We start from the raw sequence: 118,473 nt of genomic DNA on the forward strand, positions 1-118,473 counted from the left end.
AAATGATGGACCCATACATACATTTAAATGACAAAATTTAATATCAAAGTTCATTTTGCATCAGTTTGACAATAGAACAATAAATCACGATGGTGGCTATATTCAAGTTTTTATATCACCTTATTTAAACTAAAGCTCTTTTAATGTCTTGAAAATAGTTGTATAAGAATTTAAATGTTATAATATTAAATTAAATTAAACATTTTTGTAATTAATCTTAAAATTGCTATTACTTAATCGTAATTCAATTGTTAAGGTCCCACCACTAGTTATTAGTGGTGGGACCTTAACATATATACAAGCTCGTTGTTGTTGTGCCAATTTGTCGTTATATTAAGACGTATATTGTGTTGCATTTAGTCCAATATTGTTGTGTTTTGACATTTGCTGTTGTGTTTATGATGGTGTTTTTGTCAGTATTTTGTGTTGTTGAATTATTATGTTTTTTTGTTGTGTTGAAAACTGCGACTTTGTGTCCATCGTTTAGTTTTTCTGCTGGTGCTGTTATTTGTGTAGCGTGTGTGTTGTGCGTGGGAGATGGATCAGTAAAAGTTCTTGTTCTCGTCAGGTGAGATGAAGGGAAATGTGTGGATAAAGACGACTCATGCTCGCTGAACCGCCGGGACGCAGCGGGACCAGGACGAGCTGATGTGTTTTGGATCACCGAGGAGGAGGAGGAGGAGGAGGAGGATGAGAAGGAGGAGAGACGGAGGGAGGGAGGGAGGAGAGGGAGCGCATCCACCCTCCGGACTCGCCCATAGATAAGTTGAGAGTGAATGGTCCAGCTCGCAGTCCAGAGGAGCTTCTCTCTGCGCGCTCTTCCCGGAGCCCAAGTTCGATGGCTTGACTGCTCGGCTCGCACTCATGCTCGCAGCCGCGGAGGCGGAGGTTCGGGCCGTCCACCGCCCTCTCACTCTCGCGTGATTCGGCGCCGACCCGTAACTACTTTCCGACATGTGAGTGGACGTCCTGTCGCGATCGAACCCATCATGGCTTCAACTCTTCCTGTCACCGATCGCGTCCCGAACCCTCCCGGCCCATGAGCACTGCGTTCGTCCGCTGGAACCGGAACCGCTGCCTAGTGTCTTCGCAGGAGGAGGAATGCTGGTCCGGGATTGGAACCCATTAAGTTGTTGGCCTCTCCTCTTCGGTCACTGCTTCGTGTCGCTGCTGCTGCTGTCGTGTCAGGTGAGTTCGAGTCCCGGTCCGCTCGAGTAACTTCTCAATTCATGATGGCGATGAGGTCGGCGCTGGGGTTCAGGGCGGGAACCACCGATACGACACCTTTCAGTTCGATATTCAACGCGCTACTCCGAGTACTCTGTCAATCAAAACTCTATTCATAAAGTCTCTGTCAGCACATCACAAAAAGGTCCAACACTAAGGCGATGTACGTACACAAGACAAGACAATCTACATCTTCACCTTCAGCAGAGAAGACGCCAACATCAGACCTATTTAAAGTGCGATATATATATTCAACATTCTCCTCCCAGTTCATGGATCACAGCCACATGGTGTCAGTAATAAGTGGAGTCTACAATATGAAAGTTGTTCTGCCAGATTCTGGCTTAAATAGCTGAAAATATATTTCTATTATAAGGTCACAATTATATTTTTATTACCGTACAAGTACTTAAACAAATCTGTATTTTAGGAAAAAGTAAAGTGTCGACATTCAGGGCCGCCATGCGAACAAGATGTTTCACCGATGTTTCTGTAGATGTTCGTCCAGTACTTTCCTGGGTTTACTCCAAGTACTGTCTATCTTCTGAGTACTCCTGTCTCTATGTTATTCACCATCACAGACATGGACACAGAGCAACTGCTACATCTGTTTACGACTCTTTTGTACGCCTCAGTAGATGCGTTCTCATGCTTACATTATTTTTAAATATTTGAGAAGTTGCTGTCCGACAACTTATCCATCGATGAATGATCACAAGCTTGTGTTTTCATTGGACAGTGAAATTTACAATAGCTACACTACAAAATCTATCACCATCAGTCGGACGGTTGAAAAACAACCTTCCAAAACAGAAAATTAAATATGTGTCAAGAGTCATACTTTAAAATAACATATTTTTGAGTTTCGTCGAGTGTGTCAGATCTCGTCACCACATGGTGGCACCACTGAGTCACTCTCCTTTTCTAACTTTTGTGTTTATCGAACAAATGTTAAGTGTTACGCTGTTATTTTCATCATAGATTTGAACCTGTCTGCATCACCCTCGCAAACGCAGTTTTACATTTTGATGCTAACTATCGGAGCAACTTTTCTTCGTAAAACAGCGCGGAACGACCTGTGTGGAAGTTGGAAAAGTTTTCGGATTTTGCGATTAATTTGAATTAAATCAACAAGCTCTTGAAGAAGCCACAGTAAGAGGTCATTTTATTTTTTGTTGTGTCAACACGCTCCACTTCATAGTTGGTACATTGATGTTGTCTCAGACCAAAATTGTCCATAATCATGAAACCAGAAACCCTGAGCGATGACAGAGTTGAACGAAAAATCTGTTACAATAGCTACCACAGATGGCCTCCCATTGCTTGAGCGTTAGCAATGAAACACAACATTTAGCTTGTCACAAAAAAGCTAGTTTGGTCATGGACGCTGCTTTTACAATCCTGAACTCCCAAAGGTTTTGCTCTAATCTTTTCAGCGTAGACGGCGGTTTCAGTGAGAGTTTTGTTCAGCTGCTGTTCATCTGGTGTCTGGTGAGAGCGCGAGTCGCCTGCTTGAGTAACTTCTGAATTAATAATACAATGTTTTTGTTTCGTGACGAGGTCAGCAGTTCAGGGCAGGAATTCTGCCATGAGAGTTTTCCCAGAATCTGGAAGTAGCTCCCGTTCTTCTAGATGCACACTGGTTCAAAAACTGGAGACTGTGAGGTTAAAGCAAGCTACATGACTCTGAGGGAGCTTTGCTATTAATGTGAGATGTGAAATAATGGCTGTTTCTTATAGCAAGGTCTGCATTCTTAGTGTTTATTGAGTTGAACCTATATTTTTCTTCGGTGTAGCATAACAATGCTATTTGCTTATTGTTATCGGTTACTTTCTTAACTAAAACTATGAACAAGACTCTGTTTTCCATGTAGCCATTAGCTGAGCTAACATGTGTTAGCACTTTTTAGTGGTCATAATCTTTATTGCAACATACATCTAGTAATTAGGATTTATGCTACATGTGAACTCAGTTGTGATCCACTTTTACAAACACAAATAGGTGGTGTTGACTTCCTGTTTGGAACGGTTTTCAAGTCGATGTATATATTTGGTTTCATTTTAGGTTGCGCATCACAAAAATTGTAAATCAAATCACAGCAGGATGTGGGCGACGTGATGTCAAAATAAAAGCAACCTCAGATGATAATCACTAAAGCCTTAAATGCACCTGGTGGAGAGCGAGTTTGGATGGCGTCCGGCACACGAGCCCACTCAGCCTCTCAGCAGCTTCATTCACTTAAGTGGCTTCACGGCGGATAAGAAGGTTCTGTCATGCGCCGATGTTCCTGTCTCCCGCGACTCCGGAGCTAATGTGTTTGTGAGCTGGTGAAGATCCCGGCAGGACTCCTGCAGCAGCAGCAGCATATGTTGGTGATGAGTGTTCTAACCTCTGCCCCCGCGCTGCTGCCTACAGAAGCTAGCTGTTGTTGTTCACACGCACGTTTGCAAGGTTCATGTGTAATGTGATCCGCTCGACTTTCCAAGTCCGCCCACGCACGCACACACTCCTCGGGGCAGCCTGCTGCCCACTCGGCTGGTGGGGGCGGCTTCTTCTGCAGTTCCTATTCTCCATCAAGCAGCCGCCGCGGCGGCGGCGGCGGCAACTACACGCGGCGCTGTGGAAGGACGATGAGAGGAAATCCACTGTTGTTTACTCACAAAAGCCTCTGTGTCCTCGACAGGGAGAACTCCAGAGGTCATGCTCGCGGACGGTGGCAGAGAAAGTTGGCGAGCAGTGCCAGCTGGCATGTCACTGTAGAAGATACCCTCCCCTGCCCCCTCCGCCACCACCGCCGCCTCCTCCGCGGCTACAGGGCAGCACAGGTACGACAGCCACCCCAACTTCTCCTCCTACCACTCAGACACTACACCTTCAGTCAAACCAGTAACCGTGTTGGCTCACTCTCCAGGAAGTAAACAATGTCGCCAAGTGACGGTCGGCTGCCGCCACACAACACTGTGTACATGAGCGTCACCGTAGCGGTTAATGTGGCTGCGTCCACAGTCAGGTTCCGACGCTCCGTGGGGTGCGGCGACTGTTTTGACCGAAGTGTGTCATTTCAGGCTCAGAGGAGGGAAAACAAGTCCGGCGAGACCGAGCGCGTGCGCGGAGTCGGTTGTGCATGTGCACAATTGAGCGCGTGGCGGTGCCAGCAGGAAGTCGACAGCTGAACACAGGACTAATTTATGCTGGGCCCGACCTGGGGGAGAACCCAGCTGCCAGTGAAATCCAAGCCTGCTGGGCTGCCAGAGTCAGTGGGTCTGCGGTTGGGGTTCCCTGATTAAAAAACGAGTTAATTAAATTAGCTTTAATTTCACAGAGATGAGAGGCTAATGAAGCACTTCCCGCTTTTGAAGTGGCGCTGGCGGCGGTCTGGGCTGTTGGTTTGGGCCGTGCCACAGAAGAAACATCTGAAGGATGACGTGAGGAACGTTTAGCTCCGAGCTGTCGATGGTTCCTCTCACAGCTGAGAGTGTTTAGCGGGTAAACACAGCCGCATTAGTGTGACATGAAAGTCCAGATGAACGATAGCAGCATCCTTCGTCTTTGAGGTACCGCGCGCTGCAGAGAGATCAAATCTCCAATCTGACTCTCTGGAAACAAGACAGCACTGAGAGTTAGGAGATCAGCTGGAACATAGGCTTCTGGTCTGCAGTGGACAGCTCTCCGAAGTGTGTCCATCATCAGGATGGGGATTAGCTCTGCTGGATTTCAGTTCTGAAAATGTCGGCTTCATTTTGTTCACACTGTTGGATGATGTTGGGTTATTCAGAGGTTCAAAGCAACACAACGCTGATGCTTGTTTACATTATGAAGGTGGTCATGTGACAGTGTCTCGAAGCTAACTTCAGCTCATCTTCTGGATTTAGTCGGACGTCGTGGTTTTCAGTTGCACAGGGCAGATGAGGCAGGCGACTTCAGTCCGTGACCTCACATCACACTGCCGCCTTCAGCTACTCCAGAACAAAACTCTGTATCCAGCAGCTTGTCCCTCCCTCTTTTCTTCGTCTGTGTCTTCCTCTCTCTCCCTGTTCCTGGATGATAAATACGTCGACAGAGTCGCCGACATATTTCACACCTCGCTCGCTCGACAGTTGATATGATTTGTACGAAGTCGCCAGCGTGGTAATGAAGCGAGTGGTGAAATATGTGGCGAGCGTTTGCTGATGATGCGGAGCTGTGAGCGATGACTGCGCCGCTTCAGAATCACTCGGGAAGCCACTTCATCACGGACCGACTCCGAGCCGCCGAGAAAAGCTTTCAATCAGCGCAGCGGTCATTTCTCTCTGTCTGCTTGGCTGTGATGGTCGTCTCCCCCCAACTCACCCCGGTGACACCTGCCGGACTCACGGAACCGGTTTTGACCACCTTCATGAGTGGTTCATCAGCTGACTCATCAATTCAAGTGTTTAAAGTTCCTGCCATGGAAGGAAGGACGGAAGGAAGGATAGGTGGGTAGGTAGGCAGGAAGGAGGATAGATGGGCAGGTCGGCAGGAAGGAAGGAAGGAAGGAAGATAAGTAGGAAGGTAGGCAGGAAGGAAGGATGGAGGATAGGTGGGTAGGTAGGCAGGAAGGAAGGAAGGAAGGATGGAGGATAGGTGGGTAGGTAGGCAGGAAGGAAGGAAGGAAGGAGGGAGAAAAGGTGGGTAGGTAGGCAGGAAGGAAGGAAGGAGAGAAGGAGGGAGGATAGGTGGGTAGGTAGGAAGGAAGGAAAGTTGGCAGGAATGAAAGGAGGAACAAAGAAAGAAGATGCAAGATATAACAAAAAAGCAAGGAGTGTCAGAAAAAAGAACAGGTAAGGAAAGGAGGAAGGATGGATTGAGTAAGAAAAAGATAGAGGATATCTAAATATGGAAGCAAAAGAGAAGGGATGAAGGAAGTGGATGCAGAGAGATGGAGGGATGATGTAGACGGATGGGTGGATGGCTCTCAAGAATGAGTGGAGCAAATGGGTGGATGGATGGAGAGCGATGGAGGGACGGAGACAATGTGAGAGGGGAGAGTGTCAGGTGGAAGTGGAGGTGAGCTGCTGTCAGGACCAGCTGACTCACGGCTGGAGCGCTTGTGTGAACGACTCCACTAACGTCGACTCAGCAGCTCCAGTTTGACTCGCAGCGTCTGTGAAACAATGAACGTGCGGATCTGATTTGGAACAGAAAAAAAAGCAAAGCAAAGACAAACGCTTCATCTGTGATGTAAATCTGCAAACACAGGCTGGAATGGAAGAAGATTTGAAGTTCTGTGACGACGGACTCGATGGGGAGACTTGGACATGAGCAGAAGTGAGAGATGTTCGAAAGCATATGTTTAAGATGAAAGATAAAAACAGATGAGGGTGAGGGTTCGAGACATTAAGGCTGAAAAACTAAGCAGAGGAAGTACATGTATTTAAGGCAAGGAAAAGAATGAAGGAGAATAATGAATGAGGTATAAAGAAAAACAGATGAGAGAGGGATATTCAAGAATAGATCAATGGAAAGAGGAGTACTTGTCTGGTGTGTTAACAAGTGTCTCTCTCCGCAGTGGTGGAGCCCTTGGTGCCGCCTCTGAGGCCGTGGTGGTCTGAGATGGACTTCATAGTTCTGGGGACGGTGGGTTGCGCATCCCTGGTCTTCCTCCTCTCTGCCATCATCATCTGCTACAAGGCCATCAAGAGGTGCGTTTCCTTCTTCTCTCACAGTGGCAGGCAGGAACAAGATGGTGATGTGGTGGCTTCGTAGTAGACAGGTCCTCCCCAAGACTCGCAAATGTTGCCGCTATTTTGCCCGCGCTGGGGTCAGCGGGACGAAAGAAAATAATCTCCCATCGAAGTCTTGGGGAACTCCCAAGAGAAGCTGGTCAGAGGGAGATGCCTTCATGTCACAAGAGCACCGGGTCAGTCTGAGGGCAGAGGTCAGGTGATGGCTTGGGTTGTAAATGTCACCCGGGAAAAGATCCACGACTCCTGGAACCCCCTCCGGCTACAGGCGCTAAATTAATCTGCCGATGACGGCGAGCTGACTCGGCTAAATCCCGTTGCCTTTAATTTGCTTAAGTGTCCGGCCGGATCCACAGTGGAATCCGGAGACTCCACCGTGTTTTAGTGCCCGGTCGCGTCACAACGTCTGGCAAACACGTAAAGGGGAGCGCAGGACGGCGGCGTGCAGCCACGCGTGAGAGCACAGCATCTTCACTGCGAACAGCGGTGGGGTCACAGATGTGTGCGCTAACTTGGGCGGCCATCTTTTATTGATGCGTGTTTAGGAAGCGCTGGTATCACTGGCTTTACTTGCGGAGGCGCGCAAGGCCTGATCCAATCCTGGAGACAGCAAATCCGGGGCAAAGTCGGGCAGCGGATGCGCCGGCTGGTTGGCTCAGGAATTCATTATGGCGTCCTGCGTGTAGCCGAGGGCCACTCTCTCTTGCAGCTGCAGCCGGCGCTCAAACCCAGGTCATTACTTATGAATTAATTTGCGCAGTCATTCAGTCGCAGGCACATCTTTTATACATGTGAGCGGGTTCGTGTCCTGAAGCTCTGCGGGCTGGAGACTGCAGACTTGGTGCCGGGCCCAGTCACCCTCCGCTGAGAGGAACACACACACACACACACACAAGTCCAGCCAGACTGGACTCACTACACATTCATTAGTCACCGGCCAATCGGGTCGCAGTCAGGACGGGTCATGTGACATTTCATGCATCGGTTGCATCACTCAATTGACTTTCATTCACTGACTTTCACAACCCACCTCCTCCCCTGCTCCTCAACAAGTCTAGTATCTATGCTTAAAACGCCATCACAATTCTGCATTTATAAACTAATAATTGAACTTGAAGGTTGAATTCATATGTTGTTTTATTTTAATGAAACATTAATAATAATATTTTGGTACTGCAGTCCTTGCATGTAGTAATGTGACTGCAGTAGCTTCCTGCTAGCATACACGCGCTTCACCGTGCAGAGAAGCCAAAAGAGGCCAAGAACAAATGGCGGCGTCTCGGTCAATAAACCACCAGAAGGTCGAGAAAACACACGGGCGATTATATGTAGCCCTCGGGTGCCGCCGCGGGGCATCCCAGCGAACATCGGCTGGCGGCGGTCCAGAGGCCGGCGCCACAGACGGCGAGTGCCGCAGGTCCCAGCCCGCCTGGCCTTTTGTTATTTTTTATAATCTCCGTCTGCCACTCATCTGACAGCAGTGAGAGGGAGACCGAGCAAAACAAAACACTTCCACACTTCTGTGTGTGTTTAGTGTTACACCCGTGACGCCGCGGTCAGAGCTGTCCATCGTCCAAGCCGCCAAAACAAACAAACCGCGAGCGGATGACTAATGAAGCTTTTGGTTCCAGCGAGCTCGGCAGGACTTGGGTCCAAAGACGGATCATACGAGACGATCACGACTGCCAGCTGGAGCCGACGACTCATCTGGCAAAAGAACATAAAGTGACACCAGACTCAAGTTTTTCTTTTGTGAAAATGGGAGAAGATTACAGCTAGGACGACTGCAGCAACGCGGCTAGTCTAACTTGGATGCAGGAGGTTGAAGGTTTGAGTCCTTGAGCAGTTAAAGACCATTAAAGTAGACAAAAGGCAACGCACATATTCAACACATCTTACTCTGTCTAGTGGTCAACGAAGATCTTCAACGTTTGGAAACCAGCGTGGGGAATAAAAGATTCACGGCTGCAGCCGCCAGGGACAGACTTTTACAGTCTGTTTTTCAATGTTGTTTTTTTTTCCTGAAGCGTGTGACTCGCTCCTCCAGATGGTGCGTGTCACTGTAAACATCCCAACACATGTCCCCATTTCTCCATGATCCATTTCCCCCAAAACTTCAAACGCCTACGTTGATGGCACAGCTTCCATATGAAATATTCATCTGACCTGCGAGGTGTTGTGTTGCCACCTGCCGCGTGTCAACAAACCTACATCCATGAACAGAGAGGGTTAGTGTTAGTGTTTTATGGAGAACAAGTCCCGCAGCCTGGTCTCCGTAACCATGCACGACTCCAACTACTGAGTGAACCCAGACTGAATTTTGAACTCATGTGTGATGGATGTTGCTACCACACATCAGTGAGCCATAACATTAAGACCACCTTCTAAATACTGCATACATAACGCTGCATCAAAAGTAGTTAATCCAGCATGAACTGGTTCCCTGTGAAAGTTTACGTTTTTGGAAACAGCTTTATGGAGCTCTCAACTGGGAAGAAAGTTTATTTTAACTTGTTGAAAACAAAAACAAAGCACCACCAACAGAGAAAAGCAGGGATCCTAAATTCTTTGCTGAATGGTCTCGTGTGTGTAACGACAAATGGTTGGCAGGCTAGCTCACGGCGATGCTAATATATAGTGCTATCGGTAAACAAAATTCTGTCTTGTTGGAATGTCATTGAATTTCAGTCTATAAACCACTTTAAGGTGCAGCAGATGCAAATTGAAAAATAATTTAACCCAAGCTAGGCAGCAGAGAAAGGTCAGTTGTGTCAGGGCACACAAGCTAACTGGCTAGCGTAAATGCTTTAGAGTTTTTTTGTAACCGTTGTACCTTTAGCATTGACAAACTATCTTAAAATATCACACCAAGAATCAGCCTATAATATGATCACAATATTATTCATGTGTTCCCGTCATCCTCGCAAGATCTTAAAGTTGTGGTGTGTTTGGTGGGGGGTTGTAAATCTGCGCCTCCATGAAAACCTAAATCTGCGCCGGCGGTAAAATCCGACTAAAACCTTCCAAAAATAGACTCATTAGTGAGCTCAGGCCTGACGCTGCGTTCCACCGAGTCTCAAATGGGCTGTAAACAATGTAAAGTGTCCCCCGGAGGACGCTTGGGTATTTCCCAAGTCCCGGAGCTGTCGGAGCCGACCGTCTCTCCCATCAGCGGAACGTGTCTCCCCCGCAGGGAGGGGCCGTTCCCGACACACACACACACAGGAAAACATCCAGACACATCTGTCCCACGTGAACAGTCCAGAGCCGTGTAAAATCCCGCCGTCCCACCGGATCTCTGAGACATCAAGAACTTGTTTACCGCTCATGAGCCATCCACACCGAGCCACCTGTAATGAAGTTACAACGGAGACTGGCGACTGGAGTGTTGTGTCTGAGAGATAACGGGGAAGTGGCCGATTGTGTCGAGCAGGAGATCACACATCAAGCTGTGGCTAATGGATACGATTCTGAAGGATGCTAACAATGCTGCGCTAGTGTGACTGTGGTTGACTTAATGAAAAACCGCGTGCACAATGAAACTGAAGCTCATATAAAGTTGTTGGTCCAAGTGTCCGATATTGTGTCGACAGACAGATTGGTTTCACACCGCATTCGATTTTATCACTTGCATATCCTGGTGAGACGTGGCAAATAAGACGCTGCGGCGACTTTGTTGCAGACAAAAGCATCCATCCATCACGTGCGCTCTGGAGCTTCACAGCGTTGATGGATTCCAGCCGATTTGTGAGGAGCTTTGACGAGCACGAGGTCTGAAGGTGAAGTGAGGAGGGAGGCGGCGCGTGGCAGCGAAGTGACAGCTCAGACAGCAGCGCCTGCGAGAGCTGACAGCGCTGAGATGATGCTTTAACAGGTGTGGCCGCGGCCCGTTGGCCAAAGTTGGCGGATAAATCGACATGACAGGAAGGAGAGGCGTGGGAATACGAATGCGAGGAGATGTCAGGAGAGATTTTAGGTGCTCCTGATCTTCAGGTTGAAATATTCATCACTTCTTTAGGAGTTTGCACTTTCTGTCTGTAGCATTTGCATGTTGCGTTCTGAGCAGTTGGGAATCTTAGCGTACAGTAACGTCTCATTGACCTTGCCCTGGTTCCTGCACCAGGAGCGATGGTGTGGACCCACAGACTTGTGGGACTTGGATGACCTGTGCAGCTGTTCTTATTGTTTCTGTTCCTGCTAGCTTCTACAAGAAGAAGCAAACGGCACACAACCTACTAAAAAAAGTTCCTTTTTGTCACTGCATCATCACCATCAGATGCCATTTGAGTCAACCACCTTAGTATGTACACCATTCTGGAAAGAGCAACGTGCCATTTCCTGGTTTAAATCCAGTGCAGTACAATTGTAGCGACATAGTCCACCCTTGACTGGCACATTCAGAGTGTTCTTAAAAGAAGAAAGTTTTGAAGAGAGATGTGACGAAAGTCCTCTACGGCTTAAGATCTTCATCAACGCGGGTCAAGACCGACGAGAAATTACTTTTTCAGCCCGTAACACCGAGTTGTGTAATCAGATCGGTGGAGCTGCTTTCACCGGAACAAGTCAAAAGGTCGGCCAGATAAGATTTAAAAGTAAAATAATGGTTTCGTAACAAAACACGGCGGCAGCACTCAACCTGCATGTGGATCTGAAAGACTTGAAATAAGCTTTTTCTCCGTTTCAAATTCACTCTTGAGAGTCAGTGCAAATGCATGTGGGGGCACAGCAGCATGAACGGACACGGAGCTAAGATGTCGCTCAAGGGTCCTCGGTGCCAGCGAGGCACTGTACGCCGTTGAGTGGGACAATGACTGTACTGACTGTATTCAGGTCTGTCTCTCGGTTACATAAGCCCTTGCTGAGCGGAGCAGCTGAGGGGGTCGGTGCAGAAGCCACAGTACACTGGACAAACACAAAAACCATCAAGGAGTGCATGAAAAGGGCTTTATTGAATGATCCTGCTCTTCACAGGCCAGCAGCAGCAGCAGCAGCAGCAGCAGCGCCGGCCCGTGTGTTGTCACTTTATTCTGCGGCAGAATGCACTCAGAGGGAATGGATGGATGGGAAAGCGCGGGGGGGAAATATCTGGGCAGGTTATGTATCGATGTTATTCCCGAGTCGTTTTGACAGCCGCACACACACTCATTACTTAGAGGCTAGATTGCATCTACCAGTCAGAGGAGGTAATTGCCTTATCCCCCATGTTGCCATGTATCTTTCCCTCCTGTCTCCTTGCAAAAGTGACCTTTGAACATTGAGCTTATTAGAAAGGATTGCTGAGAGCAGCGTATCCACCCCGAGCGGCCGCTGAAATCAAATCAGCGGAAAGGTTAACAGTCTAGAAACTCTGTTTAATGACGTGGCCTTTCGCTGACAGTGAATGCGCCGTCAAATTCTCCCGCGTCAAGAAATATTTATCCAGGGCCATGATGGTAGCCAGCAAGTGATCCGGGAACTGTTTCCACTTCCAGGAACTTTTGCTCTGTGTTCGAGATTCCTGAGCAGCCTCGAGACCGGGGCTAGCATTTCCGCGCTAGCAAAATTTCCAGAGCTAAATATTCGCCCTACATACCTCGACATTGCTAAGACCTTCAGAACTCCATATATATATATATATATTATATATTGTAGGTTTTTATGTATATAAAATCTACATTAAATCCGGCTTTTCCCTTCAGGGGTCGCCACAGCGGATCATCTTCCTCCATCTCACGCTGTCCTCTGCTTCCTATTGTGCCAGATCTTAACTCTCGTTTCAAGGACTCTTCCAACTGAAACCTCCACATAACTGATCCTCCCTACATCTTCAACCACATAAAAATAAAACTGTACCCCCAAACTCTCCTCTTCATCCATCTTAACCCTTGCTGTTGCTCTGAATCCTAACCTGAATTTTAAACATCGTAAAATCCTTGTTAAAGCCTCACCTTTAAGGCCGTACATTGTACGGCTTTCACAAATGTACGTTCCTTGTTAAAGCCTTACCCTTAACAAGGGCTGTACATTTGTAAGGCTTTAACAAATGTATGGCCATTGTTAAAGCCTTACCTTTAAAACCGTACATTTGTAAAGCTTTAACATCTGCAACATCATGTACCGCCATTGTTAAAGCCTTCCTTTTAACAAGGGCCATACATTTTCAACCTTTGACTGTCTACTCGTACATCGCTAGAGTGAACTCATGAATCCGTCTGTTTCCAGGAAACCACTTCGGAAAGAGGAGAACGGGACGAGCCGGGGGGAGTACGCCATGAGCATCCGCAACAAGAAGGCCATGGGTTCCAACAACACCGTGGTGTAGGCGGTGGATGCTGGACCCTGGACGTGATGTCATCACACTCGGTCAAGACCCGTTCTCACCCTGAGAGGACACTCTTAGCAAAACTGCTCGGGACGGAAGGTAAAACCGCAAGCCCACGTCCATCGGTTGCTGACTGACTGGTTGGCTGCTGGCTGGAGAGAAACTGGCTGCCGGTCGGCTGCAGATCCAGACGTCACGCACTGTTGACACCTTGGACGCTCCGACATACACTCACTACAAAAGCATTGTGCATGTGTTTTAACAGAGAATGCTACATTTTTATATTCCAATCTTTTGTTCTCCACCGACGGATGCTCTGAGAGACGCGTGATCAGTCCCGAAGTCAGGGACGTGGATTTATCTGACTATGCAATTTCAAGGAATCCGATCTCCAAAAGAGGACATCAAGCTAGAGCGTTTCAGCCAAGAAAAGAAACCACTGTGTATCATACTTGAGTCACCATTTACGATTTATTTACTTTATTTTTCTACGTAAAGATGAAAATATAAAATTGTATATTCCTTCATGTCTAGATGAAACCTAACAAACATCTGTTTTTTTATTAATTTATAAAGCCTGTAATATACCCGCAGTGTTGGAAGTCTGTCGATGCAGAGAGTGCGACAACTCTTCGAATTGTGCTTTTCTGTTTCCCAAGAATTTAGTTGGCTAGTTGCCATTGCACGATGTGAAAATGTGGGACATTAGTGAGGACACGTCATGGCCGCACGATATTGTCAAATCTGTTTGGACGCTAACCTGCCAGTCAGACATCAACATTCCCACTGATTCAGACTTGCCGTGGACGATTCCTCCACATTTCTGTGATTTTTTTTTTTGCTTTGTTGTGAGGTTGAGCTGCACTAGAACAGCTAAACAAAGCTCCTCGACAGCATTAATGCAACATCAGTTGGTGCTTCACATAGGAATCAGCAAACACACAACACAATCGTAGACTTGACAGGAAGTCGGTCCGAACCAAGACTTAGATTCTAGTTACGAGACTGGAAGTGGGATATTTTGTGTCTCAGCGCATGCTGTGCCATTTTTTTATTTAAATGAATGGTAATTGACTAATAACAATGAGCTCCCACTGCTATACAAGTGGAAACAAAGAGAAATGTTGTTAAACTGCGGTATTGCTCCACTGACTGAAGCTCAAATGTAGCTTCATTGCTAGTGTCTGCTTTCAGGAACACATAGGGCACTTGAGTTTTGAGGGCCACTCTCTTTCCATCCTGCTAATGGCCACAGATGACCTTAAACAGCGGCACACATGTTTTGTTGATGTCACTTGACGGTGTGTCGCCATGGTCACTGTTGACAGAGCGACTGAACCATCAGGTCCACTTCAGTTTGCGCTCGCTACTAAACCGATCAAACAAGAACAGGAACCAAAAGGCACTAAATATTTGGATGTGGATTCAGGAGACAAGAGCTGTTGTTGAAGATATCGTGCAGCGGCCCTGACCTCCTCACATGTGTCCCCTCCTCTGGCTGGATCTCTTTCATTACAGTCGGGGGGTCAGTCGGGTTGGATCTGACCACTTGTCACTATAGAAACCGGGGACTTGAGCCCGGCGCTGACCTTGTGACTGGTGAGGGACTTGAGCCAATAGCGGGGGATCAGGTTGCAGAGCGATACGAGTGTGTGTGAGTCAGTGCTGTCACAAGCCTCCTCCACATCCCCGCTGGAAAAACACAACTGGAGCATCACTCAACGCTGCGCTTTCCTTTTTTCACCAAACATTAAATCCCCCGTGAGTGTGTGAGAGTGTGTGAGTGTGCATGCATGAGTGCAGCTGTCAGTCTGGAGGAGATGAGGTCGGGGGAAAACGCTTGCTTCAGAACAGGTATGGGCGAGCAGGAAGTGATGGATGCATGAATGTAAATATTGCTATTTAAATATCTGCCTTCTGGACTGTTAAACATGTACAGTGTCACCGAACCCATGTCCCTCTGAGGGAGGGAGGAGGGGCGGGGGGGTCTGACTGGGTTCATCTGAGCAGAAGTGATTCAGGCTCATCAATATCTATCAATCACTGTAGCTGCCGTAGGCCGCAGTGGTCAGTACTTGACTCTTCAAAATCCTCAAACTGTGCTCTTAGCGTCACACGCTTTTAAAACCGAAATCACCAATAACATGCTCCATAGACAACAAAAATATAAATATGAAATGTAAAAATGTAAAAAGCAAAAAATGTAAAGTGCAAAATACTCTTTTTTAACAGTGCATGTACAATATGCAAAAAATTAAAAACAGATTAAAAAACATTTTAAAAATGCAGGAAAGTAGAAAATTATATTGTTTGGGTTTGTCGTCTAGAATCTACTTCAGTGAAGAAAAAAAAACAAGTTTTTCTATGGTCACAAATTATGTAAATACTTTCAGCCCTTGCTCCTGCATTGGTCTCAGAAAAAAAAAATCCCACTTTGCCACTCAAATTCTACATAATCTGAGGTGAAATTGGTTCAGAAGGGATCAGACTGCTCCTGATGTGGTGCCGAACAGCGGACCAACACGAGAACATTGGCCCAGCGACGTGAACACGTGTTGCCGAACCAGGCTCCCTCAGAGAACATGGGTTCAGTTGTAACCTTCAGTTTGGACATAGTAAACTGAAGCAAATGTGCTACCACGTAGAAAAGATGTCGATATTGTTGTGCGGAGGACCGAGCCACTTGTGTAAAATACGGCGAGCAGTAGTTCGCGGCGAGCCGGCCACCTTCCTGCTGAGCTTCTCACTTGTAAATAAACATGTAAATAAGAACCGACATCTCGCTTGTTGATCTTTTGTTTTCTCAGGTTTATTTTTCTACTTGAAATGTTGCCGTCCTATTTTTGCAATACATTCACGTTTTACTGTTGGAATTTCTTATTTACAAAATTCTTAAATAATATCTTACAGTCTATATTTATTTTCATTAATAAATAATTAATGTTAACCTTTATTTATTCTCAATATTCTGCATTATCAAAATTGATGTAAAGTACATGTTTTTGTTTTAATTGTAAATTTAAAAAGTATTTGATCCCAATTTTTTTGGTATGAAGTACACAATTGTTTTGGCATTTTTACTTTTTTTATTACTTTTATTTATTCTACAGTCTACATTTTTGGAATGTTTGCAAAGTTCATCTCAAGTTTTTCAGCAGGTGTTTCCTGTTTTATTTTCCTTTTTGTTTGTTTTAACTCAATTTCTGTGCGACGGTTTTCTAGTTTTCTGTTCAGTTTTAGTAGTATTTTCTATTTAATGCAATTTTCTGTTATTTTTAAGATAGTGGTATGTCATCATCATTGTTGTCGTCATTGGTTTTAAATCAATATTTTTATTTTTTTCAATTGCAAACGTCGGTTCAATTGCAAAAAACGGTTGTGTTGCTAACAAACCTAATTTCTTCTTGTCTCCAATTTTGATTGGGACGGTTGACATTTCCATCCTCAGCGTCTCAAAACAACCTGCGGGAACAAATGCGCTGACGGGACAAAGTGACCGGTGTGAGTCGGCCACGCGCGATATATTAAGCGTCTGTCTGCTGCTGTGTTGTGTCTCCAGGATGAGTCCTCCGTCTGTCTCCCGCATGTTTAATGAAGCCAGATCATCTGCCACATCGGGCTGACTAATGACGCAGCTAACAAACCTATAGGTCACATACTGCTGTTGCCTGTGGCGCTAGCAGCAGAAATGTCAGAAGGAGAGCCGGCGGTAACACCTCGCTGAGAAATGAAGGGAGACTTCAGCTCCCTCTGACCAAACCTGAGAGACGAGGAACGTCAATGAATTACGATATGAATGAGGGACGGTCAGGGACTCTCTGAACCCACGTGTTGACGCTAACGCCCGCGAACACCAAGTTTAAAAATTCATGCGTTGGTCCAACCTTAGCTTGCTCGGGTTTGTGAGGGAAGACCAGAAATCGGCAGCGTCGCAACAAGATAGACGAGACTTCGGGGAGGATTCACACAAGGATGACGGAGATCTGGGCCTGCAGCTGGATGTGTGGACTGATCCAACATGTAGCACTGACATCTGGGTCCAGTTTGGTGAGCGTCTGGTTGGGGTTAGGAACAGTGTTCAGTTTGTGCCAAGACACTGATGCTTCCAAAACGTTATCTCCACATCAGTTGTAGTTCACCTGGATAGGAGCGACATCCTTGTCCTAGCTAACTGAAACTGAGGCAGGAAGATGAATCTCATCTTCAGTAACAGCCGCGCTGCGGCGAGATCAGCAGTGAAAATAGTTACTGTAGAGCACGGCATTATTCAAATCTGTGTCAATAAAATCAGATGTTTATCAGCCTAATAAAGGCAAAAACACGTGAGTTATCAAACATTCGCGCACATTGCAAGTCCCGGACCGCTTCCCTGCACTGCGGAGCGGAGCGCAATTTTCCTGCAGTTCCCAGCTGCACACCTCAGTGTTCGGGGAGTTTGAGAAGTTGTTTTTGAACAATGTTGTCCGCCCAGACAGCGATCAGACCCTTTACTGCCCGGCATTTATCAGGTTTGTGTGGAGTGGCACGCTGTACACGTAGTTTCCGGCGTCTATCGCCGAGTCGCCTGAGGCGACAAGCTCACCATCCGCTGAGACTTTCCCGAGACAAAGTGCAGGTCTCCAGCGGGGATCAGGTCTGCGGCCAAAACCCGACTCCATTGTGTTCACATCTCAGACTTCAGAGCCGAAAGAGCTTTGTTTCTAGACAGAACACGTAGTGTGAAAGCGCCCTCAGACGCCGCACAGGATCCACAGCCAAGTCCGAGAACAGACTTGTCAGTGAGATCCATCGCTAAGCACACTACACATAGGTCACCAACGCTACTAACAGATCAAGTTTGGTCTCAAGCTGAGGTAAACTCAGGGGTGCCACCAGAGACTTTCACATTTCACACACAACAATGCACTTCAATGACAGTTGTGACTAACAAAACATTCAGTTTTAGCAGTATTTACCAAAACCCATCTCCTTTGTTAAGTGCTCAACTAATGCCACTAAAGTTGAGCTTAACTTGCGACAAATGGAAAACTACTCACACATTTAATATCTGACTTAAATGTAACTTAAAGATTTCATCAAAACAAGAGTGGCCATTATGTTTACAATATCATTAGCATGTTTTAGCCTTCTGTAATGTCGGGTTGTTGTTGTCAACAAATGCTAGCATTGGATGCTATAGCTAGCTAGTTAGCTAGCTAGGTGTGTAGGTAGGTAGGTAGGTAGGTAACGCCCTCTTTTACGACTTCTTTTAAAGTAAGTCAAGCCGTTTGAAGTTCCTCCCTCACGGCTGCAGCAACACATGATGTGAGACCGGTTGAATAATTTAGCTCCGCAGCTGAACCTCATGTTGAATCTCAGAACAAGCTGCTGATGATGCGTAACGAAGCGCGTGAGCTCTGACCTTCACCTTCATCCTGGAGGAGCCCTCCCGCCCTCTCCTCCGCTGGTCAGCGTTAATGAGCCTCAGTGGCCGCAGCTGCTGCTGGATCCTCAGCTCCATCTGCTGCTTCAGGCTCCGCCGGGCAGCGGGCGAGGCCGGGGCGTCTCGGGTACCTGCGGGAGCTGCGTCATCGGCTGCTGCTAATGAAGGAGCGGACAGATGCGACCTGGAGCGGAGAGGCACGTGACATACACACACACACACACACACACACACACACACTCGGCAGATGACGGACTCTTTGATGTGCAGTGGCGTGAGCGTCTGAGGTGTGAGGTAGTTTTCGTTTTCACTGTTTTATTTTGTTTTTTTTGTCTTTCAAATTTAGTCCGTTTTTAAAAATGTTTTGTTTCCGTTTAGTTTTTATTAGTTTTACTGTTATAAATAAGGGGTACTAGACGAAGAGTAGTAGGTCAGAAAAATAGTCAGTAATAACAACTCAACAAGAGACACCATGTAAAAAAAATGCAGAGTCACGTGTGTGACTCTCGTTGTGACGTCACAGACGTGACTTGCCGCACCTGGCCGACAGTTGTCGCAAAACCAGCTGAGTCAAAATCAATAGATTTAAAATCAGTTCAAAATGCTTCTTTATGAAACAAATAAAGACAATTTCGTTATAATTTTAGTACGTTTGATTCGTTTTGCAGACATACAATATATTTTCAGTTAGTTATTGTTTTATGAAAAACTTTCATTTTTATTTTTATCTAATTTCAATTTTTTTTTTCGTTAACTATCATAACCTTGGTCCACGGTCACAGTCAAGTATGTAGAAATGTAAAAAATTAAACATTAACTGTTGCCGTCGTGTTGAGCTAGGTCACCTGCCAGAGGCACCAGTCAATGTGGGTCAAATAAAAAAAAAAAACACTGTCAGCCATTATTGTAAGGAAATGCCCCTCATCAGACACCAACTGTGTTAGAAATGGTGGTGCTTTGTATGTTTTCACAGCAAAGTGGATAAAGAAGTGACCCTGCTGGGGTCGACACATCAGGTCTGTTAGGAAACTTCATTTCATCCAGTTCCAGATGCTGCTGTGTAATAAGATCCCGGCCGCACTGAAGACCAAAACCAGGGCCAGGTTCTGGTGGGTTTTTCCATCTCAGCTGTTGTGTCATCTGTTATTCCCCGACAAGAGGCTCGTGCTAACATGGTTAGCGCTCGCTACAAAGCTTAATCATAACAAACAGCATTAGGCTCAAGCTAATCATATTAGCTCACAGTGAGCAGGAGGGGGGGGGGGTGAAGTTGCTCAAAGGGGGGGGTCGACCAAAATAGTCTTGTTTAATGTCTGGCTCCACCTGATCGAGTTATGGCGCCGCTGATCGATCGGTGCTGGGATGGAGACGGCAGAGTGACTGACAGGAGTGTTCCCGGACACGTCCTGGTTCTGGTCCCGGCCGGTAAACCAGCAGGTGATGGGATCGCTCTGCAACATTTATGATAAACAGGACATTTTCAGTATCAGCTGGGACATCAAAAGGTCGATAAATGCCACATTAGAATTTCAGGAGGGAAGAACCTGAACTTTCGAGGCCTGACAGACCAAAACTGCCTGAGGAGAAATGTCAGGGACCAGTGGAGAGGCTCGGGGGAAGTCCTGACTCGACTTGGACTTTTATTATCACCTGATATTATGAAGGTTTCCGCTCCAAATAGACCAGTTTAATGAGCCGGAGCACCAGGTTGGGCTCTCATTAGCTCCATTTAAAAGGTTCTCACAACAGATACCAGGGTTTGTATGGACTCCCATCTTCAACAATGTAAGTGTGGAAACCATATGGACTCAAACAAAACATTCAATCGATACAAAACAACTGGACTCAGGTTTTAACCAACACTCATTTATATAAATCCTCTTAAATAGAACAGTCACTTGAGAAAACCTAAGAAACCGTCTGATCTAATTCTTTACAATCTCATACACATCCATGTACAAGGGTTCTGGTTCTGGACACGCCCATTCACATGGGGTAGAACTGTGAGGCGGCCTCCGATGACTGGATCTCCACTTGGGCCATCTTGAACTGGGTGCACTGCAGCCACTTCCTCAGAGCGAAGGGGGGCGTCCCTGAGGCGGAACCCTGCAGACACTGGTGGTTGACCCGGTTCTGGATCGCCTGGAGACGCAGCTGCAGCCCAGCGGACAGGTGCTGCAGGGGATGAGGTTGTTAGTTAACCACTGGGGGGACTCAAGCTCTTAAAAGTGGGAGCAGTTCTGGGTCAGTTTGAATTAAAGAACGGTAGTTTCTGGGCCATACCTTCAGGTTGGACTGGATCATGGGGAGCCACATGGGAATCAGCTGGTGAGAGAACAGAAATGTCAACAAACGCCCGTGACACTCCAAAGTGCGAGTTGTGTTTCGACCTTGACAAAGATGGTGGAGTTGCACTCCTGCAGAGCCTCCATCAGGCTGATGACGTGAAGACACACCATCTCCACCATCTGAGGAAACACACACTCCATCAGCCACCATTCTGTCTCACAGTGCCATGAGTCAAGTTAGCCCCGAAGGATTTCTGTCAGAAGCAGAGCTGCATTTTCCAGACAGCGAAACGTCCTTTTAAACTGGGGCTGTCATGGGACTCTCTTAAGACTGGTGATTAATCTGAAATACTTGACATGTGGTATGTGTTTCAAGGCAAATGAGCCAAGACGTTTTGACCTTGTGGCGACAATGGAGTTAAATTTGAATAGCAAACTGCTGAGCACTATTAATTCACTTGTTTTCACAGGCATACAATTATTGTTATTTAAAAAAAATAGTTACGTTAGATTTTTTGTTTCATTTATATCGTAAATATAGACGTGTAACGCTAGGGGGCAGCAGACTCACCACTTTGTTGTGGGCCATGAGCTGGAGGATGCTCGGCGTCACGCGACTCCAGAACTCCAGCCCAGTGAGAATGGCGCTGGAGGAGAACTCTGTCTGGTTCTGGTTCTGCAGAGACGGGGCGGCGGCCGCCTGCTCACAGTAGATGGTCCAGAGCTGTGCGAACATGAAGGCGTGGAACAGCGAGCACATGTGCAGGACGGAGGTCTGCAGAGAGAAAACAACCGGAGTGAGCCTCCGACTCTGTAGGGTAATCCAGTGCGGGTCAGACTCGGACCTTGGACTGCTCCGGGAAGCCGATGAGGATGACTATGAGGTGGTCTGCAATGTGGGAGCCGGCGTCAAGAGGGATGGGCATGCAGGAGGTGGAGCCCTGGTGGAGGGCGCAGTGGGTCAGCGAGCCCAGGAGCAGCCAGGACAGTTGGCGGATGTGGGACACACACTCGATGAACTCCTTGGGCCTGCGCACGACACAGAGAGACCCTGTTGTAGTCCCAGTCCAGACGCCTCCTCTACATCAGTCACGGTCCCTCATCTCAGATACTCTCACCCTTGCTGCATGGTGGACGGCGGGTGGTAGAGCCAGGGAAGGTAGCGGACTACTGCCTTGTTGTCTCTGTGGTTTCCCTTGCTGATCTCCATGGCAGCCACCTGAGCTAGACCCACTTTCAGGTTCCCTCCAAAAGTGTCCTCGTGCAGCGGCTGACAGCAAGCCTTCATGTGGCTCTGTGAGAACCAGAGTCGTGACAGGAAACCCTAACAAGACCCACCCTGGGATCCGGGCCAGGACTCACCTTCAGCTTGGTCAGCGTGTGCATGTCTGCGATGAAGTCCAGCAGCTCGCTGATGTACTGCCTCATGCACTCCATTGCCGCCGTCGTGCACTGAGGTCACACACAAGAGTTTTAGAGTCTCAACCCGCTGCTGCGCCGCGTCGGCTCTGATCAGTCTGAAGGTTCTAGAGCCTTACCCCGGGCAGCGTGGTGATCATGTGCTTCTGGATGATGGTGGATTCAGCCAGACGGGTCCCGATGTCCGAACACACGAACTGACACAGAAAGAGTTAACTTCACTCTGTGAGCTTTTGAAGTCACTTTCAACTAAATATCACTGGACACTACACAACCAGGCTGCAACACATTTTTTCCTTCATGAATTTAAACTCAATTATTCACATAAATTGTAATTTATATTGAAAAAAAATCACATATATATCATAATAAATTAATTTTCTTAATAAAAAAGTGATTTATTGTTTACTATCAATGATGTTTTTACAGTACTTACACAGCATTTTCATTGAATTATTCACAAGTCCCACATCATTAAATTTAACCAGTTGGCTGATTTTTACTATTATATTATAGACTTATTACACGGATGAATAGTTTCTCAATATTGATAAATTTTTAGAAAATAATTTCACAACAGAATTCAACTTATATCAACTATTAACACATTTGTTTGTGTGCTGTTTTAAATATTTAGATTTTACAAAAGCTTTCATTGTTATTTTCCAATTTAGTTTTTCAATTTTAATAAATTCTTTAGCTTTTAAATTCTTGAATTTCTCAAATCAAACTCATTGAAACCTATAACATGTCTTTTTGTTACTCAAATATTTCAAATACTGCTTGATTAAAAACATTTTTTTGACCTTTTCAAATGATATTTTTCCACTTGATTTCTAAGGTAATTTCACCAGTTATTATCGCTTTGTCGTGGCCATATTTTACATTTGGATTTCTGTCTCTGAATACATGTTTTATGTTTGCTCAGTGGGCATCTCTTCACAGGACATCTGCAGTCCTACAAAATAAAAGCTTTGCCTCAAATTGAATTTTTCTTGTCATCAAAAGAGCAAAAAGACAGGCCTTTTGTGTTCCCGCGCTTGTGTAACCAGCCAGTGTCCCAGAAAAGTCCTCACCTGGACCAGCAGTAGCAAGTTTGTGTCGGGCAGCGAGGACTTGAACTTGAGGGCCTGGAGAAGCTCCAGCACGACGGTGCGCGACATGTAGAACTTATCTCGCTCCTGGAGGTGAAGAGGGAGAGACGAGTGAATGTACTGATGCAGCAAGACTGCCCTTTTCTATTATCGCTCGTCTTACTCAAGCTGAGCATCAGCCTGAATAGAAGAGGAGCGACAGGCAGCCAGGGAGGGAGACGAGGGGGAGACAGACAATAGTGAGGAGTAGATTTAGGCCAGTCCAGATCTCTCCTCCCAGAGTCCCAGGCAGCTCAGAAGAGGCTGTCAGGCTGCCGTGTCCCCCCCGAGGACAGCCGGCTCTCTTTGTTCAGCTCTTCCTCACAAAGCCCAGCTGCCTGTTTACAAACCGCACTGTCGTCTTCCGCCTTCGCTCCTTGCCTCTGTGCGTCTCTCAGCGCGACCCGGAATTTACGTAACGCACCTGGGCGTCCACCTACGACTTATGGACCTCACTGTTCGTATAAAGACTGGTCCAATCAGCCGATCAATTGACTTGGAAAGCTTGAGGAGCGTCAGAGACACCTGATCCAGAACAGGAAAAACGAAGAGATTGGACTCACCACAGAGACACGAAGGAAAAGGACACATCAAAGGAGCGCAATAGAAGGACCAAGTTTGCCTGCGACTGCAGCAAAAGGTCAACAAATAAAGAAGTATAACCGTGGAGAATACGTGAACGTGTCTGTGGAAGCTCAACATCAAAGTGCTGGCTTGACACGGCAGATGGGAGAATCGCTCAGGTCACTTCAGGTATCCAACGCTGCAGGTCCGTCAAACTTGAGAACAAGACTTTGTGTCCTCACATCTGACCCCTGCGGACATCCGAGCTGGATCCTGGCTTCCCAGAACCAGTCTCGCCAAGCAATCGCTTGTGGTGACTCGGGCCTTTTTGGAGAGCGGATATTACGGGATGAGGAATTGAAGCGGGTGTAGAAAATCAATACTGCAGGAGACATAAAGCACGCGGCGTTGACAGTGCGGGAGGATTGAGGATCCATCTGGTCGGCCGGCGCAGACAAGCCCGGCTCCATCTCAGCCTCACACTGCAACTCGGAGGCTCGGCGGACATCCTCCACCCAGAGCCCCTACTAATCATGTTAATCAATACCGGCTGATTGCCTACTTAATCATCGGTGACACACGGCCACATTTCTGGCTGACTGGAGACTTGGAGGAGAAGCTGCAGCGACCAAAAAGTGATGACCCCAGAGGCCCTGCAAACTGCATCTCAACGTTTTTATCACCGCTAATTCCTCTGAAAGGTTTAACCCTTTCAAGCCCCGCTGGAATAAAGAATGGTTTCTCAACCCTTTGGGGTCATGTGGCTCTGACTAATGCAAGCGCTCCCTGAGGTAACCCGCAAATGTGCGATTAAACGTCTTGAAGCTACAGTCATACACCATATTTGTCGCCTAAGATCAGTCATAAATCGAGAACGTCTCATTAGGACTCACAAAAGCAAACATATATTAAATAAATGTCACACCCATAACCAGTCTTCATTTCTGGGTCCAGGTTGAAAGAAAAAAAAAGGGAGGTTTGATGTAGGTTTCAGTTTAGGGTTTTTGAATGTGTTAATTTGAGTGTATGGATAAACTGAGACAGGAGCGATTCATTTGAACATTCAAGGGTAAGACACGCGATGAAAAGGTTCGAATGGATTTGAAGAGCAGGTTAGGCCTGTATAAGGAAGCATTTCAGAATCTCAAATCTTGTTGTGATCACTAGGGTCAAGTTTCCATTTTGAGGGTCAGAAACTCAAAACCTGAGGTGGATTTAGCAAGATTAACTTGAAATCAGCTATACTTATTCTGTATTGGGATTTCGGTGGCTGATCGATTACTGGGCTTAACAATCCGTGTAGGATTTAATGGTTCACAATCATGTATTTGCGGCCCATTAAATATAAGAATTCACAGAGGTTACTATGAAGAGGACACCAACATGGACAGCTGTTTTAAACAGATGACATGCACCAACGACACAACACCAGACCTGGGCAAAGTGCGTCGCGGGGGCCAAATGCGGCCCTTTTAATATATTTATGAGTCAAACTATAAAACCAACAAACAACAAACCACAACAGACCAACATTTTCTGTGCATTTTTGAAGTGTAATTTCATAATCACATATGATGTCGTCACTTGATTTTTATTTTCAATTTTCTCTGACCATTTGGGTTTAATGGCCTCCATCAACGGTCAAAATATATAACCTGACCCCTTAGGAAATTGAATTGCCCACCTCTGCTCTACACTGTAAGAAAAAGTCTGTTGTCGTACCTTGTTGAAGGCTTTGTAGCAGAGTCCGCACAGCTCCACCAGGTAGGTGAGGCTGAAGATGCCGTACTGGATGACAAAGCTCAGCAGCTTGGAGAAAGGCTCCAGAAGGCTCTGGCGGTTGAGAAAACAGAGGTAAATTACATCCTGTACCATTGCGTTTGGCGTCTTGACTGGGTCTCACCCGTGTTGCATTTGTGGTGGGGATCTTCAGGAGGCAGATGATGATCCTCAGACTAGAATCCATGGGACACTGACATCACAAGAGAGAGTTTAAGCATCAGCTGAAATGATGATGAAACGAGGACAGGTATTGCTCATCTTAATGTATTAGGTCACACTCTCAATGAGTGTGGTCAGTGCACTGATAAACTGGCACTAATGTGACCTTGTAGGTCAAAAGCGGACGAGTCAAATCAATGAGCATCTCGAGAATCAGGCTGGTTGTACGTGACGCATGTCACAGCAGGTCTACCTTCAGAGGGAGCACTGAAGGCAGTTTGGTCAGGAAGGTCTGGAACTGGTTGCAAATGGTGGTCCACAGGTTGCTGGGAGAGTCCATGGGCAGGGCCTCCATGAATGTGGCGATGTTGTCCAGGCAGTGGAGCATAGTGCCCCCTGCTGGCAGACTCTTCTTGTTATTCAAACCCTGAGGAGGGCAAAGAGGCATTCATCATAACAGGGTTATGCAATGCAGCACCACGATACTTCAAGTGATCGCTCCGTCCTGATCAATCACTCATGCAGAGAGGGGGCGCCGGAGGTCGGACGCTGATGATAACTGGCAGCCATTCTCGCCTCAGTGCTTTCTGATCTGTGATTTTACTCTACAGTGATTCTCTTATCGGGGTGAAATGTGAGGCGGCTCCTCATGGACACGGAGACAAACTGTTTGAGATTGTGTTTGATCACTGGAGCAGGTCGTGGGTTGGACAAGAGCTCCTCCTGCTGGCGGCAGAGCAGAGTCTCACCTCCAGCAGCATGTTGAGAGCACAAACGGAGCTCAGTTCATTGAAGTCGATGAGTGAGCAGGCCAGGGTCCTCAGGAAACTCCCATCTGCAGCCACACAGGTGAAGAAAACGGCAATGGCTACTACTCATTGTTCGTTCCTGCACCAGTTTCACTTCTCCAATATCTGACCTTTGATGTTGCTCTGGAAGAGCTGCGGCAGGATTCCATTGGGGGCCAGTTGATGGAACATGCAGCGCAGGAACTGCTTAGCGACTCCGGCTACATTCCCAGGAATTAACATGCTGCAACCAAGCAAACCCACAGAGAGAGTTGGACACATCACATTCATTATTCATCTCATCTGAGAAACTGTTTGCGCTGAGGTGACGGCTCTTCATCTCTCGTACCTCTCTGCCTGGCCAGAAAAGTTGCCGCTGGATGCCAACCTGAGAGAATTCACAGCGTTAGAGCTCGGGAGTGAAGTGTGCATCAGAGTGAGTTAAGGAACTTGATGATGAGGGAGACGCACCGGCCCACGGACTGCATGATGTCCAGGAGCATGGGAGCAGCCAGATCTGGGCTGAGGTGGATAAACATGGAGAGGACCACCACAGCCAGACCGAGAGTCTCCTCGTCGTACTCTTCTAGCACAGCAGCACAGTCTCGACACCTGTAGGAGGATGAGGAACTCAAAAATGTAAGTCTTCCTCTCTTCGAAGTCAGAGTGAGGGTGACACACCTGTCAGACATGGTGGTGGGCTGCTCGTCGATGAACTCCTCGGGGGCGGGGACAAACATGCTGACGGTACTCGGTGCCGACAGCAGACTGGTCTTGGTCGGACCTGCGGACGAGATAGAAATACATTGATGCTGCCATTCCACAGTTGACTGTTCAGCGAGATGCCTCAGCCAACTGACCGGTGTCCCAGGTGCTGATGTTATGAGGAGCGCTGGACTGATGCTCTAACTGTCGCTTCATCAGCTGACTCATGGTGAGAGCTCCCAGAGAACCTCGCTTCACCTGCCGGTACTGAGCTGAAGGTCACAGAGAGAAACAAAATTGTGTTGCTGTTATAGTTATCAGCATTACTAATAGGTAATGTAGTGCCCCCCTAAGACCAAAGAGAGAACACCCATCTGTACTTGATAAGTCGTCACATATAAATGCAGGCTACAGGTTATTGAGTGTGGTCAGTTCCTATGAGAAAGTTGAATATCTTACTGGATACAGAGGAGCGGTGGCTCGTTTCAGGGACGCCAGCTTCAAGGGTTGGAGCCGAGGCAGATTCTCTGGGTTTTTCCAGTGTAGACAAACATTTCAGTTCTACATAGAAACATTAACAGAGAACAAAACAGAGGCATTAGTGTGGCTTTACTGACAGCTTCATGAGGTTGTGGTCAGTTGACAAGAACTAGAAAGGACAATGTTTTTGGAGAGAAAAGTATGAAATAGGAGAAAAAAATTAAGAAACAAGGATGAAAGGTTGGGGAAACGGAAATAGCTACTTAGGTAGGAAGGATCCCATGAGAAGAAATGAAAATAGATTATAAAAATAGTGGTAACAAAAGCCATGCCATGAAACACGTCTCTCACCGGCGTCGGCACTCTGATCGCCAGCGAGCTTGTCGAATGTGTTGAAGGAAATGTCCAGATATTCCCTCTGGATGGCACTAACTGCGATCTTCCTCTGTTTGCGTTGTCGAGGAACGATCTGGATCTTGAACTCTGCCTCGTCTATGTCATCTACGTCTTCTGGTTTGGGGTCGCTGTCTGCTTCATCGCCCATGTCATCGTCGTCTTCGTCATCGCCGTCCTCCTCATCCTCCCCATTGCTGTTGCTCTTGGTCTTCTCTGGTGAAGACAGGGGCTCTGCATTGTCCTCTGGAATGTCCAGGAAAATCCTGCCGGACTGCAGCATCCCGCTTTTCACCTCGTCTGGGCTCAGGAACGTGTCGTCTAGGGAGGTGTCAGGGACATGAGGGGTTTTCCTCAGCAGGTCTCGCTTCTGCTTCAGTGTCATGGGGCTTTCATGGCAGACCAGTTCTGCTCGGTCTGGAAGCTCCAGCGAGGTGCAGGGAGTCAGTCGGCTCCTGTGCACATGGATGTCCTCACTCTTGGTCAGGTCCTGTCTTTCACTGGAGCAGTCCTCCACACTCACTTGGACCACAGGGGACTGACGGAGAGTGCTGCTACTAGCAGAGGATGCATGGATCTTAGGACTTCCGTTGAGTCTGGAAGAGATAATGGTTTGGAGGTCAAACTCTTCATCGCTCTCCACAATCCTCAGCGGGGGCAGTGGCTCAAACACCAATGAGTCACTGTCTGACATGGACAGCAGCGAGTGTTTCTCCGGAATGGAAGTACAGTCTGAGGAGAGGTCGATCAAGTCTGCATCCTCCTTCTCCTGACCAGACCCCCCAAAAGAACTCTGGTCTTGCTTGTCCTCAAAGGTCTCCATGCAGCTGAGTCGGACCTCTGGAATCACCGGTTTGGAGATATCAGACTGTCCACCTCTGGAGCCACGCCGGTCCACTACATCTCCCAGCTCCACCCGGACTGAGGAGCCATCAGAGGAACCTTTGCAGTGGTATTTGCTGTGAGAGGAGGATGGCGGGAGGGCCACCGGCGCCACCTGCAAGTCACAGCGGTCGATGCAGGACTTGCGTCTGTGCTCATCCAGGTTGAAGAGGATGGAGTCTGTGTTGGAGATGTCCAGGGACTTCTGCTTGTTCAAAGCCTGGAGGCGCTTCTTACGAGTGCTCTCCTCCCTCACGCAGTGCAGAATGCTGTCCTGCAGGGCGCTGGCCTCTCGGTACTCTGACAGCTCAATGTCACCTGAGACACAGGACCCAGAGATTTACAAGACCACCATTATTAAAGATTACATGAGCATGAACTGCATACTCCTCTTGGCGTTCAGCTCCACTGGCTGATACTTGACAGACTTGCTCCCTCCGATTCTCTTCAGTCGGGCAAAGAAAGTTTGTGACTCCTTGTTGGCTGCACCGGTAGGGGTATCATGGACATCCGACTCGTCAAAAACACTGTCCTCCTCTGTAACCATAGAGACATCGGTATTCCAGAATGAAAAGTGAAATATGTATAAAGACATTGCACACAACTTAAAGCTGAACGTTTCTATGACAACGCTTTCATCACTCTGGTACCTTTTTCTTTCTCGCTGTAGCGGCTGATGTTGGAGTTGTCGCTGTAGAGCGGCCCGGCAGTGGCATGCGGCCGACAGCTGTGATACTGAGCGTTCAAAGTATTGATGGTGATGTGGATCAGGTGGAGAACCACCTTGCTGCTGTCCATCTCCCTGTATGGATACTGCGGCACATAGAACATGTTGGTGAGAGGGAAATTTACAGCATTTGTGAACAAACAAATGTGTGAGTTTGAGTGTTACCTTATAGAGGATGACGAGCAGAGCCTTCAGCCACATCTGTCTGATGTGTGGCCTCAGAGCCCAGAGGGAACATCTGGGTGGCTGCTGGAAGTAATGTCTGAGCTGTGGACATGTGCAGTACTTCAACACCTGCACCACTAGGGGGAGCAGCTGCTTCCCCAGACTGATGTTATAATCCAGGACCTGATACCAACGAGAAAGTCAGGACCTCACCCGACAATTAGTTACTAATTTGCAGTGACATACTTGTGCGATTCCAGCGATGAAGCCGTTGAAGCAGGTGGATGTCCTCATCTTCTGAGGGGCAATCATGAAGCAGCCCTCCTGCTGGTCGTAGCCCAGCAACACGTACAAGTGGCGCTTCACGGTGTTGAAAGCTTTAGCGCTGCCGATGTCAGCCTCTGCGCTGCTCTTGTCTTTTGCCATGAACTTCATCAGCACCATGATGAGCTGGTGGACTGTCTGGTGGTCGATGCCTGCGTCTTCCGGCAGCAGATCTTTGATGATGGTGTCGTCTTCTGGGAGAGAGTTCTGACCTGCTTGAGGGGAAAAAGAAGTGCTTGAATCAGACAAAGCAGATGAGCGAACCCATTTAAATGAGTCTTGCTATTACCTGGTAGGACTTTCTCCATCATATCCCCGAGCGTTGGTGCTGAGTGCTCTTGTCTGGTTAGCCGGAGTGCTAAGAACACAAAGACAAGATGACATGTTACGCGTCAGCGTGAACCCCTTTTACTTGGTTTTTGGTTGAAATGAGTCAGTTATTTCTCTTACGAAGTCGGTTCCCATGTGACTCTGGGAGTGAGAAGGCCCGCTTGGACTCAACTGGTCCTCCTCTTACACTGTCTCTGAGAGAGCGCACGCTCTTTTGACGGTTCCTGGCGAATCGAGCGCGTCGAATCTTCCACATCGCAGCATCACTTAAGTTGGCTACATTTGTGCGCACGGCTGTGATGGCTAGAGGAGAGTAGAAGAAGTGAGTGATTGTCAGAAGATTAAATCAAAGCCTAGCGAGTGCGCCACCTACTGGTTGGGAAGGGGAACTCCTTGTTGCAGTCCAGGTGCAGCTGGGCCTCCAAGGAGAGCGTCTCAAAGCGATTGACAAAGAATTCCCAGCTAAGAGCAGGAACGTCCTTCTTCAGAGAGTGGAGAAGCAGCAGCTTACTGAGGATCACTGGTCGATCCCGCACCACTGTGTCAAACTGGAAGTCCAGACACAGACACAAGCCCTGCACACAGCATGTACACAGCACATCTCAGTCATGCAATGATGAGTGAGGAACTTGCCACAGCGCTGATTTCTTGTGTGGGTTTGTGACCTGCAGGGCAGGTCTCTTGATGGTGTCCAGCAACAGTCGGGCTCGGGTGGCCACTGCAGGGTTGACGTCCTCAACTGCGGCCAGGAAGCAGCAGAAGGCGTGAGCCAGAGAGTACTTCAGCAGGTGGTTTTTGGTGACTGCTCCGATGTCCAGGAAGCGACACAGCACCGCTACCTTCTCCGCTGGGAGTCAAACACAAGCAAAATGGTTAATCCCGACTATCTATAAATCATTGAACTAAGGCATTCAAAACAAAAATACATTTGAAATAATAGTGAAAACAGTTCCAGTATTTGGGCAGAGACAGAGGCAGAAGAACAGTTAAAGAAGGGTGGAGACAGCAGTGAAAGAAACTCTTTTAAGATTGGTCACTGCCATGGTGATGCGTCGTCAGGTTGACACATTGCAGTGACAAAAATTCGCCACTAAGCGTCGCTACCGCACTGTATACTGTCTTCTCCAGTGGAAAGGAGATTATCAGTCACATTTAAATAACCAACTGGAAATGTTTTCTGATTCTCACAAGGACTAAAAATAGTCCTCACCAGCTAATTTACATACTGAGGATCTTGATTCACTGTCGAAGAGGGAGAATGTGTCACTGGCTGATGGAGATTCTTTGAGGTCCATGACGCTAGCACGGGTTGTATAATGAAATCTGGGGTCTAGCTAGAGGTCAATGTCATGCTGAAGGTCATCCATCATATGAGGAGCAAAAAAAAAACTGTATCAATCCCACTACTGTTCATCAGAAGGAGCCCCAGTCACCATAGCAACCATCACAGGGAGCCATATAGAATGTTGCATAAGCGGAGAGGAATGGAAGCATTTCCTCACACATCTCACCGCAGCAGAAACTCAAGACAACCAGAGGGTTTCATAGGTGTCACAGCCACTACAGTACAATGCCACTCTCACCCGCTTCAAAACGTATCTTCCAGTCTTTGCTGTTGAAGTTTGTGTTGATGAGGTTCCAGAAGATGTCTGCGCCGTAGGACAGAGAGAGCGCGTGGAGGAGCTGGGGGACAGCCAGAGAGGCCAGCTGACAGAACTCCGACTTCAACATGGACCACAGACTGGGACACAGAAGAAGAAGAGTCAGCAGGAAACAGACGAACAACATACGCATTATGAGTAGTGAGGTAGTGGCTGTTTGTATTGAATATTTTATGTTGATGTAGAAGACTCAACAGTACTTGCAGTCATATAAATGCAGTGATGATATACACGGTAAATACAGTGGTAGTGTGTGTGGTAGTGTTGATGTCATTTGCATTAATAATAGCCACAATACTGGCGGTAAAGTCATGATATAGTATTAGCAGTACTACAGTCACTAATACTACAGATATTAAATAAATAAAGAAGTTGTTGCAAAATCCGGTTAGGTAACAATACTGTATTTATTTCTTTTATTTCTTTCTTTCTTTATATCAGTAGTCTGTGGTCATATTAAAATTTGTATTGTACCAGTTACATGGCAAATATAAGTAACACTTTCTGCAGTAGTTAGGGCCACAGTAGTTGTGGACACCATATTAGATGTAAGAAGTAGTCGTTCTTGATAGATGTATTATAGTTGAGACCAAAAGGAGTAATTGGCCTCACCAGGGGATGAGCATCTTCTCCTGGATGTAGTGAAGAAACTGTGGGTGATCCTTGCGTGCCAGGTAGAGACATTCTCCGTGCAGACACAGAATCTTCAGACAGTTCAGCATGTTGAAAAGAATGTCAGGCTCCTCGAACTTGGACATTTCCTGAGAGTGAAGGAGATTTTAGACTCAGCCAGATGTTCTGTGGACACCTAATCTTCTCACCTGCAGGATGGTGTAGATGAGCTTCAGCGACACCGGAAGCTGCTGGTAGGAGAACTTCTTATCTGAGTTGTTCTTTAAGGCTGTGGAGAGGAGGAGAGCATTAGAAGATGCACCACTGGGTTTTGATGTTTAGGTACTCACTCGTGTTGTCAGGCGAGAGGTTGGTGGGATTGTCAGTGGGTGTTGCTCCAGGGTTGTCACCTTCTTCACATTCATTCTCCACTTCAGGTGCTACATCGGGTTGAGGCAGAAGTAGTGTATCCTCCAAGCTGTCAGTGGGCTCCTGCAAATATAAATATTAGATCAAATATCCTAATATAAATGACCATCAAGCAACAAATTTTCTCTTACCACTAGTCGGATCTCCTCTCGCGGGGTGAGTCTCTCCAGAAGTTCACAGCCCAGCTGGTAGCAGAGGATGCTGGACTGACACAAGCTGCACTCTGGGGCTTTCTCCTCCTTCTGGCATGTGTGGGAGCCCCCCCACGGGGCCTGGAAGACGTTGTTAATGATGCCCACTATATCTTTTCCCAAACTGCTGTCCAGTCCCAACATGACGCCGTCGTCTTGCAGCTCCATCTGATGCACATGACAAAGTTGGCTCAACTTCACTTAAACCAAGGCCACCTCTTATGCCTTTCACTGTTTAACGTGTATTAGAATCGAGTGTTAGGTGTTCACTTCCTTCACCTGCTTGAGGATGAGGTCGAACATGAGGATGAAGCAGCCAAGGTTCATGTCGTCATCATCACAGTCCAGATCAAGGGCACAATGGCCAGCAGCGTGTCCCAGGTTTTTGAAGGGGCTGCAACGGAGGGGGCTCCGGAAGGGACTTCTGAAAGGGCTTGGGAAGGGGCTGAGGGTGTTGTGCTGCCCGCGGCGCCCGGGGTCCGACACCACACTCACCTGTGGACACAGGTAGACACATGATGTACATCTCAACTCAACAATGTCAACCACTTCATCCTCGACACCATCTAAATTTAGCAGTTTCCATGGCAACGCCCCAGTGACACCATCAAACGTGTGCGCAGGTGTCTTGTCCCCCTCACCCTGCGTGCCCCTGTGTTCCCCGTCAGATCGGAGGCACGTGCCTTCCTCTGATTGGCCAGCTCCTTCAGTGAGTTCACACCATCCGAAAACATCCCGATCAGCAGTTGCAACGGAACCACGATGTCTAGCTCCGATAGAACCTGCGGAACACAAACATTTAAACAGTCATCAAAACCTAGTTCCCCTCTAACCAGTGGTCAGGAGGTGTGAGAATTACGATAACTAACACAACTTTGATGTAGCCCTTATATTCTCTTGAACCCTCAAGCGAATGTGTGCAATAATTCTGATAACTTAACACTGAGTTTGGGATGAAGACTTCATCTGAGCAGCATGGTGGTGCTCAGTACTAACCGGTCCGTGACCCACTTACCTGGCTCAAGTATAACCTCCCTGGCTTCTGTGTTTCCATCACTCCCGCATAAACCGAACAGAGACGAAATTTTGATCACAGTTGTGACAGAAAAGTTCACACTGAGACAAACTGTGATAAAAGAATGGTTCTTTTCATCTCTGCTGGTCCCACTGTGACCCAGATCCAGGACAACCTGTTCACTTCACACTCACTGCAGACGGAGCCACGGGATGTGTGTGTGCGTGTGCATGCATTGTGTGTGTGTGTCTTTACATGCAGCCACAGCAACGCCTGCTCCTGTACTGATGCTGGGTATCCAGAGAATCTGCAGCTGATGAATCCAAACATCTCCTCCATGGAGAAGGGAAGAGGGCAAAGCTCAATGTCGAACATTTTACTGGAGGAAAAAAAAGAAGATACACATTTGTTTTCTTCTGTTTTCCAAGCAACTTCAATAATGACGTCTTGTTAATGATCATTCGATGCTCGGGTTATGCTATATTTAATTTCACATTTAGGTTCCCTAAAACATAAAGGACAATCTATGTAAATATTACTTACATTTTTGAGATCAGCAAAATTAATTTAAAAAAAAGGTATTTAGGAGGTTATTTCATGGGAACAATACCAAATAAATAGGTATCACTTATTTAAAAAACCTGATACCTACTAAATGTTTCATTAATTCCATTTCGTCAATTTATAAATAAAACACAAAAAAAACAATGTTTCAACGTGTAAAAAAAAAACTAAGTCAAGCAGTGATGCCATCGAGGAAGCAGTTCAAATTAAAACTGTTTGTCATTGAGGAGGGTGTTTACGTAAACATATCTGGGTCATCTACTGAAGCTTTATATCTGTGTGATCCCAGTTCAAAATGGGCCAGGACTTCTGTGTATATTTAGAAATTTGCTCTGGTTCTACATGAAGACCAAAATGGGACAGGAGAACAGAGCATGTGAAGAAAACATGTTTTCTTGCGTCCAACAATCTGACGTTTGAACAAAACGACTTTTGACACAAGTTGAATCACGACAGAGAGTTTGTGACTCTCGTCTGTTTAACTTTCTCTTTCCAGGGCGAATCCTGTAGGATTGACCTGATTTCTCCAACAGTCCAGTTGACATGTCACAGCCCTGTGGCGAATCAGTTGTCAGTAATATCATTTTAAAAATTAGAAAAGTATACCCTTAACTAACATGTTATTACAAAAATATAGTTTGTTGTTTAATTCTTTTGTGACAATCTAGATTAAGGGACATGTATTACACCATAACAATTAATTTGTGTTCCCCAATCTAAAGTGCAACCATTTCATTATTCTTAATCAAAATATTCTCACATTCCACTTATTTAAATTAAGTTATTGTACTGACTGTATCTAGTAAAAATATTAACTAAAAAACATAACTGAATGTTTCACTTTCATTCTTTTTTTTATATTTGACATCAGTACTTAACTTTGAATACTTAAATATCATAGCATAAAAATCATGTCTTTCATTTAACAATCAAGGGAATAAAAAAACTTCTTAAATTAGCGAGCTTTATGTCTCTTATCAATAAGCTTTAATGGATTCATCATGAATCAGTGTTTTGGAATACAGCAAGTCTTTATTGAACTTGCTATTTGAAGTACCAGGCAAAAACAATCCAGTGTGTTTAATCTGCATGTTTACAGATCAAAGCAAATCACCCTGACATCTCCTACCTGAGCACTTCTCTGAACTCCTTGAGCTGGCTGTCTGGCACTTCGGTTCGAATGGCCTCCAGCCACTCGGGCATGAAACACTCCCACAGTGGCTGACTGATGACGTTGTATGGGATCAGGCACAAGATCCGGTTCAGTCCCTCCTTCAGCTGTGTCACCGTGCTGCACGATTTGTCCCAGTAACCTCCCACCTGAGGAGCCACACAAAAGTTTAGCTGTCGACTTAACTTTTACATTTTGTTGGTGATTTTGGGGAGAAAATTGGAGTTCTTAGATTTATTGTAATTTAGTAAAGCCTCATTCATGATTCGCTGTGGTTCGAACTTCCTCACCCGTGCGAATTCCACAGGTTTGGGCAGAAGACACATGACCATGACATCGAATCGGACCTCGCACACCGTCTTCAGCCACTTGGTTACAAACTGAGGCTTCAGCTTCTCCACCAGACTTCCCACCTCGTCGTCCATCATGTAGGCAGTGGAGTGAAACCACTGGAAGACCATGCTGACCAGCCGGGCCAGGCTCTCGGTGGGTGTGTTCTCATTGGGTGTGCATAAACTCACCTGCCGTGGAGGAAATGGGTCGGTGTAAGTGTTGAAACCGAGCCAAGATTGGTCTCTGATTTCATACCAGGAACCAGATGCCAAACTGACTGAGCAGCCGCTGGTCGTGCTGATCGTCCTCTTTGTTGTCAAACTCGATGTTGTCCAGAGAGTGGTGAGAGGACGACAGGCCCATCTGACGGCGCCTGTTCAGCTCAAACTCTCTCTGCTCGGCGTGGATCTCAGCTTCTTTGAGGAGACTTCAGAGCAAAGGAGGAGAGGAACGTGAATGACCTTCACGTGAAATAACAACAACAGGTATGGTCCTGCTGGTCTATATGTTCGATGATGTGCTGAGATCAAAACAGTTCATGAGTGGACAAGAGCGCAAACACTGAGTGCACCTTATCACCGCCTCCACTGTGCACACCAGCTCCTCGGCACCACACTCCCTGGTGTTGATGGGAGGGGGCGATGTCTGGTACAGATGAGTCTCAGCTGCGGCCCCCACCTCGCTGCTGTGGTGGTTGACATGGCAACGCTTGCAGTAGCGGACAGGCCGGTTGCCATGGCGACCGCAGCAGCCGGCTGAGAAGCAGGTGACCACAGCCCTGCGGACGTGCGAGCTGCAGTTCTGAGGAGCAGGAGGATAATGAAACAGCAGTCGTAATTAAACCGTCGTTCATCTACGAGCACAAAACTCTCACTCAGTCTTTCTAAAAATAAAAAGCGCCGCATAACTTCTAATCTCATCTGCCCCTAATCTTGTGCCATTAGAGGGATGCAGAGCTTCCTATCAAATTAACATTCACCCTCGCTCATCCATCATCCTGATAGTGACCGTGAGTCTGGAATTTTACAAGTGTTTTTGCCTCATTCCAGCTTTTATGATAACAGATCTGAAACCAGGTGGGCGTTCTGTTGAAGGGAGGGAAGGGCAGGATTAGCATTTTGTCCATCAGATGGATGGAAAATCCCTCTCAGAGAGAACGTTGCAGATGTCACCGTGGCAACACAGCAGCATCACACACCAACCTCTACATTAATAACAATGTGAGTTTTCACGGTCGAGTTTGGTTCATGTTAAGGCTAAAACGAGGCCACTAAAAATGTAAATAATGAAGTACAAATCAAATGTTCCTACCTTTTTTTGGCAAATAGCAGAGATCTCGGCTGCAAGGAGGAAGGATTGAAAGTATATGTTTATAGTGGAGACATAGACATTGAAATTGGTTGCTTCAATGATAAATTACAGTGACAAAAAAAATAGAGAGACACACACACACAGGCCAAATACAGACAGAAACACACACCGACCAAGACACTTTTGAGGTACCATATATGACTGACATAGAAGTACGAAATAAATCACACCCTAAAAACAGTCATGCGGAAACAGACACAAACTGTCATGAACTTTTTGCTCTACTTTTTACCCGTAGAGCAAAGATATGTGAAGACAAACACACACTCAGGCATAGACTGTGTTCAAAGATCTGTCCGTAATTGTGCATCTATTTTAGACCTGTGACGTGACTTTATTTTCCATCGAGGTTACCTGTCTCACCTTGTGGCAGGAGAACGTCAACCAGCCATTCAGCATGGTCACTGACAGAACAAGAGAGATAGAACCGTCACAAAACTCTGCCGTGTCACAACAGCTGTTGTTTGACTGTCATCTCATTATCAGCATTAGATAATCACGTAACCATGGTGACGTGTTTGCTGTCGAGTCTAACGAGGAAGCAGGCGATGAATAATTGGACGTTATTGACACACGTTTGGGGGATGGTGAGGGCGAGCGTACCCTGCGATCCTCTGGCTGCACTCTTCACAGATGTACAGAGGCGGTGGTTTGTCTCCCAGGGCGACGGACACAGTGGGATCGATGCACATCTAGAGAGCAGAAAGAAACTGAGTGGGAACCATGACTCGGCTGCTCGTGCGTGACAGCTCATATGCTGCACCACGTTTCCCTGCGAACTGTGAGCGACCCCACGTTAGATGCTACACTGTAATTTACTGCGCTCCATGTGAGGTCACCACTTCCAATTAACACCCGCCCCTCCCCCACTCACTCAGGTAATTGAAATATGGTTCCTCTCCACAAAGCAGACGGTGGAACAGAACCAGCAGCGACCCACTTCTGTTAGTCTGATGTACCAGCTTTACATTTAATTTCACAAAACCTTGCACCACGATATTTACTCTGTAATTACGTCACTGTTTTGGAGATATATTCCAACCATATTGTCCATCATAGATGATAAACTCACCTTAACTGCAGGCTTGTTGATGGCGTTGTGGCACTCAATATGTTGACAGTGAATCGGATTCCAGGCTAAGAAGACGCACATGAATGAAACTATTACACAACAACCATATCGTAGTGTCGACAGACCTGTGTACTGGAGCCCCCGGTACTCGCTGATGGCTCCAGGGGGCTTCAGGTTGGGCCAGTAGTGAAACAACATCTGCACAGCTGGAGGTTTCACTTGGGACGGCCCGTAGGAGATGACGTAGAGAAGATCCTGAGTGAGTCAAGGTCAACTATTAATGTGAAATCACTCATTGCTTTGCACTTTATGAATCAATTTCCCTTTATTATGTTATACCAATCTTCATCTGGAAATGTCCTTAGTACTGTCCATTATTATCTGAATCAGTAACTAAAAAACATTTGCCTACCTACCTTCCACACTTCCTGTTTGTGTTTCATTAAACACTCCAACAATTGACAATGATAAACTGGGGAAAATGAAAACAAATTAATGTCTTTGTCTTGTGTCTGCATGTTGAAGAGTGATGGCACTCACCTGGATTCGAGGTGTACTGCATCGCGATCATGAGCATCGATGACGCTGACAGGTTGACGTAGGCAGGGACCCCACCTTCTCTGCGTGTGGAACCCACTGGGGACAAAAACACTTCGTTAATGAAACCAGATGCTAGCTAATGCTGTACCAATACAGAAATGTAGCTGTGAATTCTTGAATATATATATCATATATATACCACTTGCAGAAATGTTCTTCACCACGTCGTGAATTATGCGGTGCCTTCTTTGGATACTCAATGTTTGTAGTAAAATCTTTTTCAAACGCACACGTGAACTCAACATTAATGTGACTTCTTTATGGCTGAGTTGCTTCAGAGCTTCATGTCAAAGTTTGGAAGATATTTTGACTTCTGGCTGGAACCAAACTAAGTTATTTCTAACCTCCTACTAGGAAAGTAGAGCACTCGTCACTTATGCATGAATATTAAACACTTTCTCGCATACACATTCTCAGAAACTTCACATCAATTTAAGCTTCTTTTGGCTTGGCAGCCTCCAGCATCTGAAATGACAGAGGTCTTCATCCAACTGGGAGAGGAGCTACATATTCTCATTTTGATTTTTTTTTCCATTTATTTATGATGTTTATTTACTTTGTTTTGTTTTAACTGTCATTTTTCATTCCCTCAAGCTCTTTTTATGATGACTGAAAACAAAAACTTCAATAACCCTATGAACATTTCATTTTATTTTGTCGACTCTCATTTTTATTATGTATTTTGATACAGTAATATTATATAATATATAATATTCTTCTCAATCTCTGTTTTCTTTTTACCAACACGTTTCAAAAGAGGTCCTGATGTGTCCGCATGGAGACGAAAATGTCCCGTAGGTGGGTGTTGAGGAGGTGTGTGTATCAGGGTACTCACGTATGGCCATGGGCAGAAAGGAGGTGCTCAGGTACTCGATGATGTCTTTGTGGAGAAAGGGGGGGAATGTGGCTAAAGTAGAGATCATAGTGTAGGGCAAAGTGCTGAGTATATCATCACTGAGAAAGGGCAGGAGGCATGTTGTTGTGTAAAATATGGACTGGCCCAGATCTGGTGGAAGAAGAGGGAAGCCAAAGAAAAAGAGATACACAAACACAATAAACATCTTCGGTGCTGAGTCAGCGGCTCATTTCACATGTTTTTAACAAAGTCAAGAACGTTGAGGATGTTGACGGTGGCGTGCTTCTACGAAAGCCACTTAAAGGTGCAGTTGATAGTTTTTTCAGCAAACACATACTTTCTTACAAATCACGCTGTCGAATAACAAGTGAAGATGAGTCGTGTTTGTCAGGAGTCGTATCGAGTTTGATGACAAGCACCTTACAAGTTTCCATCATGAAGATACAAGATACCATCATAAGATACAATGACTCAACAAACTGCATCCAGAGTAGGATGACATGAACTAACCTGTAAATGACATGAAGTAACTGAGATGCTACTGTATGTTAGTGCGATCAAAATATATTGCAAGAATAAAAAACAAATACAGAAAATAGTAATATCAAAAACAATTTACATGCATCAAACAAGTTTTTACTTCTGACTGAAACCTCACACTCACCACACAACACACCCAATGGTGTGTTGAGAAAGCTTGAGACTTGAGTTCTAGTAAGATGTAAATGACAAATTCCATCCTACTGTCCACACAGTCTGTTTTATCATTACATTTAGTCTTCAAATGCCTATTAGCTCATGATATATTTATGTAACACAAAGGTTTTACAAACAACTATGTCATTTCTGCTCAAATATGAGCACATGTGAACAAAGAAACACTGTCTACAGATGCGACTACTGACAAACAGCCACACATTTCACTCTGACAGCTTCTTTACATTTTTCTGTTTAATTTAGATATTTAGCTATAATTTAGTTTGAGTTCAAAGCATCTATGTTTTACTCTACCTCACACCTACGATTATGCAAGTCTAGCAAAGAGAATCTGGACTGTCTTAAGACACTTTTGGTAGCAGATATAGCAGTTAGCAATTGTCTCAATAGTTTTCAATTGTTAGACAAGAAGGTTTTGATCTTTAGCTGGTCTTGGAGTTGGATTTTATCTTCACAAAGCTGACAGATTGTGGTACTCAACAGTTTAGCACAGTACAAAGGCCAGTTTACAATAACAATCGACTTTCAAGGTAAAAAGATACTTTCAACCTGTCGCTTGTGGAAGCATTTTCACCTGCCAGAAAAATCTATGCATCACTTTGTCCTAGCAACAATGCTAATAACAGGATGCTGGTGGTGGTCACACATTAGTACATTGATACTTTCAACCTTTAAGTCTAACTGTTTTTAGCAACAGTATTGCTAACAAACATCTTAGTTTTTCAGTGGCTTTGATGGTAGCAGTTGTTCTTATGTTTTTATATACAATAGTTTTTGGGTCACAGTTAACCGTTCCCTATATGTGGTCGATAATTTCTGTTGTGGTAGGATTGGAAAATGCGATCCCTTCTCTCAGCAACAATGCAAAAGCTGCTGAAAGAATCATGCAGAAATTTGGACGTAGGTATTCAATAAGGAAAGAAAAGACTGATGGATGAGCTAATAATAACCAGCTAATTAAAGGATGATGCGACATAACCACCCGACTGATGACTAAATAGGGGCTAAATACATACCTGACCCACATTAATAATCAGAATTATACTGTTAAATTCCGTGTAAACTGTTGGCGTTGTTGGTTTACCGGCATCCATTTTTGTGTAACAAAATGATTCACTCATGAATTTAAATCTCAAATGAAACGTCCACTGTTTCTGACCCTTACGTGGAGCTCTAAACATTGCAAAGCATCAGGTGAGAAATACAGATATTGTAATCTGTGTTGACATTTTGCTGTCGCTAGTAGCACACTAGCTCAACTATCAACAGTAAAAACATTTGTTGCAAATACAGTACAAATTTAAATTTAAAACCAAAAAGCGGTACAGTCCCTGATCAGCCACAACATTATGACCTGTGATGTAGTTCCTGCTTTTGTCACCAATTCTGTTCTTGTACTGATCAACAGTGATCCAGCAGTGGACCAACTTGAGGGTTGTAAGCATCCATGGCTAGTTTACAAGCACAGTGAGAGTGGATTGGATTTTGGGAACTAATCAAGTTGGTTGATAGGGGAGTATGAGAACATTCTGCACAAAGTTGACCGACCGCTGACCACTCTGAGTTAGTGGTCCAGTTCTCATCCCCTTGGGACAAGTGATGCTGCTTTAAATCACGGGCCAGGGATCAACACTGCTACCCTGACTGGTCTCACACTCGACAAATGTGTAAAGCAGGTTATTTCCTGACAGAGTTATTCCCCTGTGAGATGACCTCTGACCGTATCTTTTGTGAATACTATTACATTAGCATTTGCCTGTTCGTCCCGATCTCAGTTCTGTATTCAGCTTTTTCTGCTGTCCCACAAGTCACGGCTGAATGGTCAAGGTTCCTGGATGGGTGGGGTCATAACGCACCCCTTTATGCCTCATGAAGAAATACTGGATCAGAAAAGAGAGGCCTTAGTAAGAAGTGACATTACCAGAGGACCTAAACGTTTTGGTGACATCCTCTTTTCCAAAATCTTACCGAACTGACAGAGAAGAGTATTCTTGAGGAAATGTCACTCTCTGTGACGTGACAGGATAATATGTAATAGCCAACTTGACATGAACAGTAAACCATCAACAGAAAAAACAAGACAAAAAGAGAAAAGAGTGGTGGTCACAATGTAATGGCTGATCTGTCGGTTCATGTGTATCCCTCTAAACTTCACCATATTTTACACACTGCAACTTTAAGTCATCTGGAGTGAAAGCCGAACATTCCGGCCACAGAGATGAGGTTTCATGCTTTGAGATTTGGCCTCTCAACAGTGGTCATACTTTATGAGGAAAAAAAAACTGTGGGCCCGAGCAGAACGGATTCTCGGAACAAAAACTCTGACATCGCTTCTGTGGGTGTCTAAAAATCTGCACACGACAACAGAGGTCAGACATTTCTCCCACGTGACAAACATGCAGTCGAGTATGATGCACAGAAGAGGAGGCTGGTGGGTCCAATGGCTTATGAATAAGTTGACAGGGTCCAGCGTGCTCCCCGTCACCCCATGCAGCCCTCAAGATTGGCAGCGGGACTCGTCTCCTCCAAAAAAAGAGGCCAAAAAAGCAGCGGTGGCTTCATGCAGGCCAGACGGCTCGGGAGGGGGGGATGATGATGACAAACAGTGGTGGTGCACTGGGCCTTCACTCACCATGCTGACCGTGCTGCAGCAGGGGCACCAGGTCAAGCAGGGTCACGAGGGTCACATACAGGCCCTGATAGTCCAGAGAGGGGTACTCTGAGAGCTGAGCGTCCCGACTCTGCTGCCCCTGCCCCCCGCGGTCTGACGGGGCATCGCGCAGAACGCTGTAAAGGAGGGAGCGAGTAACTGTAGGGTTGATGGAACTGACTTGTGGTCTTAGAGATGGGGTGAGTGGGAATGGCACAGGAAAAAGACACATGGTCATGGGCACGGCCAAATTGGGAGCTTCCTGGTTCTCCTTCCTGCCTGTGCGGGACAGAATGCTGCTCCGGGGCGGGAGGGGTGGGGAAGGGGGTAGGGGGAACAAGGGAAAAAAAGAGACAACAAAGACACAAAAAAACAGCACATTACATTGAAATGGCACTACAGAGACAGCGTAAATAGAAAAAAACAAACCCAGATAAACCCCACATAGGATGCAGTGTCTCACTCCTTGTTTGTTTTTTTGGACCCGGCCACCCAGATTGGTTGGTATCACAAGAAAGAAACGCAGAAAGAAAAACACAAACTGCAATGATCACTGCATCTCATGCGTATCTGGTGACAAGGAGCAAAAATATAAAAAATGGCATGTTTTCAGTGGCAACCCCATACTTTTCCAAAGAAGCGTCAGCCACTGGGGGCTGCCGTCGGCCAATCGCGCGGCCACGAGAAACAAAAGGAGCCAATTTGTTCTCTCGGTTTGAGGCGGAATGTCCTCGTCTTTGGTGGGGCTGTCAAGGATGGGAGTGACACCAAATTGGTTTCGGGGAAAATACAGAGGTGACACTTTTGAAACATGCTTCAGCCAGTAATAAACATGCGTGTGAGGTCAGATCAAGTGCTCACGGGTCACAGCACATGTTTATTGCACCAGAGAAATAATGTCCGTATGCATACGATATGATACTGGTCCAGTATCATCAGGAGAAATAATGAGATCCAACAGGCATATGGATTCAGGTTTCTAAAAATAAATGTAAGGACTACTCTACAGTCGAGGAAAACTATAATGACAGAGGTGTCGGTGGGGGGCGAGGATGGCTGGTAGCATTATGTGTGTGAGCTAATGGATGGACGAGAGTGTTTGCTGTCGTCGGGGAAACGGACCGAAGCGTGTTGCATTCACTCAAGAGACAAATCCTGCTCCGTTTTTCACAATTACCTTTTCTGTAACTAAGAGCCAACTTTCTGATTTTTTTTGTTTTTAATGGAGAATATACACCTCACACAACCAACGTTTTACATTTTCTACATTTTTTTCTTTCTTTTCGTTCCTTTTTTCTTTCTTTTTGCAGAGACATTATTTTTGATATCATGCTGGACTTTTATCATGACTTTTTGTGATGTTTTTTGGGGGTAAAGGTTGGGAGCTAAATTTTTCTGAGTAAAAATGTATTTCTTGCATTTCAGTTCATTTTTTCAAAATTTCGCAATTTGATTTGGTAAGAGTTTAAACCCTTTTTTGGATTTTTCCTAAATTTACTTATACATTTACATATACAATTTTTCCAACATAACTGTTTTTGTACAGTTTAACAATATTTCAGTTAAAAATGTTAAAACCGATTGATAACATTGAATCCGTTCTCTTCCACTTTTGCCGACATTTTTTTTCTTTTCTTTTGTATAACCATTAACTTTTTTGAACATTATTTATTTATATTCTTTAACAACAGCAACCCAAGTCTGTTGAGCAAAATGTGTATTTAGTGAACTGCCACTCCTTTAACAGGAAACAATAATCTAAACAGACTCTGATAGCATCTCTGCGGTTAAATTAAACTCTCCAACGCTGTTTTGAGGATGTATGCAAGCATCTGAAGATGGTCCTTTCCCATATATGGTCCTTTCCCATACTTTTTGCTTCAATTACGCTTACTTTACTCTTTCTAGAAAGCAGCTCAAACTTCAAACACTGTAACCTTTATAGGTCATGGCAGCAACATGCTACTTTTGAGTGTATTTTAAATATTTCTTTTTCTTGAGCCAACTATACGTATCAATGAGGCCACGTAAAATGATTTGGGTGTATCGGATCAGGACAGAGAGCCTTGAGTTTGACACAAGGAATCTATGTAGTCCACAAGTTATTTATCCCCGACATGAAACCAGAGACTTCAAAACTGTCCTCAGAAAAACAGAGCAGACTTCGACTCTCCAGTGAGCGCAGTACGTTTCAGCAGGTGGACATTTTCAATTAGAAGGAAAACAAAAGAAGAAACTAGTCGGGGGGGTTGAGTGCGGGGCGTCTAGCGGGGAGGAGGGGTTAGGGGGCGCCAGAGAGCATTGCTCTGCTACTGCACATGTAGTTAAAGTGCTAATCTGGTCTAACATGATTGCCCACATTATAAATGCTGATGATGCTGTTTTTTAAGTCACTCAGTTGATGGCAAGTGACAAAGGGGATGGCAGTACAAATCATCAATCGGCATCATGATTCTGGTCAACCACAACAAACGTCATCAAATCCCCTCAAAGTGATACTCTGACACACTTGGTCCGCTGCCCAAGAGGGTCCACGCAGGACCTGAGTCTCAGAGTAAAACTTTTTCACTGCCAGTAAACATCTTCTATTGGAACAGTGAACATAGACACCTGCATACACACTCACGCACACACACGGGACACACACGCTCACACAAACACAGGTACACATATACGACACATAAAACACATGTAGAAATGCACTGATACACAAACAATGACATACATTTATTGTGTATGTGTGTGTCGTTGAGTGGCAGGGCTGCACAATATTGAATACTGGTTGAATAGGTATAGCTGGTAAATAGTCAATTAGAATTAGTATTAGCATCAATGAGGTATTATGCTAGCTGAATTTTCCACTTCCAAATGAACATTTGGCAAAAATACTTAAGAAGCGGATTGCATGTTTCAGGTGCCTAAAAGAATTGCTCAGCAATAATAGCGCTAACATAAATGCAGTACTTGGTGTGCTACCTTGCAGATCAAGGTTAGCAACTTAGCTGAATTGCTAAATTAGCAAAAATTACCAAGCAAGTACTGTATAGAGGTTGCAGGTAAAAGACATCTTAACTGAGACATTAGCTGAACTGACATTTGTACAAATGGAAATCAAACTAGCTGTATTAGCAACTTGGGCGTATTAAATGCGTGTCTTGGTCTCGCAAGTGATGGTACAACAGGATTATCCAAAGACTAAAAGTTGAGCCTCTTTCTAAACATCAAATGTATATCAGGGGAAAGAAAGTGTCACTCTGTGATATTGCGCAGCCCTGTGTGAGTCTGTAGTGTGTTGCCTCCACTCTTTTGTTTTTAAATTTGATCTGTGGTTGAGTCAAATGACTCCTCCTCCTCTGGTCGACACGTCACCATCAACACCACTCCTCCTCGCTGCCTGTCTCTCATTCAAACTCAGAGACTTCCCGTTCACTGGGTCAAACCTTTTGCTAAAACACCAACCGGCAGTGACGTCACTGCACAATCTGTTCTCCATCTCTCTTCTCAACTCGGTTCCAGTCCAAGTCGTCACTTGCTTACTCTCCCTCGCGCTGCCTCAACAGGGACCAGAACCCAGGTCCATGCTTCAGTATTCAATTATAAACTATTTTGGCAATTATGCAATACTAATCTACTGAAATTTTAATACACAGTAGTTAGTGTTCTATTATTTTATGGGTTTATTTATTTATTTTCTAACCAATTCAACAATATCTTTCTTTAATTTATGTCGATTTTATCATTCTTGCCGTTTAATTTTTTTGTTCCAAGACCCTTTTCTGTGTTGTTTTAACTTTCTATTAGTTTTAAATCATTTCTGTAAATCAACATCTAATGGTAAATTCAATCAATTAAATAATTATATGAATTTATAAATATATTAATTAAAAGGACTTAAAAGGACTGTTTCCAGTAGTTTTTATTGGAGTTTACATTGGATAAAATCTTTTCATTTTTCCTTTTGTATGTCTCCTTATTTATTTTTCATTTAATTTTACTAATCAAATTTTATAGGAAATTTGAAGAAAAAAAATGATCAAAAATCATTATTGTCTGACAATAATGTGATTAACAATGTTCATCCTTATCTCTATACTTTTCAACACATATTTTTACATTATTATTTTAATTACATTTTTTTTCATCTTGTTTTTATTCTGTTTCCAATTTTTTGCATTTCAAGATGCTAAAGATTTTAAAGCTCCAATCATTTTAAATTTCTATATCAGATCCACTATCAAGGTCCAAAGGTGGAGTTCCTGATAGAAAAATACATTTGTGGTATATACTCATGAATGACCCCAGAATGTTTTCTTACCTTTGAAAGTATAAGGAAAAATACATATTCATAATAATCCCTGGAAAGCAGAGGCGAGCAGAATTAAGGCCGTCTGCTAATCTCAACTATACTGACCCTGAGCTGATAAAAGTGGAGCGCGTTCAGCCTCCAGTAATCCTGCCCTTTTCTGAAATTAGCCGAATTGAGCCACAGAAATAGCTGTGCGATTCTTTTCACACAAAAATCGCTGGCGGATATTACATGTGGAGTTAAAACCTCTAGCTTGTTTGACTTGTGACAGAGGAAGAATTAGAATGCAGCTCCCTCCCGGAGGACTTTCATGGCCCCCTCTGGGATCTGACTGACCCAGCATTGGTGCATCTGGACCCTCGGGGAAGGACCGACACGGAACAGTCCCTTCTGCAGAATCAATAAGCTAAACAACATCGGCAGACGGGTTCACACGTCTGAAGCAGTCCAGCCAGAGGATGTAGTCTCTCTCCTCCTCTGTCTATTTCTGAGCCACAGAAATGGTGTCGGTGTCGTCCCTAAGAGGAAAGCGTGTCTGGTCTGATGACGAAGGAGGCTGGTCATGTGATGTGTTACTTCACCTGTTAGCTCCGGAGCGCGGTACTTACCTGAGCAGCGTCTGGGAAAAGTACTTCAGGGTGTTTGCGATGTCCGTGCCCGACGGTACCGGGTATATGTTGTGCTGCACCCGGTTGTGATACTCTTGCAAGTATCGGATCTTTGAGGCAACTGAAGGGCAGAGTGATGGAATAAATTAGCAGCTAGAAAGGGCATTTATATTAACACGTGTACCATTATGTTCTGTTCTTCCTTCGGACAGATAAAGAGTTGTGTGCTTGTTCTCGGAGAACTCTAGTTTGCATGTGGTGACCTTTTTAAAGAAGCACTGCGGGAGACTGGAATCTGTCGCTTACAGAAATGCACATAGGGATGGAATGAAAGTCACAGCTTTTGTGTCATGTGTCCTTCGTGAAATGGTTCCAAACTTTCAATATTTTTGGTCGCGAAGGTCCTTTAGCCTCAGCCATTTCTCCTCTTTCTGCAGACTAAGAGAACAGTGACGCCACAACTGGCCGACTAACCAACCTGTCGGCAACTCATTTAATCATCGGCTATAGTTGACTATATCTTGACTATTCATTCATGTAGCATATCATCACATGAATTGTTGCTATTCTTCACATCATAACATGTTAAAATATATCTATATATTTGAACGTCCAAGATAATGTGAAGTTTTGATATAGTTATACACTTAGAAAAACATATTTACTTTTTTACAGTTTTTTTTACATTGTAGCTTGAATGAAAAACAAATCATTCTGAACTTCAGGACATATTTACCCATTTAAATAGCTGAAAAACATTGTCAATTGAGTGTATATTTATTTTCAAGTACACACTCCAAGCCTAATTTGTGATATTTTACTTTACATTAAGAAGCTAAATGCTAATTATGCTATTCAGCTGTTTAAGAATGATACCGAATGGACATGTAGCTAAACAGCATCGAATATTTCCCTTTTTAAATAACTGAACATTTGGTGCAGTTATAGTATATAAGCAATCAATAACAACTTGTTTATCCTTGATTTTTTTTTTTTTTTTTACATTTTACAGTTTAGACATTCGAGCGGTAGAAAGCGATAAGCTAGATGCTAATCTTGCAATTCAGGTAGAAGTAAATAATGTCGAAAAACTACATCATTACACAAATACCTTAAAATGCATTGTTGCGTTGTATTGAAGCATTGGTTGTCGACGTTCCAGGGGTTTTAATGCAGCCACCTGTCACGGTGACGAACAGGTCCGACATGTTAAAGACCGTAGAAGAAGACAGTCGGCGCCGGAAGGGTCAAAAGTGTCATTTCATAAAGTCAATCTTATCGCCGACCGTATAAAAATTAGTGTTCATATCCGTTATTTAGAGTTGAAACGAGTGAGATATTTGGTGAATCGTGATGTTTTCTTAAGAGACGCTCACAGCAGCACCATTACCTGTTGACATGGAAACCAGCCCACGTCAAACACATTCACCACAAAATGTATGAAATTGTGCGATGGATAATGAAACCCTGACACCGAGGAGAGGATCGAACGCCAATAGTGCGATCAAACCTCGTTATTGATCCGCGCTGGCATGTTTAGTCAAAAATGAATCGACCTTGAGATGATATTTGGACCGTGCTGTGTGGATGTGGGACCTATATTGCGGTGAGCTGTTGTCGTGGATCCCCGCAGTTCCAGCCTCTGCAGTGGGAGACACGACGTGTTGCAAACCTGCCGCTTCCATCATCATCATCAACATCATCAGCACCAGCGAGGACGGCTCCCCGCAGACTCTGTCAGGAGGCGCCGGTACTCACACTGCTCTGCCTTGGTGGACATCGCGCTGACACTTTGGCAAACATAAATCCTCCGGTGGCAAGTGCTGGAGCCGACTCTCCTTCAGCTGGTGTGCGTGTGTGTCTTCTGCAGCGGTGCTGGTGGATGAGTGTTCCCCCGCTCGCCGTCACGGTCCAGCCCCGGTCCGGTCGTACCACTGTGGACGAGTCCTGCAACTGCTGTCTCTGCGCATTAACGACCCGAATCACGTTCCGCAGACCCAACCCTCGCTGTCATTCCACTTGTTCTTGATGAAACGCCACCAGCTGTCTCTGTTCTCACCACGTTTCCTCATCATGGTTTTTGAATGGACTAGTCCGACTGTCATCGAGGAATCGATTGTTCGTTTGCATACAGGTTGGGATCGTTTAGATAGATAAATGATGAGATGAGAGCGAAACCGCAAAGCAACAGATCAGTGGAGGTGTCACACCATCAGGGGATATTTCACAACCACAAACTAAGATCTCTGTCCTTTCATGTTATGGGATTATGGTGTGCGGCACTTCACCCCCAAAAAGAAGAGTTTTAGACTGAAAAACTGGTGCAGATCATGAGTCCTACCAAGAACATCTGATTTACTGTCTTGATCACCATTTACTACATAACACTATTCTGCCAATAACATGCAGTCTGTGAAGTTACCCACCTGCTTTCCAAACAACCTTCATTCAGTTTTTCAAATTCAATTTTCTTCTCCTTCTTTCAAGGACTCTGGTGCAGGAAGATGTTAGAGGCTGTATCAAGGTCCCAAGAGCTGGAATAGCACCATCTTACATTGGATTTTGGAAGTGAATATAAAAAAATATGAAGTGAATTAAAAAAAAAATTTTTTTAAAGAAACAATGGAATAAAATGAAACACTCCAAAGACATAGTTATTTATTTTTGCATTAATAAGACCTAATACAGTAATTCTGAAATGAAATTTTAAAGAAAACACCAGATTACATTTTCCATTCCAGTGTTTTGCTGATTGATTTTTTTTGTTTGCTTGTGATAATCTAGTCCCATACATAGGGGGTCAGTAGGTGAGTTGGTTGGCAATCGGTAGGCAGGTAAGAAGGGTGGGATGTGAAGTGGCAGGGAAGAGGAGTGGGAGTGGAGAGAGGAAGGATGGAGGGTTGGTAACAACGAACAAGGGAGAAGAGGGGGAATGGGTAAGGAAGGTGGGATGATAAAGGGGGAGGGAGAACGGGCCAAGGATGGAGGTGGCAGGGAAGCAGTCTGTAGGCTGATAGGTGGATAGGGTGCATATGGGTAGGTGTCTCTTGAAGTTCTTTGACCTTTTCCTTTGGGTTTTCCAGCCTTATCAGAAAGCCTCACACATTTCAGTTGAGCAGCTGCTATCAAGTTCCATTTAATAATTTTATCAATTACCCTTGAATGGTTTTGAAGCTACCTGTCAGTACCAGAGGCATTGACCGGCCATTGAAGAAGCAGGAAGTCAGAGAAGTTTTGTAGTTCAAGTTGGTTTTATTTATGGTGTGTCGCAATCAGACTGCTCCGTCAGTGTTGCGATCTGGAACGGTACTCTGGGATGTGGTGCAGGATCCATCCGGCCGGACCCAGGAGGCTCAGTGCAAACACACTCAGGGCAAAGATGGACTGCTGCAAGGCAAGCCAAGCTCAATTTGAAACTCTCACACCTTTCCGAGCAACTTATTCACCTCTGTTCTTCGCTGACTTACCCTCTATAAAGACTTGAAAACATCACCTACTTAAACCTTTACTACCTTCATCAACCACAAACTCACTTGCTTATAAGTCATTAATCAAAAAGCACTACCAGAATGGACTAGTGTTCTGGGGATCCGTCAACCCTCTGGATATTTGGCTCATTTTAAATGTTTCTAAATTCTGTTTCAACTCGGGCCTCAGATGCCACGGTGACATCCTACTCTTCCTCAACACAGAATAACTCGCCAGTCGGAGGAGGAAGCATCAACCTACCAGAGGTCCGATCTTATCCTGGGGTGGTTTGCTGTGGATGGTGGAGCCCCGGTCTGTCATCAGACCTTTAGTTCTCGTCAGCATGCGAGTCCGGACAACAAGACACATCTTTCTGGTCCGCTGCTTCGGGTCGACTGACCAGAATCGTTCCTCTCTCGGATGTCTCTGCTCTTCCTGTGGGACTGATGGACTTTCATCCAAATCCCAGCACTCACTCTGGAACTTCCTGGGTCGAAGTCAGACAAATATTTCTCACCAGAACCACAATGTTGGACGGAGGTGTCAGAAATTGCTGGTTGTTGTTTATTTCTCCATATAGAACTAATTCACATATATTTGTTGACTTCTAACAATACATTATTTTCCCACCCACTTTTAAAAGTGCCTTTAGGATTTCACCAGAGATGTCTAAGACATAATTTTTCAAGATATGATGCGCAAATTAGTTGTATTTTAACATTCATATGGGTCCATTAGCTCTCGGCAACAATACCAACAAATTGTCAACCTCTGAAATATTTATATTTTATTTATATTTTTAGATTTTTTATTTATATCTTATTTAAATACATGATTTTAAACAACAATAAAATCATATAAAAATAATTATGGTAAATTATCCAATTATTTTGCCAGTCAATTTAAATCTAATTATCATTTTGAAGCGACTCTCAGTAGTAAGGCAGTCGCGCATGCGTAACCGCAGTGTAACTTTGTTGTATGAAGTCGCCTCCTGATGGTGACAAAGTGAACTGCAGTGTAATTGATTTTAATTTTTACTTGTCTTTATTTTGAACAGTAGGCTGTCAATAACGAGGGACCTCTCCTACCCCGGCCACTTCGCCTCTGGTTGACAGGGAGACGATAGTGAGCCAGAACAGACATTTTGCCTCAAGACTCTATATAGAAATACAAAACAACGTAGCTAGGTTGTGTTTAATGTGCTAGTCTGCGTACATGCGGTCATCAATAACACAATTCAATATTTTTAAATTATTCATACTTTTATGGCGCTTTTTTTAAAAAATCAGAATTGACGCCTCGTTGTTCACAATATTACTGTAGAGGGCGCTCCAAGGCTGGTCCTCGACATCTGTCTACGTTACACGGTGAGATACGTCAAGCTCACGATAGCAACAGAACTTGCGTTTTCTACACAACAAAAGCTCCAAACGCAAGTCTGGGTCATATGTGATTTGAGATAAGATTATTTGTCCAACACCAGTTTGATTCGAAGACGAGATATGGGCGTTTTTGACCGACGTTTCGAAATGTACATTAGATTTTTCATCACTATATCGTTCCTGTTTTTAAGTCAGCGAGGCAGTGACACGAAACTTTTTATTTTTTACCGCTGTATCCTGAAGATTAACAGTTTAACAAACACAGCTGTCCAGAGCTATACAGCGAGTCAAATATTTTATTTTGAAAATATCAACCAGGCGTAGAAGCTAACATAATAGTTAGCTTGATTCGGCTAGCGTTGGGATAGGCCATAACAAGCATCCAACAAGGCGTCGTGCCTCGAATGGGAGGATTTACTAAATCGAACCGAGATAAAATAACGACCCGAGACTTGTTTTTGATTGACACTATCGTCGGAAAATAAGCTGGAAGTCAACGCAAGTTGAGAATCGAGCGGCGAGAGAGGACGCTGACGTCGAGCAGAGTTGGAGAAAGAAGCTGCTTTTTTTCCTCTTCAGGGACAACTTGGGTCGGAGTACCGCCCGAACTGGAGAGTCGGTACCGGAGAAAAAACACGACCAATGACTGCTGCCCACTCCCTGGTGAGTTTCAGTTGTTAGAAGGCTTGGTTGGAGTGAAATAAAATGTGTTTGAGTGAAGTGAGAAGCGACAGGAGGTGTTAGCTTAGCCTCTCAGGATGTGCTGCTAATTACAGAGCTGCGTTTAATATCGCCCTTTATATTGCAGTGTCGCGATATCTCTCACTCTCCTTCACTAATCGTAAAAGCACTTTTAATAGACGCTTGGTCTAACTGTGCTGACAGCTTGGTGTGCGGAAAGAAAGCAAGTCATCGGTTGGTGGGTATTTGTTTTGTTGTTGAATTGTAATGGTTAATGTTGCGTATTATATGTGTTTCGCCTCAGCGTCGCTTTGGATGGTGTCATGGTAACTATGTAGCTTGTCACCTGAGTTTACCTGTGACTTATTATAGATTGATCCCATCACTGATTCACGCTTTAATTTCATTTATTTGTTGTCGCTCATCACTATATGTAGCTTGCATTTGTTTCTCATCATCATTTTGAACGGCATGGGGAGCATCTTAGAAGTGTTGCAGTTGGATTCATGTTTTTCCTACTGCTCAGTTCGTAATTTTAAACTCGTCTCACCACTGATACCACAGTCTGTTGTGGTTAAGAAAGAGCTGAATCAGAAGACAGAGCTCTCCAATAAATTAACTTTTTGGGTTGGGGAATATCATTCTCATTTAAAGAAGCTGAGGCATCTTGGAGAGACTCAAAGTATGAACTCTCTTGTATCTTGAAAAATTGAGGGAACTTTGGTACCTGGCCTGAATGTCTCTTCAACACCTTGAGGTGTTCAACGTCTTTCACGTGTGACAAAGCTCATCTCTGACTGTAAATTACTTCATTCTGTCCTTCACAGAATGATCACACCCGTTTGCCTTCCTCTGGGTGAGATTGTCATGTCAGCATTCATGATCGGCGAACTCTTCCACCCTGGTCAGCAATTCTTCATGTCCGTGTCAAGTGTTTAATGAAAACAACACTTCAACATAATCCAATGGTTAATGACCTGGCCCGGTGTAATTATCAACTCCGGCCTTCCTTAAATTGCTCCTGAAGTTTACAGACAAAATAAACATTTATTTCTCTGCCTTTATGGCCGATTTTATTGATGAAGCCATTCTACTGTTGCTCAGGTTTACTATTTAACTCGTATTTTACAGAGAACTGGAGGAAATGCTGTTGATCTCTTCCTGGATCTGTCCACACACATCAGTTTAGGGTAGTCTGCCGTAACCCCACAGTCACACCTTTGAATCTGGTCATAATTTATGCAGATGCAAGCACATTTACAGCCGCGAACATGACACTCTTTATCTTTGTCGCTTGGGCAACAGTGACATTGTTCATGCTGCATTTGGTCTCATGATAACCCAATTTGATACCAAGCGGGAAACTGTTATTGCTATCATGTTCATCAATTACTCTCAACAGTCAACTGTCGAAATTACATGGGCTTTATTTCGTGGCCCAATCTAATGCTTTCTGATTGGGGTCAACCTATTCTTCATTTTCATTGGTGCTAATTGACACAAGCCAGTTAATCTTATGATTAATTCACAGACTGCGTCAGTATTACCTACGAATGCAATGGAAGTTACGTATGTGAGGTTCTTGAGGCCCTCGAGACTAACATCCAGTCTGTATTTGTAGAAGATTTGACATGTGGAACCCCACTACCTTACACTAATGACACACCTGTCCTTAGAAGGTCTTCAAAACAAACCTGCAAAGACTCTTGCTGTTACGTTGTTGTGGATTCTTATGCTCCTGTAGCACCCACAGTGAAATGAGGTCTGTGATAGCCCATCGTCTTCAGAAGGAATTGTGTCAGAGACATAAACACTGATACCCAGATCTGTTATTTAACCCATCGATTCAACTCTGTTTGTTCTAAGTGCTTCTTCAGCTTTCTGCTTTCTCATTTCACTGTGACAAGTATTTGTGTTGGTGCGTTTGCACCGTATAATGACATGTCATTACTGCAGTTCACGCTCTGAGGACCATGAGAGGGCAGAGCATCTGCTTGCTGGTACTTGTCTGCAAGGGTCTATGTGAGCCGGACTTTGCTGTCAGCACTGTTTGCTCTCCATTAGAAGCAGTTGTGGGATGCTTTAGATGACCATTGTTTTCCAAGTCAGTCCTTCATTCCCGGAACATTAACTGTCATGATGTGTATAAGGAATTAGCAGGGGAAACACTTACCATCTGTTCACCTGAATGGATGATCTCAGGGGTTGCATTGTGGTTCCCCTTGCAAGATTTTGGCCAAAAACAAATATGCCGCTAGTCAGGGCAAAACTATGGGTCCACGAAGCCATGAGGAGCAGCAAATTTTGATCTAGTTCATCATAATTGAATAAACACCATTTTCATGGAAATCAGTGTCTGCACAAGAATATAAAAGTTTCCGCCAAAGCCGGATGTTTTCAATCAGCCAGATGATGTTTTGGTTCCAGCAGTTGAGACTGACGGTCTAAATAGTAGTGTGACACTGTAATCCAGAGGCTGCCCACCATGACTCATCGCTCTGACCACTTTCTTCAGCCTCGTCTGTCTCAGTCATGTCAGTGAGTTGCTGTTTTCTGACCGACTTTGTTTCCCGTTGCTCTCTTTTCCCGACTTGATTCACTATTCTGCACACTGACCTGTTTGGCAATGAAACACCACAAAGTTTTGATGGCTGAGTTTGTTCGTTGAGTTAAGAGAGTGACAAAAGGTCACAGAGAATTTTGTTTAGATTTATGCACCACTTTAGTTTTCTAAATCATCATGATGTGGCTGAACGGACCTGATGACCCGTGCTTCCTGTTCGGGTCTCTTGATAGCTGGGCCCGGCTTCTGCAGCACTCTAATTGTGAAAAAGAAAAAAAAAAACAAACAAAAATCATGTAAATATGCTTAACGCAGACACCGACGTCCTTCAAAGGTAAACAAGGCTCCAGTCATCCCCAATCTACTATAATTCTTTAGAGCATATGTAAGTCTCTATATGCAATTTTTCATTAGTTTTCTGCATTCTCTTAATGGATGGACCAGATTTTTAACACTGGAAAGGTAAACTCTGAGGTTCTCTTTAAAAAACAGTATTTTCCTCTTTGTTCAAGTTTTGAGTTTGAAGTGACAGAGATGAAAACACTGAAGTACTTGTTGGAGGTCGATGCCAACGTAGAGGCAGTACGGCGACTTGCCTAATGGGAAATGAAATTGGCTTTTAAAAGAATCTTGACAGTAGCAAATGAAACATGAAACAGCCATGTGCACTCCAATCAAGTTAGTAATTAGACATGCAAGTTGGTCAAAAGTCAGGAAGAAATCCTGGCATAGTCAGCCGAGAAAGTGTCCAGTGATAACAAGTGATTGCGACCTCACTACGTCGCCTACTGCCCCTATAAACGCTGACCAGAAGTGGGAAATAAGGAAGGTGTTGCTGAAGTTGTTGCTCTTAAATCACTGGATATGACTAGTTTTAGTGTCCTTACAACCTTATAAAAACCTGCACGTGAGCATTGACAATCGAAGATGCACGTCAGCTGTCATGCCGCTTCATAAAGGGAAAAGTATTTTGCGAATGTTTCACATGTTCAGTCCCAGGCTTTAGTTCCGAGCTGCTGCAATCCAGAAAGAGGATCATGAAAGACGTGGATGTCATCGTTTCATTCAGAGATAAAAGCGCACACTGAGCGGATGACACACAATCCTGCAGCGTCATCGTCTGTGATAAGAGAAGATAGGTAATCCTTTGTTAATCCTGTAGAGAGGAAAAACAGGGTTTCTACAGCCGGTGGGATTGTACATTTGTTCCACTCACTTACAGAAGCGACATGTTGATATGGATCTGACTATTCATTATGTCCAATTGAGTTCGCTGAAATTAAATATATTGATTGGTTCTGTCCCTGTGGCACTCTGCTGAAAGAGAATCAATGCTCCCGGTGTGAGGTGTCGCAGTTTTGCTTTGGAGTTCAGTCAAGGTGTCCCCGCTTGAAGGTATTTGGTGACATCCACACGTAGCAGCACATTTTCCTAGCTGAACATTTTCCATGCCAGTTTCAATAAGGTACTCTGATTTGCACGGATTCCCTGGAAACTCGCTTAAAAGCGATGTAGTACATGTGCCCGGACTAGAGAGGCGCTGTAATTCACGAACAACAAATTCCAAAGACAGCACAGCACATGCGCAAATGAAGCTCATGCGCTAATTATTAGCACCGGACCATAACAAAATCAATTCACGAGAGATACTGGTTGTTTACCGATGTCGTGGTTGAGCTATTATTACAGTCCTGTTGACATCCAGATATCCTCAAAAGAGCAGTGTAGGTTTCAGGGGGAGGAAAGTCTGGGTATCTTTACTGAAGCTGTTACTCCTGTGACCTGACCACAGATGAGGGCAAGAAAATTGATGAACTATTTAGTAGTAGCTGTGTTCCAATGAGTTCATCATGGTTATTGTTTCTCAAAAGGTTCTCTAGGCAGAATTCCTCATGGTTTATTTACTATGTTTGATGACCGCTCCTTCTGTTGCGTCATCACTATGCGTTCCCATCGATTGTGGCCTCAGTATTGATAGAGATAAAGTCAGGGACGGTGTTAATGCAACACATAATTTTGCTAGAGTTGACTCAGCTCTTCAGGTCCTGCAGTTGATTCTTGTTCTCATGTGTTGAGAGCAGAGGAGGCCGTGAGACAGACGGGGGTAGCAGACGCCGGCCGATCTGGACTATGCGTCTCTAATGAGAGGTGACAGCAGACACTCCCTGCCCCCCACCTATCTGTCTCCACGCTCACATTCTCAAACCGCTTGCCATCCTCGCTGCGATCTCAAACTGTTCACTTAAAGCAGCTTCCTGCTCGAGAGAGAACCCTGCAGGACATGACCGGACGACAGAAAACGCTGGGCAGGACAGATGAATTATTCACACCACCACCATCAATCATTCATGCGCAGATTGTCACGGCTGGTGAGCAGGGACGAGGCGCTGATCCCGGGTCGTTTTACCGACAGGAACTTCTTCAGATTCAATTAGACTTTGGCATCAGTTCAGGTGATGTGACTGAGGTAATCAAGTCAAATGATACTACGGTTTAATTAGGCAGGCTTCCAGTCAAAAGACGATTGCTGCTGCTGTGTGACTGCATGGTACATGTAGGCTCATTAGATGGGCATTCAGTCTGTGTTGGGACATCTGTTGCAAAGATGATGGTGGCAATGGTGCTTTTCATTGAGAGGCATCGCCAGGGAACAGGGAGCAGGAAAAGCTGAGCTACATTTAAAGTGATCTTGGCAGGTTGGAAAGTCTTGACATTGAACGGCTTTTATTTGACATGATGTGGTGATCACTTGCTCTGTTATCACTTGAAATGGTGCCTCCCCCCTTCATGAGGTTCAGACTCTTCTGATGTCAAGATTCAGGTCATGAGTAGATCTGCACTGCCTGTTGGGAACTGTCCTGTATGTGGTGATTTACTTCTCATGTTGGGATTGAATCAAAGCTATGAAAGTGGTTAAAGTTTTTGGCTTGTAGAGTTCATGCATTCATTGTGCCTGTAATTTCTGCACATGACCACAAGGAGACTGAATGTTTATCCTATTCTGGCCATAGCTTAATGTCAAACTAAAACTTAGTTTGGGTTTTATGTTATGGATTGTGTTCACAATGTCACTTCCGACACCATGGTCACTTAATTGATGATTCAGTCTGGATTTTTGATTTGGACGATGTCGGAAAAAAAAGAATGAAACCGATTTTCCTGATTACTATGGTATTCGTGATACCCTCTCTTCCACGCTGCCGCATTCTATCGTCCCTCTGGGCGGAGAACCTGCAGTGAGCACGCGAGCATGTTGGGTTCCGAGAGTAATACAAAGTAATGATTTTGTTGCTAAAAAGGGCAAGGCAAATCAGCTTGATGCAAGTGCTAACACTGCTAACTCTTCTTGTCCAAACAGCGGGGTTGTATACACACTTGCCACGACACAGCAATGTGTGGAGACAGCAGCAGGTTTGACCTTTAAATAGCCAAAGTACGTTTCACTTATTCAGATAGCTTCAAGCTACTTTCTAGTAGCAACCCGGAGAATTGATCCCGATTAAGTTTTCCAGCTTCAGTTCACCAGCAAATCATTTTTTGTGATCAGCAAGTTAGGAAATCCTGCACTGATTAAGTAAAATTTCCTTTCCTCATTTCAATTTGAGAGTCTGATATGGTGGCTGCTTTTGTTTTGGTGGTCCACAGAGGAACCTCTCTCCTCCACCTTCCCCCACTACAGCAAACATAGCAGCACTCCTCTCAAGGGCTTCCTCTTCTCTGCTCCATATTCAAATCCAATTTCTAATTTTGTCCAAATGAATTCCCTATGAAGACGGCGTACGTTTGAAGCGCTTTAATGAAATAAAGATCAACCAGCGTTTTTATAGGAGGCTTCGGCAACCGACGCCTGTGTGTTGGTGTGTTTGTAGTCACGGCTCGGGTGGGCCGACTGCTCGCCACCAAACGCTTTGGAGGTTGTGAGCTTCAGACACTGGGATTTTTGAGAATCGTAGGCTGAGATGAAACAGATCTCAAACCTTTCTCTGCTTCTCCATCAGCTCTGTGAGTTAAAAATGGTGCTTTGCACTACAATGCTAAGGATTGAACAGCGGTGATCCTAAATACCACTCGATGTTAGCTCTAAAAGCTTCTGGTCTGTTCAGCTGACAACACTTAATGAGGTGTCCTGGTTTCTGTCCTGTAGTGGCCTGTGACAGTACAAAGTGGAGCAGGGGAAGCCGTGAGAAAGTCCCGACTGAGTGGCATGACTCAAGCGCTGTGTTCTGAATACAGATGTGCAAGAATTTAATCAAACACTTCCCAACGTGTTGTCTCTCTAGCTTTACAACACTTCAGCTCAGGCCAGAACAGCAGTGGAAATTATGACTGAATGACCTGTTTCTCTGTAAAGATTAGACACGACTTACGCTACTATCTTTTCCTAGTTTGAGTTGTTTTGTTGATTGAAAGCACAGAGATGAAGGACAGAAAAGATTCACTGTTAAGACTCCTTGACAGGAAGAAGCGCTTATCTTGCAGTGCATACAGTCTTGACGTCATCAACCCTCTTGTGCTCCCCCTTCAAAAACTCAATCAGCGTCTCTCTCTTCTCCCTACAGGCATGGCAGAGTGGGCCCGGGGCTCAGAGGACTCTTCTGCAGATCCCAGTCTGACCCGAAAGGTGGATCAAGTCTGAGCAGAATGACTCAGCGGGAGGGGGGGCCTCCAGTCAGCAAGTGAAGAAACCAGAGGATGGGGGCCAATGGATCCAGCTACCCGCACTCGTGCTCCCCACGGATCGGGGGAAATGCTCATTCCCAGACTTTCATAGGTCAGTGAGAACACCTCAGTTGTAAACATGAAACCGGAACCTCTCCAATCCAATCACACTTATGCTGTACAATCCTTTCATTTGACATGTAGGATTCTTGGAGGCCAATATTTATATTGAGTTTAATGTTGATCCTCCTCTTCTGAAAGTCACACAGTGGTATTGAGTGACTCTTAACCACTTGAAAATATTTGTTTCTGGTTTCCTCCACTCTTTGAGCAGTGTAAAGGGAAATTTCCATGAAAACTGCTCGGTTGAAAATCATAATTGTTGCTTTAATGCTTTAAGTGACGAGGTCAACTGCTCTGATAAGCTGTCACATCACATTATTTCAGATAGACATGCTTCATTTCTTAGTCGCCGATCCAACGTCAACAAGAAGCCGGTGGCTCACATACAGCTCTGTGAGCTCCCATCAGCTCAACTGGTTGTTTTCATCTGCGTATTAAACGGTTTAGAATCTAATCCTAGACCTCAGATATTTATATTCAAATGTTTTATCTATGATTGACACAACAACATGTCTCCTTTTTTTAGCGCTGGGTCTGTTCCAGTGTCGACACCCCTGACACAGTGCAGTGATATGCTCTCCCTGAATGCCCCGGGGGTTATTTCAGGTCACTTTGGAGGGGTTTCCTTCATCTAAATTTGCCTGCAGACTTCACAGACGTATCTAAATGTCACTGTTCTGGAGAATCAGGCACAGATTTGCATTTTCTCTTTCATACACGTTGATATTTAAGTGTCACCCGCTTCCCTGTGGCAAAAGAGGTTTGGCTCCCAGCTCCGTACCAATGTGCTTGGGTTACAGATGATTCACAGTATTAGAACGATCACTATTTGGGTCACACTGATGGATGTGGAGAGAGGAGCGGGAATAGAGGGGCTTCCTGGTAGAGCTCACTCCTCATCCTGTCCTCTCTGGAGCCAAACGCTGCTCTTACTCAGTGAAACGATTGTGCCAAAGTATTCAAATGGTTTCACGGAGCAGCACGAAGCAGCCCAGTTGCTTCTGTCTGCTAATTGGGAGAGTTGCTCAAGTGACAAAGCTGGTGACATCACAGATCATTCTGAGCCATAGTTAGTTTTCAAATGAACTTCATTCCACTGTAGACCTGTTCCACTGTTCAACCTTATTATATCGAGCAGCTTAACAGTCATAATGGGGTCGTGTATGATTGTTGCAATTCCATGGTGTCTATAGGGAGGTCAGAGGGTGTTTCCTCACATTTACAAATATTTGTGTGATGGCTACAAGTTCTATGGGTTGATTTACTCAGGGGGCAAGTGACTGTTGTAGAACAACTCCTGAACATTATATCACAAATAAACTTGAGAGGGAAATATAAAGGTAGGTTTTGGTTCTTGACCTGCCTGCTGGTAGCCCATTGAAATTGTTCACTTGAAGCTAACGTTCTTTCTCTTCTATGTCTACCTGATTGCAGGACCGTCTGCATACTCCCAGCAAGGATACAGTTGGGAGTCCAAGCTTTACAGCCTGGATCACAGTCATGAGCGGCCGGCGGACAGGAAGAAGAAGAGCCTCGGCCTGGCCACCCTCAAGCGCCGCTTCATCAAACGGAGAAAGTCCAGTCGCTCAGCAGATCATGCCCGGCAGATGCGGGACCTCTTGTCTGGATGGGACTTCTGTGATACGAAGGCTCTGGTGGAGGAGTTTGAGGGCACGGCCGCTCTTAAGGAGCTGAGCTTTCAGGCCAGCCTAGCCAGAGCTGAAGCTCCCAGCTTGCCCCGGGATCTGGCCGCTCTCTATCAGCATAAGTACTGCACTGATGTGGACCTCATCTTCCAGGGGACCTGCTTCCCGGCACACCGGGCCATTTTGGCGGCCCGCTGCCCTTTCTTCAAGACCCTTCTATCGTCTTCACCTGGTTATGGAGCCGAGGTCCTCATGGACATCGAGACGGCAGGCATAGATGTGCCCATGTTCTCTGCCCTGCTTCAGTACTTGTACACCGGGGAGTTTGGGTCCGGAGTCACAGAAGATTCCAGACTGCAGAATGTAGATGTGCTGGTTCAGCTTAGCGAGGAGTTCGGGACACCCAACTCCCTGGAGGCAGACATGAAGGGCTTGTTCGACTACATGTGCTACTACGATGCTCTGCTCAGCTTCTCCTCAGACTCAGAAATGGTGGAATGTTTTAATGAGCGGGGGGCAACTTCAGGACCAGTGGCTGGTGTTTCAGGAGGGAGCACTGGACCAGGGACCCCAGATGAGGACTTGAGGGCCCACAAAGCCATCCTCTCTGCGCGCTCACCTTTCTTTAGGAACCTTCTACAGCGGCGCATCCGTACCGGCGAGGAGATGACGGAACGTACACTACAGACGCCAACCCGCATTGTGTTGGATGAGTCCATCATACCCCGAAAGTATGTCCAGGTGATCCTCCACTGCATGTACACGGACGTGGTGGAGCTGGGCCTGGTGCTGCGGGGCAGTCCCTCTGCAGGTAGCTTAGGGGAGGTGCAAGCTCTGGTGTCAGGAGGCCGAGGGGCCAACACCCGCACAGAAGAGGCCATGGAGCTCTACCACATCGCTCTGTTCCTGGAGTTCAGCATGTTAGCTCAAGGTAAGGTCATCATCTCTCCCCTCAGACATGTGTGATGTTCAATCTGTGGACTGATGACTTCTATATCAACTGTTTGCATGCTAAAAATGAAATGTCTTTCTGAAAGAAATACTCAAGCGAAGTGGCAGCTGAGATGAAGTCTTAATTACCGACTCTTCTTCCTGTCTCTTGTGATCTGGCTCTATTTCTTTGCTTGTTTATTTAACACTTCTGGAGAGCATTTCTTCCAACGCATTTGTGTCGTTTATGTGCTTTGGGTGCTTCTCCCATCCCTGCAAACATGGATATTGACATCCAGAAATATTCGGCTGCTGCTCAGGCGCATGTCAAACAATCTGTCCAACTGTCAAAGACAGAGCGACGGCTGCTGGACCAGATGGTTCCGGGCTTGAGTGTCGGGACTGCGTTACACCAGCAGACAGCCTGTCTACGGGCTTGTGATCGTAGCACCTCTGTCACACCTAATCATAGTTGTTAGTTTTCTAGCAGTCGACAAGTCTGAGCTCCTCCAGCGTGTTTCTTTAATCCTGTTTGGACCTGTAGATAATTAGTGGAAATATTCATGTGTTCCTGCTGGGAGGTTTCTTTGACTTTGCGTTATCAGAGCATATTTGGAGGCAAAGGAAATCAAGATGGAACTCCCAGTGTCTTCGCTCTTCTTCCTGCTTCCCTCTCATTTACACTGTCTGTCTTTCATGCCTCTTTTCCCCAGTTACTCCTCAACTTGCTCCTTTGTCTCACTGCAAAACACTATATCATCAGCAAATATCACAGCTCCTCTCTGACCTCAACTGTCCAACCGTTGCCAGAGCAACCAGACAGCTACTTTTTAAAACTGATTATTTAAATTAGAAGAAAACATCACAGCTTGTTAAAAAGGCGACAGATGAAGTCTTGTTTACTTCCTGTGGAACAGCATGTGACCAAACTACTTTTTTATGTCCTTCAGTGGCTGAAGAACCCAGAGAACTCACTTGTTTCTCGCAAAAGTAATGTTGGCGGGTCAGACAGACCCTCCCCTCTCCTCTGGTGTCTTTTGACAACTCCAGCAGCGGTGTCATCTCCACTCTCGCTGTCTCCCCCCATCACCCAAACACCCCATGCTGCAGGGTATTTTTATCCTCCTGCTGAGCTGCGATTCTCTAATCAGTTCCCATGAAGCCTCCGTGTGGAATGTGGCGAGATGTTTGAGGTCGACCCGATGTCATCACATACAAGCTCACATCCTCTGTGAGGTCTACTGCCAGCTTCACTGGACCTCCAGCAGACCTGTTGACATGATGGTCCCATTCTGGTGACTGACGGTGACAGTGTTTATAAATCAGAAAGTAGACCCTGTTTACTTAAGTTTGTGGATGTGAAATAATATCTTGATGTTTTCACCGCCTCCACAACAGCTGTCACCACAACCACCACACCACAGATACAACCACACACATTACTACACATCAAACCACAAACCTCTCCATCATAACATGTGATCCCATGTAACATTGCTGCACCATCACAACAGCAATCACCAACACAAAAAACAGCTTAATATCGCGATATCATCACAGCAGTGCACAATCCCTCAACTACCGGCAACTCTACCACCATACATCAATCCAAGTCAGGCCTTCAAAGTTCTCTCTACACTAAGAGACTGGTTACTAACCAACCTGACTGATTTTTTTTCCCTATTGACAAGACATAAGCTCAACACGACTCTGATAGGAAATATGGTTTATGAAGCCCAGCTCACATGCTAGTGTTCCCTTGTAACTCCCCCTCGCTGACTCACTTTCTGGCTCTGGAGAATGTGGTTTTGGTTTCAACCCGGCTCCAGTCTCAACCTTTTACGACACCATATCAACCAATATTAAAAGCCTTATTAATTCTTTCTGGTGCCCAGTGGAGATGCTGTTACTGCATCTGTGCATGTGCGTTGGCTGGTCATCATCTGATTTATATCCATATTCCAGGTCACCTGTGTTGTCTCACAGGATCGTGAATTTTGAATGTGAAATTGTAACATCTAAAGTAATTTAAAACAACCTGATGATCCACAGCTACGTGGTATCAGTATTGGGCGGATTGGACCCCATCGTCAGTGTACATGGACATGTTTGTGACTAATACCGAAGCATAATTCAATTCTCCTGCTCGTAATTAAAAACACTGCCACAAGCAGAGAAGCTGTTTATTCGCTCCCTGGCGGGTATCATCCTCTTTGTAGAGGAGGCTGAATATGCAAAGGAGGGAGTAGGCAACGTTGGGGAGCTTACATATGGAGAGAGAGACCACAGATGCTGCAGGTCTGATCAAAAAGTCCAAAAAGCTGCTCCTTCCTCGATTTACATTCTAGTAATTAGCTGAAGAGAACATCTAAATGATGGGGATGATTACATCGTCTCACTCTGTATTCTGAGCAGTTTAAGATGTTTGGAGACCAGGCTCAAAGCTTTGTTGTCAGAGAGGAAGTTCAGTTCCTTCTACCGAAGATATGTTTCCCTAGGGAGGAATGATGAATCTCTCCTGACGATTTTTGGAATGCGGAACTGAAGTCAGTCCAGAGAGCCTGCGGTGTGCGTCACTCTGTTTCAGCTCGTGTGTTTGTTGACGTAATGGTCAGAGCAGTGACAACGTCGTTCTTCAGCCTTAGTGGCTTCTAAGTGGACTTCCTGCTCGCTGGTGTTAGCACGGCAGGTCTCCTCCGGCGGCTGCTGTGCTCACTTCTCACCGTTCAAACACATATCAAAGCATTTCTGTGGGCCGCTGCGTTACTGAGCGAAACCGCTGCCTGCTGTTCTGGTATGTGCTCTGATTTAAGAAACACACTTAAGGAGGATGTGGGGGGAGGGCTGGGGGGACTCCGGGTCACTGAATATACAACAGGCCGCATCAGGACGACTCCGCTGCTTTTCCAGTGACTCATCAGGATTGAATATCAAGCTCGGTTGCTGAGGTGACTCCTCTCTTTCAGGCTGTGAGGACATCATTGTGGAGAGTCTGTCACTGGACTCCCTGGTCCCCATCCTGAAGTGGAGCTCGCAGCCGTACGGCTCCAAGTGGGTCCACCGCCAGGCCATGCACTTCCTGTGTGAGGAGTTCAGCCAGGTGGTCAGCTCAGACGTCCTGTATGAACTCAGCAAGGAGCATCTTCTCAACGCCATCCAGTCCGACTACCTGCAGGTGAGACCTCAGCCCTCCAAACTATGTTTCTTCCCATCCCGTCTACTTTCTTCTTCTGTCCAGCCTGTTTTTCTTCTCAACTCCACTTTTCAATGTTCTCTGCCAAACATCCTTCTTTTCCATCCTCTCTCGCTGCCCATCTTTCTCTTTGTCTTTCGTCCTCCTCTCACACCTCCAACTTTCATCTAATAAACCACCTCCTTACTTCTGTTCTCTGTTGCTCTGTCTCTGTTTCATCCCTTCTTCTCTCTTCCTACACCGTGCTCTCTCTCCTCCATCCTTCTCACTCTCATCTGGTCTCATTACAGGCGAGTGAGCAGGACATTCTCAAGTATGTGGTTAAGTGGGGCGAGCAGCAGCTGATAAAGAGGATGGCAGACAGGGGTAAGATAATGCACACTGTAATTACCTTCCCTTCCTCCTACCATCTCTCCCCCTTCTCTAATGGCACTGACAAAATTACACTCTCCACAAAGCTTCCTGAAAACAGCGAGAATTTCACAAGTGCCAAAGATGCTCCGTGAATCAAACACATTGGTTCAGTGTCGTGAACAGATCCCCATCCTCATGGAAGTTTTTTGTAAACAGCAGCTGTGGTTGTTTGTCCGCTGCTACTATCTCGCCCCAACCAGAACCCAACCTGTTGAGTGGAACGGCCCACAGCGTGAACAAGAGAGGAGTGAAGCGTAGAGACCTCGATGTGGAGGAGCTGAAGGAGATCCTGTCGCCTCTGCTGCCCTTCATCCGCACCGAGCACATCCTGCCTCCTCACAGCGACGTCCTCTCTGACGCAGTCAGTCTGCCGGGTCCACAGCTACGGGCTGGATGTTCCTCACAGTCGCCTCAGCTAAAGTGTCACTCTCCTCTGCAGCGCAAGCGGGGTCTGATCTGCACCCCTCCGTCTGACATGCTGCCCACAGCTGAGGAGGGAAAGGCCAACGCCTGGCTACGGCAGAAGAACGCCGGCATCTACGTGCGGCCGCGCCTCTTCTCGCCATACGTGGAGGAGGCCAAGGTGTGTAGATCTGCTTGCTGCTGCCATCTGGGGCGACCCATGAAGGGTCACAAGAATATTAGCAGTGAGGATTATCACTTCACTGTTGAGACTGTTTACACAAACCTCTTTCTCTTCCTTCTCTCACGGCTCAGTCGGTGCTGGACGAGATGATGGTGGAGCAGACCGATCTGGTGCGCCTCCGAATGGTGCGCATGTCCAACGTTCCAGACACACTCTACATGGTCAACAACGCTGTGCCACAGTGCTGTCACATGATCAACCACCAGCAGATGTCCGTCAACTCCACCGCAGCGCCGTCGGTGGTGGCCAATGAGATCCCAGGTAAGAACAACCGCCGGAAGGAGGAGAAAATCAGTTGGAAGTCTGTCGTGAGAGAAGCCATCGAAGGAACGTGAAATGCTTCAAGATGTAGTTCTTCAGTGACAGAGTTTGTGTGTGTGTTTCAGTGCCGCAGCTGTCAGTGGTGAGAGAGATGATCCGACGGCTGCAGGAGATCCGACACATGGAGCAGGTCCAGCGAGCGTATGCCCTCAACTGTGGAGAGGGAGCCACCGTCAGCTACGAGCTGCAGCTCAGAGTCCTGAGAGAATTCGGTCTTGCTGATGGAGCCACAGAGTTGCTGCAGGTCGGTCCTGGTACCGTGGAAAAAAAACGGTGCATGGAATCTTGACTCTCGCAGCTCTAACCCTGTTCCTGCTCCGGTCTCTCCAGAACCCATACAAGTTCTTCCCAGACGAACGCTTCGGAGATGAGAGTCCGATTCTGGCTCTCCGCCAGGTGGGTCGCTGCCGGGTGAACAGCAGCCCAGCCATGGATAGCATGTTCACCGAGCTGGAGGGAGTAGCCGGCTTCCACCCGCCCCTGCCTCCCCCACCTCCCCCCTACCACCCTCCCGCCACACCCAGCCACGCACAGCTCAAGGGCGCCTGGCGACCCCGGGTGCCCCTGCCCACCCCCACCCGATCCTTCTCCTACCCCTGCAACCGCACACTAATCCAGCGGCACGCGGCAGCCAAGCATGGCGGCTCCGAGTTCTCCTCGGTGCCCAGACCCCAGCCCCCCGACTGCACCAACACCCAGGTTCTGGGCCGGGCTTTGCTTTCCGAGCAGCAAGCGGTGAGTGGCAGTTTGTCGGCATGCCTCATGGTGACCGTCGTGGTGAGAGATGATAAGAAAATCCTGATCCAAAATTCAGATCTGAATTAAAACAATTAGAAATGTCAGCAGCTGGAATCAGGGTCCTTCAGTTTAAGCACTGGCAGTGTGTTTGCACTTGATCTAAGTGAGCGTGTTCCTATGGAGGGCTGACGTCCTGATGATAGCTGGTGGTCATGTGACCTCCTTGCTGTGTTTCAGATGCACACAGAGCCGGTGATGAGGGAGTTCATGCCTGACATCGCGCTGGGCGTCTCTGTCATGTCCCTGAGGGAACAGCATATGTCCGAGATGGATCGCGAGGGTCCTCACAGTCCGATGGGTCCCCCAGCCCACCACCTTCCACACGGCCCGTGCCCCTCCATCCGCCTCAGCCACGGACATGGTCCCGGCCATGGACACTCCTGCAAGCGCCATGCCCCCGAGCCCAAGCTGGAAGCTCAAGCCGAATTCCCAGACCTCTACGACTTCTCCTGTCGACCCGCGACCCCGACCTCTGCTCATCCCCTGCCCCCTTTTCCGGGGCCAGATCTCTACAGCCACAGCTGCCCCCCGACCGGCCCCTACCCTCCCCCGTACGTGTCTGACTCTCAGGGTCATCCACAGGGACGGACTCCTCCTGACCCGCTACGGTTGGACGTTCTCAGCATGACCACTCAGAGGCACGATGGCGGTCTCGCTAGCCCGTCTGGAGCACCACACAGGATGGGCCACTTTTCAAGGGGCCGCTCAAATGAGACGGACCTGACTCACGGCCTCGGTCACTTGCGTTCACCCAGCGGGAACATGGACAGCTACGAAGGGGGGCACTCCGGAACCAGAGAGGAGGAGATGGTTGTGGGCGAGTCGTCGAGCTCAGGGGCACATCAGCAGACCCACAGGAACAGTGTCAGCGAGGAGATGGTCCGAGACCGTCGCTCTCCCAGCAAGCCGGACTACCCCTACAAGAAATCTGCACTTTAACTCTAAAAGGGAAAGGGAAGCGGCTCAGCACTAAGCGCGTGTGTGTGTGTGTGTGTGTGTGTGTGTGTGAGAGAGAGAGAATGTGTGTTATAATGGATGAGGTGCGGGGTGGTGGTCTTGAGGGTCGTAGTCCTACCTCGATCATCTTCACAGCAGGGGGACTTGTCTGCTTGTAGTTCACTTGTCAAGAGCAGCGACTGCTGAGGTCACCACATTTCATGTAGCTTAATCACCAAGGTGACCAATGAACCGACGCTAGCAACCGCCGAGACACTAACAGACACTGAGTCGATCACGCATGCTTGTGTAGCGCACAACTTCCTGTGTCTTAAGTACCAAGTTTGCCGTAACTCAAGCTGCCATGACGTGGAGCTAATCCGCAGTAAATCTTTTGTTTACATCTCACCCAAGTTTTACACCGTTGTTTGTACAATCTAGCGCACCCACTGGTGGGACAGAGGATCACCTGCACTTGTCCTCACAACACAAAAGCGCATATTTATTCTTGACGTTATGCTTCCGTACCGGTTTCCGCCTTCGAATTGTTGACAGCTGATTCGTTCGCATGCAGTGATTTGTTACACCTTTGCGGCAGTAAGATGCGCTCAGCTTCCTGACGCGGAAGCTTTGGCTTTGCTAGTTGACAAAAAGCTGCCGACTTTTGTTTCTTTTCTAGGCCAGGCTTGTGTACAAGTCAGCTTCAAGTGTCACTTCAAGCATGTCAGCTATATGCGAGCTGAACAGTGAATTTATGGATATAAATTTGTCAGTTTTGGGCAGCCTTTTTTAACATTTTGAGCTGGCCCCGCCCCACTGCATTTACATGAGGACGAGTCATTGGTGGAACTCTATGTAGCAGTTAATTTTTCGGTTAAATATATCCGATCGTCATGATGAAGGTTCGTGTTAAAACGTTGACTTTTTGCATCTTGTTGAGGCATGAGGGTGCTGCAGCTCACACCTTTGACAAAGCTTTAGTGGTCTCAGCTCTGTTTACAATCCCAACAGCACAGTCTGGATCAAAATAAACCTGCCCCAGTTAGGCTCCCGGTTCCACCCAGCGGTTCCCACAGACTCATCTCTGGTCCCGTATGACCTGCTCACAGGAATCAGAAACTGGATCCTGGAGGAAGTAGGTCATCCTGGTCTCCTGTAACCGGGTCGGGATTCAAATCCAGTGACACCTCGGAGAGTGGGTTGTCACGGCAACCAACCACAGGAGTAGGCAGGCTCAACCACACCAGTACCGTACCTGCTGTGTTTGTACATATCCAGTTGGATTGGGGCGCAGCCAACGTTCCATCAGCCGGATCCAAACAGGTTGAGATCAGTTCGCGCCAGGAACGTCTCACCTTCTTCCTAATAATGATGTCATTCTATTGCTTACCTGACTGTTCTGTTCACTGTGAACACCTTGCGGCGGAAGAAGGCGGCATCCACACGGCGTTCTCTCTACTGTATTCAGAATTTGGGACTCATAAAGCGACGTTAGCTCTGGTTACGTCCCGATTGGCCTGTAACATATAAATATGTTCAGAGTTTACTCGCGCAATTGTAGCATTGTTTACTGCGCATCATCTTGGCTTGGCTGCTAACAAATCACGTGACTAGTTCAAACCCAGACCAGGAAGTAAACCATCGGTTGACCGCCACGGTTAAGTTCTGCAGGCACACATACTATTGTTGCACTGTAACGCCCCCTGGTGTTTTGTCATAAAGAACAAATGAATTCCGAACAAAAAAAAAAATTGGACAACTGCGATCCAAGTCACGATCTCCGGCTCATACCAGCGGGAATTGTAAATAACGAATTAACATTTGTGTCTTTTTATGTTAAGTGGTTGTTGAAGGTCCTTTTTTGTGGTGGAAAAAGAATCCAGCTGTGTCTTTGTTGTAGTAGTGTGAATGACTTTGATTTGTAATGTTTTCTATGGACTTTAAAACCTAGCTGTGGAGGAGTCCGTGCCTTCCTCGCCACCACCCGCCATCGTCGGGGTCGGCGGCGCCTATGCAAGTGCTCGACCAGCTGACCAGCCTGCATCAGTTCTCATGTAGCTACTTTTCCTGTAAATATTTAGCACCTTTTTTTGTTTTCTTTCTCCCCCGTTTGTAAACTGCGTGCTGGTAATGGAGTTGTTCACAGGTCTACGTTGTCCTCACAGAAGAAAACACGTCTCATTGTAGTTTCACTGAATCTATTTTTCTACTGCGCCTCTGAGGGTGCTGACCAGTCGTTCACGTTTGCATCATACGAAATAAACTGTTTTAATATGACTTGAACGCTGATTATTTGTCTCACCTACAGGGGGCGACACGCAAACTACTGTACAGTCCTGCTTGTGTTGGCTTCGGTGGGGCCGTCAACTCGAAATGGGTGGGATCTGTGATACGGTTTACACATTTGGCAGTGAATAATTTAGAATTTGAAAAAGAAAAGGATCTTTGTTTTGGTTTCAATTTTGCTTTAATACAATGACAGCATTATGTGCACGCTAGCATTACCAGCGTGCACATAATCCCCATCATTAAATCGATTCAAAAACACGTTGAAGAACTGAGGCCAACGCAGTTAACCTGAACACTTTATTCTTCGGTTTAAAGCCTTTAGTTAGACGCGAAAAAGCAATTCAATTGAGAACATTCATAACGTCGGCAGTAGGTGGCGCTTTAGCAGCGGTTAAACAAGCCTCCTCCTCTTTCTGTCTTGCAGCTTCTCAAAACACTGTCGAACATCCTCCGCAGTCACTTCCTGTTTGGAAAAGCAGTGAGAATATAAGCAGGGAGCCCCCTGCTGGACACCAACATATACGAAACTTTATAATACAGAGGCAGGGAATCGGATTCCCAGGTGTCAGGTGAGTAACCATCACCACAGTCGTGGGCTCAGTCTCACCTTTCCCTCGGTGGCGCACTGCTGCACTAACTCCGTCACAGCTGTGGTCATCTCATTGTACCCTGCAGGAAGGAAAGTGTCAGGATGTGGGAGCTCTGCTGCCGGCTCCCTCCGGCGCCGCCTGACTCACCGTAGATGATCTCCAGCTGCTGAGCTCGGCCCAAGGACTCTGTCAGAGCCAGGAGCGGGTGTTTGCCAAACGGCTCCATCAGACCTCGGGTCTCGTACGCCACCATGGAGTCAGACGGGTCCAACAGGAAGGAAACCTTCAAGTCCACGTAGACCCGCTGAGGGAACCGCAGGTGGATTAACCATGTGTCGGGATGATGAGATGGCTTTGAAACTCACCTTGCAGCTGGTGCAGGTGCAGAGCTTGGAGCGCCACGTGTCGGGCCAGAACACGGCACCATGTCTCGGCCCCTCTGGACCCAGCTTCTGCAGGTCCGCCAGGCGGCAGCCAGACCCAGCTGTGGCCTCTTTGTGAGTCCATTTGTCTGATGGAATCTTCTTCAGTGACGCCTAGAGGCAGACAGGTAATTGAGACCCTCCTCAGTGACCTCCACCTCAACCCCCATCAGAACTGACTGACCAGTTCAGAGGCCGTCCACACAGGCCTGTGACTCAACAGCTCCATCTAGTGGAAGCACATGGACATGCACGCGGAACACCTAAAACATGACACTGAAGCTCCTGGTCTAGAAGCAGGCTTTGGCTGCTTTAACGCAAGAAAATGATACTTTAAATTTAAACGTTGAAGATTTAATTACATTCTTTATTTACTGTATTTCAGTTTTTATTTTGTTTCAGCACCAGGGGATAACTACGTACAACATGGCAATCAACGGTTTATTTAAATAATAATACAATGCAAAATAAACAATATAAAAGATGCTTTGAATATTACATGCAAAAACTGTTTTAACAGCAGAAATGTAACTAATTTTTTTTACTATTTTTAAATAGTTTGAATACATTTGACTAAATAAAAATTAAAGGGATTCTTTTAGGCCAAAATGTGTTTCCATCATCAAAATATAATCATAATTGTTGCTTTTCAATCATTTGATATCAAATATTTTTAGATTTTTTTTTAGGTATTCTCACCTCAAGGCTCTCAGCTGACAGTTCTTCTGCTGGAGTCTTCTCACAACCTTCGTCGTGTCCTTCAACGTCGACGACCTCGTGCTCTGGTTCTGACTGAGCGACAGACGGGACTGAAACCAAAACCAGAGTGAGTTGGGAGGACGGGTATCAGAGGAAAACTGGGGGGTTCAGAAACTCACTGCCGTAGTGGGCGGCATAGGTCCAAAGGAACGGCGCCGCGTTCATGCATGACTGACACACCATTTCCTGGAGCTCCGCCGTGTCTTGAGCGGTGCCACCCAGATGCTGCGAGCCACCAGAACACAATGAGACCCGAGTCCCAGCCGGACCACAGATGTGTGACAGAAACTCACCTGTGAGTGGAACCAGTCCTCACAGATGACACACTGGATCATCTCGTCGTTCACCTGAAGAACAAGCAGAGATCATCACGTCTACAGCGAGGACACACTAAAACCAGCGGCTCACCTGGTCTTCCTCGTCCGGGTACAGCCGTGCACATGTGCAGTAGGTGCCTCTGTAGTTATGGTTGTAAAGGTTTTTCAAGTTCTTCTCATCTTTCTCCTGCCAGGGGAAAAACAAAGCATGTAAACACGTGGGGACCAGAACCAAGAAACGTCTCCAGTCAAACTCACCGGAGTGAGTTTGCACCGAAACTCCCCAAATTTGCTGTTTCCACAGTCGCAGCGGAAATTCCTGCAGACACAAGTGCAAGTTCCAGTACATGCCAGCTTGAGTATCATTAATAGTAAAACAAAGCATTGATGCACTAGTAGTAGAGCTGCAAAAGTAGAGGTCAAAGTACAAGCAGGAATTGTACAGTAAATGCAGAAGTTGTTGTAGTAATGACAGTATAATTATTATTATTTGGCAGCAGTTGTCGCACAACAGTAGTAAAAAGTTAAAAGTTAGTCAAAGTGTTTAACATGAGCTGAAACAAAATTATTTTACTATACTGCACTAAAACATAACATCCGCTTGACATGTTCACACAAACACCACACAATCTTACACAATAACACAACACACAATCAGTAGAAACGCAAGTTGTCACCAACACACGCATCTGGACACTGAAGTACCGTTTGGTGTAGAGCTCGAGGATGTCGTGTCCATCGTGGCAGCAGTTGGCGCAGGCCAGACAGATCCCGGCAGGTTCGGAGGCAGAGGAGGAACAAGTGCTGCAGGCGAACACCGCCTGCCTCTTCACGTAGCCCTGCAACACACCAGCTGTTTACACACAGAGCTGCTGCGCCATGGCGGGAGACAAAAGCGCCTGCTCGGAGAGAGCTGCACGCCCTTTTTTACCCGCGAATAGGAGCAGTTGTCCGGGTCGCTTCCAGCCAGGACACACAACGCCTCCTTGAGCTCTTCTTCATCCAAGGAAGAATCTTCAATTCCTGGGTTGGAGGTCATTTTTGGGTAAAAGTCACGGAGAACCAGAGCACCGCAGCCTTGCTTCCAAAATTGTGGCGCGAGTTTGTGTTGATCACATGGCGGAAGTGGTGTAACCAAACTTCCGTTGTAGAATATTTACATTTGCGTTAAGTCGTTTTCGCATGTTTAGTGTGACAAAACAATCAAATGAAAAATAGCTATATAGTGAAACGTAAACGAAACATAGACTTTAATAAGCTTTTTTAAAAATGGGATCTGGCGTTCACAATCTCACATATATTCTCGTAATTTGTTACATGCTACTGATGACAACTTTTAATCGAGTTAAAGCGAGAAATAATTCCAGATATTAGCCACAATTGCGCTGCGGTTTTCATGACGCTGTTAAAGTTGCACGGCTCTTCTGCTAGATGGCGCCATTTCTCAATAAACCAATGAAGCCCTGAACCACCTTACGAACCTCCTCTGCTCGCTCGTGCAAGAGGAAATTTACTTCAATGTGGACCTCAAGCCCGCGTACGAAAACAAATGTATCCAGATCAACGTTATTCGTTAAGAGTCGAATAAAAAACGTGTCAGTTTAATAACAATGTTCGTAGCTCATGTCAGAATGGCACTTACGCGAAAGACAAATCCATGTGTGCGAAAACATGAGGTTAATAATAAATAAATATCGGGCACACACACACACGCACGAATATAGATGTGCTTTTCAAACGAAATCACTGGCGTGTGTTCATACAAATTGACTCACTCTTGTTTAGATTTGTAAATCATTCATCGCGAAGGAGTGGTGCGTTCACTGACTACATCACGCCACGATCCTGAAATTCACGCGTCTATATCAGACAAGACAAAACAATAAAATGTCAAAGTCACTCATTTAGATTCTTAGGTATTTGTTTTCGACCTGCGCGCTGAATTGTGCTTCCACTTGATTTAATTACAGGCCGACTAACACGGCGCGATCACGTTGAGAGGAGCAGGAAGTGCTATTTTACGAGGCGCCGGTGAAGGCAGCAGTCTCCTCACTCCTGGGTGTGTGCGGTCAGCGGAGCTCACAACACCGGGAACATCGGCGAGCGTCACCCGCGCCTGTCATCTGTCACACCGTCTTCCTCCAGTGAGCGGACCCAGAATGGGAAACTCTCCGAGCTAGTTCCCGAAGACGAAGGAGAACCGCGCACCAACAAGCGAGCAGGTCAGTTAGCGCACCGTTGTTGTTGTTACCAGCAGGTTAGCTTCACGCGCTGCTAACTAGCCGCAGCTACGGAGCTTCGTTTACAGTCGCAGCCGAACATCGCGCTCGGCGTCGGCTTCACGCTCGCATGTCATCGGTTAGCTCTGGGTCCCAGTTAGCCTGCTAATGTTAGCCATGGTAGTTAGCAAGCGGGGTCTATGGATGTTCCGTTCTCGTTCACATTCAGAATGGAAGTCTGACAACAAGCGCCATTTTACATCAATTTAACCCGATTCATCGGGTTTGTACCGCGTGTGCTGGAGGTTCACGCTCTCTCTCGACCCCCCAGGCTCAGCACCACCATCCCGGGAGCACCGCCGACATGCAGACCTTCCTGAAGGGCCGGAGAGTCGGTTACTGGCTCAGCGAGAAGAAGATGAAGAAGCTCAACTTCCAGGCTTTCGCCGACTTGTGCAGGTGCGTTTGACATCCGTCTGGTCATTGAAAGGTCATCGGTTCAAGTGCTGGGATGTAGATGACCTTTAACCCCTGAAGAGATCATCAATGACGGTCTCCATTTGGAATCATGTTTTGATTTTCAAGCAACATTCCACTCGTTGCTGCGTCGCTGTAACTTGTTTATTATTCTAAACTAATGAATATGAATGGGGAGTCAGCGGTGCAACTCCTGCCACTGAACACAACGTTCCACATGTTTGCTGGTCTCTGTTTTTTTGACTGAAAAACACAGATTTTATGATAAACGTAGAAGAATGATTAAGCGTTTTTAGCAAAAACCTGGAGTGTTTGTCATTAAACCGTTTATTCCGTCTTTTGCTTAGATTATATTGCGTCAGGAAAGAGAGAAGTCTGCAGTTACATTCCAAAACTGAGCATTAACTCCTTAAAATATCCTGTTCTAGTGGTGTTTTAAGACCACACCATACTGCATATGGGTGTAACTGCTTGTGTGTAACTACTTGCATCTGACAGAAACTCACCAGTATGATACAGGCTGATGGTTTATTTTCCAGGTTATCATGTGTTGACGTGCTGTTTGGCAAGACTTTTGTATGTGTGTGCAGTTACACCTCAATATTTTTTTTATAGATTGACAGCACGGAACTGTCGTGAGTAATTTGTTGAATTATAATTCAGCAAACTGTCAACACATTGTCATTTCTTCCAACTGTTTTAGGAAGCATTATCCCGTGCAACTTAATGGTGTGCTGAAGTGTCGCTGAGCAAGCCTCACTCAACCCTTGAATGACATTACAAAGAGTCACATACGTCACATCTGTGACAGCGTCTCAACCGGCAACAAGTGTCTGAGGCTGTTCGATTCTTAGATTGGGATATTGAAGTGTGGCTCTTGACCTGGCAACCACTAGTCAGACAGGACAGCGCTAATTATGGGTGTGACTGTCTACTCAGGAAAACATTCTATTCCAGTCGTATCTGTCAGTGCCGTCGAGTCAAAGTGTGATTGCACGTTGGTACGATGATTGAAGGTCAAGAGAGACATTCCTCCCAGGTGTACGTTATGTGTTCCTGGCACCCTCCCTAGTCTTAATCAACGGTAATTACACAAGTAAATCCATTTTCCCCCAGCAGCCTGACCTCTTTTTCAGGTCTTCATGTTTTTTTTTCTCTTTTCTTCAGCACTGGTTTGGTGTCAAGTTTCCCTTTGTGGGTCATTTCATGAAAGCCTCGCAGGTATCTGGCACCAAAACAGTAGAGAGTCGAGTCAGGTCGAGTGTTGTGTCTGACGTCTTACGGGGCCATTGTGTGGTAAACACGCAGCTGCCAAAACTGGTTTGCCCCGTCGCTCCTTCCCTGGTGCGTTAACACGGGGGTGGAGGACGTCAAAACTTGAGCAATTCAAATCTCTGAGACTTATCTGATATTCGGAGTCTCAATTCTCATAACAATCAAACTTGAAATAGCAGACAGGAAAAGAGAAAGTGTGGCATCACCAGCCCCTGAGGAAAAGTCTTCCCTGGAAAAAGGTGCCTGTCACTGGAGATGCAAACGCTACATAAATATTGAAATGTGTTCCCCATATTGACTGAAAAAGTGAAGAAAAACCAAACTCTTTTGACCAAAATCGCTTGCTATGATCAGATTCTCGTACTCTGAGACCATAGTTCTCAGTGGGAAACCTAGCAGAGAGATGAAGTCTGGGCCTCTTAACAGTGACCTAAGCCTGGATAACTGGAAGAGGATGGCTCTCAAAATATACCATGAAAAAAACGATGGATACTAGAAGCATTAAAAGTTGGAAAGAAAAATGTGTTTACATTGGTGACGACACTAGTGGGAAAAAATGAGAATTATGGATGATTTTTAAAAAGGTTGCTGACTTCACAGAAACAGGGTTTGGATTATAGTGTCTGGTCGCTGGTTTCACTGGAAGTGTCAGAATTTAAGTAGCAGCAGGAAAAGGAGGTTATTACATCTCAGGTTATCTTATTGCCAGGTAATTACACTTTAACGACCAGTGTTTGTCCGTGCCTGGGTGTGTGCGTGCTTATCTAACACGCTGAACTTTGACCAGGACGGTATCTTACGGAGTCGGAGCCTTGTCGCGTTAGGGTGCGGACTGCAGTTACGAAATAAAGCCAGCGATTCCGTGGCTCAGTTCGGCTCAGCACTTGGCCAGATTCAGCTCCTCTTCTAGGAATGTCTTCTTTTTCCTCCATAGCCGACCGTCATGGTTCATCGCTGTGTATCCACTAGTTGCCTTCTCTAACACCAATCTTCTCCCCTCTGTCACTCCAGATGAGGAATTGCTTTTAGCTTTCATTGTAGCTGGATGCCAGTCAGAACGTTCTCTCAGAGAAGCCCTTGAAACTGTTCTTAACAAGTTAAACAGTCACTAGCAGAGGTTATGTCATGGAAGCTTGTCAGAGTCTCTGGAACTGGGACATTCAGTGCAGCGTGTGGACTCGGGGTCTGGCATGTGTTTGATGTGGTGGAACTGACTGGAGTGCTGGAGGAAGCCCCGCGCTGGCCCAATGAGCTAATACCACGGAACAATGTGGAGGTCCTGGAATGTTCCCAATCCAGTCGGGTGGTGTGACCGCCCTGGGTGAAGGCTGGTTGAGCCGGCACAGATTAACACTCTGTAATCCACAAAACATTTTTAATCCCTTTCACCTCCAACACACACACGGCCACATTCGCTGCCACGCACACGCTCCCAATATCCACGATGGGACCGTCCTCCTTCCTGTGCTGACTGTTAATAACCACCTCATTCATGCTGTTGAGCAACATTCTTTTTTTAGTCCTCTCCGGTCCTCATTTGAACCCCATAAAAGCCTTGGCCTTTTCTTGCTTCTCGATCCCAGAATGTTTTAGCGTATTCCCTGATAATTGCTCCCCAACATTCTCATTGCCTAATGGTGTCTTGATCGTTCGAGGTTTTTCCTGGTGCGTTACCACAGAGACTCCCTACGCTGGGATTTTGACCCCCTACTCTAGTTTATGTGAAGGGGGAGCTTTCAGCAGTTTTTGCCGTTTGTGGTGGACCACCCCTGCACCTCCTTTCCTTATCCATAAAGTCTCCGTTGTTTTGCCGAAACCCTTGACCTCAAATGATTGGTCTTCCTATCTAATAGTCTTGGTGTTCCCGGTCGTTTTGCCTGGATGTTTTTGACCCATCTAAGCCTGTCAAAACTTTGCGCGGACTGGACTTTCTGTGAGTGGACAGGAGTGCTCCAGTTAACCTTTGAGACTTCTCTTTTGAGCTGTATCTGGGCTCCTACCACTGCAGTTGATCCTGTTTTGGGGAAAAAATGGTCTAACCCTTGACTCAATGACCGTATTTGACATGACCCTGAAAGTCACTAGCCATTACGCCAGGTGGAAGTCTTGTCAAGGACTCCTCATTGTTTTGGTTTTGTTGTTCATCTGTTGGTCTCAGCTCCTAAAATTGAGCTCGGCCTCTGTTGACCCCCTTGTCTCTGGCTGGTCTTCCTCAGATTACATCTTGGCTTTCAGTCTCTGACTCCCAGACTTCTTGTGTTTCTTGAGTGTGGACGCTAGTCCATGATGACTAACCCTTCCAAGTCCTCATTCCAGTCTGGTCTTTGTGTTTCTGTTGTGTCACCGTTAGTTACTGCCACTTCCTGGAGCTTCCACTTTGGCTCAGCGGAGTTTATGTTAGAGACACCCTCCTCTGTTTTCCCACCACACGACTGCACGACAGGTGACTCACTGAGCGTTCTCTTGTCCACACAAGAAAGCAAAAACATGAGGAAGGGAAAGATGAAACCAGAAGAGTAGATTCTGTTGCTTTCATCTTACATGTCACAGTCGCTGTTTTGGAACTGATGGGATTTCAGTGGTAGACTGAAGTGAAGCAGGTTTGTCTGGCAGTCGACCTGTCCACCACCCGTATCACTGTAAAGCAAGCAAGGTGGGATGCAGATATTTGGGGAACTGTTGTCTCTTGTCATCCTGGTTAATCTAAAACGCTTGGCTATTGACTGGGCTGATGACTAGATGCCTAAAACTGATGCATCCCTCTGGAGCAAATGGTTGTGAAGTTAAGCGCTGAGGACTCTTAGTCTGTTCCGTTGTTGCCAGGCAACTCCTCAAAGTCGCCTTGTGGTGTGCAAATCTCCAGAGGTGAGATGATCCTTGCGATGGTGCCAACTGTCTTCGCTTATATGTTTGTAGACCTCAGAGGACTTTCGGCTTTACCCACCCCATGACTCCCAGGGGCCGGACAGATAAACTTCTTTAGAGCAGTTCTGTATGAGCGACACCCGAGTCCTCCGGTTGGCCCTCGCCGCCTCACGTTCGGGCTGCAGCACAACACTCAGGGATTCCCAGCGAAGTCCTGGAGCAGCTCCAGTATGCGCAATGCTCCACTGCCAGTATTCTCCAGCGCTCCCAACCCTGGCAGGCCCCCAACAATGCATCGTCACTCGCAAATTTCCAAACCCTGCGGCTGACTGCTGAACCCCAACATACCTCCACTCCCACACCTTATACACCGTGTTTGCCACTAGCTGTTGTTTTTTTCTCTAAAAAAAGCAGCATCCAAACAGTCAAAGTATTAGCGTGTCTGATTTTAACATTTTTTTTTGTCTTTATACAGGAAACGAGGGATTGAAGTGGTTCAGGTGAGTCCACTTTTTTTTTCTTTACAATGACTGAGTGAGCGTGAACAAGCTTGTTTTTAATGGTCGGAGAGAAAGTCGACATCTGAATGATTTGTACAGTTGCAATAACACGCTTGTTATCTTGAAATGTTGTGGAAGGGGTTTGTGGGCTGGAGCACTCAGTGGTGAGTGGTGGTGCGGTGGGACCAGGTAGGTGAGAAGAAACTCATTGCTTAAGTGCTCTCCACATCCAACAAGGAGACGACTGGTCTTAACACGGCTGAGGAACCTTTTGTTCCTGAGGTTTGAGATCCTCTTCTTTCTCACCGCACCCATGGTATCAGCACAGCCGACGGGGTCTGGGAATTCTCTCAAAGCAGAGCCAGCTTTTGTCTCCAGAGAGCATTCAGCCGCTCCTGGGAGACGGCAGGTCCGCACGGATCCAGAGCCGCGGCAGGCCTCCACTTTTCAATCAGGAGATGGAGCTGTTACTAGTTTCTGAGTTCTCGCTGGCAACTCCCGAATAAAACCGGTGCCAGTCGGCGCCCTCGCTGTCAAGGCCACATCCCGGGCCAGATAATGGCAGCCATTGTAGCTCTTTGTTACACAAGTCTGTGCTGGGAGCCCTCGTCTCCTGCTCCTCTTGGGGATTCTTTAAAAACTTTTCAGGCGCTGGAGCAGAAACAGATGAATGTGGACTCCGTCAGTACGAGCCGCTCGCTGTGTTTACCAGGCCTCGTCTCTGCGGCTGAACACATGAACCTTGAATGATCAAGGCGAGATAAACTCAGCGGATGATCAACATTTTTTTTGTTATTCAGGTCGACAACATTCCGGAGCAGGAACAAGATGGTTCTTGATTCATGCTGATGACTGTCAACTAGATAATGTGCTCTAGAGTTGGATGACTCTGCTTTTCCCGGTGGTAGTGCGGCTAACAGTTAGCATCTGTGCTGTTAAACAGTCAGTGACAAACACAATGTTCCAGTTAAGTGGGAGAAGAAGCAGCCGTCTAAAACTGGAGGTCAGGGGACCAACTCCGGCCTGTCGCGTCATTTTACGCAGATCATTACGTAACGCTGGGTCAAAGTTAAATACAGCACTAATTTAAAGTAAAAAAAAAAAACTGGCTTACTTTTATATAGTGCTGGGTGGACTGACTCTTCAGCATGTTTGCTCCTGCCTGCGACTGTGCTGTGTGCATCAAACTATCTTGGCACTGCTGAACTGAACAGAAGGCTGTTTTCTAGCAGTAGATCGACCAAACACTGAAGCAGGTGTTGGGCTGTGCTTCAAGGAGGAGAGTTTTAAATGAAACAACGCTAGAAATAACTTCCGATATGATATCGCACACTGTGTCCAAAGTCCGACCTGGGGGCCGTTTGTGGCCCTTAATCCGATTTTATGCGGCCCACTGTCATAAAATTCTTTATCAATTGATAGCAATGTCAACAAAAGTTTGCACAGTGCACTTTTTTAAAACTGTGGTTGTAAATAAAATAGCTTTTTAAACATCACAGCACAGCCTATTTTGACAAGATTCTGTGAGTGTAATGAATTGAACCCCTTCACTTCAGAGCAGTGGGTCAAGTTACTTTGAACACAGACAAACTGCTGTCGGAAGCATGACCTCTCTGGCAGAGGTAACAAAGCTGTGCTAATGCTACAATATAAACTTGATAGTTTGTGTAAGAAAAAAAAACTGATCTTTCGACAATATGTCCTTAAACATTTATCCCAAAGCAATGCATCTGAGAGCCGCAGCACAGCTGGGCGAAGGTGAGAGAACATCTGGATGACGAAACGGCTGTCCAACTATTTGAGGTTGCCCTTCAGAGTTTAGAATTTTCCAGAGGTTTCCTGACGCACCCTGTGAGAATGTCTGTCTGCTAAATCCGGTCGTTCCTCTGAGATCACTTTCCAGTTCTGGTCTGAGTCCTCTGTGAGCCGGATCAAACACACTTCATTAAAAAGAGGAGGCCGTCCTGGCGAACCCGGGATCTTAGCTCGAGCTGTTTCACGAGCAGCCTCTGCCCGCTCTCGGCCACACTCTTGCAATTAAACGCGTCATTTTGAGGATTGATCACCATAGCAATTGAGAAATAATTGTCTTGTTATTGTCCGCAGCCGAGAATTAAACGTTGGCCTTCACGTCCTTGTTTTCTTGTCCATCCATCTTGCTAAGTGGATTTCACCGCTGGTCGACAACGCTGACCCTTCAGCGCTCACGAGGGTCGTCCTTGCAGCGCTGCCTAGGATTAGCCGCCTGAGTCGCTGAGATGATGACGCTAATTCTGCAGACTCTGACAGTGTCGCTGCGAGCACCCAGCAGGTGTCTCTGTAGCTGGATGGGACTCTAATGTGGTCCTGTGTGAGGTTATTGGATGTATGGAATCACACAAGGACATCACAAATCTAGCACTGTTTACATGCCAGAGCTGACGTCGCAGAATACGTGGCAGGATGAGGATCGCTCAGTTTTCACTAGAATACCAGCCGTCGCTCCACATGATCCAGAGAGGAGGAACATAAAAGCCAGCGAGTGGTTCTGATTTATTTTACTGTGTGTTTTGATGGAACAGAAACCACAGCGAGGACCTTTTAAACATGCTTCTCTAATGCGGCCTCAGACGAGACGTTCTTAGATTTCCCCTGTGCTTTAGTCTGCATCAAAAGCTGGAAACTATTTTGACTTTCTGCCCTGCATCGTCCGTCACAGCTCACCCCCGCTGGGATCTTCTCCAGAGGGTTGATGTTTCTGCATTTAGCATCAAGAGGGACTTCAGCGGGCGCTGACATCATGAGCCATGTGTCGCTGCTCTGCTGGCGGTCGACGGCCGCCCGCCAAGAGCTGAGGAAGGCCGGTGTGTGTTGTGGAAGCAGGAGATTAGACGTCCTCGGTCAAGACTGTTGTGACTGAAGCAGCAGAGTCACTGAACGTGTCGGCACTGCAGAGTGACGGAGTGCAGATTCTCTCGTGGCATCACAACACTGGACAAACCTGCAGGGAGTCGTCCCGTTGCACGCTCGTGGCTCCGGCTCCTGCAGCGCTGGCTTGTATAAGAGGTAGATGATGAGTCAGTGGATGTTATTTTTGCGATCAACGGCTCCTCAGGGTGTTTGTCAGTGCTTGGATGTAGACTACACATGTTGGTCTCTCCTGACATCAAGTGTGAGCTCAGTTGATGAGGTTTTTCAGCAGCTGTTTCCACCATTGTTGTCTTTATCTACTTGAAAAAGCAGCTGTTTCCACCATTGTTGTCTTTATCTACTTGAAAAAGATCCGCTTTGAAGGGACCGTTGGGGAAACTGCTCTCACAGAAGGAAGTGAGGAACCCATATGACAATATTACAGTATCGCCATGGTCATTACAGTCTGAACTTCCCTTTTCTACTGGTGACGGCTGATTGTCGATTACCGGATCTGCAGGTTGATTTTTCAACAACAAAATAGAGAAAAGTTCTTATAGTAAATAGAAAACATATTTCAGGTACAGAAACAGTTTGGCCAATATTACAATAATACAATTAAACGTTGGAAATAAGTAGAAAAGTAGTTTTTAAACGTTTAAACAAATGTTTTACAACTAACAATTTTCGTTATCAAGCTTCAACGACAGAACGGAATTCTTCTGTGCAACGATCGATGTTTCACCTGAACCCACATCGACCGCCAGGACCATTTCTTTGAGCAGCTTTTGTGCTCGTCTGACACTCAAGAATGTCATCGATTTCCCCACCAGTGTTTGTTGTCAGAGATCAATAATTCATGATCATGTGTTCTGTCAGCTGCACAAAGGAGCTTTTCATTGGACACACCTGGACCACATTGTCGATTGACACTGTACAAGGGTCATGAAACCTCCAGGAAGATGGAAAACAAAGTCTTTTTCTTAGGGGTGAAAGTGGTCCAGACCACAAAAAAGAAAAGCTCTGTAGGAAAGGATAAGCAATGGAGTAGTGATGGGACTACAGATGGAGGTCAGACCCCCTGGTCCTCTGTACTCCCTTGGAAGAGCTGGGGGAGGTTCCTGCAAGGCATTTCGGGCCTCGCTGCTACACCTGCTGCCCCTGCGACTTGAACTCAGATGCTCTTCAGAAAATGGTTTGAAGGCACTTTTCTCTGCACTAGCATATCCTCCCCCCTGCAGGCGTCCTTGTCTCGCCTCTCTGAGTGTTCAGACACACTGCTGTTCGTTGCTCTGCTTTCTAGTGAGGCGTCAACATCACGACCTTATTTTCTCGTCCTCGTCTATTCAGTCCGCGTCGGAATGCCTGCGAGCGGCGGGCGGGTCCCGACAAGCCTGCCAGTGGAGCTTGCCTGAGTGGAAAAACAGAATGAGTTTCTACCTGTATGGCGTCCCTTTTGTAATTGGATAATTGCTCCAACTGGCGCGGGACGTCGGAGCTATGCTACGTTGGAGTTATTTAGTGTCAGCGTGGCGTGCGCATCAGAAATATGTTCCCCACGGAAACGCGTTCTGGAACATCTTCTGAAGAAGTTTGCATATCTTTAAGTTGAACGTATCGATTTCGGGGCCCAGAGAAGTTGCGAAACGTGAGAGGGAAACAAGTCTATAAACAGGCTCTACTTTTCTCCTGAAAATCGAATGTTGACATTTGTCCTGCCTCATACTACAGTTCTCTGAGTCAACATCCCAGAATATTTTACTCATTTACAAGATGGAGGCGACGCTAATAGGTCACCTATCAAGTGCTGTTCACTCATTTATTAACTGCGACCCACCTTAAACCAACCCAGGTCCCTCCATTCTAACGTTAGTCCTCGCACCACATCGGGTCATTGGTGCCACCACACCTTGTTTGCTCAGGTGTTTCTCAATGGTCTTTTGTCCCTCAGCTGATTCAGTGTTGCGAATGAGCCAGTTATGTAACAGCAGCCAAAGCCGCAATGAAGTTGGTTCCTCTCCGTTTGTCCTCCGTTTTATTTTCAAAAGGATCTTTGTGATGCAACGAGGATCCATCATGGTCTCGACACGCTTGTGTTCTTCGATGTTCTGTTGAGTGTTTATCTTCAGGGCCACTGAGTTCTTGTTTTCTTAAAATAAGTGGTGGAGTCAAAGCTCTTCTCTGAAATGACGACCATAAATTTCATATGGTTATAATGTTATGTATAATGTATAAGATGAGTCTTGTTGTTTTACTGCCCATCTGTGCTCAACAAGGGCTTTCACCAGTCGTGCAGTGCTGACTAAGATGGAGGCCTTAGAAGGGTCTGTTTGTGTAGCAGAAGATGGAAGCATTGGAAATGAATGTGTTGAAATTATTTCCTGGAAAAAAAATATACAAATAATACAAAATAATTAGTTAATCAAATATGGAATTAAAAAAATGTCTACAATAATGTTACAAAAAGAAATTTACCAGACAAAACCAGACCTCAGCCCAAACTAAAAAAAAGAAAATGAATGAATGAATGAATAAATAAATGTGAAAAAAAAAATGGATAAGCATCAGCAAAATTAAAAAACTTATTTTATGAGTGGTTTACCAAATCTGGGAAAAAAGAAATCTACATGAAAAGTAATTCAAATAAAATATTTTTTAACAAACAAGAAGTTATAAATATATAAATAAATAGAATAAATTATTGTTTACTGTTATTGAAAATGTCTTGTTAAATCCTAATCGTTTTTAAATGTCACACGCAATTCATTGTAAAACCTCAAATGCATTATACACAGAACAAAGTGAAACTACAGTTGAGAAATGTCATGTAGCATTTCCTAGCACTTTCATTTCGATGGCTGACTCTGCACTTTTTGTCTCCTCCCTCTCAATGTTTTTCCCTGATGCTGTAAGTCTTGGTTCCCTGTGACCCCGGCTAGCTTGCTGCTGGACAACCCACGTTTGACAAGCCTCAGCAAAAAGCAAAAAAAAAAAAACAAAGTTGCGATTGCTCCCTAAAAGGAGCTGATACGACCAGATAAGTTTGTCTTACAGTTCTGCTCTTTTTTAAGACTGTAAACCGCCTCAAGTGGAAGTGATGTAACTTCTGACCGCGGAGTGAACGGAGCGCTGTTGAAGTGCTTGGCCTTCAGACGTGGAACTAACAGACATCGTGACTCGAGAGCTCGACTCCATCTGTACTGATGGGCTTTTAGTTCTGTAGTGCACTGTTGGTCGTAACTCATGGTACCGATCAGATTTGCTGAGTCATGATTAGAGCATGTACAAGGTTAGCATCAGGTGTGGAAGTCACCGTCTCCTGACCAGATGACTTCAGGTCTGCTTTATAGTCATCACCTGTAACGTTGATGACATCGGATACTCATCGTTTTGAGTCTTCTTCCCTCAGCTGGACCTCAGCCAGCCTCTGGAGGACCAGGGCCCCCTGGACGTCATCATCCACAAGCTGACCGACCTGATCCTGGAGGCCGACCAGAACGACTCTCAGGCTGTGCTGCTGGTGCAGAGGGTCCAGGTAAGCGTGGAGCTCTCACTCCTGACGCCAGTCAACAAACCTGTCCACAACTTCATCAGATGTAAATAGAAATGTGGAGAACTGGATTCACAATGAAGGCCGTTTGAAGTTGTGTTTTGAGTGTAGCCATTAGCACTATAATCTAGTCCCAGGTGGTCATGTGACCGTGTGATCTCCTCCGCTCATCATGGTCATCAGGGTCTGCTCTTCTGCTGCTGTGATTTCTGAGATTTGGGCTGGTCCCTCTCAGCCTTGGGTGAGATCTGGTGGCTGGCACAGAAACACGCAGCTGCCACCGTAAATAAGCACAGAGGGCGAGCTCGACCTTCCTGTCAAGAATAGCTCTTTATTTAGTGTCATTCCGCGGCCAGAGGACAGTGAAGGCATCGTCGCCATGCTCCAGAGAGATCAGCGCACCTGCTGTCGAGGACACCGGGTTTAGGAAATGAAACTTTTCACCGCCCTGGGGAGGGGGGGCCGGCTGACCTGCTCCAGAACCTAAGCTCCTCCGTGGCTGGATGTTGTTACATGAATGTATTTACATATTGTTTAGCAGCTCCTGGTCTCTGGGGAGATCAGCGTGGTCTGTAGGAACCTTCCAGCAGGAGATTCCTCTCTGGTCCCTCAAGATCAGTCGGGATTTATTTCTCTTGGCGGCGGCGGGCTGCACTTATGTAAGAGCCGGAGGGGCTTTGATCAGACTCCGCCGCTGGATTCTGGGAAATCCTCCTGATGCTGGATCACGTCGAACCGCGGCGAAGGCAGTGCACGTGCTTTGTTTTCACCTCGTTCTCGTGTGAGCAGCGTCACGCGGGAGCCGTCAGCAGCAGCTCCAGTGATGAAGAGCTGAGAGGGGACGTGTTGCTGGCAGCTCACTGTTATGTAAATCAGTGAAGCTCACGCTGACCCGAGTGCTGGCCCGGCAGCCACGCGGTGATGTAACCTACACAGACCCGCTGGCATACATCGTCCGCACCCACCGAACAGCAGGCCTGCTGACCTTCTCGCCTCTTTTGTTTCTCATTTTGAGCTTCTTTGTTGTGTTGAACGTGGAAACAAACTCTCTGCTGTGCAACATGTGCTCCAGGACTACATTGACGCCCACCCTGAGACCATCGTTCTGGACCCGCTGCCGGCCATCAGAACCCTGCTGGACCGCTGCAAGTCCTACCAGCTCATCCACCGGATAGAAAGCTGCATGCAAGGTAGGGATGAGCGGTAACATCTCACTGCTCACACAATATACCATCAAACACAATCTCCACAATGACAATCCTGCATCTCACGATAAATTCAATAAACACACGGCTCACTCGCTGCATTGGACCTGCACATGTGAACGTGATGAGACTCTCTGCACTCTCCAGCTCTGCGGCGTTTGGCAGCCGACACCGGCGTGTGACAGTTGTGGAGAGTGTGGTGGACTTTGGTTCACCATCGTAGTTTTAAACATGTTTTTAATCCAGGGAACCTTTGATAATGACACTGGTCCATTCTGAGTCTCTGGATCCCTGTTTATTTTATTAAATGGAGTGGTCCTCATAGGTTCTCTGACGCAGGCATCTGCCTTAGTTCACATCAACACATGCAGGTCTCCCGCTGCGCTGGCGCCTCGGCCAAACACCTTGGTGAAAATAGTTGGATATTGGACGGAGCTCCGCTCCGGTATTGGCGGCAGCGTCCTCTTCCGTCTTCCCATTAGGGTTCAGTGATCGTGGACACACTCTCACAGGCAGCGCTAATGCTACGACCCGGCATCAGTTAGGAACCAAATTCTAAAGCGTCAAAGTATTAGTGAAATCTTCAATAAGGTAATGAAAAACAACCATTTTAGGAGAGAGAATTGTGAAAGGGTTTTTCATCACGCAAGACAAAGGACTGACAGTTTGTATCATTATTTGGAGAATAGAATATGACTAAATGATCATTTCTTCACATGATTTCTAATATTTCTTCAATAGCATCTAGGAATTGTGTCCAGACTGGTCCGTAGTTCAAGAGACATGAGATACAGCAGACAGACGGCTCCATTTAACCCCTAAATAAAGCTGTCAGAGCAGTCTGTCAGACACCAACGGCTTCTACCAGAGACGAGAAACATTGAATTTCTCATCTCTACACTTAGTTCACTATTAAAAACATAAACAAATTATGACGTTGGAGACAAACTCCACTAATAAGTTTCATCATAAAACAGTTTCAGTAGAGACTGTAGCGTGTCCAACACATGGAATAAAATGGAAATGTGATAATTATCGTTATCGCCGAAATTACAACATTTATCGTGATAACTTTTTTGGTCCATAGCGCCCGAGCATGAGTCTAAACATAAAGAAATGGGGCCACCTAAGAGGTTGGAAGCTGTTGGCATGTTCTGCATTTGAATCTCAGAGTGTGTTTGCGCGTGCGACTGTTAGTCCACTGAACAAACAAAGCTCCAAACCAAGCGTGTGGTGTTGAGACAGGCGGTGATACAACAGCTCTCAGTCATCACCGCTGAGTACACACCACCATCCTGCAGTCGTGATTAGAACCTACAACCCGCCGCGCCGTCTGCCTGTCACTCTCCTCCTCTGCTCCACGCAAGACCTGCTCGTGATGTTGATCCTCGAGAGAGGTCAGAGCTTTTCTTTCAGAGCGAGTTGTGCAAGACGTGAAGCTGTTGAACAGATTCTGGAGAACCTGAAGGAGCAGATGACAACGGCGAATCCCAATCCCAAAATAATCTAAATAATACCTTTAGAAAAGTATAAAGCCTGGAGGTGGAACTAGAGTCTTGGTAGAAACGTCCAGTCAGCTCAGATGAACGGGAAGAAGCGACGATAATCTCAGGAAATGCTGGGGTTTTAACGCTGAGGGGACATGCCAAGGACAGAGCTCAATCCAACACCAAAGTTGCTGGTGATGGTGGAGTCCATGGCGCAGACCTTGGACTCACTCTGGCGTGGGGACCTCAGTCTGAGCTGAAGTTACGGGGACAAACAAAGTTGAGCGACACCTTCGCGTTCACGTGTTTCCTGGCCGCCCATATATGGCGGGAGGCAGCGTCTCCACAGAGCGCTGCGGCGGCGACACTTCACAGTCCACAATCTAAAAATAGCTGCTGAAGAAGTCGCCGACGTTTTATCCAAACAGACATCACGAGGTTACGCAACAGTCGCTCGCTACAACTCATCTTCACTCAAGTGTCCCTCTCTCTCGCACGCGTCCACCGCAGCTGTGAGCGAGTCCATCCATCCACACCATGTGACTTGTGAGGCGTTTGGTTTTAAACCTCCTGAGCTGAGCTCCAACTTCGGTGCTCACTGGACTCAGTTCTACATCAGATGCACCTGACTGTCGGCTATGAGCCACATGCTGCTGTCAGCTACTACTTTAGTGCTTCACAAGTCGCCATGACTTCCACACACAGCTGAAGAGGCCGTTTCCTTATCGGCCGGAACACTCCAGCTGTTGCCATGGCAACCGCGGGACTCTCCAACAGGAAGCACTCGAGCTTTCTCTGGAAAACCCGATTTCTCCGCTGAGTATTTTTATCCGCTCACACATTTGCCGACGCACCGGAGTGCCAGCGAGGATGACGCGGAGCTGCCTGAGGGTCCAGATGTTTGTGACAGATCAAGCTGAGGAGCTCGGAACCAGCTGATGGTCGCAGTGTGAAACCACCGCTGAAGCAGCAGAAGAAGAGACGTCAGTGTCCCTGCCGTGTTTCTGTGTTCCCGAGAAAACACCAAACCTCTGATGCTCGCTGTCGTGCCGGGCGTGAATCCCACCAGTGAGACTCGCCGATAGAAACAGCAGGAGATGGGAGAGTCCAGCTGAGCTGCAGTTTTAAATCTGGCCAGTAGGGGTGGGACAGAGGGCAGAGGCAAGTTGGAAAAAGTTCAAAACCTTGTGAACTGGCGATGCACTGATACCCTTTTCTCACATGAATTATTCTTGTTTACATCATTTCATCCAAGTCTCTAAATAATATTTTAAATAATGACTCAATATTGTGTCTGAACATTGACATTTGTGCATTTTATTTCACCCAATATTTATTTATATATATTACATTTATATTCAAATTTCATGATGGGATAATACTTGGTTAATAATACTTGGTTAATAATTATTTACTACTTTTATTTAAAATATTTTTTTTCTGATATTCAGATTTCACCAAATTGTTCTATTATGACCCATTTTTCTCAAGTGTTTCACTGTGCAACAACACACCTCTCTCAGCTCATCGACCACGACGTTTTCGTGTCAGTGTTGCGACGCTTTTGAAAGGCTACTGTCAGTGCTGCCGCGGCCCCTCCGCTCCCCAGCCCCATGCCACAAATTCTCCCGAGCTCAGCAGATGTCAGGAATAGCTCGGGCTGTGGCTACATTGTGCTCTTCTCCATTAGCTGTTCATCAGCTGATTTTTTTTTTTTTTCTTTCTTTATGTGTCCGTCAGCACCGTTATCTCTGCGCGGCCTTGTCAGCCACTCGGTGGAAGACGCCACAGGAAATGATGCAGACATGACAGATCAACATCAGCATAGCCAAACACAAAGTTGTGACCCGTTGTGTTATGCTAAACGTCCTGCTAAAGCCAAAGCTTGTCGTCTGAGGATGAGTAGGTTATTAGAATTCAAGTCCTTTTCTTATCACATTTACTGTGTCAGAGACTGTGGCGACTGCGAGTCTGCTGGTGACGCAGCGAAACAGGAAGCTGCCGATACAAACTCCTCAAACCGAAGCGCTTCCTGTGTGTTGTGGTTATCTTGCCATAGTAAATGTGACTCTGCTTGTCTCCTCAGACGAGAGGATCCGCTCACCTCCGTTCATGGTTCTGAACTCCGAGTGCAACGCAGAGGTTCTGGAGCAGATCCGGAAGCACGGACTCACGTTCCCCTTCAGTGAGTCATCGCACCCTCGCCTCGTGGTAGTGGGCGGAGTCACAGATGGGACACGTCCTGGAGTGATCTCTATTGACCTGGTGTTGAAGGTCAAGGGGTCAACCCTGGACCTGGCAACAGTCTGACACATCTGTAAACTGTTTAGAGCCACAGTGCAAAGCTGGCCTTGTGTTGACACAAGCTTTGTCCATTCTCATCGCTTATATTTGTAAAACTTTATTGACAAGGGAAGTGAAACGGCAACACATCAACTCTCCTCTGTTTCCTCCTCAGTTTGCAAAACAAGGGTCGCTCATGGAACCAACTCGCATGAGGTGAGACACACACACACACACACACACACACACACACACACACACACACACACACACACACACACACACACACATATGCACAGTCTCCACCTCGGTGAGTGCTCAAGCTGGTGTTCCTCTGTCAGATGGCCATCATCTTCAGCGAGGACGACCTGAAGGACGTGAGGCCTCCGTGCGTGATCCAGAGCTTCATCAACCACAACGCCGTCCTCTACAAGGTGTTTGTGGTGGGAGACTCCTACACCGTGGTGGAGCGGCCGTCGCTGAAGAACTTCCCCGCAGGACCTGCAGGTATGATGGGGCTCGCCACTGGTCAAACTCGGTTTACAAGCGTCTGCGGCGAGGAGCTGATCCTTGCTTGTAAACAGGTTTTGGAAAAGACGCTATTTGCATGCGAATGTCCGTGCAAAACCGCTGCCTGCTTTGTTTATCCGCTGAGCAGTGTAGCAGGAAGGCGCCACCGTTACATTGTCCTGGAGCTTGGGAGGCCGCGTCCGTCTGTCTGACCTGGACTGATGGGGGGGTCGGGGGAGGGGAATCAACTCATGAAAGAAAGGAAGTCTGGCATTTTAGAAATTTCTTACAAATAAATAAAATATCTGACTTTCATGAGGCAGCAAAACAAAGATGTCGGCCGGTCAGTATGAGTTAGGGATTCTCTCCTGTCAGTCTGACTCATTCTCCAGCGTCTTCCCGCGTCATCCTCGCCCCCTTTTTTGAACCTGCGCCTATGTCGCCCCCTGGTGTCTGAGCAGTGAACTGACCGCCCCTACGTTTCTCCTTCAGACAGAAAAGCCATTTTCTTCAACAGCCACAACGTCTCCAAGCCGGAGTCGTCCTCCGACCTGACCTCAGTAAGTCCCCGCCTCTGGTCCTGGCAACAGATCGGTGCTGACATGTTGCGTCTCGGTTGAAGCGGGAGCACGTGGAGGGGGTGTCCCTGCCGCCCAGCGACGACGTCATCCGAGAGCTGTCCAGGTCTCTCCGGCAAGCGCTGGGCGTCTCCTTGTTTGGCATCGACGTCATCATCAACAACCAGAGCGGACGACACGCCGTCATCGACATCAACGCATTCCCAGGTGAGCGCCACCATTGCGCCCGCCGCTGAGCCTGGCCTCTGACCTCGCCCTGTTGCAGGTTACGAAGGAGTTCCTGAGTTCTTCAATGACCTCCTGAGCCACATCAGCAGCATTCTCCAGAGCCGCTCCCCCGAATACCCCCCCGCTGGGGAGCCGCCCAAGGGCCTGTCGGTGAGTGCCACCTCAGCGCCGGGCTGTGGTGGCGGCGGCAGCCCCTGGATCGTGGAGGGAGACGGGGCGTTGAAAAGTCCTCGCCAGAGACTGAGTTGCACCCCGACCATGTCGCCCAACTTCCAGCAGCACTGCGTGTCCACGCTAGCTACCAAGGCGTCGTCCCAGTGATGGCTCCGCCCCCTCCACCTGTACCATCCCTGCGGTGTTATGGCTAATCACATTTCCTCTCTAGTTGTCGGCGACGGTGACCGGGTCTTTCCTCTCTTCTGCCTTGATTTTGTATTTTTGGTCCCGCGAGACTCCGCAGTACTGTAACGTGAAACTTTGGGAACTCTGACCGTCGTCCTCCTCTCCGACGTGACTTTGCTGTAATGAAACAAAAAAAAAAGAAGGGTCCAGAAGAAGTGAAGATGAGGCGCGATATGTGCAATGATCCAGGGGCGCGAGGAAGCTCAGGCGCTCGTTCACGACCAGTGCCAACTCTTTACTTGATCACATGACCAACGTTGTTTTACGCTCGATGTTTGTCGTCCGCGTCACATTCCGACGTTTCCTCAGAATTCCAGAGTGCGACCCCTGAACCCCCCTCAGCTGACGATGATTTTAACGCACTTAATCCACACTCTCGTTCCCAGAGCTCACTGTGATTTCTGTTTGTTGTTTTTACTTCGATTTTTCTTTTTTGTGAATAACTTTATTTTACTGAGATTTTATTGGGAGAAAGTGTTTTATATGAATGAAAAGATGTTTTTTTGGGGATGAAATTTGACGGACTTCAGAGGAGCGGAGGATCGCTGTTAGCAGTGAAGAGAAGGGGCGGGGCTCATGTAGGAATGTCGCGAGGAGACACAGCTAGTCGCTTCTCATGAGTTTGTCACTACATCCTCGAAGGCTGCACGTAACTCGGTTCAGATCCAACTGTGGACGACTGAAGGCAACATCACGTCACACGTTGGACGGTTCTTCCTCTGCCACTCCCCTCCCCTGCTCCTACGCCTCCTGTAAATAATCGGCTTTACATCGTCGGTGTTGTTTTGTATCACTTGTGTTGACAGAGGGACAAGAAAGGAAAAATCACTTTGACTTTTTCAAAAAAATAAAACAACCTGGGCGAAATAAAGATGTGAAGCTGAACCGCGTTGTTTTTGAGATTGTATCCAGACAGGTGGTAAAGCTCTGTCTCACACAAGAACAAAACAGGACAGAAATATAAGTTTGACTCGCCTCAGTCGCCATTATTTAAAACTGGATTACAACTTTCAACTACGAATTCTTAACGGTCACGTGTTCATCCATCTTTTCCCTCTAGAGGTCGCTACAGCGTCGCCGTCTCTCCACACAATCACGACTCCTTTCAAAGTCACCAAGTACTTTAATTTCTTTTCTACAAATTCACCAGCAGGGGGCTCAGTTTGACAATTCATAAAAGTGGGTCGGTTAAAAGCCTGTACACACCATGATCCCATAAGAAAATAAAATATCTCTTTTACATTATCTTCAGCTTCTGTACATGTAAAATATTTACAACAAGGCCCGGAGTGTGCGTCAGTGTGGCGGTGGCGGCGGCGGCTGATGGTGCGTGCTGGGGTTCGCCAGCAGTCCCAGGATGGTGGAGAGGCAGTGAAGCTTCTCCTTCACGTGATCCGGTAGCTTCTCGTTCTCCTTGTACCTGCCACGATAGATGATGCTTGAGGGTTCCAACTGGACCTGAGATGTTCCTGGTCCACATGCTCCTACCTGGTGACGCGGCCGTCTGGAGACGTGTACGTGATGCAGGAGACTCCGGCCTGAACCACCAGCTGAGAGCCATCGTTGAACTGGACCCACACCTCGCCGCTGGTCAGCTGTGGAAGAGCTGCCCTCAGACTCGTATCCACCTCCATGATAAAAGAACTCCTGAAGGCGTCGCACGTACCTGAGAGGCCCAGCCCACGTTGGGCACGAATATGGACTTGACCACTTTCCCCGTGTCCTTCCTCAGAGGGGAGCTCTTCTTCCCCAGACTGGCCGAGGTGAAGTCGGAGCCACCGTCGTAGGAGATCATCTGCAGAGCAAGAGAGCTTGAGAAGACCAGGACATTTGGAGCTGCAGCTGGTCGAGGGACTCACAGAAGGAGTGATCTGTGGATGAGGGGGCGACGCTGTCTCAGGAGGGTTGGGCGGCACCGCGGATGGGACGGGGGAGTCGGCGTGAGGAGGCCTCCTGAGGGCCACAGCTGCGGGTTAAATGGAGGCCGACCGTAGCGAGGAGACTCCAGGACGCTCACCTGCCGATGGTGATGGGGAAGAAGGGCGTCTTCCTGCTGCTACGCTGCTCCTCCTGCGCGATGGCGGCCTCCAGGGACAGACAGGTGCGGTGACCCTCCTCCGACAGCTCCACGTACACCCGGCTCTCCGGGCTCAGCCCGCTCAGGCCCACCTCGCCCTTCACGGTGTATGACTTGCCGCTTTTCTCCACCACTCGCAGCAGCTCGGAGGTCTTGTGGGTCTTGGCGCCTGAGCGACACAGAGGTGAGCGGCCGGGCGGGGAAGACACTGAGCTTTTGAGAGGCTCACCATCATAGAAGCAGACCTCCAGGTCGGCCTGAGGGCAGTTCTCCATCAGCATGACTTTGGCGTAGCGGGTGTAGAGGGTCACCTTGGGGGTCTTTGACTTGACCAGCTGCACAAACCTGCAGGCGTACTGGTACTTCTTCCAGAACTTCTCTGGAACACAGAGGGTCCCATTCGTGTTTTAGTAGGCTGCGTGTGTGTGTCTTTGTGGGGACCGATTCTTGACAAAACACTGTCCTTGTAACATTGTGGGGACATTTGGCCGAACCCCACAAGGTTGAGCCTCAATTTGAGGGTGAAGACTTCAAAATAAGTGGGTCATTCTAGTCAGGTTTCAGTTTGGTTCAAAGCCCTTTTTTAACGTTAGCCATGTGTGGAAAGGGCAATGGCAATGAGAAGCCTCACTATGTCCCCACAAGGAGAGAAAAGCAGAGGTGTGTGTGTGTGTGTGTGTGTGTACCTGGGAGGTCATCGTAGCTGCAGATGAGGATGTCCTCAGGCGGAGCAGGAGGAGAGTCTAGAACTGGGAATCCTTTCCCACCGTTGGGCTGGTAGATGGTCACCTGCAGGGTCAGCGCGGGTTCAGCAACAGTGCTAAAGCAACAGCGCCACTACCCACCATGGACCCGTCGCAGGATATCCTCAGGACCTCTTTGACCCGGTCTTGACCACTGACAGACTTGAGGAGCTCCATGCAGACCTCTCCGGAGTCCAAGATGCTGACCTGCGCAGAGCGTCAGAGGTGAAGCGGTTTGACCCCAGAGTGACCCTGAATCTTCCTCACCACCGCGTTCTTGGTCTTCTGCCTGATGGGCTTGAGTCTGGAGGCGCACAGCTGCGGCACAACGTCCCTCAGGGTCTTCTTCTGCCTGTCCACGCTGGACTTGTCCGGCAGGTCTCTGGAGTGAGGAGGCTGGAAGTGTGAGCCCAGGATGTTTTCTGGCTGCTGCTGCTGCTGCTGATGATGATGATGATGATGGAGAGGACCAGGCCTGTCTGTCCAGGAAGTGTGGACCTCCAGAAGCTCCCTGTTGCCGTGGAAGCTCCTGCTGCTGTTGACGTCTGTGGGCCTGAAGCCGGAGCCTGAGTGGGGACACAAAGGTGAGAGGTCAGCAGCAGACCTAGCTAGCTGCCACATGAGCACCGTCCCACCGTCGCTATTGAGCCAGTTGCTCACTCCCTCTTGTTCCTCCAGCTGGAAGTTGGGCGGGTATGAAGACGAGGAATACCCGGAGCTGGAGCAGGCGAGCAGAAGGTCAGCGAGGTGAACTTTAACCAGCAAATAAAGGGGCGACTCACTGTGCGGACTGCTTGACCGGAGGAGACGGGAGGCGACCCGTGTCTGAGAAGTGCGAGGGGAATGCTGGGCGCCCGACGCCGGCCATGGACTCTTCTGAGTGACACCTGCTGAGCTCAACCTGACCGGAGGCGTGGACCGGCCCAGAGGAACGGTCCGAGGAGTGCGCCCTCCGATGGTAGCGAGAGGGAGGCTGCCCACCCTGCATCGGCCTGCCCTCCCGGTGACGGGGACCCGGTTGGTGCCACTGGTCCTGGGGAAGGCCGGTCATGGGTGTCATACGGCTGGGCAGCGTGGAGCCGATCACCTGCCTGGCTCGCCTCTGGAGGCGGGTGTTGCCGCTCCCCCCCGAGGTGGAGGACGTGCAGCCCGTGGAGATGGTGGCGATGCCGCTGTCCATGGAGCCTTCGTCTGCCAGGGTCGGCTCTTTGGTCCTGGCCAGCAAGCTCTTGGTCATGAAGGGGTGATCCAGCAGCGCCGAGAGACTGGGCCGCTGTGCCGGGTCCCTCTGCAGCAGCTGCTGGATCAGATCCTGCGCCTCCGCTGACACGTGGCCAGGCATCTCATACTCCCCCAGGACCACCTTGGACAGCGTGTGCTTGACTGTGTCGGTGTCAAACGGCGGCCGGCCCATCAGGAAGGCGTAGAACATGCAGCCCAGTGACCACACATCCGACTCCAGCCCGTGGGCGCTTCGCGTGGCCACCTCAGGGGAGATGTAGTTGGGCGTCCCGCACATGGTAAAGTGCTTCTCGCTGGGGAGCTTGAGCTGCGTGGCCAGACCGAAGTCTGCGATCTTGATGTTCATGTTGCTGGTCAGCAGCAGGTTGGACAGCGTCAGGTCTCGGTGCAGGATGCCGTGTGTGTGCAGGTAGAGCATCCCCTTCACGATCTGATGCATGAAGTGACGCGCTGCAGAGAGAGAACAGGCGTCACCAGCTGCCATCAGTCGGATGCGAACACCAACTCTTGTATCACACCTTCCTCCTCAGAGAACGACAGCTTCCGCTCCTTCAGGTAGCGGCTCATCTCTCCGTTGTGACACATCTCCAGCACCAGGTAAACGTAGTTGCTGTCTTCAAAGTAGTTGTACAGCTGCGGAGAGACCACATAAGTTCAGTCAGGTGGCGGCATCAAAACAAAGCGGCGCCAGACGGACACACTTCACCTCCAGTATGGATGGATGCTTCAGTCTGCAGTGAATTTCCACCTCATTGGTGACACGCTGCACCATGCCAGCTTTGTGCATGGCCTTTTTGTCAATCTGTAGACGACAGAGGCCATTACTGTAGCGCTGAGGGGGGCGCTATGGAGGTGAAACCTGTTAGAGGGTGCTGGTGGATGAAAGGGGGTGGAGTTCTGGCAAGACTTCACCCTCAGGTGTGGTAGAACATAAAAGAAAGGGGGCGGCGTGGGGCTTGTTCTGCATTTAAATAAGACTTTGCAACCCGCAGTTCTTCAATCCACCACTAGGAGCAAACCTTTCACATGGGCTGCCACACTGCCTGCACTCTTAGTCCAATGTGACTATAACACTATAATTTTATTAAGATTTACCTTAGAAACATGAATTAAACTCAAGGTGCTGACATTCTACTGACATGTTTGTATTTTTTCTGCAAGTTTGGTGGATATAGCCATCAGTTTTACTCATTCATCCAGAGGTATTGTCAATATAATTCACTCCTGTTTTGAGAAAGGACAGGTGACAGCCTGACTCCTGAATTTCGTCTTCATCATCATCTTCCAAGAAGGCGAGCACTCACATGCTACTGGGCTCATCATAACTCTGCACTTATTACCACCATGACATTACAATTAGAAGGTAAAAATAAAGAAGGCCAGTGCAACCTTGCAATGCATGCTGCAGCACCACAAGACAATATATTCACCAACAGTGACTCTTGACTGGCATGAGAGTGATGCACCTCTGTTGCCATGACCATATTATTCAAAGCACCGTCCCTGACACACTGACCTGTTAAGAATTACTGATACTACAATAATTTTTTTATGCTTTGTTGTGGTGAAAACAAGCTACAGTATCGGTTCCAGAAAAAGCTCTCTCACATTGGGAATGTGGGATCACAGGAGACACATAGGGGAAAGACAAGGTTTTCTCAGCACAAGTTTTGAAAGAAGCCTACCGTTTTTATCGCCACCTCCAAGCCAGTCTTCACGGATTTTGCCCGGTAAACACAGGCAAATGACCCTTTGCCAAGGAGGGTGAGGACTTTAAAATCCTGCAAAAAAAACGGGGGAGTTTAATAAATTTGGTTGACGAAAACAACGTCTATAATCCAGTACCTCGATTCTAACCTCCCTGCTACAACACGAACTACCACCTTCATCACTGCAAGTTGGTGGGTTTAGGAATAAAGGCTGAATAAAAAGCCCAGAAGCGAGAGACATGCTGGGGGTTCAGCAGGAGCGGAGGAGGCGTCTTCACCCGGGAGACATGGTCCCACAACAAACACCAACTGACAAACACCTGACAATGACAGGCGACCAACCACCGCCCGCAATTATCCCGGTTCTGTTCCCGCTGCGCGGTGGTTCCCAAGACGCCCCGCAAACGCTCAGAGTTGGTCCCGGAGGAGAAGGAGAGCAGATGGAGAAACAGACACACCGCGGCTAACAATAACAACAGTCTCACCGCAGCCGCCTGCCTACATAGTACATCACATTACATAATAATAATAATATAAATGAGTCGAACGCATGCAAGGCAATAATAATTGAAGGCTATTATTTGTGTGGTAGACATTTTTCCGCAATTCTAGAGCGAAGTTTTGGGCTAAACACGGATTAGCCGAGTAGCTACGAGTTAGCACACGACAAACCAACGGACTCACCTCGATCCTGTCGCCGATAGAAACACTCATCGTGGCTCTTCGTGGCTTGTTTCATGCATCCACTTATGAAATAAAGTTATTCCATCGAGCGAGTTCATGAATATTCCTGACAGCTGCGCTCAGGCGGAGAGGAAGTGCAGCGTAGTTGATCCCTCCAAAACTTGGCGACTTCTTCCATTTTGAAAATATCCGCCCGTTAGTGACGTGATGACGTTAACTGCTGACGTAGACGGCTGCGCGTTCACGCTCACGTACACGCTAGAATCTAACATTTCTAATCTAATCATATCAACAAATATTACTCGGGACTGTCATAATTCCGAAATAAAAGTAGAACTATAAATTAGGGGCAAATAAACAGAAATAAAATTTATGATAAAATGTTTATTTACATGTAAACGTTTTTTCCTCAATTATATCGGTTTATTTTGACGCCCATTTCCAAATAGTATGAGATGGTGAAGCTATGACGCGATGATAAACTTACTTATTTACCCTTTTTTTTCTTTTACAGTGAATTTGTATCTAGTAGGACAGACATTAAATAACGCTTTCATTGGTTCAATGGTCGCCATGTTTTGTGCTCTTCGACCCAAGCTTTTCGATGAGCTTTTTACATCTGAATACATCGTTTTCCTATGCTTCTATATACTATTTTTTCCGGTCTATTTTTAGTTTTAAATACTTACTATCAGTGTGATGTTTTACTTCTGCATTACACATCAACGCCCTCTAGAGGGCAACATTTACACCCATTTCATAATCCACGTAATATTCATGAAATATGAAACCGCTATCTTTAAATCGATTAATGGTTACATTGCCACCATTGAATATATTCAATGGTGGCAATGTAACCATTAATCGATTTAAAGATAGCATATGTGTGTGTGTGTGTGTGTATATATATATATATATATATATATATATATATATATATATATATATATATATATATATATATATATATATATATATATATATATATATATATATTGTGGGATTATGGGATAAAATACATTTTTTTTTATTTCAAATATGTGGCAATCTGGATTCAGATGTTTCCACTGCTATTTAAGATATTGACAACTGCTTGGCATGAGTCTACATACTGTCCATGGTAGTATGTTGAGGGTGTGGAGAGCACTGAATGAGAACTCTCTATTTTGGCTGCCGTGCCATGGACAACAGTGATTACTTGATCACTTCTGAGCCTCCTACACAGTTTAGATACCTGAGATCCAGTGTAAACACTGGAACGTTGCGATGCCTAGACAGAGACAGAGACAGAGCCTCAACACAAGGATCCTGGTGTGACTCCTTCATAATTCGACCAAAGCAGCTTTGAGACGAAACATTAGTCCGAGGCCTTGCTGGATTTTAAACACATTTAATATCATATTGTGTATCAGAAAGGTTCCACTCTCACAGTATCACTACCTCAGCTGAACAATGAGGGACACACTGAGTGAACAGAGTAAATTATGTTTGACTCATTGAACTTCAACACTGGGATCAAACAAGGTGAGCTAAGACATTTTCAGCAGTGTCAACAGCATGACAACACACACACACGCACAAGTGATGCAAGGTGATGACAATTCTTCACGATAAATGTTTGAGGCTTCCACTGGCTCCGCAGTGTAAAAGCTGCTGGGTCCATGAGGATTTAAGGTTTTTTCCTTTACGATTGGGATTGGACAAAAATTACGTCAGATAGTCGAGCAGTTCCAGCAGTGGCTCTTATAAATCATAAACACAGCTGATCAGACTTCCATTTATGGGTCCGGGAGGAGGACATGAAGAGGATCGGCGTCTCTGGGGAGGATGAAGAAGATACAGAAGATTTAGGTGGTGGAGACTGGCTTGTTTTGGCTGCTGCTGGGAAAAATCTGAAGGAGAAAGAATGTGTAGCTGTTGCCAAGGTCTGGGCTGAACTAGTTGCCAATAAACACCGCCATCTGTCAGGAAGTCAAAGCCCCTGTGTTTCATTCATTCATCTGCAGTCGTCCATTAAATACTCCCTGTATTTGAGCTTGGGTTCCTAGCCCGAGGGGCAGCCATTCTCGAGCTCTGTCTGTGACAAACGGTGTCAGAAGTGGGAAGAATCCCTGTCCAAACAGAGGTCTTCCATGACCAAAACATGACGCAGACTCCCCTGACCTCCAGCTCACTTTCATTTCTTGGCAATCTGGAAAGTAACTTGGTTTGACCTCTTGGCTTGAAAAAACCCACGCTAGCTGTTTCGCAAAGGCCTTTCATCTCTTGTCACTTGGGTATTTGTTTTGAAGGCGGAGGCTAGGCAAACGATTCCACCGCAGTGTTGCGACGAAATGAAGAACTACAGAAATGCAACAGTGTTTTTTCAATATGTTCACATGCCAGTTTTAGAAGGATTTAATAGCATGAATTTCTGATGGGCATCAAGCAAAATCACAAGTTTGAGGCAAACGTTCAAATCTTAGGCCACCAATCTAAACCCACCAAAACTGGATTACAATGCATAGGGCTGTCAAAAAAGTTACATTTTTCTATCATGATTAATTGCACTAAAGCACAGTTAACTCACGATTAATCGCAAATTAATCGCATACATTTTAAATGTAATTTAGATGACGATTTTATCAACACAAGAGTGGCCAATAACATTTGCAATGTGCTTCACCATTCAGTGTCCCTGAGGTTATTCTAAAGAATGTTCTTGACAGTATGTGTTACCTTGGGTTGTTGTAGTGACAAAGTATTGCTTTAGGGAAGCAGCAGTGGCCACACTTCTGTTGAGAAATTCTTCCTTTAAGTTACATTTAAAACACTCAGAATAGATAAATGAAATGTGATTAATTGATTAATCGTGCAATATAATCCAGCTGTTATTTGATTTTGATCATTTTTTGTTTTCATTTTGCATATTTTTGTGCTAATTGAATTTAGCAAACAACCAAAATTAAACTCAATTAAACAGTCCAACTGTTCAAATGCTCACAATATTTTTGGTTTTATATAAACAGAAATAACACTGAATTAATGAAAGGGTTCTTTAACTTTCAGTTTTATATTCAAGATTAAAGTGGTCTTGAATTTTATTTAAAAAAAACAACTAATGAAATCCATGAAGCATGGAGCGACTACAGTGTGAGACATTACAATGAACTACAGATGGCAGTAAAGTTTCCAGCCTCAGCCAGAATCTGCTTATTACTGGATCTTCGACAACTCAAACAAGTTTATTGGGTGGTCGCGCTCTTCTCTGGCAGAAAGACGCCCGACACACACACAAAAAAAGAGTCTCTCTTTTGGCGCGCCAGTGTGAGCGGTACTGTTCAGCACTGGCGCGTTAGTGGTTTGGAGCGCTCGCGCGTGCGAACCGCTCCCCGTCAGACGCCTGACTCTCCTCTGGCAGCTGTAAAAACAATACACCGGCAGCAGCGCCCGCTTGTCGCAAATCTGTTTTTTGGATTTGAGAAGGACGGGAAGTAAACTCCAGGCTGAATTGAATAAAAAAAAACAGAGAGGAAATGAGCTTATTTCAGATGGAGAGGCGTGAACTTTGTCCACCTTCTCACCCAGACGCTCGTCACAGCGACCATTATAGCACAATGCTGGATTATGTTTATTAAACTGGGCATGTTTACACTGTCTTGAACGAAATGACACCTGTAACTGACTTGATAATTCGGACCTTCTTGATCACAAGCAGCTGTTGAATTATCTGCTGCTGAATGAAAGGATGAATGGCAGAATATGGAGTGGAAAAGTGGAAAAACATGAAATTGTGGGAAAATAAAGGTGCATTACAGACTGCAAATACAATGTATCTGATTCCAAAATGATTAAATAAAATTATAATGCACAACTGAACGAGATAAATTACACACACAAAAAAGAGACTGAATTCTAATTCTATAATCATTTCTGTCATATCATGTCACTGAAAAGTTGGACTTGAACATGACTTGGCTTGCAAATCTGATATTGTCTTGTCTTAACTGAGACGTTAAAACGTGGTGAGTGTTTTGGGAGCGTGTCTTCTGTTTCTCAGAAGGGGCAGCAATCATTAAAGGTGGTTTTGCAGCAACATGAGAACTTTGGCGAGACTCCTCGTACCCCACCACCCCTCACCATTTTTGCTGATTTGACACTGATTTGACTTTGAGGGGGCGGGAACAAGTCCAAACAGAACACAGACCACTCATGCCTTAGTGTGTTTGTTATACTGACACATCTATTTTTCACTCTTGATAAGACCAACTTACCAGCTATTTATAATTTATAATACAATAAAACACACTAAAATTTAAAGAACAAACACAGGAAATAAAATCAGATACCGATATAGCAATGTTGCATTTAGAGCTCACTTATTGAAGTATTGAAAAGTATTGATAAAAAAATAAAAAAAAATCCAGTCAACGCTAGAAAAGCACATTATATAATGGGGCTGTGTGAGGGGCCATCACACCTGAAGACAGAGGGAATGATGATGTGTAATTTAGTGGGAAAGACAGTGGTTTTTAATCACATAACAATAAAAAAATTGTATATAAAGATATCAAAATTGGTTATATGATTATTCATTACTTTCATGGTTCTCTTTATTGACTATTTTATTGACTACAACAATTTCAGTTGAAAATGGCTGTGAAAACAAGGCACAAAATACTTGTTTTCCTTTAGAAATGAATCACCTTGCTCAGCTCTCCTCTGGATCTGTGGATCTTTGGAGCAAGTCCCACAACATTTCCTGCTCACGCTAAGTATGATGAGCCTGATGAGGCCTTGATACTGGGCGTAATAACTCAGAGGAAATAAGGTTTGTTTCTCCACTCAGGCTGCTGCTGCCGCTGCTGCTCTTTTGTTAAGATAATGCACAAGGTGGGTGTCAGAAGTATGAGTTAAAGGGGGCCTGTGATGGTTTTTTGGGCACTCACAGAAGGGAGCATGTGATCGATGCTCCTGGACTTCATGGAAGGACCTCTCTTCTGCATTGATATTCATTGTTTATGGAATGTTAAAGAAACATTTCTTGCTCGTCTTAAAGTGCATGACATTAGTTTAAAGACAGCAGCAGTTTTGAAAAAAAAGTGTGTTTGTGTCCCTGTCAGAGTCTAAACACCCCCCACCCCTGCCCCCCTCCGCTTGAGCGCATTGACACATGATCTCTGATGATGATGCGTCAATATGGAAAACTAATGTAGTTCACAGTTAAAGGTCTTTATTTAAAATGTATTGATTTTGTCATCATCATTATTCAGCCGTCTGATGAATCTCAAATGGACAGTCTTGTTTCAAATAAATTCGCCAGGCACTTTCACATCATCGGTCTGCAGCACGCAGCTAACATCTTAGCAGTGGCCCTTCTGTAAACGCTGAGAATGAGAGGATAAATATTTAGAGAGAAATCTCCAGCAAAACACATTGCTTCTCAAATCATTGCACCAGCATCAGGAGGGATTGTGATGTGGTCAGAAAAAATGCAGCAAACTTACTTAGTAACATCTGACTTCAAAGCATTTCTAAAAGCTTCCGCTAGGATTCATATTTTTGGTTAGTTAAAGTAGTGCTTTAACAAGAGGGATTAAGTCAGCAGCGTGCATAGTTAAACTTGATATAATTTGGAAAACAGATTTACAGATACTACAATACTGCAGTGTTGTCTCGCTCTCAAAAGTAAATGAATTTCCTAAATCACATTATGAGCTGCTTGGCTGAGGTCTGCACACTATAAGTGCTGTCCATGACAGCTTCAATAAATTCACTGATATTAAAGGCAATTGTAAAGGGCTACTATTTATTATTGGAATGCAATGTAGAATGTCTTATTGGATCACATATGTTCTGTTTTAAAAATAGTTTTGGTGATATTTCTTGTGAAGTTTTGTTTATTTGATGTCATATCTCAAACAGAAATAGCTTGTTTTTGTTGTTTGTATGTTAAAATTACTTTTTGTTTGTTTTGAAAACAAGAATAAAAGAAGGAAACATGCAGATTCTCCTATATATGTGGTTCACATTGAAAATATGTTTTCATAACAGTATGTCTTTAATCAGAAGATATATATCTTGTATCAGAATTATTTGTCTTTTGATTAAATATTTGATTTCTCAGATTATTATTATTATTATTATTAATATTACTACTAATAATTCGTTTTATTTTCTGAAATTGAAAGAAATAAAAACATCATGGAATATTCATCACATAGGTTTTTATTTACTTATTTCATTCTTCTTTTTCATTTATTTTGAAACATTCCCCAAACATCTTTGACACTTCTGTCACTGTCCAGCTCTTTTTTTCTTCCAAGAAATAAAAAACATCAAGCAGGTCGGAACAGTTCAAGTGCAATGTGGAAACATAATTTGACAATGTTGGCAGCTCTCCACTTCCTGCAGACGAACAGAAGTGGAAAATCCTCCTTGTCGCCGGTTGTTTATTTAAACTTCATAAGATGCTGATGAATTAAGTCTGTTGCCAAGTCAATTGTTTGAGTTTACTGCTTCCTCCAGTCCCGTGCTCATGCTCCACAGGCGTGTCAAGAGTCTTTCATTACCTGCGTAATTGAAAAGTTTCTGATAAACTTTAGAGAGCAACAGAAAAATAGAAGGAAGCTATCAATCGTCTGTAATCTGATTGACAAGAGTGACCCGGCCTAAAATAATATTGAGGGCGACGAGTCGTGGTGTTTACTCACAGACCGCCGACACATTACAAAGAGAGAAGCCCTCCCACTCTAACAGAACACGGTGCAGTGAAAAAAACAGAAATGAGTTTCATATTCAAGATGTGTAAACAATGACAAACAGGAAGTGAATGATGTCATTTTTGAAAATAATCTTTAAAATGCATTAAGTGCTAAACATCCAGCTCATTCTAATGAAAGTGGCTCCTCCTTGCGGTCCATTCGGAGGAGGTTTAATGTGCCCTAAATTGAAGTGTTGTTCCTACCAAAAGACATCTGAGAGATGGATGAAGATCTCAGCGGGAAGATAAGAGCTCATAATCTCGCATGATGTGATGAGTGCCATGTCTTGGTGGGGTTTTCATGGGCGCAGAGGCATTAATCATCTTTATCAGGTCCAGTTGGGCTGCTGTGGCTGCAGCTAGTCCTGATAATAACAGAGGCCACAGAGACACTTTTCAAAGCATAGAACCGAAATAAACTATATTTTCAGGGTAACGTTGATGTACTTTCACACGTAATGAGCAGATGTTTCACTTTAGGGTTTGTTGGCGTCTCATTTGAAGCAGTGTTTTTTTGCATTTCCTCCCCATTTTCATGAATAGTTGGGACTTCACATGCGCTTTTTACATGCAGTATTTGACATAAGAATAACATTAACATAACATATGAATCATCGAAATCATAAACCTTGTAAATGAATTGGAAAAATATGAATGTGCCGTCGCATGTTGATGATGTCACGCAAAGTATAGGTCATCGTCAATACAGTACAGTGAGGCAAACTCCACTCCCTGTAACAGACCAGTTGGTGACATTGTTCATACTTTCCAGGCCTGATCTGAACGGACTGATGCCAAAGATAAGGTTGTTGAGTTCCGTTTTCCCGAAAGAAGAACGTTTCAAGTGAGATTCTACAATGTTGAAAATTAACACAAGAACACAAGGCTGATGTCTTGAAAGTGTCCTGTTCTTGAGATACTTCCGTTTATGTAATGTGATACATATGTACATGTAGAGCCCAGGTCATCTGTCATTATCGGGTTTACCAACCCAGAGATACAGTACACATAAAGCAAATTTACTAATTGTGTACCACACTGAGCACTGCGTGTGTGCCTTGTGAGGGACCTCCTTTTGCCGGCCATGAGTTTACGGCTCAATTTGTGGGTTAAAGCTTCAAAATAACTGACCCTAAGTTTGCTTTAGGTCAAGAGTAGCCATTTTGGATGGTTAGGTTTAAGGTGAGAGGCTGGAGAAAGCATAAATGTCAATGAAATGTCTCCATAGAACATACAAACATAACACGTGTGTCTGTGGTCCACATTTATCTACATTTAAATTTGAGTTTTCCCTCCCTTTGTTTCAGAAAGTTTCCAGTAGATATATGTATTATAGCTCTACTTTATAAGAGCTCTACTATATAAGAAGATTTGGAACAAATATTTGAAGTGTACACTGAACTGAGTATTCGCACACTTGACAAAATGAATGTCTATTTATTTATTGAAGAAATAAAAGCATTGACTATCTTTTGATGCATTTCGTGTGACACTATATATTAGGGGAGGGCAATTCACTTTCCCAAGGGGGCATATTAAAATACCGTGACTGTTTTGAGAAGAAAAAGTGCCTTAAATTTGACTTACATGTGGGTAAATATGATAAAACATGGATCAAATATGGATAAGTAGAATTGCACTATAACATTTTGTGGTTCAAAAATGTTATTTGTTTTATGTCATTTGAATAAATGGTGATACATGATATGAAGGCACATTAATTCAAGGTATTTTTTATTATATTGTGTTAATTTGTTTTGAGGGATAAGAGCAAAAATGGTTTACTAATATGTGTCTATGCTCATAATATATTTAAAGAATGGTAAGTGGATTTGAGCTTTATTTGTATAATATTTGTATAATGGAGCTTTTCTGACACTGTGACAAGGAGGCATCAGATTAAAATGTGTTAAAATATTAATGTGAAAAACCACAGCTTTAGTTTGACTTCATAAAATGTATTTTTAAACCGAGCATATAAACATGGATCAAATGAGAATCTAAGCTTTTCCACATTAAAAAAAAACAAAAAAAACAGTGTCATGTGACTTTGGCAATAAAAGGAGAAGCTGTAGTTTCAGCCTGGATTCAGTCCAACTGTGGCTGGCTTTAAGAGAGCAGCTCAGTCAGAGTGAGTGCAGACGAGGCGGGAAGCAGGACCGGCCGGGAGCATGGCTCTTCTGTCAACCAGGTACACGCGTCTCCTCCCGATCACGGGTTACTCATCAAATACCATCACGCTAATATATTGACTTGTCATTTACTAACCACACTTCTGGGTGAATAGATGCTGTTTCCAGCAGCAAGGTCACATGGGAACGTATGTAAATGTCTGTTCTTATTCCAACAGCACGTGGAAATTGTGCAATGTGCTTGTGTTTAAAGAGCTGCATGTTCCTTGTGTTTATTTCTCACATGAAAGCAGAACGTTTTTTTTCAAACCAGATGGTCGACTGATCACTCCTGCCGTGCATGATACGATTAGAGCCCCTCTCTCAGCCCCTTCCCTCCAGGGGTTTAGAGAAAACAGACCTGAGTCGGAGCAAGCATCTTTCATGCTAGCGCCGTTTCAAGTGCTTTCAAGTCTAACTCTTAAGTTCTGGAACCGTTCAGGACCCCGACGGAAGCAGTCCGGGGGTGACCCTGCGTTTAAAGTTTCCCGGTGGCCCGAGGCACACCCAAATATAACAATTCCCCAAGTCCAGCCAGAGCATCAGCAAGTCATTCAAACACTTCTCAGCAGAAGCGTTTTTCGAGGATCCCAGTTCTTCTCTGACTCCCGTTGTACTTTCTCACGACTAAAGTAGTTCTTCTGTCATTGAAGGTGTGTCAACCATGGTATGATGAGAATCCTTTCCCAACCACGTGGCTTCCATTACGAACACGTGGTATTGGAGTGACTGGACTAACTTGGCTTGGTAGAAGCGACTCTGCTGTGTAGTTACGTAACCACAGCGCTTCTTCTGCTGCTTGTCGTCGACCAACTTCTGGCTGGTACTCCAGCGCAGGGTGACATTATTTCCTGGCACTTGCCTCGGGGGGCTAAGCAGACCATTCCATGACTCTACTTGTGTTGCTCAGGAGCCAAGATAGGTTTTTGTTTATCGACTTGTAGCCATTTTCTCGGGTATTTTCCCGCATTCTGATGGATGCAAAGCGATCCATGATTTGGGGGGATTGTCCATCTGCAGCCCCAAGAACTTTTTCCAGTATACCTGAGGCAGGCGGCTTCTATGGTTCTATGGTTGGGGCCCGATACTTGGCAGGCTCTTCAGTTCTGTTAGTAACTGGAAAAGTCTCCAGCCTCCCGTGACTCCTTGACAGGATAAGCAATAGAAAGTATATTAACTCTCATCAAGAGTAAAGTCAACAAATAGTGATGACAAGAGAAGTGTGTGGCAAACACTGTTGTGAAAACAAACGTCTTATCCAAAGGTACAGTGCAATGACAGTTTCATTCTGGCAATGGCGGTTGTACTCTGAGTGGATCCCCGGGCTGCGAGCCCCCTTGTGGAGAAACCTCTCCTTGATGGCTACTCAAGTGAGAACATGGTTGGATACCTTCATCCTTCGCTCCTTCCTGTTCGTAATGTTTCAGCGTTGTCTCCCCAGAATGCCTGACCTCACCACCACCGCGGAGTCACTCAACTCCACCAACAGCTCCGACTGTCCCGACTCTAACGCCTGGGACGCCTTATACAGCAACGGGCCCTTCTACATCCTCCTCATCACCGTGCTGGGAATCGTCTTCAACCTGTTCGTCCTGATGGTTTTCTGCCTCCACAAGAAGGCGTGCACCGTGGCTGAGATCTATCTGAGCAACCTGGCGGCCGCTGACCTGCTCCTGGTCTCCTGCCTCCCCTTCTGGGCCGTCAACTTCCTCAACAAGTTCAACTGGCCCTTCGGTCTGTTCCTGTGTAAAGTGGTCAACATGGGCATCAAGATGAATGTCTACTGCAGCATCTACTTTCTGGTTGTTGTTAGCATCGACCGCTACGTGGCACTAGTGCACACCATGTCACATGGACGACTGCGAAGAACTAAGTATGCCAAGTTGAGCGTTGTGCTGGTGTGGTGCTTCGGCTTCCTCCTGACGATCCCAGGGCTGGTTTTCAGGTCGATCGATTATTTCCCAGAGCATGACGTCACCGCCTGCTTCCTGCGTTACCCCAGCCCCTCCGTGGGGCTCTTCCTCGACGGGCTGCTAGTGTTTTTAAGCTTCATCATACCGATGATCATCATATCCTTCTGCACTTACAAGATCATCCAGGCCTTGAAGAACCAGCCGATGGAGCGGTTCAACGCGGAGAAAACAGAGAACAAAGCCACAGTTCTGATCCTGGTCGTCCTCTTGGCCTTCCTGATCTGCTGGGTGCCTTTTCACCTCATCACCACCGTGGATGTTTTCCTGAGGGCTGCAGAGGTGCATGGATGCGACATCACCACAGCGCTGGATATCTGCAACCAGATCTTCACCTACCTGGGCTTCTTCAACAGCGTCCTCAACCCCATCCTGTACGTCATTGTAGGGAAAAACTTCCGGAAGAAAATCCGGGAAGTTTTCAGGCAGTTTCGTCAGCGGAAGAAGGCAGCGGACTCCACGCGGTCACACCTTTCGTCCACGCAGAAGACTACCGTCTGAGGAGGCGGGAGCAAGACTTCAAATCAAAAAGCACTCAGGGCGTAGACCATCAGCAAGGACCTCGCACCTCATTTTTGCCCACTTGGCCTCCTACAAGATGGTTCGGAAGGCAGCTACATTCCGGTGGTATCCCGAGGTGCCTCGCCCCCAACTGGCTTCCTCCTCATGAATTACCAATTGTTTTTATGTGAGAAATAGCTTCTTTTAATTGGAAAAACTATAAAAAAAAATTTGAAAAGAATATTTATGACTTTTTTGTGTATAGACCATGTACAGACCCAATACTGGTGGGTGCATGATTTGTTTCTGCGAATGTTAAATTCCACACTGTGTGTCTCAGAAACGTAAATATGACAAGTGCATTGGGGTCGAAACTCTTATTGACTGCCAAGGTAATTTGACCCCATAGATGTTACACACGTCCACACATCCTCTCTCGTCTTCATCCATCGTTCTAACCTCATCTTTTTCTTTTTACCTTATTATCTTTGTCTCTCTCTTCTGTCACAGCAACATGTCCTCAATCCTAATGCATGACATACTGACTCACCTTCCACTGCATTTCCTGGCTTTGGGTCATCATGGGGTGGCGTCGATATTCGCTTTCATGCTACTTAGTTCACATAGGATCATGGCGCTTTATGGCGCCAACTCTAGGAGTGAAGCACATGGCTATATAAGGTGCTATATTTACCAAGTATCAGCGAACATTTCATTTGGTAGCGATAAGGATCCGTCAACATGCAACATGGAAGGCTGATTTCTGTGTCAACATTTGGATCCTCATAACAAATCACTATATCATCAGCAGACATCATCATCATCACCATGTCCAACAGCGCCCCCTAACTGCATGCTAAAAATATAAAGTCGTTGCATTTGTTTAAGCGTCGCTAGCATTAGCTAGCTGATAAAGATGGAACCACAATCTCAGTGATGTGTCAAAGAAATGAGCATCTCAACGTAATTTAAGTTTTGTATTGTCGTGTTTGTTATTCTCCTGGAGAGAAGTATTAGCAACAGCACTATCTCACCATTTTAAACGTGCAACTTGCCGTCAACTGTGCTCACAATGTTGTAATGTGTAACATGCGTCAGTCTATTATTAATGTCTGTATGCTGGTGGTCAGAAATCATGTTTTTTAGTTCTCACACATCTGAAAGATTCTAAATGTAAATGTGAAACAACTTCTCCAAACTGCTTTGCTCAGTGTTTCCTGACTTATTGTCTGCCGAATGAAAAACAGGAATAAAAAAAAAAAAAAAAGAGTTTCCAGTGGTGACACATAAACATGCCTCTTCTTTTTTTGGGGCCCTTTTGCCCACCGACAACGCTCCAGACCGCAATTAAACACGTTGAGTCATTGTGGGTGAGGGACAGACTCGTGGTTGCAGCAGAAATAAAAACAAGCCGTCTCGACGATACTTTTCTGGCTAAACTCTGAGGCTGCGGGCGGAAAGAAACGAGACAGAAACCCACTCAAAGAGCAAAACTATGGTGTTTGTTTGTCTTTTTGCTATACTTGTCACTGCCAATTTGGTATTGCATTATATAAATGAAACATATGGGGGATCATATCGTGTGATTTAACACCAGTGAAGTGATGAAGTCAAGAGATTTGCTCCGCTAACATCCACTGTTTTGACTCTCTGAAAACTTTGTAAACAGCACAACCAATGGAGGCTCTTTTCTGAGGGTGTGGAAGAATGTGGCAGTATATACAAACGCCCGGAGCGTCCCATCCGCATGCATGCAGCACTTCGATGGCCTCCTGATGCCACTTGTTTCCAGGGCAGAACAGGATGTAGTAGTTCAGGCTGTTTCCTTTGGAATGGAAACTCACCCGACGCCTTGAACTTTGTCTGCCTCTGAAGTTTATATTGTGGTTACTGGACGTATCACGTGGGCATAAACAGGATGTGAAGTTCATCTCGTGTTGTTCGTTCTCACCTGACCTTCATACTAGTTCCTGTTTATTGAGTGAGCTGTGTTTTCAGTAATTTTTATTTGCCTAATCTGTTGTTCCTCACAACACCCTGTCACCAGAACCTCCTGCTTGTCTGGACTTAATTGTCTCCCAGCATTCTGTCCATGATGCAGTCATTAGTTTCCTCCCTAAATAGTGGCAGCTTGGCAACAATCACCCACTCTGTTGGTGCATTCTGCCAATGATGGATGTAACCCTGGATCCGGGAGGCAGGAGGCTGACCTAGATTTTGTTTTCCTGCTCCTGACATCTCAAATAGAAGGTTACATTTGAGATCAAGAGGGGTGCATTAAGCGATAATTGGGCCGGCATCCGTGTACGCACCTGATGCGACTGTCTCTGCCCCCCCACAATCACATGACTACTAAAAAACAAATTCTCAGAGCAGCATTAGAATGCTTGTTTTTGACGCTACTAGTGGTAAAACTGTGGAATTGCAGTGTCTTAAAAAGTGGCTCTCCAGTTCCGCCCCAACCAATGTGATTTCTTTCAGCTACTTAAAAACCTGCCAGGTGAAGATGAAGCCCAAAGGAGTATTTTATTGTTAAAAATCGTCTACTCTCTGTTTCCACTCTTGGATTATCTGCTTGGGGGTGATGAGATTTCTCTGACTCTATGACTTCAGCATCCTCCTAAAACTTCCGACCAAGGATTACAGATCCTCAACAGCGGAAATGGCACACAATGTGCTCGACCATGTACTCGCAGACTAACTGTGGAATGGTTTGACATCAGGAAAGCCAGAGGTGAGAGAGGAAGATGAAGAGGATTGGACCTCCTGCACCATCTGTCTTGCCTCTTCAACATAGTAAGAAACAGGTGGCAGCACCATCTGAACTGTCATTTCTACATAACACGAAACAATCGCATTGCTTCCCACATCAGGAGAGAGCAGCACGGCCTGGCAGGACCGAACCTCAGAAGGGGCATGAAACCAGCCGAATCGGGCTCCAGAGGCAGGTCACTTTTGGGTTTCGCAGGTCATCCAGCGCATGACAAGAGCAGCACGGCTGAGTACACGTTCAGCCTGCAGTCATTCAAGTTGAAGCAGGTCCTGAAAAGCATGAATGCCAAGGTCTGATGGGAGCGAAGGCAGGGTTCTGGAAGGCTGTTCCCACCAGCGCACTGGGCCGCTGCCAAAAATGCCGAACCTCTTCTTGGTGAACGCAACCGTGCATCATCCCGGGGAACGAGTGGCCAAACATCAGCTTCCTAAATAACCCAACAGTGATATTCTCCGGGACATGGAAGCCTACAGGCCAAACAGCTCCACAGTACAGAAGACATGTCAGTGCTCCACATTCCATCTCTCATACTGAGCCGAAAGGGGGGACACACATGACTGTTCCGTACTGTGATGTAATGTTCGTTCGTGTGTAACACAATCATCACATGAGAACTCACATTTCATTGAATTTTTCCAACGCAATGTCAATGAAGTCACTGTTTCGAGGCTCCCTGGTAAGTTGTTGGATCAACACTTTCCTAGTTGGTGGGCTCCCCACTGACCATGGCAATAAATTAAATTCTGATTCTGATTTAGCACGAATGGAGTTTTTAAATATCAGGTTCCGGTGGAGCTGACGTTGACATTTTACAGAGTGAAAGCAGAGAGGAAAGAGAGAACACAGGGCTCTCAAATATGTTTAGTCTAGTGAAGAGTCGCTGATCCTCTCAGAGACTACATGTATCTTCTGTTGAAATCAGTTTGGCATTAACTGAGATTTTCCTATAATAGTTGTAATTCGATCAATTAATTTTAATCACAATCCTTAACTCTAAAAAAATCAAAAATAAAAGTATACGAGGTCTATCATGTATTTAAGTTCCTTTTTCAAAACAAAAACAAAGCCTAAATCTACTATGACTTGTGAAGGTTTGTATTGCTGCCCTGATGCGTCACTCACGAGGAGAGCAAACATCCGGGCTCACGTGTAACTGGGTTAGTTGGTAGTTTTCTTTTCCACCTGACGTCTATTTCCCAGACCTCATTATCAAAATCTAATTATGTAAACAAACACTTGGAAATGGCAAGAATGAGGTTAGCGATGTTCTAAAAGTCACTCAAATAATATATGAATATCTGCATGGAATGTAATTTTCAGGATTTATAAATCTGGTGATGAAAGATGGAGAAGAATTCCAGTCAGAAGGCACAGAAATGCAATATCCACTGCCAACACTTAGCGGCGCTGTTCGCTTTGTCAACAGCTCAATAGCATGAGCCGTGTCATATATTATAGGATTGTTTCTTTAAAGCCGAGTGAGACATGTTAGTTGCTTTTCCCCACAAGCTCAGACCATAAGCAGGTCAGTGTTATTAAACCAACAAGACCTGTGCGTGTCGTGTTTAGTCAAAATAATTCCACTTTATTGCTGTTTGTTTAGACTGGATGGTGTCGTCATAAATCTCAGCCATTACGGATATAGGTTTTTACTACAGCAACGTTTCATCCGCACTCATTAATGTTTACATGACATACATACACGCTTTAATTAAACATTGTAAACGAATAATATGAAGAACAAACGCTAAATTTAGGGAATTTTATTGTTTATTTTTAGTATGCTTTTAGTGTTTGGACTTGAAATGATCTATTTGATTAATTTAAATGACATCAAACCCTCGTTTACGGTTTTGTTAAAAAAAAAAAAACAAAAAAAAAAAAAAAAACAATCACACAGGAAGTGGCGCAGTACAAAAAGCTTTGCGGCGAGTTTTCCAGATTATCCGGAAGTGCAACTCGTCTGCTGTTATTTAATTTTAAAGCATTTCACTTGCACATTTATGATCAATATTTGCTGCTCGTGAGCATTTAACCAGGTACTATTTTAAAAACAGAATTAGAATCAGAATAGAATTTATTGCCATGGTCAGAGGGGGTTCCACAAGTAGGAAAGTGCTTTGAAATAAAGTGCTGTTAATAAAATAAAATAAAATAAAATAAACAACAAAGGCTGATCACAAATTCAACAGTCTGATGGCAGAGGGGAAGAAGCTGTTCCTGTGACGGGAGGTTCTGGCCTGGATGGACCGTAGCCTCCTGCCAGAGGGAAGAGGGACAAACAGTCCATGACCAGGATGAGAAG

General features: G+C 45.9%; 7 protein-coding genes across 15 annotated transcripts; 4 read left to right on the forward strand and 3 right to left on the reverse strand.

Moving 5' to 3' along the window:
• Positions 1 to 725: 725 nt before the first annotated feature.
• Positions 726 to 16,066, forward strand: prima1 (proline rich membrane anchor 1). Its single transcript, XM_053845289.1, has 4 exons — positions 726 to 1,188; positions 3,912 to 4,053; positions 6,756 to 6,888; positions 13,132 to 16,066. Exons 1-4 carry the CDS (start codon positions 1,102 to 1,104, stop codon positions 13,229 to 13,231), a joined length of 462 nt encoding a protein of 153 aa, XP_053701264.1. The 5' UTR covers positions 726 to 1,101; the 3' UTR covers positions 13,232 to 16,066.
• A 4,243-nt stretch (positions 16,067 to 20,309) lies between these two features.
• Positions 20,310 to 51,014, reverse strand: LOC128747235 (protein unc-79 homolog). 2 transcript variants are annotated; one of them, XM_053844962.1, is made up of 51 exons: positions 50,707 to 51,014; positions 48,949 to 49,069; positions 44,017 to 44,330; positions 40,647 to 40,817; positions 39,752 to 39,847; positions 39,628 to 39,683; positions 39,337 to 39,466; positions 39,212 to 39,276; positions 38,743 to 38,831; positions 38,494 to 38,543; positions 38,080 to 38,108; positions 37,340 to 37,569; positions 37,024 to 37,195; positions 36,726 to 36,956; positions 36,394 to 36,584; positions 34,956 to 35,079; positions 34,327 to 34,467; positions 33,965 to 34,180; positions 33,626 to 33,853; positions 33,416 to 33,557; positions 33,275 to 33,354; positions 33,066 to 33,214; positions 32,376 to 32,533; positions 31,458 to 31,639; positions 31,166 to 31,367; positions 30,913 to 31,095; positions 30,752 to 30,820; positions 30,385 to 30,677; positions 30,139 to 30,321; positions 29,897 to 30,059; positions 29,634 to 29,783; positions 28,323 to 29,564; positions 27,951 to 28,052; positions 27,647 to 27,763; positions 27,468 to 27,570; positions 27,258 to 27,398; positions 27,136 to 27,174; positions 26,918 to 27,030; positions 26,748 to 26,833; positions 26,252 to 26,425; positions 25,961 to 26,029; positions 25,780 to 25,890; positions 23,437 to 23,541; positions 22,480 to 22,557; positions 22,304 to 22,393; positions 22,060 to 22,235; positions 21,787 to 21,970; positions 21,513 to 21,716; positions 21,044 to 21,121; positions 20,937 to 20,978; positions 20,310 to 20,828 (listed from the first exon to the last, which is right to left on the reverse strand). In XM_053844962.1, the coding sequence occupies exons 1-51, from the start codon at positions 50,726 to 50,728 to the stop codon at positions 20,640 to 20,642; spliced, it is 8,073 nt and encodes a 2,690-aa protein (XP_053700937.1). In that variant the 5' UTR covers positions 50,729 to 51,014; the 3' UTR covers positions 20,310 to 20,639. The 2 variants fall into 2 exon arrangements, with proteins under 2 accessions (XP_053700937.1, XP_053700938.1); XM_053844963.1 differs by having other exon boundaries at positions 20,311 to 20,828; positions 38,503 to 38,543.
• A 3,146-nt stretch (positions 51,015 to 54,160) lies between these two features.
• Positions 54,161 to 73,088, forward strand: btbd7 (BTB (POZ) domain containing 7). Of its 7 annotated transcripts, XM_053844284.1 has the most exons (12): positions 54,161 to 54,464; positions 55,310 to 55,386; positions 61,605 to 61,816; positions 63,262 to 64,404; positions 67,370 to 67,578; positions 67,887 to 67,962; positions 68,211 to 68,371; positions 68,450 to 68,593; positions 68,728 to 68,917; positions 69,043 to 69,221; positions 69,308 to 69,712; positions 69,953 to 73,088. In XM_053844284.1, the coding sequence occupies exons 3-12, from the start codon at positions 61,738 to 61,740 to the stop codon at positions 70,712 to 70,714; spliced, it is 3,348 nt and encodes a 1,115-aa protein (XP_053700259.1). In that variant the 5' UTR covers positions 54,161 to 54,464; positions 55,310 to 55,386; positions 61,605 to 61,737; the 3' UTR covers positions 70,715 to 73,088. The 7 variants fall into 7 exon arrangements, with proteins under 7 accessions (XP_053700259.1, XP_053700258.1, XP_053700264.1 ...); XM_053844283.1 differs by lacking the exon at positions 55,310 to 55,386; XM_053844289.1 differs by lacking the exon at positions 55,310 to 55,386 and having other exon boundaries at positions 69,308 to 69,373.
• A 110-nt stretch (positions 73,089 to 73,198) lies between these two features.
• Positions 73,199 to 76,449, reverse strand: LOC128746930 (putative E3 ubiquitin-protein ligase UBR7). Its single transcript, XM_053844293.1, has 11 exons — positions 76,020 to 76,449; positions 75,794 to 75,927; positions 75,347 to 75,407; positions 75,180 to 75,275; positions 75,065 to 75,118; positions 74,891 to 74,996; positions 74,712 to 74,821; positions 73,956 to 74,126; positions 73,738 to 73,894; positions 73,608 to 73,669; positions 73,199 to 73,463 (listed from the first exon to the last, which is right to left on the reverse strand). Exons 1-11 carry the CDS (start codon positions 76,125 to 76,127, stop codon positions 73,392 to 73,394), a joined length of 1,131 nt encoding a protein of 376 aa, XP_053700268.1. The 5' UTR covers positions 76,128 to 76,449; the 3' UTR covers positions 73,199 to 73,391.
• Positions 76,450 to 77,286: 837 nt separating this feature from the next.
• itpk1a (inositol-tetrakisphosphate 1-kinase a) lies at positions 77,287 to 96,786 on the forward strand. Its single transcript, XM_053844294.1, has 11 exons — positions 77,287 to 77,310; positions 77,639 to 77,766; positions 82,400 to 82,424; positions 88,723 to 88,848; positions 89,936 to 90,053; positions 93,642 to 93,740; positions 94,014 to 94,054; positions 94,180 to 94,345; positions 94,841 to 94,908; positions 94,971 to 95,133; positions 95,192 to 96,786. The coding sequence occupies exons 2-11, from the start codon at positions 77,672 to 77,674 to the stop codon at positions 95,473 to 95,475; spliced, it is 1,185 nt and encodes a 394-aa protein (XP_053700269.1). The 5' UTR covers positions 77,287 to 77,310; positions 77,639 to 77,671; the 3' UTR covers positions 95,476 to 96,786.
• Positions 96,666 to 102,193, reverse strand: plk4 (polo-like kinase 4 (Drosophila)). Of its 2 annotated transcripts, XM_053844290.1 has the most exons (15): positions 102,012 to 102,193; positions 101,304 to 101,399; positions 100,325 to 100,420; positions 100,137 to 100,251; positions 99,159 to 100,068; positions 99,012 to 99,094; positions 98,644 to 98,942; positions 98,479 to 98,583; positions 98,320 to 98,422; positions 97,863 to 98,012; positions 97,574 to 97,802; positions 97,416 to 97,509; positions 97,223 to 97,351; positions 97,045 to 97,151; positions 96,666 to 96,976 (listed from the first exon to the last, which is right to left on the reverse strand). In XM_053844290.1, exons 1-15 carry the CDS (start codon positions 102,039 to 102,041, stop codon positions 96,853 to 96,855), a joined length of 2,670 nt encoding a protein of 889 aa, XP_053700265.1. In that variant the 5' UTR covers positions 102,042 to 102,193; the 3' UTR covers positions 96,666 to 96,852. The 2 variants fall into 2 exon arrangements, with proteins under 2 accessions (XP_053700265.1, XP_053700267.1); XM_053844292.1 differs by lacking the exon at positions 96,666 to 96,976 and having other exon boundaries at positions 97,042 to 97,162.
• An 8,658-nt stretch (positions 102,194 to 110,851) lies between these two features.
• LOC128747472 (B2 bradykinin receptor-like) lies at positions 110,852 to 114,627 on the forward strand. Its single transcript, XM_053845372.1, has 2 exons — positions 110,852 to 110,944; positions 112,366 to 114,627. The coding sequence occupies exons 1-2, from the start codon at positions 110,925 to 110,927 to the stop codon at positions 113,393 to 113,395; spliced, it is 1,050 nt and encodes a 349-aa protein (XP_053701347.1). The 5' UTR covers positions 110,852 to 110,924; the 3' UTR covers positions 113,396 to 114,627.
• Positions 114,628 to 118,473: the final 3,846 nt, after the last annotated feature.

The sequence above is a fragment of the Synchiropus splendidus genome, chromosome 16 (genome assembly GCF_027744825.2).
Source record: "Synchiropus splendidus isolate RoL2022-P1 chromosome 16, RoL_Sspl_1.0, whole genome shotgun sequence".
Taxonomy (NCBI): Eukaryota; Metazoa; Chordata; class Actinopteri; order Syngnathiformes; family Callionymidae; genus Synchiropus; species Synchiropus splendidus.

What these genes read in the sequence shown, in the direction of transcription:
- prima1 (XM_053845289.1), top strand. Translation starts at nt 1,102, where the DNA reads ATGCTGGTCCGGGATTGGAACCCATTAAGTTGTTGGCCTCTCCTCTTC. An exon ending in GCGGCTACAGGGCAGCACAG is followed by an intron (nt 4,054 to 6,755) that starts GTACGACAGCCA and finishes CTCTCTCCGCAG; the next exon opens with TGGTGGAGCCCTTGGTGCCG. An exon ending in TGCTACAAGGCCATCAAGAG is followed by an intron (nt 6,889 to 13,131) that starts GTGCGTTTCCTT and finishes GTCTGTTTCCAG; the next exon opens with GAAACCACTTCGGAAAGAGG.
- LOC128747235 (XM_053844962.1), bottom strand. Translation starts at nt 50,728, where the DNA reads ATGTCCACCAAGGCAGAGCAGT. An exon ending in ACAAACAGGAAGTGTGGAAG is followed by an intron (nt 39,467 to 39,627) that starts GTAGGTAGGCAA and finishes TGACTCACTCAG; the next exon opens with GATCTTCTCTACGTCATCTC. An exon ending in TGATCACCACGCTGCCCGGG is followed by an intron (nt 22,394 to 22,479) that starts GTAAGGCTCTAG and finishes GTGTGACCTCAG; the next exon opens with TGCACGACGGCGGCAATGGA.
- btbd7 (XM_053844284.1), top strand. Translation starts at nt 61,738, where the DNA reads ATGGGGGCCAATGGATCCAGCTACCCGCACTCGTGCTCCCCACGGATC. An exon ending in CATACGTGGAGGAGGCCAAG is followed by an intron (nt 68,594 to 68,727) that starts GTGTGTAGATCT and finishes CTCACGGCTCAG; the next exon opens with TCGGTGCTGGACGAGATGAT. An exon ending in GGTGGCCAATGAGATCCCAG is followed by an intron (nt 68,918 to 69,042) that starts GTAAGAACAACC and finishes TGTGTGTTTCAG; the next exon opens with TGCCGCAGCTGTCAGTGGTG.
- LOC128746930 (XM_053844293.1), bottom strand. Translation starts at nt 76,127, where the DNA reads ATGACCTCCAACCCAGGAATTGAAGATTCTTCCTTGGATGAAGAAGAG. An exon ending in CTCGAGCTCTACACCAAACG is followed by an intron (nt 75,408 to 75,793) that starts GTACTTCAGTGT and finishes TTGTGTCTGCAG; the next exon opens with GAATTTCCGCTGCGACTGTG. An exon ending in TTCGGTGCAAACTCACTCCG is followed by an intron (nt 75,276 to 75,346) that starts GTGAGTTTGACT and finishes TTCCCCTGGCAG; the next exon opens with GAGAAAGATGAGAAGAACTT.
- itpk1a (XM_053844294.1), top strand. Translation starts at nt 77,672, where the DNA reads ATGCAGACCTTCCTGAAGGGCCGGAGAGTCGGTTACTGGCTCAGCGAG. An exon ending in GATAGAAAGCTGCATGCAAG is followed by an intron (nt 90,054 to 93,641) that starts GTAGGGATGAGC and finishes TTGTCTCCTCAG; the next exon opens with ACGAGAGGATCCGCTCACCT. An exon ending in CGGACTCACGTTCCCCTTCA is followed by an intron (nt 93,741 to 94,013) that starts GTGAGTCATCGC and finishes TTTCCTCCTCAG; the next exon opens with TTTGCAAAACAAGGGTCGCT.
- plk4 (XM_053844290.1), bottom strand. Translation starts at nt 102,041, where the DNA reads ATGAGTGTTTCTATCGGCGACAGGATCGAG. An exon ending in CTATCGGCGACAGGATCGAG is followed by an intron (nt 101,400 to 102,011) that starts GTGAGTCCGTTG and finishes TTTTTTTTGCAG; the next exon opens with GATTTTAAAGTCCTCACCCT. An exon ending in TTCCCCATCACCATCGGCAG is followed by an intron (nt 97,510 to 97,573) that starts GTGAGCGTCCTG and finishes TGTGGCCCTCAG; the next exon opens with GAGGCCTCCTCACGCCGACT.
- LOC128747472 (XM_053845372.1), top strand. Translation starts at nt 110,925, where the DNA reads ATGGCTCTTCTGTCAACCAG. An exon ending in ATGGCTCTTCTGTCAACCAG is followed by an intron (nt 110,945 to 112,365) that starts GTACACGCGTCT and finishes TTGTCTCCCCAG; the next exon opens with AATGCCTGACCTCACCACCA.